This window comes from Grammomys surdaster, unplaced genomic scaffold, assembly GCF_004785775.1.
Source record: "Grammomys surdaster isolate TR1022 unplaced genomic scaffold, NIH_TR_1.0 332636, whole genome shotgun sequence".
In the NCBI taxonomy this organism is placed as follows: domain Eukaryota; kingdom Metazoa; phylum Chordata; class Mammalia; order Rodentia; family Muridae; genus Grammomys; species Grammomys surdaster.
In genome coordinates, this window is record NW_021627861.1 from 1 (window position 1) to 130,442 (window position 130,442).

Here is a 130,442-nt window from a genome sequence, read left to right on the forward strand (position 1 = left end):
GTGTGTGTGTGTGTGTGTGTGTGTGTGTGTGTGTGTGTGTGTGTGTGGTGTCTGTCGCATGCTAATATGTCAAGCATACTGATGCGGGAATGTGGTTTTCTGACTCTCCGGGTAATTAAAAAGTTGTAGCACTTCCACACAGGTGTTCAGATGATTTCCTTTGTTTCTTTTCTAATTAAATTCTGATTGCCAGAAATTCTTTACATTTTGAGTGAAATAATGCATTCGGCACAGTGCATGCAAACAGTGAGCAGCTCATTCCGATGATTCTGTTCATCTTATTTATAGAATACTGGAAAACAAATAAATACCTTATGCTTTTCACCTAAAATAGAACTGGATGCATTTGAAGGAAGGGAAAGTTGGATCTGAATAGCGTTCCTCCTGACACATGCTCTGTTATTTTTACTTTGAAATCAGAAGTAGAACTACTTTGTATTCCCAGTTTCTTCTCAGCCTTTGAAGGGTAAACATTCTCAAGCATGAAGTGAGTAGATCAAGGTACAGGAGTTTGATTGCTGCTTTTTCTAATCAGTAGTGGGATTTAATGTTTAAAAACGTGTTATAAATATATTTAAATTTTATTAAAATTACTGGGTGTCTTATCTTTCACTCAAAGTATTTTAACAATTGAGACACAACTTCAAAGTTAACTTCCCTATATTTTCTGTTACTTAAAAAGAGAACCGCCGGGCTGTGGTGGCGCATGCCTTTAATCCCAGCACTTGGGAGGCAGAGGCAGGAGGATTTCTGAGTTCGAGGCCAGCCTGGTCTACAGAGTGAGTTCCAGGACAGCCAGGGCTACACAGAGAAACTCTAAATAAAAAAAAAAAAAAAAAAAAAAAAGAGAGAGAGAGAGAGAGAACCATAGAAACACTATTTATTAAATATATACCTTGATAGCTGATATGATGTCTTTGCTCATTTCAGGAAAAAGCAATATATATGTCAGTACCATTTTGTGAAATGTTATGATCTAGGCCTTAGGGCTTTGGCAGTTGTTGTTATCTTTTACCTAGTTTTTGTTTTTTTTTGTTTTTGTTTTATTTGTTTGTTTGTTTGTTTGTTTGTTTTGACAAGATCTCATTGTGTAGCTCTACCTGGCCTAGAAGTCACTAGGTAGGTCTTGAACTCAAGAGATCCAACTGCCTCTGCCTCCCTAGTGCTGAGATAAAAGGTGTGATGTTCTTGAATAAGTGATGTGGAAATAGGCATCCTGCTCACATCAGCTGCGCCCCACAGTTCACTCACAAGGTGAGCTACGGCATTAGGAGCAAAAACGTTCACCAATCAAAGCAGTGCCTCCACCTCCCTCTCTCCCATACTAGTGATCACATGTGGGGTCTCGAGAAAACTAAGCAAACACTATTCCAATGAAGTATATAGCTCTAGCCTTCTGTTAAATTTTATTTTGAAATGAGGACTCACTAAATTACTCAAGCTGAGTACAATAGCACATTTGAGTGCAATAGCACATTTCTAGTATTCATTTTGCAATGGTGTGTGTATGTTTGTGTGTTTGTGTGTGCATGTTGCATGATTGTTTTTGCCACATTTTTTATTATAGATTACTGAGAAAGTCTGATAAATCATCTCTCTAATCTTTAGCTCAGACTTTGACCCCTAGATTGTTGCTGACCATCTTCACTTGCAAGAGAGAATTACTGGAGGATTTTTGTGCTTGTGTGTGGAATGAAACCCAAAGGTCACACAGAGTGTGTGTGGTGACATCATGACAGAGGTCATTCTCAATCTCCTGTAAGCTGCTTCTCAGAAAAGCCTTACAAAAAGTAGGGCCTCAGATGGGGAGATGACGTGCACATAGATTACAGGGGTGCCACTGAGAAATGTCTTTAGAAGGATGTCACAGAAACCAGGGCACCAAAGACTAGGCAGTTGCTGAGAAGATACCAAGGCTAGGCTAGACAAAGTGCTGTTAAGGTCATTTAATTGTGAAGACCATTGTTAAGAAATATTAGATGAGTCTAGAACATCAAATTTTACTGACTGTAAAACTCCAATGCTTTTCCACTCAGCCTGTATTCACGCGTACATCCTTGTCTTACCTTCTCCTGGCGCCTTTTACACTCTCTAAATTCCGTTTTGTAATTTCGTCTCCTCATTCTGCATCTTCTCTCTCCCTTTCATTAGTTGTACTTACTTGATTGTAGAGCAAAATTAAGGCTAAGAATGAATTAAAAACATGTTTTTTTCCTTCTGTAGTGGTTGAATACTTAATGTAGCCAGTGAGCAGCTTTTCTTTGTTTTGTTTTTAATGTCATGAAGACCCAGACTGGCCGCAACAAAGGGCAGTAATCAGCAACATGTAACATCTTCCGTCTGTCTGGTTCCAGCTGTAAACTGGGATTGTTTGTGCTGACCTCATGGGGAAAGGCTGGGTGCATAGCAAATCTGGCCAACTCTAACCTAAACCAAGTGAGTTTGTATACAGTGTGGCAGATGTACACCAGCACACCAGATGATAGCCTTGCTCAGAAGGACACAGTCCTGGACAATGGTGACCTCACATCTTCTAAAACAGCAGGGTGCTTTGATCACACACACACACACACACACACACACACACACACACACACACAGAGCCTCTTACTGCTTTCATAGCTTTTCATCTCCTAGCTGTTGGAAAAGCAATACATCTGTTCAGTCAAGTGCAGTTTTCCCAGTCTTGGACATTCAATGTTTTTAAATGGTGTTTTCTCACACTTTAAATTGGTCAGTGTGGAATTTTCAGTGCAAGTCAGTTATCTTTCTGTCTTTACACCTTTTAGCAAAATTTCAGCCAGCACCTCCCAAAAAATCAGTTCTCAGTATTATCCACTCTGTATTGTCATCCAAGGAGATCACATCATTGTGGCAAAATAAAATACTCTCCACAGTGGCCCTTCAAAAGCTTCACCAAGTTTCGAACTATATTCTTATCAAGCTTCCTATAAGAAGTGTCATAGATTTCAACAGCTTCATGTATATGGTCACAGTTTCTATTGGAGTCTCATTTACAGATTCTAAATTCATTTCTTTGGCTAAGTTTTCTACTCTGGATGCTGCGTTTTCTGTATCTTGTGCTGAAGGACAAATAGCAAATATAAGATTCCTGAATTAGGAATCCTCAATAGAAATCAATTTTAAAATAGTTGTATTTAAAAATGGGAAGATAGATCTTTACTACAAAGGTGTTTGGAGGGTTTTGTGTTGTTGTTGTTCACTGGTTTCAGTTTTAGAATTTTCTTCTCTACTTTGAACCTAATTAGAAAGTATTATTATTTTTAACCCTTGTCATTACAAATCAAGAAAAAGAATCATGACTTGTATAGGAAATGATACAATGTGAGAAGACAGCTTTTGGCTCTTTTCAATTTTTCACTGAACAAACACTTATTTTTTTTTATTTTCATGGAGATGGTGCTGGAGTGCTTGAAACTACCTTGTTTTACATATAAAGTTTTGATTATTTAGAGTTGATAAGCCATACCTCTAACCAAATGTTTCATTTGAACCAGAAACTCTTGGAACTTTAGCTAGAATGTTCTGGAATGTTAGGCTTTCAATTACCATCCTAGATAGATAGAGTGCTACCTTCATAGAAAATCTCACTGTACACATAAACAATAAGGCTCTTGCCCAGGTCTTTGCCTGTGCTCTATTTGTTAGTGTGACTGATTCCATGGTATGGCCTTGGTTTTTACAAGATTTTTTTTTTTTTTATTTAGGAATTCATTATCAGCAGGATTTTGGAGGTAAGAGTAGTCAACAGTGCGTGCACACAAGAGTATAAATGGGTCTCTAAATATTATGTTGAAGAAAGAGAGAATCAGAGGCACGGAGTACATTCTTCTTGATCCCGCTCAGTAAAGTAGATAAGGCAAACCCTCCTATATGTGATTCTGGATGTAGTCACCTTCAAGACATGCAGGAGAGGGGAGATAGTGGCTGATAAAGGACAAGAAGGGAATGGCTTCAATTTGTAAAGTTCATTAAGCTATCCAATTATACTTTTTAACAAAATGCTTAACATAATAGTTATAATTGAGAAGGAAGAGAGATGGCTGCTTTGGTAAAGCAGGACGTGTGAGGGGGCCATGAAGGATGCCATGGAGGTACGCCATCATGAGAGCCATACGTCTCTGACAAGCACCACATTTCAGAGCTCAGAAAAGCAGTGCTTCTTGGAGGCTGTGATCAGCAGAATATTTCACAGCTGCTTGTTGACCATGCTTCCTAGGATATGAAACACGGGCACATTCAACATGCCCATGCTCTGGATGTGACACAAGGTATGGAGATACACTGGGAAGCAGACTAATCCAGCCAGACTCCGAATGCAGAGTCTAGACTTCAGGTTTTCAAACTGATCCTTTTACATGACCTGTCTGTTGCATTTCTTAGTTCACATGATTCGTATTTCAGAAAACCACTTCTTATTTCACTTCCGTTAAGGCACAGACTTTTTCAAGTCTTTTTTTTTTTTTTAACTTGTCTCATATTTCAGTGGATTTGGGGAAGGGTGTTCTGGGAATTGAGCATCCTCTGAGATGTTTTATGAGAGACCCTGGCCTTGCAGAAGGCTTGTGTAAGAGCACAAGGAAATTCTTGGCAAGGCTCCCCTGGGCTGGGGGCTACGGTACCATCATTTCTGGGTGGGTAGGCTGTGCTTGGCCTTGGCCGCCAGGCTTGTCATTTGATAGGACTCTCATCTGCATGTCAATGAGGCTTGAAGCCCGTGGAAAGAATTAACTGGCCCAAGATGTTTATGAAACTTTTCAACAAATGCAATTGAAGGGAGAGTTGCCCTGACTGAGCTGATTGTCTTGGAGCAGATTTACAGTGAAGTAATCACACTAATATTAAGTGATTCAAGTTATATGATATTTTCAATGATCAGCCTAGTAGGAGTTTAAACATAAGAAAAAGAAAAAAAAACACTGACTAATCAAAAACAGTAAATGAAACAACCCTTTTAAAATACATCAAGTGGCCTTTTATTTATTTTTATGCTTTATATTTGCATTAAAACACAGTGCAAATTCAGGCTTCCTGCCTATAGGAACCCTGGTTTTGATTGCATTTTTAACCAACAATATTAATCTCCAGTTGTATTTCTTTTCCTTAAGGAGTAATTAAAGAAAACATGTTTGTTTTTCTAGGCATCGTTCCTAAATCTGCAAGTGCCAAGGCATAAATTCTGGCTTTATGTTCCAAAAGAATGTTTAGGCTTTGAGATCATACAGCCTTTAAGTAGAAAGTGGTCCATGTGTGAAAGGGTGTGTGTGTGTTCTTTGTTCAAGAGCTTAGCTTCATTTTACAGGCATGTCTAGAGAGGTAAAGTAAATTCCATGCAAAAACTTCCCTTTCTTGTCCATGGGTTACATAAACAAAGATTTAAGAACCAGAATTTAAATTTAAAACATTGCTTCATGGACCTAAACAAAGAGTTAAGGCCACTCAAAAAAAGAAGTATGTTTCTGTGTGTGTGTGTGTGTGTGTGTGTGTGTGTGTGTGTGTAAATATCTTTCATATATACAGTGATGTGCCCATCCAAGAAAAAACTTAATGATACCTTTATTTATAAGCTCTTCTAGACTAAAATGTAGTCATATATGATCCTTTGCTTTTTTCTTTCTGAGAGATGCTGAAGCAACTTTCTCAATATTGATACACAGTGAGACACCAGCTTATGATGCTATTACATTATAAACTCAGTACATGAGGCAAAGCATTATGTCTAGTCAAAATGACCCTTGAAAGCCTATTAAATTACCCATAAAATCCACCTTAATATAAACTCAAAGCTGCCAAGTTTTCCTGTAGAGTCAGAAAATCACTGTCTTCAGTATCAGATGAGGTACTTCTATCTTGTAGTGAGAAATATGTTTCTCTAAATGCTAGGAAAGTCCCCAGCACGGGAACAACCCCATACCGTGATATAAATAGGAACCAAACAGGGAGCTAAACAGTTGTCTTGCTGTTTGTCTCCCAGGTTCATTACCAGACTCTGAGGGGGATGATAAATAGAGCTGTATTATGTCACTAGCCTTTCTCCTTCCTCTATTTCTAGCTAAATGCATACACATAGTGACACTATTGCATGTGTGAAGCCCTGGGGAGCGGGGGCTTTTCTGCCAATGAACATGTCAGGAAATACCTTATTGAATCCAGGGTTTTAAAACAAGGAAAAAACACAATGAGAAAGGTAAGTCAGCTGCACCCCAGGTCTCCTATTACTGCATGCACGTGGTTATGGTGTAGAATAGCACTTTCAAGGCTAATGCCACTGGTGTATGTTTAGATATGTGTAGAGGGTATTCAACACTCTCCTAAAGTGTACCTAGTCGGCTATAGAATGTTACAAGAATGGCTGGCTTTCCTTTATGGGGTGGTTTGAATGATGTGCCCCACCCTGCTGACAGTCCAGGTATTTGAATACTTGGTGCTCAGTTGGTGGCTTTGGGGGTTGTGTAGGAGGTGTGGCCTTCCGGGAAGAAGTATATCACTCTCTCTGCCTCCTATGTGGTTATGAGAGGTGAGGCCCCAGTTCTCTGCTCGGATACTGACGGACTCTCATCTCTCTGGGACCCACAACCCCAAAAGAAACCCTTCCTTGGGTAGTGGTGTTTTAGCACAGTGATAGCAGAGTAACTACGAGATTTTGTAAAGGGCCATCGACACAGTTGTACGCTTCTTGTTAAAGCAGTTCTTTTTGATCACACTCAGGAAAGAGGGAACACTTAGTAGTTTATTCACACACACACACACACACACACACACACACTTTCTAAAGGCTTTTGCCTGGTTTGAATGATTCCAGGACTTTGGGCACTTTTTCTTTCCTCCACTCCTAGATCAGTATCTCCCTAATCACCTCGTGAGGATGATGATGGTGTTAGTCAGAGGGTAAGCCCTTCAGGTGACGTTGGGGTTTCCCTCAGCTGTGTTCTTTTCGTCCTTGCAAACAAATATATGTGAAAGGTTGTTGCGCGTAGCTTGGACAGATCACTGCAGACCAGACGGTTCCACAAGGGGAGGTTTATTAAGAGAGATAGCGAGAAGAGAGAGAGAGCAGAAGTAGAGGAGTAGAGGCCGGCCATGACCACGTGGAGAGAGGGGGAAGGGAAGCGGGGGAAGAGAGAGGGGACAGCGAACCTGCAGGCTCGGGGTCAAGGGACCAAGAGAGCAAGAGAGAGAGGAGGGGCAAGCAGCCCCTTTTATAGTGGGCAGGCCTACCTGCCCATTGCCAGGTAACTGTGGAGAGGAGCATACCTGGCTATCGCCAGGTTACTGTGGAGGTGGAGTTTAGACAGAATGCTAACAATATGTACACCATGTGTCACCAAAGCTTGTTGGCTTGCTCACTGTGGAGAGCCCAGTGACCACATCCAACACGCTCAGCTGATGCTGTACAATGGGAAATCAGGTGTAGAGGAGCAGAAGCCTCACAGTTTGCAGGAGCTCTTAGCCATAGCTCATCAGTATCTGCCTTCAGTCTTGCCAGGTCGTTAAGTGGGCTATAATTTCAGGATTGGAGAGATTAAAATTTGCTACTCAGTATGGAATGTGTAATCCTTGCACGGAATCTCTTCCAATGCCAGTTTTTACATAGCCTCCTTGAAGTCTCGTTCTGGGCAACAAAATCTTCCAGACAAACTCAGCATCACATGCAGGAGAGAGGTACATTTTTCTCTAAGTCCCTGTTTAACGTGATACATCATTTTTCTTCCTTTATCTTTGTAATATATGTTTGGGTTTTTTTGTTTTGTTTTGTTTTTTTGTTTTGTTTTTTGTTTTTTGCTGGCATCCACTAAGGGAATACAGAATGCTTATTCCTGTGAGTTACTAGCGCCCTTTTTCTGCATTCTCCTTGAGGGAAAAAAACAAACTTTAAAAACGTCTTTATTAATTCTTTAAGAATTTCACACAATGTATTTCGATCATATCCCCTGATTTCTCCCAGATCCACCCCAAGTCCCCAGCTCAGCTCAGCCTTGCAAGCATACATTTTAAAAGTGCCATTAACAGTGCCTGAGCTCTGGCACCCTGTACCACGGTGGACTGCTGGGATCTGCTGCTGTGTAGGGATTGTTGCTACTTGTTGATTGAAAGCAGCATTTGCCCTCTGGCATGCTCCAGAACTAACACCCTTGAACTTTTGAACTCAGAGAAACTTCTGGCTATATGTTAGAAGAAAGGAGTCATCTAAAGCCAAGCATGTGTGTCTTTCAAGAAATAAATCACGTAGATTTTTTTTAAAAAAAAGTTTTATTTTTAGCTTTTTAATGGTTTCTTAGAATTTAATGTTTGAAAATATTTGAAGCAAATATAACCTCATGTGAGGTTTTAAAAGAACAATTTTTCCTATAAAATTGTTTCAATAAAAAATTAATGGAGGTGGATACAAAAGTTATTTTCAAATAATAGTTTCAAGAATAATAATTTGCAATTTGGTTTTTAGGAAGAGAACTTATTTAAGCCCCAAATAATCCATTTAATCTTTCTGTGAAGTCTAGACACTAGAAATTTATTAGATCTGAACTATCAAAATAACGTTAAGACATTTAAATTATTGAGCAGGTTTCTTATCCAATATCATACTTCCACAAGGAACAGATTTTTAGACCTTGAATAAAATAACTGTAATGTGAAGTTTCTTTATTCCTCTCTCTACAAACTTTAATGAATTGGTGAACATTTTCACTTATTCAGAAATTATGAGAGAAATATAATAGTCATCAATAACTTGTATTAATTTTCTTAATTGGAAAAGGTAAAATGTAATTGACCTATAAAAACTCACTGACGGGGCTAAGGAGATAGTTCATTCAGAAAACCGCTTTCTCTGCAAGCATTAGGACCTGAGTTCGATCCTCACTGCCTACATAAAAAGATGGGTGTAGCTGTGGTCTATAATCAAAACCTTGGGGAGATGGAGACAGATGGAACCAGGAAGCTCATTGGCTCGCTAGCCTAGACAAATGGATGCACACTGAGTTCAGTGAGAGGCCCCGTCACAACAAAATAAGGCAGAGAGCACTTGAGAAAGCTATCTGAGGCTCACATATGTGCACACATGCATGAGCACACTCACAAACACAACATACACACACACAAAGCTCAATGATAATCAGCCTAAGGATTTTCAGACTTTGAAGAGAAGATTTTATTCCTGAATGTGTATTGCTAGCCACAAATACTAACACCTTCAGCTTCTCAAGAGAAGGGTCCAGTGCTGGAGGATTCCTTTTGTTCTGGACAAGTGAGAGCCCCAAGAATCTGCTGTTGTTGGTTTTTGTTTTGTTTTGTTTTGTTTTGTTTTGTTTTGTTTTGTTTGTTTGTTTGTTTTAAAGCCTTTCAGGGTTGATATCTGTGCTGGCTACAAGGTTTTTCACACACAAGTAGGAAAACATTGTTCTGCAGAGTACCCAAAACCACTTTCTACCACTCTGGCTTGCATTTTGATGTGAGAACTGCATTTGCCTCATTGAGACCAAAATGTTTTACATTTCTGCTGGAAACATCCCCCAAACAAGCAGATCAGTAAGAATGCTTGCATGTGCTTTGGATGCCCACAGCAATCCCAATTGGGAAGAGTACCAGCTGACACGCTGTAACACCTGGCTCTGGAACAACAAGTGGACAGAGTTGTGTTAGCAACTGAGCTGAAAAACGGCTGGTTCTCACCAACTCCAGCATCCAGGACTACATGGATTATCCTATTAGGCTCTCTCCTCATGGGGATTGTAATTCTTTCTTCGCCGGTTATTGTTCTGAGAATTAATAAATGTTGAACTGTGCCTCCATTTTTCTATGTTTAAAATGGGCATACTTGGACCTAAAAATGCAGAACTGTGAGGTTTAGAAGCCAAACAGGTAATGCACTTGCCATGCGGTAGTTCTCTAATGTTTTTTTAGCTTCTGGATATTTATTAGGTGAAAGCAGTACTTAGAAACGAAGATAGTGTTTATGGGGGGTGTGGTAACTTAGCACTTGAGTTTTATTTTGTAATGTCTGTAAATATACTCAAGGAGATGTACAAATATGTACCATATTTTGTATTATCCATGAATAATCAAGAAAGAAATATAGATCACATAAAAAATAAAGCCGATGTAACATAGAGCTGAACTTTTAGAAATAATCGTAAAAATAAATATATAAATAAACAAATAGGCCAAGTACCTACCTGGGATTGTCTTGAAATTGCAAATATTTTTGCAATTACAAAAATAAGTCTTCATGGTCTGTATTTAATAAAATTTATGTCTAGTCTTTGGAATAGACTTGATGACAGTTCACTATACATCCACATTCTGTAACAACCTGTATCAAGTTTGATATTACAGTAGATAAACGGCAGAGCCACCTTTGCCTAATAGACCAAGTTCTTGATCCACATTACTTGACCAGTGTTTGTTCTTTGATAGTCAGATCATTTGCCCATGAAACCTTAGCCCCCTTATCTTCATTTTCATATTTCTATCAATCTTTAGGTATTTTGGAAACGGCTTGCTGTGAGTTTCAGTTACCCAGAATCACGGTCTCTGACTTTGTGAATCCTGCATCTTTGGCAAGCTTTGCATTTTCACTTCCAACCTACTCAGATTTTATTTGTTTTGTACTAAAGAATGGTTTGAATTCTCCTGCATCAGTAAGATTCCAAAGATGTTGATTTACTGCAGCTGGAAGGGCCTCCTTTCCTCATCACTGATGGCCTGGATGTATTATTATTCGCTTGTCTAACCTTGGTGGAGATTAAAATTAAATGACAATACAAATAAAAATAATGGATACAGAGAGATGCAGTTGCCATGGTTCTCAGACTTCCTAATGCAGTTCATGTTGCAGGGACTCCAAACCAAAAAGTATTTTCGTTGCTACTCCATACCTGTAATTGTGCTGCTATTATGAAATGCAGTGTAAATGTCTGTGTTTTCTGGTGGTCTTAGGTGATCCTTGTGAGGGTCGTAACCCACAAGTTGAGAACCACTGGGCTATTTATTATAAGCAGAGATGGAGAATAAAATACTACTTCATGAATGTTTTCATGTCATAATGCCTTTCATGTCCTATTGTGACCTTGACACAGTAGAAGCTGGATAACTAAGAGTCCCTCTGTAGAATAATTGTCACCCCCTCGTGAAGAACCGTATCATGTCCTAAAGGTCCCCAGTGTGATTCTTTTTCAGCCTGTTTGTCCCTCCTGTTCCCTAGGCTTTCCAGAGTAGCTTTTTCATCGGCATCATCTGATCCTCTCCTTCTACCTCATTAGTTTCTAGTGACAGCAGAGAGAGGTGGGGAGAGAGATCATTTACGCCTGTATTAGCAAAATCAAAGTTAACCATGTAGAAAACTGGCTAAATAAATGTAATTAAAGAAAAAATGAATGCAAAAACCTCAGCTAGCAATAATGGCCATTAACATGATTTTGTTAATGTTGTACGCTTGAGGTGCTGGACTTATTTAAGAATGAAAATGAGAGGGTTGTATGTGAGTATTAAGGAATCCCGCTGAAAGTCATGATTTCTTAATCATCACTGATCTGAGTGGTTGGGTCACTTTGTGTATATAGTTCAGGTGGGCAAGAGAATAGTAATAACAGTAGGCACTTGTTCCAGCCAGTAGTGTGAGTCTCTTAATCTTCATGATACCCTCCAAGTATCTTCACGGGACTCTTGGAGTTCTGTTTTCTAGGAATCTAGTGATACTCTGTCTCATAAATGCTGGGAAAGGATGGGTGACGGAGTAGAAATCGGACAAGAATAGGAGATAAATATAGGTGCTGTTGCCCACTGATGTACAAAGAAGCTAAAACCACAAAAGTTCTCTGTGGCTCAGCTCACAGGGTGCACTGGAGACTTAAGAATCTTGAGCACTTTTTGATGATGGTAACTGAGTAAAAGAAATAAAGACGACAAGCCACGTTTCCACTCTGTGAAACATGGAGTTCTCGTGAGGAATGGCAGCACCAGCTGGACCAGCATTGCAGAGGATTAGAAGGGGAAATTTAAGGCTTATCTGTTGAAATGGAATTCTTCAAGTCAGGAAACTCAAAGGAATGTAAAACAGTTACCAAGTTCAGAATCAGATTAAGCCAGGGGAGAGAGTGAGCTGGAAAATATCTACCTTTCACTAGATAACAAGGATGGAATGAGCCAAGAACTCAGCTGGGGTTTGATGGAATGAACCAGATTGTCCAATGAGCCTGAAGTGCACGTGAGCCACACCCAATGGCTTTGGCAGTGCCCTTTTCATAATGATGTAATGATAATAAATGCACATAAGTGGGTTAAATATGGAAGCAGCATTGCTTCAGCTTGCTTTGCCTTAGGAAACAGAGTTCTGTAAGGTGTCTAGAATTATTCCACTCTAAACATGCCTAATCCTGTCGCTGGAGACTGGCAAGGATTTGAGCCCCAGACAAAAGATGAAGCTAAGAAGGAAAAGCATCTATGTCTAAAACATTAAGCTGTGTCACCAAGTAGTATAGCTGCTCTCATTTCTCTCACCGACTTGGTGGCACCCAATGCCAATCATTCAGGTAATCTCATCTGTGTATTGTCTTGCCATTTCCACCAGCTGCCATTTCTCCATGGAAGAGAACTTGGATTGGAGATAACAGAGATTTTTTTTCCTAAGGCCTGGTATGAGTGTGTACTCACTACCTGTTCTAAACTTGATGAGAGAGTTAAGTCCTGAAGAAAAAATGGGTGTTGAATCTGAATCAAACATACATGTTTAATTTGAGGATCTAATAAGATTTGGGTATCAAGGAAAAAAAATAATATAAATATATATTATATACTAATATATATAATGATATAATATAATACATAATATATTATATAGTATATACAATATATATAATATATTATATAGTATTATATTTTTATATATTATACATTATATAATATATTCTATGTTATATGTTATATTATATTGTGTTATTGCCAGGGTAGTAAAATAGCTTAGTGATTGGAGGCACTTATGCACAGAACTGACTTCCTGAATTCAATCCTTGCATTCCACAAGGTGACAGGGGAGAATGGTTACTGAGAGTAATTCTCTGACCACCCCCTCTACATACACACATACACACACACACACACTAATTAATTAATTAATTAATTAATTTTAAATTAATACAATAATTTATAATTCCTCTTGCCTTCCTCCGACTTTGGGTTAGTTTCATTTGGTTTGTTTACAATTTTGGAGTGTCCACAGTTCGTTTTATGGTTCTATAGGATATAGTCTGCCATGGCAAAGAAGGACTTTGACACAAATGGGGGACAACTGGTCACATTGCTTCAAAGTCCAGGAACAGAGAGACATACATAATTCATGTTCAGCATGGTTCCACTTTCTTATTAAGTGTGTGACCTCAGCCGGTGGAACAGTGCTGTCCACATTAAGCTGGGCGTTTCTATCTCTGTGAACTCAATCTAGAAAATGCACGCTAGACATGCTCAGAGGTTTGTCTCCTAGGTGATTTTAACTTCTGTCAAACTGACATTCAATATTAATCATCACAGTCATCAGAAGCTCTCAGGGCAGATGAAGTCTGTTTTTAAAAAGCTGGGGTGGAGATTTTGCAATTGCTTGTCAAGCGGCTGAAGTTATGCTCAAAGACAATACTTGGAATTCTAGGCTTTAACAAAGAGCCCAAGAAGAACCTTCCCATCATAAACAGAAAGTCCTTCTGTTACTATGAAAGTGATCTTTAAGGGGTAACACCGGAAAAACAAAAAAAAAGGAGTAGCCAAAAACTCTTCGCCATTTATACTAGGTATTGAGTCTGGTTTGACTTCCAGAATCATCTCATACCTTTTGCACTTGTAAACATGCACTATGAGAATATAGTCACACATGAATGTGAGTTGTATATGTGATATATAAACATATGCACACACTTATGTCTGTTCATGTTCCAATGTCTCTGAGAAAGTCCCATTAGACATCTAAGAAACAAAGTAGACTAGACTGAGAAAATCTTTTAGTCCATGCACTTTACTCCAGATCTTCCAGATTTAGATTCTGAGGGCAATCCTTTAACAGACTGCCAGTCTGATACACCAGCTTAGAAAGGTTCAGGTATATACAACTACTCTCCCCACTTTGCTTTCTAGTTCACCAGGCCTTGCAATCTCAGAAGTCTGAAGTCCCCAACTACATTCCCCAATCTCCCACCCAATACAAAGTGTCCACTGAAGAAGATGAGCTCATGAGATCGCTAGTTTCTGTGGGAAACTCCTCCCCTCCCAGCCTCTTGTGTTCTGATGATTCTGACCCAGAGTGTACCTACAAAGCTCTCTTGTCTGGGATGCTTCCTTTCCACTTCTGGGGTCCTCACACTTAGAGATGTCATAGTCTTTCTCGAATTCCCTCATCTTCCCCTGCTTCCATGTTTCTGTCCCCGTTACTGAATCCAGCATATCCAGAAGTCAGCAATTTCTATTTCTACTCAGAGCCCTGCTGGCTCACTGCTCTTTGGAGCCACACAAGTCTGACAGGCTTCTTGACTCAGTCCTGAACCAAGTGGAACTGATCAGGTCACTCGGCCTTCCTTATTGAATCTAATGCCTCAAGGGGTTATTGTAAGGATTTGGGGAGATGATATATGTGAAGAGTCCGTATCCTTGCCAGGCTTAATAAATCTTAGCTGCCTTCTCCACCAGAGTGGCCTGGAGCTCTTACCCACATTTCCCAGCACTTAGCACAGTAATATAATTAGTGACATTAGTGTATCTAAAAGGCAATTACCATTTAATTGCTCTGGCCCCATACAGACTGAAGTTGCTCTCCATTCACTTCTAATTTAGGGTTAGGCAGTTTAGTCCCTACCCTGTCTGGTGACACATTCACAGTCTTCCAGAGAATTAAAAATAATTTGAGGCAGCCACTGGCTGTTACAAGGTAAAGGATTCTGAATCAGTTTTGAGAAGCATCTTTCTTTAGTGAATGATCCTGGAAAAGTAGCCCAGCCCCACTCAGGAGCATCCTCCCCCTCTGTGTGCTCCATTCCTACTTTCATCAAAATAAGCATCTTCATACAGATTCAGATTTAGAATCCGGCTTCAGGTGTGACACCTTAGAAGGTATTTATATCACATGCTCAGGTTAAAGGAGTAAATGCCCTTCCCTAGGCCTGTGAAGTTGATCTTAGCACTACTGTGAGGCCATAATGCCCAAATGAAGGCAGTGTGATGTGTTTTATCTCCTCCCATTCCAGTATCGCATAAGAACAGCAGTCTCTAGTTAAGACTCCAGGGTTTTTTTGAAACTTCCAGGCGAAATCTTTAGAACTTCACATGTGCTTTTGAGGAAACCTAGATTGCCTTAAGCCACACGGAAAGCATTTACATCTGAACCACTTTCCATGTGATTGTGAGTTGAAGTTAAAAAAAAAATCTAAATAACTTTTAGCAGTTTGAGATTTGGAACCTAGCCTGGGCCATATAAATCCCCCTTTGGTTCCCTTTCTGTTAAATCTGATGCCAAAATAAATGGAAGTCATAGAGAACCTTTGAACTCCTCAGTTCTCATGTGACCTCAGTGAAGTTGGATTGGCAGAACCAGCATTTGGGTTTCAAAAGAATATTTTTTTCATTCCTCCTTTATAGTAACCACAGTTACCTTCCTTGGTAAAGGCTATAATATTGCCTCGTGGCCCCTCTGTGCTCCGGGATATGCTACTAAAGAAACCCATTGGTGTGGTCCTTGAAGATCACTGGGTGGCATCCAGGTTTCTCAGCACCTGGCATCAGAACTCAGTCACCTTATGTCATCCTCTTCCTTTTCCCTACCATAAGCAGTCAAAGCAAGTGGCCTGGAGTTTAATGACACCTCCTCTGCCAGATAGAGCAAGTTGCCATAGTTTTGCTAGGCTTTGGATTCCTTGTCTGTAACTGGGGATTAAAACCAGTGTCTCCCACATAGATCTCTTTCTTCTCTAAATTCTTTTAATTTAGTAAATTACATTTATATGTGTGTGTTTGGTGTGTGTGTGTGTGTGTGTGTATGTATGTTCCATATTACCTCTTCTTTCCCCATATCACATAAATAAACAGTAGTTTCTAGTTAAGAAGAGCCCCAAGGTTCTTTAAACCTTCCAATGGAGGTCTTCTGTGGTCAGCACATGGAAGTCAAAAGACAGCTTGCTGGCGTTGAGTTTCTCCTTCCACTGTGTGGATCCTGGGATCAAACTCAGGTCATTGAGGTTAGTAGCAAGTACCTGTACCCCCACTGAACCATCTTACCTGTCCCCACCAAATATTTTGCTCTTGTAAAAGTAGTTGCAGAGGTTGGAAGAATTTGGGGAACCTTGGAATGAGAACATTAGGGTAATTCTTATGAAGGCTTACAAGTCAAGAAGACAAGGAACTCATCAGACACAAATGAGGATTCTATTGGAAATTGAAATACAGGTCGTCCTTGTCACACTATTTAAAGACTTTAGTTACATCCTATCCCTGCCCTAGAGCTTTACTGAAGGCCAAACTTAAGAGTTATTAACTATAATGTTTGATGGAAAACTCTGAATGGTAAAACATTCAGACTGTAACATGGGATCGTTCTCTATGGGCAGGGAAAGGAAGAAAGTATACTTTCGAAAACAAACTCCCTTACCTTCCAGAAAGATTATTATGGAAGGAAAAAAAAGAATCCATGTGCTACTTGGCAAGACCACTGTGAGTTTTCTCAGATATCTCAAACTCATCAAGGCCACTCCTTCTTTTTTAAAAAAATATTTGATATGATCTTTGGTAATTTCATACATACCTTGATTATATTCACTATCCTTCCCGAAGCTGTTCCTAGATCCATCCCCTTCCTTTCCTGTCAAACTCTGTGTCCCATTTTTCCCACTTACGCTAATCTTTGCTACCCTAAATATTCTTAGAGGTGAGGCCTTCCACTGGGCTATGTTTGATTTATCTGTATGCCTATGCCACTGTGGGAGTTCATGAATGTTGGATATAGCCTTTTTATTTTTAATTTTATGTAAGGCATCCTAAACTGGTATATAGATGCATGAGGGTTTTTATGAGGTTCAAAAGCATAAACATTTATGCTTACTAATATTGAAAGAGAAAGGAAAATATTAATTGCCATTCAAAAATCTGCATGACTTGTATAAATCAGACCCTGCCCCAAAGAAGTAAATTTATAGGCATTGTCTGTTGGATAGAACAATTGTAAATCAATAAGGGGACGTAGTTTGTAGTCAACAGAAAACCCATATTTGCCAGTGTGTGTGTGTGTGTGTGGAGGAGCTGTGGGAACCAATCATGCAAGGCTGTGTTACTTGGCTTCTCAATGCTAGATCAAAATAACTCAGAACACAACTTAAATCTGTACTTCTCAGATTTGGAGGTTCCAGACCATGGCCAAAGATTCTGCCCCTAATATGGCCATTCAGCTATGAACTCATCAATGGCTCATCCCTTGACGATGTCTCTGAATGTGGGTGTGTATATAAGTGTGGATGCAGGTGCACACACAAATGTGTGTGTACACATGTAGAAGCCAGAGCCCAACCTCGAGTCATTCTTGAGGAGCCATCTACCTTGTTTTTTTACATAGAGTATCTCACTAGGGCCAGGAACTTGCTGGTTTGGCGAGCCTGGGTGAACAGTGAGCTCCAGGGACCCAGTGCTGGTATTGTGAGCATGCACCACCAAGTCGGGCCTTTTCTGTAAGATCAAACTCTGTGAGGCAAAAACATTGGCAACTGAGCCATCTTCCAAGTCTCTCCCAGTTACCTCCTCTTAGCACCAGCATCTAGGGACAAAGCCTTCAATAAAACGAGCCATTGGGTCAGAGGTGGGGCCATTTCTTATTCAGACCATAGCATTAGATTCTCATCTCATCAGTTGCTAGCTCTGAGCAATTTGCTCTCTGGCCTCCTGTTTCCTCGGTACTGAAATGAGAATTATATTAAGGTTTAAATCATATTAAGTTTGCAAAGCAAGACAATATAACTTGTTTAAGTTGGTCATAAGTAATTTATAGTTCATAATAATGCATAAGCATTATGGCTTTATGGTTGTTGCTACTAATATAGCTACAATCATTAGAGAGAGGGGAAAATGCCTGTGCCTGAAGCTGATTGGTGTTCCGAAGGAAAGAAAATTGACTGCAAACACTAACTTCTCTATTTATCTTAGCAGTCCATTAAGGAAATAAGAAGTTAATCTTTCCCATTCCAATGGATTGTGGGGCCCAGATTTTCTATCCACTTATAGTGTCAAAAATGTTCTCATCATGTGTACATTAGGAGTTTCTTATACCCTTGAGGAAAGCCTGGGAGATGCCAAATACTTTGTCATTATGTAGATAAGCTATCAGCTAATTTCCTCTAATCTGTCATTTCTGGCTTGGCCAAAGTTAAACAAAGAAAGAAAGAGAGAGAGAGACAGACAGACAGACAGACAGACAGACTGACAGAGACACAGAGATAGCATGTTTCCTTGAAAAAGCCCTTGGTTTGTGGTACATTCTATTTTGATATCACTACAATATATCATTTATTTATTATTACATATAATAATTATAATATATATTACATAAAATAACATGAGCGATTATATAGGAACACAGTGTTTTGATGTCTCTACAATTTGTGTACCTTTGTAAATCAGGAACACATCCCTGTTCTGATGACCTAATGGGATACAAGGGAAGATGGGAGAAAACACTGGCAAAGAGAGCAGGGAAGGAAAATGGAAAGAAATCAGGGAGAAGCAACTGGGGGGAGGAAAAAAAGGAGACAAATAAACATGGGATCTATGCTCTCAACAAGGGGTTCAATAATTATAATTGTATAATATATTATTCATTATATACATATAGTCATCCTAGCTAACTGTAAGCTCTTAACAAGAAGCCACAGAGCTTGGAGTTAGGAAGAAATGAACACAAGTGCTCAAGCCTGTACCAGCCAGCTCTAGTGTACCACTTGATCAGGCAGTAGCACGTTTTGACAGTTCAAGGTAGGATGATTGATGACAGACCCCACAAGCAATTTCAGTACAGGTAAAGTACAGCTGTACACTCCAGCACGACAGTTTTGCTCAAGGAGGGATCCCATCACATCTGCCTCGGTTTGTGCAATTACCCTATCGTGCACTCGCAAGGACAAAAACAGCTAACAGCATTTCTCAGAACTCATCCCCTCTGTCAAATGACGCATGACTGTAGTTCATTCCCAGAATGGATCATTATGACATACTTGACAAACAAGTATTCATCCAAAATGTGCAGTGATGGCAGATGGATATCTGTGTGCCATGTTCTTGCCCTTGATCCGTGCTCTCCCATCACCTTTAGGAGACAAGTCATTGTATCCCTTGTGCTCTAGAAGAAAGATTCACTAATCATTGCCCAACCGTTAACAACTTGAGCGACTTGGTTATAGCATAAATCTCACGTTTGTCTTCCCTTCTCCTTCAGTTGCTTCTCCCGATTTCTTTCCATTTTCCTTTCCAATTGTTTTCTTTACCAACATTTTCTCCCATCTTTCCATGTATTCCTGCTTTGCAAATGTGCATAAATGGTAGAGAATTCAAAACTGGTGTGTTCCTGTATGATCTCTTGCGAGTTATTGATCCCGTTGTTAATTTGCCACTTGTTTATTTTGAAATCTGCTTTGTTCGTTCTTTAGATTTTTTTTTTTCATGGATGAAATGTGATAAATTTGATCTTTGGCTACCCTTTCTTTACTGTCATCAATTTATTCTCCCCTTTATGGTCGTTGGACATTGATCATACCTATATAGGAATTATATATTTAGGTATGACAACACTATAAATACATTTCTGAGAATTGTTAATTACATGGTAATAGCTACACCTTTTTGGTCACTGTTAAAAGTCCCCAGAGAGGATGAAACGCAATTCTTTTGGGAAGCAGTTCTGTTTTCAACAGCTGGTTACTGAAGCAAGCAGAATTCTCTTACACAGTATGCTGGAACAGTGACAGCGTACCAGGGCAAGATTTTGGCAACCTAGTGGGGATAGAAAACCCTCAGCTGGTGTCAGTAAAGACTTTTAACAGTTTGAAAGCCCAATGACTGGAGTCACAGAGAAGATTTCTGCAGGCACAGTTCAGCATCTACCATGAAGCCCTCTGCAGACGTGCTTGAGATAATTGCCTGTGCTGTTTTCATATTCGTGAGCTTCGTAGGAAACATATGTTTATTTTACTCCACAAGTAAGTGCATCACCGGGGGCCTGCAGACATCTTTTCTCCTCATTTTCAGCCTGGTGTTTGTCCACCTTATTAAAAACCTGGTGGTGAACATCCTCAAGATTGTTTACTCTTCTGGTATCTTGCTGGATTCCGTTGGCTGCAAAGCTCTGCACTTCACTGCAGCCCTGACAACTTCCCTGACCATCTGGTTCATGTTACACTTTGCATTGTTCTACCACCGTAAGCTTTACCAAATTGTCTACCCCTTGAGCGGAGTTGCAAACCTGAACCAACAGAAGTACTCCTTGAAGGGGATTTCTGCACTCTGGGTGGCTGGTGTGGCGGTGTATATCCCAGTGTTGATATATACTAGAAAACCAGAGCACGTTAATTCTGGAAATGATACGGGCTCCCTGTCTACTAAAAGAATTTACATGGATTGCTTAACTGGCTTTGCAAATGAGCAGGTCGAGTTTTACTATGGGAAAATATTTTTAGTTTTGATTGATATCCTTCCTCTAGCCATCTTAGTGTTTGTCTGTCTCTGGATGGCTCTCCTCCTTTTAGAGAAGAAGAAGATGACATATGGCGACATCTGGATAGGAGATGATGACTCAGAAACCGAGGTCCTCCGAGGGGCCAAGTTCAGTATCTTGTTAATGTTGCTCATCACGCCCCTTTGGGTTGCTCACTTTATCTTAGTCTATTTTTTGAAGGACTTGGCAGCCTGTGTCTTTATTCCAGCTGTTCTCACAGCCCTCTCCTCTGGCTTCTCTGCTCTCAGTCCTTTCCTGCTTATGTTGGTTAATTACAAAATGAAGCTGGTGTCCTTCTGTAGAGCCCAACAGGAAAAATCCACACTACAGCCCGCAGACGTCATTCTGTCTCCATATGTTTAATGACTGAGTGAATGGGCTCAAGCGAAGCTCCGGAAAGCTTGCCCTGTCACTGGAGGGCATAGCTGCAGCTTTCAAAGCCCTCAACAAATTTCCAAAAAGATGGCTAGAAAGCTGATTCCTCAAGGAACTGATCTCTAAGAAAGACGTTACAAGTAGATAAAAAAAAAATGCTATGCTTTTATAAACTGAAGAAGAACAGCCATTAAAACATTAATTATTTAGGACACTGGTTCCCAAATTTACTAATGCTGCAACCCTTTAATATAGTTCCTCATGTTGTGGTGCCCGCCCCAACTATATCATTCCATTGCTACTTTATAACTGTAAGCTATGTTTACTGTTATGAATCATAATATAAATATATGATATGTAGTTTATCTTATAGGTGACCCCTGTTGGGTTTCAACCCACAGGTTGAGACTACTGGTTTAGAATAATACTCTGTGTGTGTGTGTGTCTGTGTGTGTGTGTGTGTGTGTGTGTGTGTGTGTGTGTGTGTGTGTCTAGTTTCTTCTTTAATGTAGAATTTCTAAAGAAGGTCAGTGATCACCAGCCTGTAAATGAGCTCAGCATGGCTACCATGTTAAGTATTTACTCTGTGCAATATGTTGTATTTTTAAAAAGCGATGTTGTTGAAGCCGAGGTCATCAATTCCTAGGTGAATTCCACTCAGTGCTCCTGAGGAAGCTGTGTTTCTATCCTTGTTTTTCCTGAAAGGTCTCCAGACATACTGGAAGTGCATGGGATAGGTGTTCAGTGTCCAGTGTTTACAGGTTTAATTATACTATCTCACGGAAGCTGGGAGCAGATTTGATTCATTATCCCTAACAGAAGTCTTTAGTAAAATACAGCTAGATTAAAAAGTATTGAATTAAAGTGTTGATATCTGCTTAGTCATATCCTCAAGTGTGTAGGATGTACAGATACCCAATCGCCTTTGGCACATAACCCACTCTCCTTGCTTGATCACATAAACATAAAACTACATTTTGGTTTTCCTTCAGAAAAAAAAGGACATTGAGTTTATAGATAATATATGTCTTCTTTTAATCATTAAATAGGTGTATTCACAAAAGACAAGGAAAATACAAGGATCCTCACAATTATTTGCTTTCGAGATTTGGATTCAATTTTAAAAGCACATTATAATTCCAATTAAAATTAGATGAGCAGGTTTTTATTTTACTTTTTATTTTTTACTTTTGTAGTCATTGTAGCTGCTTAAACTCTTAGAGTCCAGTACATAATTATCTTAAATATCTATGCATAAATTTGTGTACAAAGCAGCACGTTTAAATCTAATTCTTAATAATTCTTTTTTTAAACTTTCTTGTAGTAGTAGTATACCTATGGATTTTTCTGCAGTTCTAGTGAAGAGTTCTCTTACAATTGGGATTCTTGCTCTAAAAAGACCGTCACAATTATAAATCTGGATATCATTTACAGAAGAGTCTTAGAATATCATAGTTGCTAGGCAGTGCTGTAGAGAAAGTAATTTTTAAAGAAACCAAAGCCACAATTCTGTAAGGACTGTGCACCATTGTGTGTCCCTTATTTGACACTGAAAATGTTTTTAAAGTCAGACTTAAGAGCTTCTGAGACTTCCTGGTGGTCTTCATGGGAAACGCTTAGTTGAGTCCACCGAGGCAGTTTAATCAGAGGGCACCAGGCACGTATCCTGGATAATGAAGTTAACATCTGGAGAAATGGAGGATGTGGGGAAGAGGTCGCCATCTTTTAATTAAATGCAGATGTAGCCAGAGCTAGGAATAGCCATTGATCTTAAGTAGTGGTTCTTAAATGTGGTTCTGGGACCAGAAGAAACAGTATGACCCAGGAACTTGTTAGAAATGTAGATTCTGGGACTTTGCTCCAGACCTGTTGAATCAGAAAGTTTGGGTTGAATACAGCAATGTTTTAATGAATCTTCTGGGTGATTTTCAAGCATGGAGCAGCTTGAGAACCACTAGGCTATGGCTGCTCCAAAGTTTAATCCTCACAAATGGTCAGAATAAAGCCAAGATAACTGACTCAAGATGTCCTCTTCAATGCTTCTCGTGTGTGTTGCTGCCATGTCTGCCTCCCTCGAAAACAGCAATCAGGTTTGCCATCTGTGTTCCATACATTGTCAACAATAATTGCCAAACAATTAAATCCACTGTAGAAATTAAGTCATTTTTGCAAAATTGAGAATAAATCATGAAACTTCAGGTGTGCAAACAATTTCAAACTTAGATTTGGATGGTTTCTTATAGTTTCTCAGGATCCAGTTTCCAGATCACTCCACAGTTCTGTCCAGAAACCAGTACAAAACATGACTGGCTTAGGCCCAGCTCAACTTCTCAGTGCTAGCAATGCCGCTGCTGCTGCTTCTCTTCCTCTTCCTCCTCCTCCTTCCTCCTCCCCCTCCTCCTCCTCCTTCCTCCTCCCCTCCTTCTGCTTCTCCTCTTGCTCTTCCTGCTCCTCCCCCTCCTCCTCCTCCTTCCTCCTCCCCTCCTCCTTCTGCTTCTCCTCTTGCTCTTCCTGCTCCTCCCACTCCTCCTCCTCTTCATCCTCTTCTCCTTCTCCTTCTTTTCCTTCTCCTCCTTCTTCCCTTTTCCCGGGTATTTTCATCTAGATATGGCCTCATTTGATCATGGTTATGTCCTTGTGGAGTTAAATTTCAACTACAATGGAAAATCATGTGTTTCCTGAATGACCTATATAGTCTACTCTTTAAAATAATTTTCATGTTAAAACTCTTGTTCACTCCTTGTTCTGTCAAAATCTTGCTGGGATCTAGACTACATGGATGAGGACAAGAGAGAATTGGCAGACACTGTCAAGGCAGTATGTTTAGTGGGTCAGGACTGATGTGAGAACTTTGGAGGTATTTCCTGACTTCACCTTTGACCGCACCGCATCTTTCTCTGACTAAATGCAGGTTTCTCATCCTATCTCTCTTATGGCTCCTATCAGACTTCTGGCTGACCAGTTTCTTACCAGGATCACTTTGGTCACAAAAAGCACCCTGTCCTATTCTAGCTCATTCAGTGTGTCATTAGACACCGAGTCTTTTCTCAGCCTTGATTCTCAGAGGCTCCTTCTTGGAAGGTAAGATATACTCAGGAAGTCAAATGTTTCTTATGTACTGGTCATTAGATTTTTGAAAGAGACAAGGATGTTGTGCATGCTTGTTTTCCTTGTCTGAGATATCTCTTAGTTCTGCTGCAGAAGAGAAGAATTGCCCAACCACAAGCCCTCTTCCTCCCTTATTTTGTCTTAGTTCATCCTAACCTATATCTTCACAAAAAGTGACCCCAGGAACTAAAAATGTTTTTTTCTTTTGCTGTAAGTCTGTGGGATTTTTTGTTGTTGGTGGTGGTTTGTATTTGCCTTTGCTTTTGTTTGTTTAAGTTCTCTGGTTCAGATACTGTGAACATGGGATCTTTCCACCTTCAAAAGGTATTTTAAACATAATACTCATCTTACCTACCATGTGCAGACACAATACAGATCCAAAAGAGTTTATCTACCCTAAAGTTAAAACTAGTCTTTCCGAATCACTAATGGTTTAGTGTAAGTTAGCTGATTCTCAGTATTTTGTTTCAGAAACCACAAATTGATGGCCAGATCATAGGCAACAATTTTAAAGTGTTAAGTCAAGAGTTAAAACTGGAAAAAAAGAAAGAAAAGAAGAAAGAAAGAAAGAAAGAAAGAAAGAAAGAAAGAAAGAAAGAAAGGAAGAAAACACCATTATCTACAGAGATTTATCAGAGAAATCCTGATCTCTACCAAGAGTTCTACTACTACAGTACTCTTAATTACCTTTTCGATAAGACATAATATAAAATATTCATACATTGTAAAACCAATAGATCTTAGTTGTGTGATAAAATTGTAATTCATTGGCAATCAGAAATAATTATTTCCAAGTCACCACATTAGCAAGTGCACCAGTGGCTTCAGTGTGACACTTTATAGCACTTAATGTTAGGTCTAACTTGGAATTTTGCTCTATAGGTTAACTATATTCATAAGATTCTCAATGTCATTAGTAAAGCACATATTTTTGTGAGCCATGAATTTTCTAAGTTCACCCATTGTGAAAAAGAATGATTGCCATAAATCTAACATTTTTTTTAAGATCAAGCTGAGCTACTAAACCAACAGAATGATGGTGGGGTATGATGTCTCACATACTAGTGGGTATAAGGTGTTCAACAGACTTCTGTCCTTCTTGATGGCAGTGATGATCACATCTGGCTTTCTACTTAGGATAGAAAAGATGACTAACTCACTGGGTGTTATGGTTCTTGAACACTCAGAGCAATACAATCCAGGGATGGAACTATGTTATGAGATTCTAATCAAGACAGCTCGAAGCATAGCCATGTTTTAGGGCTGCCCAGGACAGTTGAGAACCTGAACCTTCTGGCAGGAAGTGATTTGTGTTGACTGCCCTTCTCTTGACTTCATGATACCTTGGCCATGATGTTCCTGAGTTTTGTCATCTATAAAATTGGAAGTGAATACATAAATGCAGATCATAATTCACGATGTCTCCTTTCCTCACAGAACTATCAAAAATAAAGTCACATTAAACATATTGAAGGTGATTTGGAAGCAGAAAGTGTTTGAAGCAGAGGCAGGGTTACTTTAGTGTCTACATTTTAGCGAGAGTTTGATGAGGGGTGTGGAGGGTACAGCATGGTGCTTGGCTTAAAATTCATACTCTTGACTCTGTACCTATGAGGCATTATCTAACTGTTCCAAACTTCTGGTTCTTTATCTACATGACGAAATTTTTAAAGATGTTTGGAGGATCTTTTATGAGACAAAGTGTTAGAGAATATATGTAAAAATCATCCAACCCTATAGGCTCTGGAGATGGTTTGAAAGTAAGAAAGCTTATTGCACAAGTGTGAGAGAACCTCACTTTGGATCACCAGTGCCCACATTAAAGGATTGGTGTGGTGATGCAAGCCTGTAAACCCAGTGCCATGGAGACTGGAGACAGCAGGATCCCTGGGGCTTGCTGTCTACCAGCCTAGCTATCAGCTCAGTGACAGACTTTGTCTCAGAAGAATAAAGTAGAGAGTAAGAGAGTAGGATTCCTGGTGTCTTCTTCTAGCCTCTGTGTGCATGCACTCGTGCATGCATACACACACACATACCACACACCACACTCACACACATTCACACACATACACATGTACCACACACACCACACTCACACACACACACACACATACACACACACACACACACACACACACACACACTCTAACCCAGTCCTAGACCTCCCTGCACAATTTTCTTCCCATCTTGTTTCCAGCGCAGCCTACAGTACCCTCTCCCCTGCAGCATCCTTAGTCTGTTATACGGATGTCTTTTGTTTGCTATCAAAATACTCAACTGTAGTTTTCCAAATATGCCAGAAAGCTTGATATCCTAAGAACACACTGGGCTTGGAAATCCTCCCATAGTCACTCCTGTCTATCACCCAGGTCTCTTTCTCACCCTTCAAGTCTCTTTCTGGAAAGGAAAACTACAGAGGTTAGTGTGAGATTCACCCTCTCTTGGGAATTTCCCTTCTCAGTTCTCATTTGCAAGCCTTTGTGTCCATTCTCCTGTGACTCCTTCAAGACTCCCTCATCCTTGCCTAACTCTCTTCTGCACCAGACAGCCCTTTCCATCCCCAGGATTCAGACTCCAGTACATGTACATTCATTTATCACAGCAAGCACCGCAGTAGACTGAGATGGCTTGCTTTCTTGCTTGCTTTCCCTTGAACTGTATGTTTCATCTTCATGTGTAGCATGTGGTCCTATCCAGCATGTACATTCAGACTGTTCCGTAAGTGAAGAACTGTGGAGACCCAAGATCTGTGCTCTCCCTCTGTTCCTCAGATGTGCTTCCTGGCACTCCTTGCACTGTCTCTTTCTAGTAGACACGTCTTGCCTCTATCATTTATCTGCTTCAAGAGTAGGCATTTAGCAACTGCCATGCTTCTGGCCCCTGTTGAATCAAAGAATGAAAAAGAAACTGAATCCAACATTTGGAATCAGTTGCTTCCCCGCCAGCCAAGCCACAGAGCCAACTGGGGACATTTCTACCCAAGCCTTCCAGGTCTTCATTTGTAATATTTATTTAGTTCTTATATTGAACAAAGTAAACACAGTGTCTGTACGCAGGCTTGAAACTTGAAAATGTATCTGAGTATAAATTTGGCAGGAGCGAGGGGAGTGGAGGGAGCGGTGATCTTTTTCCCCAAGTGTTAGTGGATTACAGGGTAAAGAAGTGAGCCTCCATGCAAATCAACTGAAGTTACCTCACTGCTCAGCGTATCCCGCTCATATATGTTGACAGGCCCAGCTTATTCTTAATTACCCTACCTCATAATATATGTGCATAAAAGTCGGAATGGGGACTTTGACAGGAGAGAAGAAATGTGTGTAATTCCAGCCCTCAGAATGACTCCGCACGAACTCTTTCTAAATGGAGTGAGGCAATACATTTTCAAAAGAATTTTGGTAGAGCAATTTATGTGATGTGTGAGTGTAGTCACAAATCAATGCGCCTTTTATGAGCCAAGCACACCAGAATGTATTACCACGAGTGCAGTTCCTCAAAGAGATTCTGTTGGCCACTCCGAGGTTTTTCCACTGATGCAGTTATCCGCCAGATTTTTTGCAAGTCTTCATTTGGAATGACTTTTTCAGAGTCTGTCTGCAAGTCACACACACACACACACACACACACACACACTTCCCCAAATCATAAAACAAGGATGAGTACTATTCTAATGACCTGCCTACTTTTTATCGTCACATTTGACTCCTTGCTACTTTGAGATTTCCCCCAGCTTATGGGAGTAGTGGTGTCATCACCGAGGTGACCTCATGGGAAAGTGACAGACCACTGACAGATCCTTTAGCACTGGAGAGGTTTTCTCAGCTAAGGGTACTCTGAGAGGCAGCAGGCTCCCTCAGACCTCCCCACAGTGGGCTTCTCATTTCACTCTACACTTCCAAAGCCAAGCTTCAGTTTGAGGTTTGAGTAAAGTTGTCTTCCAGTCTCTTGGGCTCATCCAAAGAAGAGGACCAGGATGTCCCCAGCAGCTTCTAGCGAGCATGCAAGCCTTGACTACCTGGGGCTATATCTCCCATATCCAAATATTTTTCTTCTTGTTGTAGCAATTTTTGTACCCAAGTGGAAGAGTTAAACTATTCAAATTTATTTTCTTTCTTTTTTACTCTGTCCAACTTGCATCTTCTCTCCTAAACTTCAGAAAGATGATTCTTTTCATGCATGCAGCAGCCATGCCTGCATGGATAACAATACAGTGACGAGAGATTAAAAGCTCAGTGGAGTCTGAACTGGGACTCTTTCAGTCACTTGACAATCCTCCACTGAAGGAGCTAGATATACAGAGATGTGGGCTGTGGACAAGAGGGCTTCAATGCAAACAAATGCCCCCAGGAAACCGGAAGTGATCGAATGACAGTAACTTTCAGGGTTGAGGAGGATGATGTCTGGTACTATAAAATAATTAATAAAGAAGGGATGAAGCCCTGAGATCCTAAGGCAGCAGTCAGTAGTTGTCAACCTTCCTGATGCTGTGACCCTCATGTTGTGCTGAGCCCTCAACCATAAAATTATTTTCGTTGCTACTTCATAACTGCAATTTTGTAACCGTTGTGACTCATAAATAATTTTGGAGATAGAGGTTTGCCAAGGGGATTGCGACCCACAGGTTGAGAATTCCTGGGGCCTAAAGAGTCCAAATGTGATTCACAGTAACTGAAATCATATACAAAGGTTTGAAGCTGACCTGTTCTTTCTGGAGAACCGAAACGTATTTTTCACTTAAGGAGAAGCCTGATCTTGGCAGACTGGGTAGGGGCAGCCCATTTCAAGCTGGGCTGCCACTATAGACCACAGGGAGGAAAGCTTTGGAGTCTTTTACTGTGCTTGCACTTGGCATGGCTTCCTGCTTTCCTTCCCCTTTGCTCACACCATGTAAACCCACACCAGTCATAAGAAAGCAAGACCCTTCCATCCTCCAGTTGTAAAGGGGAGGAAACATAATCCGTACCTTGTAACTTTTTATTATGTTTGCAAAGGTTTTTCTTTCTCTAATACTGGAGACTGTGAAACAAAAATGGTAATTTGCCAGTCGTTTATTTATTAAATTAAAAATTGTGTTGCTGTTGTGGCATGCCTTTCAAAATGATTGGAATACAACACATTCTGTCTTAGAATACCAATGAAGTCAACAGTCTTGGCAGGAGCCACCAACTACAAAATACAGGAAGGTAGTAGTGATATCTACTGTTTAAAACCCCATTCCTTTCTGCAATATGTCTTCTAAGGTCCAAATTTAAATATACTACATGCCAGGCCTGAGTGGAGAAACCTAGGAGGGGACTGCTGAACTGGGGTACACAACTTAGTAGGTCCCCTGAGCATCTGCCATTTCCACCATGGCTACTGAGAATGTGGACCCATGTAACCAAGGCAAGACTTTAAATAGTATTAAAGCAAAGCCAAAAATAAATAATTTCATGGGAAGTCACCCAAGGTCTACAAGTTGGCAACTCATTTGTTACTCAATTTTTTTGCTTTTTTTTTTTTTCTGTAAGTCTCTCACAATATTTTTTAGAAATCAAACATATCCCACCTGTGAAACAGTCTTGCCCTTGGCTCACGGATCTCCAATATGTATCCCATGTAGTTGGACTTTCTGTTAGGGAATATACATCATCAGTTGGGAAAGGGGGCTCTGGGTTCCAAGCTATGTGAATGAAAGGAGGCAGCAGAATAGGAAAGAAGCATCAACCAGACTCCAGCTCACCTTTTCTTGTGTCATCATTTGAAGCATCTGCCTAGACAGTGCATCATCCCCAAGCCCCAACATCTCAAAGTGGGGATGCTGATAGACAGTAAAAAGGCACGTGGGAAAGGAGAGAGAGTCAATAATGACCACAGGGACAACTAAAAAGACCACTGGAAATGTGACCAGGACTGATAAACTGGGGATTTCCACACATTAACAGTGACGATGTAAATATACTTGGAGTGACCTCTTGAGAGAGAGAGTTGTGAAGCCACACAAACGGAACTGGGTTACAGACAAAACAAGCCTTCTTAAGGGAGATGGCTCTGAAAGAAGCAACGGAATGTTCCAGATGCAGAGCTGTACTGTCTTCTGGCCTACGGAGTTTCGAAAATCGCATGTCTACCCTCTACAGACAAATATAAAAGTTGTATTTTTGCTTTGATGTGACAATTCATATCATCCTCTAGTTTCATTCTGCTGGCTTGGTTACATTTACATGAACATTGCTCTTCTGTCAGGACACGAAGATGGACTCAGTAACTACATGCTAATTGGGTTGCCTAAGGCATATTCATCTGCGATTTGTGTTTGGTCTTGTATTTCTGTGCACTTAAAGATCTCTAGTTCCCAGCTCTAGTGTAGTCTCTCTTCATGGTTTCTTTATATTTCTGTGTTCTCTGTGATGCTGGTACCTTACTGTCCCATTCTGGACCATCTTGCTATAAAATGGTATAATTATGATAAGCATAAAAACAATCTTATCTCAAATCTCTCAATTTCGTTCTCCTGGATAATTTTGTGTCATTTTAATTACAGCGGGTATGATCCATCCAAGAAAGGGTTAGGGTGTGACTGGCTGGTGTTACCTGAACATGACACACTGTTATCAATGTATCTTTCACTGAAGCCATGGAAATGGCCTGAGGATCCACAGTTCATCTTAGGGGTACAGACCAAGGGGGAAGAATGTAAGCTAGAAGGGAGGCTGTCGGCTGGTGAGGTGACATCCACAGTCTGGGTTGTCTTAGCACCCGTGAGTGCATGGAAGAGAAAGTCACAAGGATGTGTGTTTTCCTCTGAAATGTTCTGTGAAGGTTACAGGGAAAGGAATGTGCTTTGACATCAAAGCACTTTGTCTCATGACTATTTTTTAGATTTTTATCAATAACAAGATGTCTAGTTCTACATTTTATTTTTATAGATGCCATTTTTTTTCTTTAAAACTGTAATTTCAGAAGAGTTGTATCCCAATATCACAAATAGATCATTTCATTTGAGTTTGGAAACAACACCCTAATCTGTCCCTGGGTGATTCTGTATAGTAATTAAGACTTTGGGTGATACATGCATGTGGAAAGAGAAGAGGAAACATGGAAGGATAAATTAGGTCATAGGTTTGAGGTATAAGTGTTTTCAATAGCATAGCTATGCCATTTTCATGACTTAAAAAGGGGGATGGATCAAAATAATTAAAACAGATGTGCTTAGAATAAGACTTCCCTTTTAAGAAAATAAGCTAGCTAGCCAGGAGTGATGGCATATGCCCATAACCTTAAGAAGCAGAGGCAGGAGAATCATTGTAAGATAGAGACTAACTTGGTCCCTATTGTTCCAGGCCAGCGATTGCTATACAATGTGACACTTTCTCAGTAGTATAAACTTAAAAGCCTGCTTAGACTCTTGATTTTGAATGAAGAAGCTCATTGTCATCTGTCTAGATGCACTTTCAATGTCTGGTCATTTTTGCATTCAGCAAGGCACACCTTCCTGACAGAATCAAAAGAGCCAGGTACAAACCATTTACGATTCTCACATGCGAATGCACATTCAATTTGTGTAATAGGAGAGACATACTACAGAAAACAGAATCTTTTTTCAGTATCTGAGAGCTGACAGAGGATAAAGGCTCTCCAGGGCACCACCAGGAGATCTCCATTTCTGTTCCTGGCGTGCATAGGTACCTCTGTCACTGCCGATGGTGATGATAAGTGATAGGAAAGGAAGTGGCAAGTGATGTATCTTGCCCTGACAGACTTAAAGAATTGCCACAGGCAATCCCGAGGCAAATGCTGACTGAGGACATTCCAGTGACTGCATTAGGTCACTCTGCACTCTCAGACAATGCTGCTTAAGGCAGAGGGCATCGTGATGACTCAATTCAAATCTAGACTTACAGCCCCACCTCCTTCCTTGTCTCCCTCACCGCCCTTGTTGAATTCTAGATTCTAAAATAGCTGGTTTTGTTGATCAGTTGGTATCTGTCCTGAACTGGCATGATTACTATGACAATGTAATATTCGTTGCTGTGTACACCGCAACCAAAGATATACCCACAGAAAATACCTGAAGAGTTTCCCTAACAGTTGCAGGAGATTTTTTCCATAAAGTTCAAATGTTTACCCAGGGTGCAGGGTGCGGTGGGAGCAGGCTATGGGCTTTGTTGAAAAGTAACATTGATCATGGGGGGAACTCTGACCTCAGTTACTGCCCAGGAGAAGATAAGTGCAAATCAAGTATAGCAAAGGATTATGGGTGCTCCCTGGGGAGTGGTGCTGTGGACCAAAGGAGCTGTGCTCAAGGCTGTTTGCAAAGCCTGGCTTTGGCAGGAGGAAATGTGCCTCCAGGCAATGCTATTTCCCAATTACCTATTCTGGTTTTATTTGTTCAAGTAGAGATAATACTTTTAGTTATAAATAGCTAACCTTTAGCCCTCTTTTTTTTCTGCTTCTGCCTTACCCAGGAAATTATAAATATTCGACCTTACTCAAAATGTACAAAGAAGAATAATGGAAGCCCCTGAATACCTTGATTTGGATGAAATCGACTTTAGTGATGACATTTCTGTAAGTATCACTACTTATAAGCGAAATTTTTACAGTGTTCTACCTTCACCCTTGTGAGCTAATTTCTTTGCATCATCTGTATTTCCACACCTCTTTCAGCTACATTTATGAGCTGAAAACAAGCTCTGTAATGGACACAGGGTGGTTTGGGTTGGGGGCTCTCTGAGTTTAAAAGAAAATAGTGCCTAATTGTGTATGAGCTTTGGGGGAAGAGGTGCCAGGTATTCAGCCTTGCTTAGCATTCTATTCCTAATCTATTCCAAGGTTGTTTTAAAATTAGTGATGAGTCTATTTGTAAAGCTTAAGCACCTGTTCACTATTTAACCTATGGACACCCATTCCTGGTTTCCTTACATGACTATATCACAACGAGCATTCTCTCAAGTTCACAAGAACATACCCCGAAGCTAGCTTGACATTTGATGAAAAATAAAGGGAGCATACAGGAGAGATAGCTGAGCATTTAAGGACAAGTACTGCCCTTCCAGATGATCTGGTTCAGTACCCAGCAGCCATATCAGGTGGCTCACAACTGTGTGTAACTCCAGCTCCAGGGCAGCTGGTGTCTTCTGACCTCCATGGACACTGCACTCATTTGCACATATATGCGCACACACGTACACACACATACATACACACACACAACCAAAATAAATATTAAGATAAAGGGAAATTTCCCAATCATTGAAAGCATCAAAACATAAATTGCCCACATGGGAATATTGGCATTTGATGGAGTCCAAAGCAGCTGACCTTGAGGTCCTATCATTCTGTACTGCTCTAGGCTGATGAGTCCCTCAGATCCCTCCAACACTCATGCCCAGCTTCTTCTTCATTCATTAAAGCTTTTGTCCTGAGCAAACTGTCTACATAGACTTGCCTAGTGCTGCATGTGATTCCTTACATGCCCATGCCGTGGAATCAGTTGTCACCCAGCAGCGTGTTGGCACTGTCACCCCAGGAGCTCACAGCTTTGGATCTCATTTTCTTTGCTATCTCAGAGACTGGAGCTTTGGGTCACCACTGGATGATGTTGCTCACAGACAGTGGGCTTACTTTTACAAGCATCTGGCTGAAGGTTTATTCCTGTGCTGTACTCGATTCACACTGTGTAACAGGCACACGGTATACGACAGTGAGATTGCAGGGATAGATATGATAAATCACCTCTTTCATACAACTTTGGTTTTGAACTAGAAAAATATGACTTCATTATTCAGCCTATTTTAGCTTCTAGGTAAATTTTATTGCTCATTATTCAGACTAATGTGAAGTAAAAGTCCTTTTTTCCATGGTGGATGTGTGTGTCCGTGTGTGTGTCTGTCTGTGCCTGTGTGCATGTGTGTTTATGTGTATTTGTGTGTCTGTGTGTCTGTCTGTGCCTGTGTGCATGTGTGTTTATGTGTATTTGTGTGTCTGTGTGTATGTGTGTGCATGTGTATGTTCATGTGTGGTGTATGTGTGGCACATGTGTGTGTGTTTGTGTATGTATGTGTGTGTATCTGTGTGTTTATGTGTGTGTCAGTCACTGTGCTTGACTTAAGAAAGTGTTCAGAATGTGATTCTTCTGTAACTATTCCTCTCAAGATATTTGGATTTGAATGAAAGCCAAAAAATGTAGAGATAGTATAAAATTTGTTTAAAAGTTGGAAAAAAGAAAAAAAAGGTTGCATTATCATTAACAGTTTTTTGGTAGCTCTTGAGGTTTGATGTCAAAGTTGTAGTTTGAGAGTTAATGTTTTTGTGTTTTCATTTTTGGTTTTGTTTCAAGCAGTTTGTTCATTATTTTGTATATTTCCCATGCTATAGACAGAACCAACTGAATCACATATTCTAGGCATCTGTTCTACAGTTTAATTATATCCCCAACCCTTGGTTTTGTTAGACAGCGTCATTTTTTAATTATTTCATTTACTTACATCCCAAGTGTTGGTCCCTCCTGGTCCCCCCTCCCAGAGTTCTTCACCCCTTTCCCTACCCCTTTGCCTCTGTAAGGATGTCCCTCCTCGGGTATCCCACTTTTGTGGGGCATCAAGTCTCTACAGGATTAGGCCCATTCTCTCCCCCAAGGCTCCTCTGCTAGCTGTGTGCTGTGAGCCTTGGACTAGCCCTTGTATGCTTTTTGGTTGGTGGCTTAGTCTCTGGGAGGTTCCCAGTGTCCAGGTTAGTTGACACTGTTGGTTTTCCTATAGGGGGTTTTCCTATAGGGTTGCTGTCCCCTTTAGTTCCTTCAATCTTTCCCCAGCTCTTCTATAGGGGTCCCTGTCATCTGCAAGTATCTTTATTTGGCTCAATCAGCTGCTGGCAGAACCTGTCATAGGACAGCCATGCTAGGTTCCTAGACAGAGTGTCATTATGTAGCTCAGGCTGGCATTAAGTTTATGGTCTCCTGCTTCAAACTCTGAGGCAGGCATTACACAACTGTCCAGGTTGTGTTTTAAGAAAACAGTCTTTGAAGGCAATCAGCCTAGGCTTCTAGCTTCTTCTGCCCTTCATTGGCTGGATGATTTGAAGCACATAAATTTCTTTCCTGAGATGCTCATCTAACTTTTAAAATTGTTTTAATGTTTGGGTGAAATGATAATATATGTGAAACACTTAGCTTGGCACACAGTAAGTTACTCTTTAAAATAGTAGCCTTTGTTATTGTTTCAATGAATAATACAATAATATTTATCTGACCAATAGTGGAGAAAGAACTCAAGGGAAAAGACCAGGCATGGTGTCAAGATTTTCTTTTAAGTACAACAGAGCAGTTGTATTTACAGAAGAATCAGCTGGCAGCAGCCCATAATTTTGATGAATTAGGAAGCTCTACTTGAAAGATAAAATGTATTAAGCAATAACTGAAGCTGTTTAGCAAATTGGGTTACAGGATTATACAAGAGTTGAGCCTTTCTTACTTGTCCACTCTGAACCATAAATTCAGATTTCCATTGGTAAGAATGTACCGTCACCCAAAGTTTCCCTTTTAAGTGGATTCTAATGTTTGGCTCTTCAGCCTGATTAAAACTTAAACCAGGTCTGAATTGTGTAGCATTGATGAAACAATAATAGTAACACTTATTGCTTCCCATGAACCAGGCAACATCTTCTTCATCCTCATACTGTTTCTATGGAGTCTGTACTATAGCCATCTTTTGATAGATGAGGACACTAAAGCATTGAGATCCTATCTCTTGCCAAGTTAGTCAGAAACACAGTTTCCAGAGTGCTCAATTTCACTGTAGTACTTTCCTGCCTCCTCTCAGATGAATATAGTTTATTGCAGTGATTCAAGCCAATCGCAATTTTTCTGCCCCTTTTTCCCACCAGTGAGTATTTGGTGATACTGAGTTTTCATGGTCTTACTAGGAAGATGCTACTGGCTCTGGTGGGTACAGACCAGGAATGTACAATGTACAGGACAGCCTCCTACACAGAGGATCAGCCAGCCCCAAATGTTGATAGTAGGCTAGGCGAGAAATCCAAGTTGTTCTAATCCCCCTTGAAACTGAAGAAGCTCTACTTAGCAAACCCTCCAGCCTAATAGATTATTTTATCATAATTCAGTATGAATCAAGTTTAATATCCTAACCATGACAGAGTGTCACTGTTCATTAATGATTTTATGGAGAAAAAAGTAAAGACAAACTAATAAATCTTGAAGCAAGTGTTCTCACCCTGTTTAGGTAAACGAGGAACATTGGCTGTCAAGGCTACTAAAGTCAGGGTAACTGAATAGGATTCAAATCTGGTACTCAGAAAGGAAAGCATTGCCCAAGTGCTAACTCACTAACACAACGAGAAATGAAGTTTCCCATGAGTGTGCTTTTAGTGTTTGGATGGAACAGACCCCTATCTCTGCCTAGCCTTTTGCTTCTTTCCTGATGAAGAGGCAGGAGGAAGTGGAGAGTCCAGGCAGCACTTGGAGAAGATGTTTATAAAACTCATGCTGGGGTTTAAAACTCCCCTTCTTACCCTCCAACTATAGCCCAGTTACGTAGTTTGGCTTTTTGTTTCATGGTTTTCCCCTCTGGTCATGAAACTGGTTCTTGTTTTAATTAAAACACAAGCTGTATATTTGTATAGAAAAACAACTAGAACTTGCTGTCTCTATCTAATAAGACAAAACACAGAAGGCAACCGACTTATTTTGAAGTTCCCCAGACTTGAAAATAATGGGCTTCCTCTGTAAAAAATGCAAAGCTTAAACTGTGCATCCCTATAATCCTGCCATCTGAGAGGACAACTGTAACCCTGTGAGGGAGGGCTCACACAAAGGCTCAAACCTTTCTCTCACTGCAAATGGGTTTACAGAGCCATTTATTGGTGTGAGAACCAGCCCCCCCCCCCCCCCGCCATCATCAAAACAAAAACAAAACCCTCCAGGGCTTTGAACTATGGTATACTTATCTTATTAAGGAAAGTCAATTTTTAGTTCTCAAAAATAGTATTTACCCAGGCCTGGAAAACTAAAGCAGAAACCAAGTCGCAGATAGGTGAAGCGTCACATACAGCCACCATCTGTCAGATACAGGCTCTGTCACACACAGAATTGACGCCTTTGAAGTCAAGCCTGTTTTGCTCAAGCCTCACATCTCTGTGAGATGCTGGTTTTTCTTTCATCCTGTTTCACCAACGACAGAAGTGAGATTTCTGAGGGGTACTGTGACTTTCACAAGCAAACTTAGCTGAGTGAGAGCATCTCTATAACTGTAGACCAGTCACCTTATGTGCCATCATCTCCATTTGGTACTAAAGGACTCTTAATTACTTCTGGGCAGTGAGGTACTTGGTTCCCAGTATAAAGAAATACAGTCAGCTAAAATGAAGGCAAGCAAGACCCTAACGTTTATTTCACCTAAAGTTTCCCTTGAAGGTGACCAGGACCTTCATATGTGGACTTGTTCCTATAAGCCCTGCCCTTCCTAGAAGTCAACCTGCTTGTTTCCATGTTTAAGCCTTTTCTTGGTCACTATGATGTGGCTTCAGCAGACATCAGAATACTACTATGGGTGTTTGTTTGTTTGCAGTGTTTTATTTGCTGTGTCCTACATTTAAGTCCAAATTGTCTCTTATTCCTCTTCTTTAGCTCCATGATATTAAGAACACATTCCTGGTTTTAGCACCAAATACCTTATATCTCGGTTGTTTTCTAAGGACCTCCCAAGAAACTGAATAGCAATTGTCTGATCCAGAAGCCATGGAATCCAGAAGTTATATGTAGTGGGCCTCAAGACTTGAATCAAGCTCACCTTCTCTATCTTAGACCAAACACCCATAGGAAAGACGAAGATTAAGCAGAGATTAATTCCCAAGAAGAGAGAGCACTCAAATTTTAAATTTAAGTTTAGATTTTAATTTTAATTTAAAGAGCAACTAATTTTTAATTTGCCTCCTCTTATTCTGAACTTGGCCCTAAGAGTCCTCATCTTGCCAGACTGCCATAGTATTTATTAGACTGACTATGCAGCTTATTTATACAAACTACTTGGTCATAGATAACTATTTTGCCAATCTAGTCAGCAAGTGTTTATTAAACATCAACAGTGTTCCAGGCACAGTTCTAGGTTTGGAAAAGTAATATAAACTTGGTACTCTCAGAGAGTTTATAATAGCAAATAAACTGTTATGTTTCATAGACTGTAATATATGTATTATACCTGTGAAATGTCAGGTTAACTTCATGTGAAGTCACATCGAGATAACCATCACTATGCTTGGCTGTCTCTGTATTGGTGATGATTGTCTCGTGACTCACAATTGATGCTAGACAAGCACTGATGTCGCACAAGGTCCACAACTGGCCAGCTACCCGACTGCAAGATAAATGTGTATTTAAACTGTTTCATCATTCATAATTTTTCAATATTTATTATTATGTAGACTTAAGTTTATAGCGTTTTTTGAGACTCTAAATGTAAGTAATCATGGTACTTAGCATTTGTTGGACACTTACTGGACACCAGATAGGATTCTCATGCTTTACAGTATCAGCTCAGGGTCTTCACATTCCCACTCTATTTGGGCATTGAAATTACTCAGTTTTACCAATGGGATTAAAGAACTGAGATTACCAAGAAATAATGAAAACATAATGGACATAATGTGGGTAGTTTGCCTCCAGAAGTCACGTGTGTAGCCATCTCTTTGAAGGTGACTTCTGCTGGGCCTGGTAGTCATCCTTAGACATGCCACTGAGGGCTCTTGACATCCATGTCCTCACAGTAGGAGGGGGTCCTTCGGCATTCTTACCAAACTCCCTTTCCCAATGTGGACCTTCAAATGTTGCCCAACCACATATTGAATTAATTACATAAAATAGTATAATACAGCAATTCCTAGTCTACCCTTAATACTGATCAGAAAGAGCTGTTGAGTTTTTCCATACCAGCCACAGACAATATCTAGCATAAAAGGCTTACAAGAACTGTGTCACTTTTTTCAAATCTTGACAAATATAATAAAAACAAGAAACCATTGGAAAAAGTCAAGTGTATGCATGTGAGAAGAGAATTGATTGCAGTAATTCTTGTTAATGGACCCTAATTGGTAAAATGAAATATAATTAGAGAGAGTGGTGCAGTTACAGGAAGATGTGGACTGTCTGCCATGACTCTAGGGAGGGTTAGTGACAAAAACCGAGATATAGGTTAAGTCTCCTGAGGAAATGTAGTGTTGAAAGAGCAGATTGTCCCACAGAAAGGACTGATCCTAAGTGAGGATTGGAAAAGTAAAGCGTCTACCAAAGAAACTGAACTCTCTCTCCCTCTCTCTCCCTCCTCCCCCCCCCCTTTTCTCTCTGTACATGCATGGTTCCTCTCCCCCGCCACCCATGGTGACTTCCCTGGCTTTCTTCCTTGGGACCAGTGAACTCACCCACCCAAGAGCAGCTTCCTAATAAGCCTGCATTTAGTATAATCTAAAAAAAGAAGAAGGGAGGGAGGGAGGGAGGGAGGGAGGGAGGGAAGGAAAAGGAAGAGAAAGAAAAGGAAAAAAAGAAAAAAGAAAAGAGCTGAAAAGGAGTTTTCAGAAATAAAGGAGGAAAAAGAAGGCCCCAAGAGAGATCAGGAATTTAGGAATTAAAACAAAACCCAAGAAAATGTTCACTGTAAAGTTCAGTATCCACAGAGTTTGCCACCTATCACTATAAGAGCCACTCCATGAAGCTACAACACTAAACGAAGAAATAAAGAAACAGAGGCGAGAACAAAAGCGAGTCTTTCAGAGAAGGAGGCTGATGAGCCCAAAAGTAGGAAAGCTGGTGTCCATTGAGGGAGGCAGAGAATCCTGATATGAGGGGAAGCTTATTCATTTTGTAGGGTCTGAGGAGAGAGCCTGTGTGGGAAGGGGGGAACAGGGGAGTTGGCAGGGCAAGAGCCCTGAGAAATGGGAGCAGAAAGTAGTGATACAGGAATGGACTTCTGTGCCATATCTTCAGAGCTCTGTGGAGTCATGCTTCTCCGTTGGTAGGCAGACCTTTGAAGAGGACATTTTAGAAAGAATAGTGTTAAGCTCAGAAAATCTCTCTTTAGCTATGTGGCTGCTTTGGCAGGCAGCTTTGCTAATGTAGAAGGCTCTGGTTCTGCCACGTGGCTGCCTGAAGTACCTGTCTGAATTCTGGGTTGCTCTGAGAAGCCATGAACCTTGTGAGAGTTTAAATGAATGGCTCATTTCCCATCCCCCTCTCTGGAAACGTAATAGAACCTCGGTTATTTAAAAATCTCTAGCTTGAAAAATGTGCTTGGGATGTTCTTTTGTTTTCTGTGGCTCATTACCACTTGAGTAATGTCTGCTTGCTCGCCTAACTGGCTCTGGTTTGCAGGACTAAAAAGGCCAATGTTTTTTCGTCCTAAACAATATCTAGGCTGGTCAGAGATTCCCATAGAGCAATGTAGAAGTAATATTCTGTCGTTATGAATCCCATGCATGTTCAATGTGTTCTACATGGCAAAGGGATAAAACTGACTGCTGTGACCTGGCACATATAAGGTTGGCATCAAACAACTGCAGTGTGAGAAACAAAGGTTCAGTGTCCACCCTCATCTACGAACTCTGTTGAGTGAGGAAAGAGTTAAGAGGAGCCCCATAAGGTAGAGAGATAGGCTGATGCATAGGTCTTTGCATTTTCAGCCCCAGCTCATTCCTGCTTCTCTCTTGTAGTCCTGAATTTAGAGTCCTGAGAGTAATGAAGAGGAGGAAGGAAAGTCTCACAGAAAACATGCTAGAAAGAAGAGACAAGCATTTTAGGAGTATTTATCAGTTTTCAAAATAAGTCCAGCTTCGTTATCTTATAATAGGTACCTGAGTTCTATAGATAAGAAAACCAAGTTCTGAAGATATGAAATAATTTATTTGTCCAGAACCACAGAGATAATAAATGTGTTGAAGCCATGCAGTAATTCTGATCTTCTGGCTCCAACTCTTTGTCCTGTACACAGAAGAACAACTGCCAGCTGTCATGTTAATAGTGTGAGAATTTTGTTCTTTTGAATGTGCTGTGACTGCATCACTAGATTTATAATTATAAATTTTCCTAAGATTACTTTTATATAAATATTAACTGCTGTTATCATGGCTACTAAGTCATGGGCTACTCAGAGGAATTCATTTAATACAGTTCAATAAACACCAAGTAGCTTAGGTAACTAAAATATCTTCTACCACCAAAAGAAGTAATGAAAGCATTTACATAAATACAGAGACAAGATCCTATGTGTGTAATTAAGATGAACCTTCATGAATTCTGATGTGTGTTGAATCATCTGGATGCCTTGTTAAAGGCCAATGGATCGACCCAACATAAATGGGCCGAATTCAGTAGCTTTAGAGAGGTTCCCAAGAATCTATTGTCCAAGGAATTCCTGGAAGGCATGATGCTACTGTTCCAGAGAGCACGCTTTGAATGCTGACATTCATTCTGTCTGGGAGAGTCCGATAGGATATTATGGAGATGATGCCCAGGGAAGGCTGGAAGAATTAAAGAGAGTTTTTCTGTTGAAATGGGATGGAGGAATGGCATTCTGGGTAGACAGAGTAGCATTCATAAAGACACAGGAAAACCAATAGATGGGAACTATAAAAAATGTAATGTTGCCACAAAGAGAAGTGAATGCAAGTAAAAGGTGAGGCTGATCTTATGCCATACTGAGGCCATGGTCTCTCCTATGTACATCCTCCATAGTCACTGAAGGGTTTGAAACAGAGACATGCTCAAGTAAAATTTGAACTAAAGAAAACTGATCAATTCTAACGCCAGTATGAATGCTCAGAAGAAATTTCTACTAACTACCGAAACTTTAAAGCTTTTAAACTTTTGAACATTACAGGATCCTGCCCAGGATGTGTACATGTTGATATTTCAGGCAGTTAATCCCCCTTATCTGCCATGTGTATATTCAAGTCAAAGGGAGTGTCCTTTCTCTCTTTTGCATATGGGAACTGCTAGTTCAACAGAGAATAGAGCCAAGGTAAAGACACTGCAGATATTTCCTGAGGGCAGGAAAGAGAAACATTAATAAGGGCTGACCTGGGGCTTCCTGGAGAAGGCAGAATATATGCTGAGTTTACGGGACAGTGGCACTCCATAGGAGAAAGCATTGCAGACAAGGACTCCAGGATTAAAGGAACAGAGGAATAGACTTTGTTCTACAGGGGCATTGAAGCAGTTGGGGAAATTGGTCAGCCTTACCAGAAATTCTTGAAACATGGAGGAGTAGTAAAGATTTAATAGAAGGAGCTGTTTCTCCAGCCAATAACCTCTGGAAGGATTCAAGAAAAAGGAGATGTTAGGAGAAATAGTAAAAGGAAAGCAAACGCCTCTCAGATAACTGAAAGCCCTCTCCCCTTTGCATTACTCAAGGATAGATAACAACAGTATCAAGAGAACAGGCTACACATCTGGGTTGGAGGCTAAGCAGATGGAGGACGAATTGGTCTTGGTTTGTTCAGTCCAAAGTGGCAGGAGTTACTACTAGTAACTGCCATATGAATGAGTTAGGTTAGCCATCTGACAGTTCCTTATAGAAGGCCATCTGTCCTGAGAATTGGGACATCATTGGTCTGGGAAGCTTTCCATTCCAGCTTCCAGATGGTAGCACAATGGACTCTTGTAAGAGAGACATACTGGGTCATGGGCTCATTCTCAAATATGCAAGAATGAAAATGCAAGTTGCTTTTGTAAATTACACAAAATCCTGTGCATCTCCTCCAACCACAAGGCAGCCATCCCTAAATCACTCTATTGCTTTAAGTCGCCCCTTGCAGTGTTGTTATGTACAGAAATAAGTCCTCAAATTACTCTCTTACTGTGTCTTTATAAAAAGTGAAAGATTTGTTGAACGCATAGACAATGTCACGGCTGAATAGGACATTCCATGCATTCTGAGAATTCCCCCAAACTACATAATTTTCCAGCTGACACTAATTTTTTTTCTTAGTTTTCTGTGTTTTTTATTTCTATTCCCAGAAGCAGCTCATCACTCTGTCTTCAGGGTCATTATTTCTTAGTGGTTGTGATGTGAAGAATTCAAATGTGTACCTACATACATACACATACAAACACATACACACACACACAAATACAAACACATACACATCCATACACATACACACACATACACACACACACAAATACAAACACATACACATCCATACACATACACACACACACACACACACAAAGACATACACACAAGCACACAAACACACACATACATACATACATACATACATACATACAACCCCCCCCCACACACACACACACACAGTCCTTTTTCACCATGGGCAAAACCACAGCCTGTATGTCACCCTCCCTGACTGTTTTCTCTTTGTTTTCTTGTTTGGGTTTTGATTGGTTTGTTTGGGGTTTTATTGTTGTTGTTGCTGCTGCTATTTTCTTTCAAGGCAGGAGCTCAGTGTGTCATACCCTGGCTGGTTTAGAACTTGCTATAGAGAGAGATTACCCTGGCTGTAAACTTGGATATTGCCTGCCTCTGACACCCAAGTGCTAGGATTACAGGCGTGTGACCTCATGCCTAGCTTCTGTGGGGATACTCTCTCTACACTCCAGCCAAGCAGCCTAAGCAAACTAAAGCTCACTTTCCACTTTGCAGCCAAAGAGGGAGAACTGGAACTGCAGTTGATAAAGCTGAGATGTGAGTGCGCGTGGCTTTTAGGTGACAGTTGGGATACATGTGCCTGGGATGAAGAAAGCAGTTCACCTGTTTTAATGGAGTATATATCTTTTAAGCCCAATGAGAAACCCTTGCTGAGTGTATTGTTGCCATATTTAAATATAATCAATCAATTTTCTCTTTTCTAAAATGTTGACTTGGGGGGGAGGAGCCAAAAAGGGAGGAAGAGGAGTGAGAAATAGGGAGGGAGAGGGAGAAAGAGAGGGGGAGAGAAGGGGTGAAGGAGAGGGAGAGAGAGGAGGAGAGGGAGATGGAGAGAAAGAGAGACTTGGGTTTAAGGGAAGGCTGGAAAACAGGAAAGATGGTGAGACTTTGCCAAAGGGTGTTTCATGGGGTACAGCAACCTAAACAAAGGCCTAATTTTAATTGAATTATAGACTGTGTAATTATATAACCTGCACCAGCTGGCTTCAAAAAGCTACCAGATTCCGTTGAGACCTCATGCTTGGTCAGGAATCTAAGGTACCTTGTTACTACCAAGATGAACAAGATGAAGCTTCTCCATCTAAATTATCCCTGACCCCCCTACACACACACACACATACACTCACACACACACACACATACATGCAGACAAACACACACATGCATGTGCGTTGCAGAAGCATGATGTCGTAGAAGGGAAAACTGTCTTGAGGTTCAGTACTGGCTTAAGAGCCCTCCTCTCCTCCATCTGTGTGTAGCATATTTGCTGAAGCACCTGCAGTCTCTGAGGAATGGCTGCATAAACAGGATGTTATTGCATCAGACAGGTAAGAATAATTTCTCTAATTAGTCTTCTGAGATTTCATTTTTCATTTAGAAATACTGGAAATTTAATTTGTTTGTGATAAGCAGTTGGCAAACTGACAATGGCAGCAAGCGCCTACTCCCTCTGTCTTGCTTTGCTGATGTTCTGTGGGAGCCCTGGAGGTCTATCTATCAACATCACACCAACTAAAGTCCCTTTGCATTGAAAAATGAATTCTAATTATACAGCACTCACTTGTGATGCTAGAATAATCCTAATGGCTTTCCCCTGGCCATTTTTCTTTTAGATTAAAGTATTTTTCTTTTGTCAGTCGCCTCAGATTTTTCAGTGGAAAAGTAATTCATGATATGTGTCCATTGTTCCTAGAGACACAGAGCAAAATATTCTGAGCTAATTGTATTTTATGGATTAAAATGTGAATGTGACTGAAGATAGTCTCTGACTTAAGCTTCGACGAAAGGCTTCATCCTATTCTTTCCTATTCTATTCGGTCTCTTTATTTTGTTTGAAAACATCCCTCTCTCGAGACAGATTGATAGGTACAAAATGGAGACACCATAAATCATGGCTATTGATTTACATTTGTTCTAGTTCTCCTGATTTTTGCTCCTCCAGTGTCATAATTTTTTATCTTAATAGCCAGCCCTGGACTGATGCAGGGACAGAGACTAAAAGGTGGTGTCTTCCCATCCACACTAATCTGTCTCTGGAAAAGAAGAGCTTTCAAACAGACCTATGCTCCTCTTGCTTTTTATGACAATCTCAGTGTGTTTGCCACGGAGACTATAGGCACAGTAAAATCTGCAGCACACCGTAACTGTTGGACCCTAAAACAAAAAGATGTGTTTAGTGTCATGTGTGTGAGGATATGCATTGCAGAGACCAAAAGGGGGCATTGGATTCCCTGGAACTGTGGTCCACCATGAAAGCTGGCAACTGAACCAGCCTCCTCTGCAAGAGCAGTAAGTGCCCTTAACCACTGATCCATCTCTCCAGTCCCAGCTTTGGATTTTTGTGCAGTGTGGTCCACACCAGCACAGGCATGTCCCTGGATGTTGAGGAAGCCAAAAGTTTCTCCTCCAGGTTTTCCTCTCCTGTAGCTAACTCTGGGGGTTGAGGAAACAAATAGTATCTTCTGGAAATGCTCAAGGTTCAGTAATTCTGACATCATTCAGTTAGAAATGACGGGAGACAGAATCTGTTGGGTGTGTCTGACTCTGTCCATTAATAAGAGCTGCCAGGCTTCCTTCTCACTGTGTCTGCTGAGGTGCTTGCAGGCAGATCTTTGGGTGCCGTCAGATTACAATGAGTTCTGCTTCCTGTATGTTCATCTTGTACTCAAGTCTCATTGCTTTGTTCTGTTTTATTTATTTTTTTCTTGATGATTGGAATGAACGCCTTCATTTCAAATGTCTGTTTTACACCCTCTTTCCTCTCTCTTCCCATTCAGTATTCAGTCACATCTCTCAAGACCATCCCAGCACTGTGCAGAAGATGTGACTCACAGAACGAAGACAGATCAGGTAGGTCAGACGGTTCACTCCTCTGGCCCCCCGGGGTTGAGAGGCTCCTGAAAAGCAGCTTCCCTGGCTTTGGTTGCCCTCGAATTCTGCTGCTTTCTCCTGATGGTTTCTCTGCTCCCACTACCTCCTTGCCACCTTCAACAAGCAGATGTTAGGTCATCTACAGGACCAGAAGGTCCTAACAAGGACCTGGCTGTGTACAAATCAACACAGATCCTCCTGATATCTTCAAACCATCGTATCCACAGTGGTTTGCTGAAAACTCAAGAAGCAGTGGTGGCAAAACATAATGATGCAGGCGCCAACGAAAAAATGCTGGATGCATTTACTACCCATATGGCAACGACCAATGTGAGGGATGGTGCTTTGCCAAAGTCTGAAACCCTATCAGGATGCGACATGCTAGAATCTGCAATAAGGCATACTATAACAGTTAAGATGAAAGCAAGGCACTGGAGTTTAATAGTGTAAACTAAACAGAGAATTATGGCAGATAGATGAAAACCAGCTGGCTGCCTTTTTCTCTTTGCCCCATCCCCCGACTGAAAAAAGTACATTTAGTGTTGTTTTTCTCCCTGTAAATCAAATTAAATCTCTGATTTTTTTCTCTCTGTGATGGGCAAAAAATGAAAATAAAAAGTATATTGATGGGGGATGATATTAAACTATGAAATGGTGTTCATTATTTTGTTCTACATAATTACTCAAAGGCGTCACCATTAACCTTGCCAAACTGAACCTCTCTTAATAGGAACACCAGGGCTTGAGAAACATGTTTGGCAGGAGACTTAAGATAATCCTTAAATTGTGGACATGATGTTTAAAAATAAATAGAAGTATCTTTCCAATACAGCTACTAGAATTCTGAATTTCCAACTGAAAGGACTTGGAAAACTAACTTTCTCCACTGGACCATTTGTCTTGCTTTGACATTTTGCTTAGCAGAGGCAGCAAACAATAATGCATTTACGAGTTTGTTTATTTCTATGGGTGTATGTGTGTGTGCGCATTCACATTGGAAATATATGAAAGTGAGTCAGAAACATCACAGGAATTTGCTTTAAATTCAAATGAAAATTTTCCTTTGTTCTAAACTACTGAAAAAGAGAGGACATGAGCTTGGGGAGGCGAGATAGGATAAAGCGCTTTATGAGAATTTGAAGGGAGGTAATGGTGGATGGATATGACCGAAGTATATTCTGTAAATACATAAAATTTTCAAAGAATGCACAGAGATGTTATTTTTAAAAAGACACACGTTTGTGCTGAGTTAGACAGGCGATTTTTGGCTCTAATGCCTCTAAGGATTTATCTCCTTAAAGCAACAATTTTGTTCAAAAATATGAAAAATGATTGTGCTCAGGGGTACCAGCTACACACTGCAAAAATGAAGGGACCAGCCTCAGAGTCCAAAGACTTAGGTTCCAGTTAGAAGTCAGCCATGTATTAGCTACATGACCTTGACCTGTAAGTAGTCATCAGTAACCGAAGGACAAACTGCTACCAATCATGGCAGGATATTTTTAGGGTCAAATCCTGCGCTTTATCAGTAGACACTTTGCAGATGGAAGACTTTTCTTTCATTCTTTAATTGGAGGTGTGGAGTAAGAGACAAGCTAGAGCAAACCCTTCACTGGTGCTGAACTAAGTGCTGCTGATGTGTTACTGTAAGCACTTACGTGGTAGGATGGTCATGCCATCGATGGGCAAGCCTAAGGACAGAAAAATCAAATGCCTTGCTCAGAATCACATGGAACTTAAGCTGTGGAACTAGAAATCCCACCCCAGGAAGTCAGGCTGTAGATTCTATCTTCTTTTGCATGACCTCTTAGGTAGCTGGACCAAGAAGCAACAGTGTAACCTTAATGTTTTAAAAATGCTTCAAGTCAGCATGTTCACCTATTAAATGGTAAATTTCTTTTCTCTATTAAATAGTTGGTCTTACCAAGTTACCGAAACAGAGGATTTTTATCCTAGGCCTGCTTTATCCCATCCTCCTTGAGTCTTTGACTTGTAGCACTTTCCTCCTGTGGTAGAAGAAACACCCAGCATGGGCTTCTGGACTCTACCAACAGCAAAGGCCTGACCAGTGATCCAGGCAGTCAACAATAACTAGAGTTGATAGGCAGCTAAAGAAAAGAAATCTAGACCTTTTGATGGAATCATCACATGCACAGGCACACAAATACACATGCACACACACACACATACACATGCACACACACGGACACACAAACACACAAACACACACATACACACATACACACATACACACATACACACATACACACATACACACATACACACATACGCACATACATACATACATACATACATACACAATGTGAAGGATCACTAGGAGGCTTGGAATCCAAATTCTAATAGACGAAGAATGAGTCTAACAAAAGGACAAAAGGACAAGTTCACAGGTGCACAGCATAACTATAACTCTAGGCTTATCACAGATAACTATAGGCTTATCTGTGGACTCACAGTACATGGTAAAGTTTCCAGACCCAGTTTGTAAAAGAATGGAGACTTTCTCAATCTTTCCTCGACAGCCACATGTGGAACTAACCCTTCAACTCAGTCTTTCTTTTGTCAACCACAAAGAAATTTCTTTGTAAATTATAGCGAATATCTACCTTTTCAAACAGGTAGTAGAAAAATTTACCATGGCCACTGAGAAAAATCTACATCATCTTGAATAGAGATTTCCACTGGGAAAATCCTCCTAAAGCCTCTGCTATTTAAAACACACTCCATATTTCTCTTAACATTAGTTGAGTTTACTAGGCATTTTCTGTTTGGGGAAGATTGTCAGATGCTCACATCTATCTCTGTGCTAAGAAGTCCTTCAGCAAATATTCCCTTTGGTCCTTGCATTTATTCAGTCAACAATGCGTGTTGAGTGTTCTTTGATTCAAGCATGGAGAATATGGCAAACAAACAAACAAACAAACAAACAAAACACAGAAGTTATATCTAGATAGGGTGACAGTCAGAGGATCAGAGGACCCATAAACATACAAGTAGGCAAGAGCATCACAGAACAATAAGACAACATAGGATGATGCAATAGTCTCTCAACCTGTGGGTTAAGACCACTTTGGGGTCTAAATACCCTTTCACAGGGGTCACATAACAGATACCCTGTATATCAGATATTTACACTAAGATTCATAACAGCAGGAAAATTACAGTTATGAGGTAGCAACAAAATAGTTTATGGTTGGTGGTCACCACAACATGAGTCAATTATAAAGGGCCACAGCATTAGGAAGGTTGAGAACTGCTCTGATAGAACAACTTGTGGGGCTTGGGTTTAGGAGTCCAAGGAGTATGTTAGATACTTTCCTTATTGCTAAGACAAAATACTTGACAACAGCAGGGGTAGGGTATTTTGGTTCTAGGTTTGAGTGCACAGTCCACCATGACACGGAAGTTGGGGCAGCTGATCACGTGATGTCCGCCAAGAGGAAGTAGGGAGAGATGACTGTGGGTGTGCAGGTTTGCTGCTCATTGTCATTCATTCCAAGACCTCGGCCGGGGCATGGTGCCACCCACAGTTACGAGGAGCCTTCCGACCTTAATTAACCTAACATGGAAACTCCCTCCCAGATGTGCCAGAGATTGGTTCCCAGATTACCCTAAATCACATCAACTTGGCAATTGAGACAGAATCTTAGAGGGATCCAGCCTTGTGAAAGTCAGCAAAGATGGCTGAAAATGAAGGAATGAGCAAAGCCCACTCATTGATCCAAGCTTAGCAATTAGGATGAAGCAAGAAGGGAAGAAAATCAGTGTGGCTGCTAAGTGGTGATCAAACTAAGAAACATCAGGAGAGGAGGATGGAAGGTGGTGAGGCCAGACTCTAGGGAGCACCGTTTATAGTATAACAGGATTCCAGATTTTGTAAAAATCCTCTCACAGACTGACTGTCATTTACTCAAATGGCCTGGGACCAAAAGTGCTAGAGAGAGTGGAGCTTTCTATATTTTAGCTGTTGTTTTAGTTCTTGTTTTTCAGCCAGCCTGAAGCACTCCCACCTGTTTTTAAGTATTCTGATGTGTATAATGGTAGCCCTGGATACAGCCTTTAAAGCACTCAACAGACACATAGCCCAAGGCTCGTCTCCCTCCATCCCTGAACCTGGGCCAGCATGCACTGTGGGCTGCAAACAAGGTAACTGCCCAGAGTTGTCAGAGGCTTCTGAGCTGTTTTAACACCTTTTCCCAGCTCACCACTACCTGAGAGTCCACCCCAGGAATGTTCTTCTCTCAGTCAAAGGACTCAATTCTTATTGGACTCTTGTTTTTTCCCTAACAGGAATAATATATTAAGTGATTATTCGTTCATTGCACTACACAATGGCTAGGCTTCAATTTTTGTGAGAAAGGAAAGTTTAAAAAGAAGAAAGTGTGAAGGAGATAAGCAGGAGGTAGGAAGGAGACAAATTAATGAGGAGTGGAAAGCTCGAGAACATATTCTACCTGTGGTGGGCTGGAGCCATGCAGGTGCTACTAAGGCTTCTGAGTTACTCCTTAGAGATTCCTAGTTCCAGGCATTGTACCAAATCTTCTGTAGACACTTATCATCTCCACAAAATAATTCTGAGAAAGAACCATTATGATGTCCAGTCTATTGATGAGGAGAGAGGCTTATAATTAATAATTTGCCCAAAATCCTTGAGTCAACAAGTGACTCTGAAACCAGCTCCCCTGTCTCTGGTGCCCCCATGAACCTGAGTCAACTGAAACATAATTTAATCCAAGAAACCTCAGATATCTAGTAGTGTAAGGCAAGGGTTAGCACCAAGGGAAGTTGGGTGTGAAGTGTTCACATCTAATAAGGGAATGTGTGCATGCATTTCCTGCCCGATATCTACGACTCCAAGGCAGCGAGTGTTGCTTTACAGTTGTCTTCAAATGAGCCTAAAAATGCATAATGACAGCATATGGTATTCAAATAAATTATCCAATTTCATTGACTTGGAGGGTTTTTTTTAAAGTTAATTAGATATCCAAATACACATTTCTTTCAAATACATGCTGCTATAAATGTTCTGTGATAAATGTATCTGTACACTTTCCTTGTGCAGGAAGACAAATAAATACTAATTCAGGTTTGCACTCAGGTTAGAAACTGAAATGCACTCAGGTTAGAAACCTCAGTTGTGCGATAGTGATAAAAATGCATCTAATAGCTCTGAAAAAAAGATTCTGAAAGACTTCCAATGCTCAGATACTATGAATTGTCACTTGTGTGACACTGAATAAGAGAAATCTCTCTTTCCAAAGCTTGGTTTCTTGTAAAAATCATTTGTCTGTATTTAAAAGCATTGCAAATTTGCTGTATTTTTAGACCCTGTTTCTGCAAAGTTTTATGACAAATCCCGAAGCTATAAAAACAAACACTTACATGGTGTTTGAAGATTTTCAAGTTTAGCCATCACCTAAAATAATAAATTGGCATCAAATGGATCTTGCAGACATTGCTATGACATAGTTAATGTTGCTAAATATATAAACCTCCTGTTTTCAATTTATATTAAGGTTTAATGCTACAAGCATGAAAGTGAAAGTTAGCTTGGCAGTTTTAATTTTAAAAAGCCTACAGATTAATCCATTTCTCATGATGTCACATAAAGTAGACTCCAAAGAATAAAGGAATGAATTTTCTAAACTCTCAATCAAAAAAAAGATCACGTTGAGGGCTGGAATGATGGCTCAATGGTTAAATCAAGGACTTTTCTTTGCAAAGGGTCTGAGTTCAGTGTGCAGCAGCCACCAGTCAGAGTGGCCCATGACTCCAGCTCCAAAGGATTAATGCCCTCTTTTGGCCTCTGTGGGCAACTATATTCATATGCACATACCCTCCCCACAGACACACAGACCTATACATCATTTTAAAAATCATTAAAATTCTTTTAAAAGTGGGAAATGAACACTTTCACATGATATACCTCAAAATAGTTTTAAAATCTCAGCTTATTTAACCACAGTAAAGCTTTATAAGTAAGTGAGTGCTCTTCACCTCAAATAATGGTCTTAGCCAGGCATGGCTATGATTCCAGGACTCAGGAGGCTGAGGGAGGAGGTAGCATGACTTTGAGTCACCCTGGGCCACAGTGAGACCTTTTAAATAAATAGATAAATAAATAAATAAATAGTTTCTTTAATAATAGTATAGTTATAAACTAAATATTTATAATCATAAATACAAAATTATAACTGTGATACGAACTGTCTTTTTAAAACATATGAAAATTAAATAAAACTATAACTAACCTTGCCATTAAAACAATTGTATTTTTCAAGTTTTTTTTCCTCAGACTCTTTTGCTATTATATTATAAAAACAATTTCACCTGATGCTTTTTTTGTTGCTGCAGTTTGAGTCCATTCCAACATTGTGAGTGGACCACAGAATGTTCCTGTAAAAGTGGAGCTGCCCCCACTCTCCAAATCACTTGGTTTATTTTTATTGGAGTCTAAGGACCTCCTATCCACCAAACTGGTCATTAGAAGAAGTTCTTGGTAGAAATGAATGCAGAAAAATAAGCATCAAGGAAGGACAAGAAAGCAGAAGGACAAAGAAAATCACTGGGCAGTAGGGAGGGACAGGAACTAAAGCACAGACAGGACAAGCTGTGCACGTGCAGAAATCTTCACAAAAGAGTGTGGCCTTGCAGTGACTTTCTTCTCGGGAGGCTCAACCACCAGCGCACCTTCCTAACCCAGTTCAAAACTGTGTATGTTGAGAGATGTTCTCTGTAAGCCTCAGCACATCTCTAGCATCCGCCACTTCTCCTACTCTTTGGTCCAGTGTTAGATGCTGTTTGTCTTCCCATCTCAATCTGTGTCTGCATATTTTCTCTGCTCTGCTTCTCCTGTAAACGGGGGTAGGGATGGGAATGGAAATATAACTCAGTTGGTAGGGTGCATGCCTAGCATGCATGAAGTTCTGGGCTCTATCCTTGCAAAATAAACCAGGAATGGTAGTACAAGCTTGTGATGCTAGCCAGTCCTTAGGAAGTAGAGATTCAAGCAAGGCTGGGATATGTGAAGCTCTGAGTCTTCCCTCCCTGAGACAGAGGGAGGAGGAGAGAGACTCGGGCACCTAAGAAGTATTCAGGTAATAGAATCCTAGAATCACATAGTTGAAGGACCGCTCTTGACATCTGCTCAGCTTGATCCTCTCCTCTCAGTGTGGTACAGGACAAACGTAAGTACTTGCATCAACGATCTAGTGTTGAGTCTGTGCAGACTCTCAAGCCTCACCCCAGACCCAGGTTCTGAATCTACAGTTTACAAACTTGGTCCCAGGCTGTGTATCTATGCATTCAAATTTAAGAAATGTTTGCCTAAGACACTTGGAATCCAACCCATTGTTCTTAATTGGGTACAACAGTCTCCTCAAAAATTCATTATCTGCCATTTATGTCCTTCCCTGGGTCATGAGCTGTGCAATGGGAATTTTTCTGTGGCCATGGGAGACCTAGAATAATTTGCTACTAGACCAGCAAGCTTCCCTGATGGCTCTCCTCCAGCCTTTGGCTTTCTTCCCACATCAATCATTCAAATATACCAGGCTGTTTACAGGGTTTCTCCTTCCACCAACAAAGGAACCTTAGGTCCCTATACCTGACTCCCTGGACCATTAATACCTAGTAGAACTGTAAAGTGAGCCACAAACATAACTTTATTTTTTTTTCTAGTAGCCTCATGGACTACATACCACTAAACAGATGGGTTAATGTCATAATGTTCTGTTTAACTCAATATCTTAAAACCATTATCATGTAGACACGTGCCACCAACTACTTACAAAGTGCTTCATAACCAAGCATTTCCAGGTGAGACAGTGAAGATCTGAATTATACTGGCACCTCCCATGACAAACCAAATTATGTCTTAGCTCCCTATTCCTTTTCTCCTCTTGAAATTTTTGAGGATTCTTTTTCTTCTCCCTTTGTGTGTGCAAATGTGGGGATAGCACATTGCAGTGCTGAGGAGTGGAAGCAGGGCCTTCCACTTGCTAGGCTCTTGCTCTGCCATTGGGTTTTTATCTCCAGCCCTCATTTCCCTTAATATTTTGAGTAAAACTCTAGATTATGCAAGCTGGCCTTGAACTCATGCTGCAGTCGCAACAGTCCTGAAATCAACATGCTTTAAAGAGTTATGGGAAAACCACACCTCTAGTTCTCTACTTCAATTCTCCTTGAGCATCTCTAGTATGAGCTGCCTCACTAGAGAGCATTATTGCTTCCTTCCATGAAATCTATTGACACTTTGATAATCTTATCACTGTTAGCCTCATAGAAGTATTTGAACTTATTGATCACTGCAACTTCCCTCTTGGTTTCCTTCCTAACACATTGACAGCCCCTGATTCTACTTTACAAATTCTTTACTTAACTGCAAATGGTCAAGGGCGACTAAATATTCACTAGGGCCACCCTCTGTTCTTTCTGTCTTCTAGTCTCTCCTATCCTTGATTTCATATCCCTTCTACCTGCTACTCTTAATTTCCAGATTCCTTTTCAACAACTCAGTATCTATATTAGATGTCTCGTAGAATTTCAAAAGGAATTCTTGATGTACAACATGTTTTTCAGAGGAACACACACACACACAGACACCTCTAGGTATGCACCTCATTAGATAGCCCTTGGCTTATCAGACAACTCATTATGTTGCTGAGGGTAGAGTTTTCTTTCTCAGTTATTCCCCACTTCATTCCATCAATAGGTCCTGGGTCCTCTATGTCCAAAGAATATCTTTGTGCTCCAAGGAGTGTTCAACTGGGCTACATTCAATAGGTGATAGCTACAAATTCAGGTCTACACAAAATCATAAACTTAAGACATGAGGGGGGATATGTAACGTTTTTAAAAAATTTACATACAGATGAACTCTCAGGGGAGACCATTAGGTTATGAGGTTGGAGACCTCCTGAATGGGATTAATGACCTTCTGAAAGGGCCCAGTATATTGACCCTAAATGGGCTTCCTTGTTTTCATCTCCAGCCATTTTCCAGGGCTATTTCTGCTTCGGCAATGAAACATACAGAATCTGCCAGATCCTCTGCTGCTTTCCGTCTCTGCCAGTGTGCTTGCTATCTTCTGCCCGGATTGTCACAAATTACCTGTTCTCTCTTACTTCCCCATTCTCAGATATTTGGCTTTTTCTACTCTGCTTTGGTTTTAAATATTACCTCCTAGATGGGATTTCTCAGCTGTTCTATGCCCTCCTGCCCTGGCTTATTTCCATTAAAAGCACTTGCCTTTTGTTACATTTTTATTTGCCTCTACTCTGGCATTATTATTGTCTAGAGAAGGCTGTATCTATTCCATTCTCCCCTGCAGGGAGGATAAAGGAATTCTGTGCACAGAAGACATTTAGCAAATGCTTACTTAATAATGGGTCTGGAAAGGACATCTTAGCACTCTGTCTGTCACCGACTACCTGTCACATGCCTGAACACCCTTTGTCATGTCCTTGCATCCCTTGATCATATTCAAAAAAAGATCAACAGCTTTAGTCAGGAATGGATTAGCAGCTGGATACATAGATTCTCAGTGGTAAGATAAATCTAAATTTATGTTTAACACTCCCAATAATAAACAAGGTAGAGAGTCTGCTCATCTGTCTTTAGAAGAGTTGTTAAGAACAATTTCCCTAACTCTGTTCCCAAACTGTAGTTTGATACTAGAGGGCTTCCCAACTGTAAGGAGAGCTCATGTTGGGATTTTAGTTAAAGGGACTGTGAAGTGACTCCAAGTATGCTTCTCTATTGTTTGCTGGGACTCTGTGACCTACAAGTAACCCAAATAGAGAGAGACAGTGAATTGTCTGTTTAGGGAGTAGCTTAGGTTTTGATGAAATGGTCCTCTGGTGCGACGGAAAGTTAGTCAAGCAACTTTCTTCCTGATTGAGAAATCAGAATACTGCATGATTTTCCACATAATTCTTAAAATTCCCTGAGTTCCCATTTATTTTCAAGTGAGAATGCATAGGAATATCCCATCCATCTTCATGACCTGTTATAAAAAGATCTCTGATGAAATCATACACTTGCCTGTGCTCAGAAGTACACAAAGTCTGACATGGATGTATTGGCAGTTTTAAAGTGTTCAAGGCAGAGGAAGATCCCAATGAAGAAAGCATTTTGTGGAGTCCAGTAAACAACATTTTAACCTTCTTTCCCTTGTTATAATAATGGCTGTGAAGTACATATTAATATAGCTAGTTTTTAAATGAGCTCTCTCTCTCTCTCTCTCTCTCTCTCTCTCTCTCTCTCTCTCTCTCCTCTTACTCACCCCATTGCCTGCTCTGTCTGCCCTTTGCCTCTCTTACCCAGGAGTAGCCATCCAGGAGTAGCCATAACTCTCTGTTTTGTCTTTGCTGTAGAGCAGCACTGTAAAACATCGCCACCTTCAGTTAAAAGAGGTTACGTGTGCATATGTAGAAAGAATGCTTAGCTTACGCCTAAGCTGTCTTTTTAAGTGTCTCAGCTTGATGAGTCTTTTCACTGGCCTTCTGCTGTGTCTCTCTGTACAATTAGACAGAGTGAAAGAAAGAGGGGGTGAAGAGAGATAGAGAGAGAGAGAGAAAGAGAGAGAGAAGAGAGAGAGAAGGAACCTAGCACTAGTAAATGTGCCTGGAAGGGACACAAAACTTAATCCACTCGCAAGGTTTTATACTAATGTCATGATGAAGGACAGCATACTTTTTGCATGACAGACTAACTCTGAAAAGTGTATGTTTTCTCCAGGCCTACCAATTACTGTTTTGTGGAAATTGTACTTTGAAGGCTAAAGATTTGAACTTGTCCAACTATTGAGTCTGTTTTCATGATAGAATATGCCTCTTTGGTAAAGATGTATCTCTTCTATCCTGGCTTACAGGGCATGAGTGATTCAGTGAGTTTTCTCAGAACAAAGAAACATGGAGAGATAGTCTGCTGAGTTATCTGAGTGAGTCTGCATAGCCATGGACAGAGCTGGGTGTAATAAAACATGACCCTGACGTATTCAATAACAGCTGCTTGGTATCAGTAGCCTTTTAAAGACAGGAGGTTGAAAACCCAAATCGATGACATTTTCCTCACAACATGTGAACATCCTAATGGAACAGATCCATGAGTGCAATATTTATAGCAATGACATCATACGTACTTCCCCTTCAACCTCAGGACACCCTCAGTCAAGGGTCTGTGATGTCAGTGAAAAGGATCAGCCAGCAACCCCACTGAACATTCCAGAAAGACGTGTTCCTTTTACACACATCACTCTTTCCAGCATAAACTCCTGACACAACTCTCTGAGGCCAGAGTTCACTCAGCCATCCTGGATCAGGCTCCAGACTAACCCATTAGTGCAGCACAGATCACTCCAGAAAGTACTTCCCACTTGGGTTCATGTCCTTCTTCCTGTGGTCGCAAGGTAAAGGGAGACACCTGTCATCACTTCTTAGAGATCCTGAGGTGCTTGTATGCCATGGGTCCACTACCGATTTCACTTGATCAGTGGTAAGGAAACTCACGACTCTAGCATTAACAATCCCAGTTGTTCATAATTTACCTCCCATTAAGGTGAAAGCAAAAGGACTTTCACACACTATATTTTGTTATGGGTGGAGCTAGAAATGTGCTTGCCTAGGATGTACCAAGCCCACAGTTTGATCCCTAGTGCCAAATAAACTCAACATTTAGGTGCCTTGTCATTTCAGCATTCAAAAAGTGAAAACAGGAGAATCAGAAGCACAGGGTTATCCTTGGCTACATAGCAAGTGCAAGGACATCCCGGGCTACAGAAGACCCTATATTTAAAAAGCAAAGATTAAAATAAAGGAAATGGAATGCTGGAGAATACATAAGGTGTATCCCTAAAGCAGCCTGCATTAAGGCTGTTAAGGATATGTAGTTTGCTATTTATATTTAAAGGAATTAAGATAAATTTGACCAGATTTCTTCTCATGGAGAGTAGAATCCATTTCACTTGACATAATTCTTTCTTTCTCTTCTCACTGTCACATGCTTATTTTCTAATATGGACACAGGTCTCCATATTTAGAAGTAAAATAAATGGGCATTTTTGGAGCCAACATTGATGTTTAGTCTTAAAAGTTGGGTCTACCATGGCAACAGCAAACAGTCCATTATCCTCTTAAAGAAAACAATTTATCAAGCCTAGGAGCCAGAGAATTATGTGTCAGCAATCATCTCAGCCTCATAATTATAAATTTAGGAGGATCTGGTAAAATGCATGAATCCAAAAGAATTATAGTGTTTCATTGTGAGTCAGAAGAAAGAACCCTGTTATTTGTACACATTTCTACATCATCAGAGATATTTAGAGTGGATCAGATCTTAGCAATGATATTGTCTAACCTTGTTATTTTCCAGATGAGGAAATTCAAGTAATGAACTTTTTTTTTTGTGGGTGGGGACAGTTCTAGACAGGGTTTCTCTGTGTAGCCCTAGATATCCTGGAACTCACTCTGTAGGCCAGACTAGCCTCAAACTCACAGATCCACCAGCCTCTGCCTCCTGAGTGTTGGAATTAAAGGTGCCACCACCACCACCCAGGAAGAACTTCTTAAGAGAGTGCATTAAAGTACATCACTATGCAGCATACCTTCTAGTTGTCTGAGTCACTTCAATATCTTTCAAATTCTCAGCTCAGCTTAAAAAAAAATTAACTCATTATAACAAAACTTATTTCTATATTTTGCATTATTTGACTCAATGTATTCCTTCCTTCCCCCTTCTCTTCACTCTCTCATGGAAAGATTAAGTCACCAAACTCCATTGTCTTTGAGGAGCTTTGGTAGACAGTGAGCTGGTTACAAGCAAGAGGAGCTTCTTGGGGAATCTGTCCTTGAAGCACCCTCAGGACAAAGTGAGACTTCAGACTTCCTGCCGCTGTGCTCAAGAGTTATCTGGGAACTGAGAAGCAAAGAGCAGCTATTCCCTGGGAGAATAGGAAGAAGCAGCTCAGTGGGGGCAACACTGAATATCTCCTGTGTGATAAGCATGAGTCTCAGGCAGGGACAACAGCAAAGACTTTATAGGAAAGGCAGAATAGGCCCAAAGGCAAGAGCAATGTTATATAGCCATGTGTCCAGAAAGAGTTGATTTACCAGTAGAGGAGAGGGGGAGAAGGCATGGGTGTGGAAATCATGAGTGTTAAGAAAAGAAGGTAAATTATAAAGTGAATTAAAAAATAAACTATTGCATGTCATGCTGAAGATTTTGCTATGAACAAAGAAGCCAGTGTCCACAAACCTTGTAACTTAAGTGACATTTTACATCATGTGTATATTCAAAAATCCTCCTGTTAATTGATTGCTTATGAAAGCCACTGACCCTGATGTCTGCAGCCAGTTTATTAAGGGGTATTCTATATTTTGGGAAGAAATTAAATTCAAACACCAAAGTAAGATTCCTTCAATGAATGAGGAGGATAGTTCTCTTACACTGTGAGTGAGGGGTGCTTATCATAAGTCCTGGGCTGTGTCTGATAGAGCAGGGTATCCATCCCATACCAAGGCAATATCATTTTAGGAAGTATGGGACACCTAAGGCTTGGCAACTAATTTGACAAATTCGACCTTACCCAAGGAGAAATTAAATGGGCTAAAAAGAGAAACCAATGAGAGAAAAACTAGTTAGTGGTGGTTGTGGGAAAAGATTCCAGTGTAGCCCAGTGAGGGTACATAAAAGAAAGGACCCAGATTTAAGAGGGATTTAGGATAGAGCCACAAGATGGTGTCAGAGGGATGTGGGGTAGAGGTCAAGACAACAAATGGTAGACAATATCCTGGGGGTGAATGACTTGAGAGGCTATATAAATGATCCTGTGGTTGTTTGAGCCAGGATTAAGAGGATTGGGGGGGAAGGGGTTGAGGAAGGAGAGGAGGGGAACCAGACAGAGGTGTAGCAAGTCAGAGCCCTGGATTAGGATGCAAAGCCAACCAGGGAGGCTTGCACATTCTAGATTGATGCTAATTCTTGTTGGGAAAATGTCTGGCTTTTGATGGTTGTGGGATAACTGACAATTTCTTACTAGTGCTCAGAGCATCTCAAATGCCAGCTAGATTATGGGAGATTGTTCTGTCTATAAATCACCATCATAAACATCCACCTCACTGCTGATGGTTTAAGAAAATTTGTGATTCCATCAGGTAGACAAATTGAAGGCATGATAGGCATCTTAACTGTCCTAAGGTGTTAAAAGTGAGCTCATTTAAGAGCAAAGCATCATTAAAAACCTACTTAGGTAAGCAATTTGCTGGGAGTTTTGAAAGACAGAGAGATACATTAAACACAGATATTGTTCTCATAAAACTTGTAAAGACTGAGATAAAAATTTCCAGGGATTTAAATTATGTTTATGTATCAAGTATTTGTGTATAATTTCTAGAGAGGAAATCTAGCCTCAAAAGTGTTCCAAGTGGCTATTGCTACTAAGAAATGTGTTCCCATGGATGACAAGGATGTTATGATGGTACAGGAGCAAAGCAACAATAAAGTGAATTTGTTGGTACTCTTAAAGAACTGGAAAAGAAAATCTTGCCTGCCATTAATAATCCTTTTCATATGCTGTGTATTTATTCAGCGTAGGAGAGGTAAACGGCTGTTTGTCTTTTGTTTGTTGCATTTTTTGCTCATCCAAATATGTGACATAGAAACAAATTTGAGCATTCTCATGAAACCCATTAGTTTCGTTTTCATAAGCAGTTTTCTTTTCTCCTTGGTAGTCAAGCCTAGCAGGTACAGACTTCACCCTCAGCTGCAAAACAGCCATAGGTTTGAATGAGGGAAAAAGACAACATGCCCAAATGTTGACACTCCTCCTTCAGTTTCTAGACCTTTCTGGGGAAAGAAGTGTTTTCATAAAACACAGACAGAATTCATTTACATAGAGTGTTCTTAATGGCTCCTGTCAGAATAAAACAGCTGAGAAACATATGGTACCCATTTCCCTGTATCACTTGGGAAAAAAGTTCACATGTAAATAAAGCCAACATAAAAGAATGGCCCTTTGAACTCATGACCTTATATAGTACATAAATATATCAGTAAAGCACACTTGGTGTATTGACCCACTAAGTCATATGGCTTTAAATATTTTTAATGCATTATGAAATTCATAGTTTTTAGAAGCTCCAAAGAAATCCAGGTTATTGACAAAATATCATCAGATATCATTCCAAATAATAAGCATGTGTCTCATAACGTCTTTGAATAAGTTTCCTCACAATATTTATAGATTTGGGGGAAAATAGTGAGTAAAATCAAATGCCTATTTATACCTTACAAGCCCTATGTTTTCTGTGTCCCTATTGCTTTATGTGAATCAAGCACTCTGTGTTCCTAAGGCAGAGAAAATGGCTTGGCAGAAATTTCTGGAAAATTATTACTTCTCATAGTTTAACACCTTAAAAAATAAAGGAACATATTAAAGATAGAAAATTTTTACTTTTACAAGGAAATGATTGGAATTATTAGTCATTGTCTTTACGTATCCACATTTCATAAACAAGAATCTAGCTTTTTCTGACGATTATCACTTCTGTGGGTTTATTAGCAGAACTTATTTCCCTTCTGCGAAATGAAGCTGCAAATCCCTCAGAAGAATTCCTTTCATGCATGTTAAAAGATTGATGAATTGTGCAAAGAGAGATTGAAGTTCACATATTTGTGTCAGTTAATTGTGTGCTCCAGGCCAAGTATTGAGTATGGCTCAGAATTCTAGCCACAAAACGGTGAAGGTAAGGGAGTCAAGAGTCTGAGGCCATCTAGATTCCTTCCTTCCCTTCTGGGTAGCCCTTGCTATATATGTTGCTCATTGGAAAGAAACCATTCCTCCTCCCATAGCTTTTAGTGTTCTCTTCGAGAACCAGAAGAGCCTTGAGGGCGTGCTGTGTAGTACAGACCTTTTGAACTCAGACTAACTTGTCCATTTGGAGAACAGAACTCATGATTTTATGATAGACAGGTTCAAGGCACTCACTTATCTCTTTGCTTTATTCGATAACTTCTCTGGGTGCTTTTAGGACACATCTCAGCATAAGCAATGGCTAGTAGCACCAATTTAGGTAACTCTATTAAGGAGCCTTTTAGCTGTAAGAATTAGTCATTACCAAAGCCTACTGTAAAAGTTACAGACCTGAGCACACCTACTGCCTCAGGGTCTCTCAGTCTTTGCCTGAGCCAACAGCAAAGACATGTAGGTTTACTTACCCTGGATTAAACCCTTCCCAACTGCGCCTGTTTGGGGGATAAAGAGTATCTGGAAGGAAGCCTTACCTGTCTGACGTAAGATGATATAAACCACAGGCAGAAGAATAGAAGCCTGTAAAGTAGCCTCCGGGAGTGCTGGGTCATCTGTCTTCTCGGAGATAAGTGTCCGGAGAGGATGCAGCTCTGCTATGAACAAGAGCCCTGCAGCTTCATCAGCCCACCCTGGTGTGTGCTACCAAGCAGCTTGCTTGCATTGAGGCTTACTAAAAGAGGTGGGGATTGTTATCTCCAAATGTCTCAGCTGCCTCATTCTCCATCTCAACCAGACACTTAGTTGAATGTAGGTCAGTGTGTCGTCTTTATTTTATCCGTACAAAAAAAACCTATTTTGAGTACTAGTCTGGCTTCCCTATCTACCCTTCATTATTTCTCCTTGCTCCGTCTTTTCCTACCGTTCCCAAAATGGAGGGCAGTGTTACTCTAAAGAGTGCCCTAGAGACCCAACACCGCATGCTACAAGGGCAGGCTCTGGACACCTAGAGGCCTGCTTGCTGCCCCTCCATACAGCGCAGACAGAGGCCTGCCAGTCTAGTGGCCCACCTGTAGCAGGAGCCACTACAATACGCAAGTATATGGTGGACAGATGGGAGAGAAAGACAAATGGAAGAGTTTGAGCATTACGACAAGAGATGGAACTGGAGACTCTAGGGTAGAAAGAAGTACACTGTTGTGAGTAGCCAGCCCCACCACCCAAGACCATGGTGAAGTCTCAGCCAGTGCTGCCACTGAGGGCCATGTCTAGGTCCCATAGCCATGCAGAGGCAGAGGGCAGTGTTGCTAACTGTGCCTCATATTACCACTAGAGACCATGGGGAAGTCCCTGGTTGAGGCAGCCACCAGGGACCACACAGATGTCCAGGAACTGTGCAAAACTAGCCCCACCCATCACTAGCTGCGGTGCTCTGGAGAGCTGGCCCTACCCCTCACCATTAGCAGCAGGCCCTGCATCTCTCCAGCTTCAGTACCCAGGAGAGTGGGCCGTGTACCTCACCAGGGGAACACAAAAACAGAGCTGGCCTTGATGGCCAAAATCTACATCATCTGTGAACTCTTGGAGCCTGTGAAAGGGTCAGTGCTTCTGATCCAAAACTTCAGGATCTCCATGACACAGGGCAACAACAGGATAACCAGGAGGAGTCTCGGTGAAGATCCAATATTGATGGTGTCACCAGAGACATCAAACCAAACCAATGACTCACTGCAGTGAACATTAGCAAGTGAAGATGTGTGAACAGAAGGGTATACTGTAGAACACTGAACTACTACAGCTTCTACTGGAGATGTTTTCATGTTTTGTTTTGTCAATTTTTTGTTTGTGTTTTTTTATTTTCTCTGGGGGGTTGTTGCAAGGGTATAGGTCAGAGGGGATGGGGAGATGAGTGGGACTGAAGTGCATGATGGGAAATTCACACAAAAAAATCAATACAAAGTTTTTTTTTAAAAAAAAAGACTATGCTCTTTTGTCAAATGGAAATGAATTTTGTGGTTGTATCATGATCTGGGAGGCATCATAAGATGACCCTGCATGATTGACTAGGATATTTATTACAGGATGCATGGATTCAACCATGGTCTGTCTCCCATGGACAGATCAGTACCTGACCACCTTATGTTTTCCTTCTCCTACCCTTACCATCTAATAGAAACTCACATAGCAGGACGCAATTTGAGTTTGAAGATAAGCTATGTTCTTCCCATGGATGTCTCAAACATTAGAGATGTGTGTACAAGCAAGTACATGCTTATACATGTATGTGTGTGTACATGTATCATTTGTCCACTGGCCTAGTTTGGAAGCCTGTTCCTATTTTGTTTTTGTTTTTCTTTCTTTATTTTGTTTTGTTTGTTTTTTGTTTGTTTTTTAGGGTAGTGGCAAACATATAAACAGTACCAGAAATGCCCAGTAATAAAATATCTGTCAGGGTTTGTTTATTTTAATTTTCTGCCTTTATCACTATTGCTACTTTAATTAATTTGGAGTCAGTATGTCATAGCTTTTTTTTATCATTCTCTGCCTTGCAGTGGTAAGTATATTTTCATCCTCTTGGGATTATCCTCTTGCATGGGAACCTACTGTGAGCATAACCTAAGTGAGCATGTCTACCTACTGGCCACACTGCGTTCAGATTCCAATTAAATAGTATCCTCTGTTATTTTTTTTAAACAGTTTCTAGCTCTAGCTGGAACTGTGGTGTTTCAACTCTCATTACAAACCCACAAAAGCCCACTGGAATCGCTGATGTGTACAGTAAGTTCCGCCCTGTGAAGCGAGTTTCTCCATTGAAACACCAGCCAGAGACTCTGGAGAACAATGAAAATGACGACCAAAAGAACAATACAGTGGAATGCCAGAAAGGAGGGGAGACTGACCAAGGACCCCAGCCTGAGGAGCTCAGCCCTGAAGATGGAGTCGGGGGGTTGCCAGGCAAAGGCTCAGAGCCCAGCCAGGCACTGGGCGAGTTGGAGCATTATGACCTTGACATGGATGAGATTCTGGATGTGCCTTACATTAAATCCAGTCAACAGTTGGCCCCCATCAGCAAGGTGACTTCAGAGAAAAGGATTCTAGGTTTATGCACAACCGTCAATGGCTTCTCTGCCAAAACCTGCCCTATCGCAAACACTGAGAACTCCACACCCAATATGACGCCATTTTGTGTTCTTTCTCCTGTGAAAAGCCCTCACTTACGGAAAGCACCAACTGTCCTCCGGGACCAGCACAAGCTCTCTACAGAAGAATCTGAGAGCTTGCCTGCTCTGGGTAAATGTGGCCCTGCATATGAATCAGAAAACCATAGTAAAGACTTCTTAAACAAGGTCTTTAGTGATCCCCATAGTCGGAAAATTGAGAAGTCTGGGCCAGACTGCAAACTCAGGTCCTTCCACCTGCAGTCCTCAGCAGCAGGAGCCAAACCAGAGGATCAGATCAACGGCATGAACTGGACCAATGCCCAAGGCACAGAAGAGAGGACTGAGTACCTGAAGAAAGTAAGAAGCATACTGAACATTGTGAACGAAGGACAGATATCACTCTTGGTGAGTATTATATGTCTGTCTGTCTGTCTGTCTGTCTGATCTATAGCCTCAATCTTATAACAGGATGAAGTGGGGCTTTTTTCACATCTTCTTGTAAAGGTTTTTTTAATTAGTTCTTTGAGAATTTCCCATAATATGTTCTGACCATATTTGCCTCCTTTGGTTTGTATCTTGCTAAATCTTTACCTGTGGCTTTCTTTGAGAGATGTGTGTTTTAAACTCTATGGTTAGGAGGTTAAAACAGAGAACACAAATGGCCACAGCAGACTGTTAGTGCAGTTTAACATCATTGTCTGAACTCAGCTGGGAAAAAGACGACATTGAATCTAAAAGGAAAGCAAAACAAAGGACCCAGCACTGACTTCCAGTTGAATCAGAATGCCTTTTTTTTCCCTCTGTTTTTCAAATGGTTCCCGTGCTCTCCCTCCGGTTCTGTGAGGATGTCAGAGTTTAGCTGATGGCAGACCTGCCAGATCTGTGAACAGAGAGTTCTCTGTTTCCCCCTGATCATTATTCAGAAGAGTTGGAGTAGGGGATTTGGAAAGCATTTGCAGATACAGCTTCCCCTAGAGGTTGATTGTTCTCTGACCCACGAGGGGGGGTTTTACTTTGTTCCAGGGCTGTGTGTCTAGGGAACATGAAGAATTGTCTCCAAAGATTCCAGACACAGAGTTACTCAGTATAAGAAATGTCTATTGAAAAGCTCAGCTGAAAAAGCATTCCATCTGGTGCACTTTCTAGCTTGCAGACACTGATCAAATAGTAGCAAGCTTGGGCTCTTAAAGTCTCATTCAGGAAAATCACTGCTTCATGGCATTGTGATTCTCCACAATGCTCAGTGTGCCCAGATAAACTAGAATATGCTTCTTCTGTTATTGCAAACAGGACACTATGGCTGAAAAATTTTGCCAAATGAAGCCATAACTATTTTTCTTTTGAAAATGTCTTCTCTGTTTTTTTTTTCTGGCTGTTTCCTCTAATTCTCTTTGGTTCAATCCTTTCCTTTGTCCCATATATTAAGAAGACCCAAATGCTAATACTGCTTAGCTGACCACTCAGCTAAGTTTACACAAAATATTCTACCAAACTTCATACTCAAAGGACTGAATTCCAGGAGAGACAGAGAAAAAAATATATCAACAAAGAACCAAGTTTCCTCCAGATACCCCAGATACCCTGGGAGTCACTGGTGTGGAGAGGGTCATTTGTAAGCACTAGTGACCACAACCATGAGGTATCACGCAAAGGGAGCCAGCCTGGCAAGTCAAACACGCAAAACAAGTACTGCATTCATTCAACAAACCTATAACAGTCAATAAAACATAGCTCCATCCCTCGAGCACTTAGCAGGGTGGTGACAGAGATAGAGAAGCTGTTCTTTATCATCAGTTTCACTTCTCGGGTACCTAAAAAAAAAAACAAACTGGAAACCTTTGCAGTTCATTTGTCCTAGCTCGGTGATCGTCTCTCATGCTGTCCCTTGAGAATGAATGTTCTAAAGCAAGAGTTCTCAACCTTCCTAATGTTGTGACCCTTTAGTATAGTTCCTCCTTATTTTTGCTGCTACCTCATAACTGGAATTTTGCTACTCTTATGAAACATAATGTAAATATTTTTAGAGATAAAGGTTGGCCAGATGGGTGGCAACCCACAGGTTAAGAACCACCCTTCTAACACATATTGTGAGCAGGGCAAATAGCAAGGGACTCTTAACTAGATCATGAACTGTCCCTTCCCTGTGCCCAGAGGAGACCCTCCGTAGTGTCTTGAGTGTCTTGTTCTGACTTATTGATGGAAGCTTCTCTCCATCTCTGTACAGCCACACCTAGCTGCAGACAACCTGGACAAAATTCACGACGAGAACGGAAACAATCTGTTACACGTTGCGGCATCCAAGGGCCATGCAGAGTGTCTGCAGCACCTCACGTCGCTGATGGGCGAAGACTCTCTGAACGAGCGGAACACAGAACAGCTGACTCCGGCAGGCCTGGCCATCAAGGTGACCACTGGGGGCTGAGCTGCCTTAGCCTTTGTCTTTTAATTTGTTCTCCTTCATTTCTTCTTTTTTTTTTTTAAAGATATCTTGTGAGCTAAGCTATTGGAAGGAGGAGAGGAGAAAGTGATGTATTAAGTAAACAGCAAATAAACGTGCTATATATAAAAAGTTAATCATCTCAGTCACTACCACTCTGAGATTCTGATGACATTCCAGCTTGTTACCCGACAACAATAATCTCCAAACCAGTCCACAAAAGAGAGAAGACAGTGACTGCCTGCAGAATTTTCCCATTATTCATAGTGATTGCATTTTGGATTCTTACCCCACCTGGCTCTCTCAGAGACTGTGTCAGTTTTTCCTAACACGGGAATAAGGAGCAAGGAGAATCAGATCAAGGTGTGCTATTAAGGGAGGCTAGCACTTGGAAGTTTCTCTAACATGAGGTGTTGGCTTATCCCTAAACTTCAACCGACACAGCACAGCTGTCCCCAAGGAGTCATGACACGAGCTTACATGGCACTTTGAGTTTTAATTTGATAAAAATAAGAAAATACATCTAAAACCCACAAGGCTGAAAAACTCTTTTAGATTTGGCTTCCGAATGCTGGAAGATGTATTTTTCTGCTCCATCATTCCATCTGTACTGACATAAACAGTAAATACAAGTATTTCATGGAAGCACCTCTCCCTTCACAATGTGACCTGATACCTGCAGTTCATCCAGTGTCCTTTCGTTAACACAGAGATGAAACTGAGGTCCTAAGACGCCACCAGTCTTCTGTTTTAGGACCTTGTTTTGAACACACGAAGCATCTGATTAAGCAGTTCTAAGAGGGAGCTGCAGAGGTGACTCAGTAGTTATGGGCACCTGCAGAGGACCTGGGTTCAGTTCCCATCACCCACTTAGTGGCTGATAACTCACTGTAACTTGGGCTCCAGGGGATCTATCTCTAGCTTCAGGATGCCTGTGCACATATAAGCACACATACTTTAAAGTCCCAACAGTGCTTACAAACACCACTTTCTCATTCTCAGACTCCTTAAACAGATTACATTACACTACAGACCTTACTGTGTGTTTTCCAGAGGACTCAGGAGTAACTGCTCTAAGTATTTGTGCCCTTTGGAAATAGCTAAACAAAGTCATTAGGAAGAAAGAGTTCTAAAGGGTCTGGTTTCTAGCACAGTCTGTTTTCTAAAATAGAATTAGCAGAAGGAATTATTTTAGGACCTGAACAAACATGGAATCAAATCGTTTGTTTGTTTGTTGTTTGCTTGTTTTAACTTCTCATTTGGTAATTCTGATTAAGCCTAAAGGCAAAGTGGTCAGGTGATAACATGATGTCACACACACCCTTACATATATATAATTAACATTCAAATAACTCCAAGCCCAGACTTGAGCAGACAAAAGAATCAGAATCCTGTTGGAATTTAATAATGATTTTTTGGTTTTTTTTTTTTTAATATTCTTGTTACTTGCATTTAAGGCAAGTCATTTTGGTTTCAAACACAGAAAAGAGAAATAATATTTCTTTCTATTCTTTGGATTGTATTTTATTTGTTTAAATGCTATCCACTTAAATTCAATAAATTGTAGAGGATTGAAATACAAGCTTACACACTTTATCCATTAAAAAACACAATTAGAAACTAACAACAGAACGAAAAACTGGGATATTTACAAGTTCGTGAAATTAACCCATCCTAAACCAGTCAGCAGACAAAATTGAGAATGATTGGGGTGAATGGGAATGAAACCAGAGCTTACGGCTGCCTCCACAGGAAGCGTCTATATCGCTCTGCTTACAGGTAGGCAGGGAAGAAGGAGGGTCAAGGAGGTGGGGGGGGGGAGGGGGGGAACAGGGCAGGACAGGACAAGTGGGCAGGGCAAGGAGGAACGTTTCAGTCAGACACTGTAGGAACTAGAAAGAAGTAAGACAAACTTAGTCCAGAACAAGCAAAAGAAAGGAAATAACAGGACAAAAAGGAGGGAAACAGAGACTAAAACAACAGAAAAGAAAACTAGCAAAGCTAGATGTGGCTTTATGCAAAGGTAGGAAAAAAGCTTAAATTTAGTTAGACTAACCAGAAAGAGATAAAGAGGAGGGGATGCATCTATGTTTACTAGAACTAGAGGCATGGCCTCACGTTTCTGTGTGCTGCATATATAGTATTTATGCAAACTGTCTTGCTTCTTGTATGATCAAGATGGCTCCCATTTCTTTCTTCATTCAGAAAGAATGAAGTGAATGGTTTAATGGGACGACAGCCTGGGCACAGTTACTGAAACCTGGAGAAAGAGTAGTCACAAGAACCTGTCACAAAGTGGCGAGCTGAAAGGCAAGGCTCACTCTGACTCATGACTAGAGAACAGAGCGGGCTAGCTACAGCTCAAGAGTCAAGAACAGAAGAGACCTCAAACTAGCTCTTTTTTTCTGGTCTCTGGCTGCTAATGTGCATTACCCAAATCCAGACAGAAGCCAGGATGTCAGACAGACACCGCAAACAGGCCAGCCCCCAGGGCAGCAAGGAGCACATTACCTGGTCATACCAATAAAGGCACGTGCATGTAATGATGAAGACACATGCTGAGATGTGGTTTTCCATGATTTTATCCTTGTGCAAACACCACAAAGAATGTTTACGTAAACATGATATAGGTCTGCAGTGTGGTGTTAACACAGTTAGTAGATGGTGAACATGAAACGAATGTGGGTACGGCTGGCATAACACAGCCTCCTGCTTTACGGTAAACTCTTTGTCATAAGCAGGATTGCAGGCTAAAAGAATGAAAAGCAGCCTAGTACAGTAAACACATAAACCAGTACCACAGATGTTTGCTGTCGAGTGTAATTATGATTTTTATGAGACCTTCGTACTATGCAGTCATATAGCATATCTCTGTAGCTTCAAGGACAAAGTAACATGTTTGTCAGTGTGTGAAAGTGTGTGTGTGAGTGTGTGTGAGAGAGTTGGTGTATGTGTGTGAGATAGATCAGTGTGTTTGTAAGTGTATATGAAGTATGTATGTGAAAGTGAGCATGTGTGAGAGAGTGTGTGTGAGAGTATATGTGTGAGTGTGTGTATGAGAGAGCGTGCCAGTGTGTGTGTAAATCTGTGAGAGAGTCAGCGTGTGTGTGTATGTTATATGAGTGTGGGTGTATAAGTCAATGTGTGTGAGGGTGTGTGCATGTATGTGTAAATTGTGAGTTTGTGTGTGCATATGTGTGTCAGAGTCAGTGTGTGTGTGCATGTTATTTGAGTGTGTGTGTGTGTGTGTGTGTGTGTGCGTGTAGTTGGGAATTCTTGACTTGGAATCCTGTTATGCAAATAGACGATGAAGGAAGGAATTGCCTCTCCTGCCTTCCTCTTACTTTTTCATCCTAACAGGTTAAGATTCTGAACTAAAGAGAAAATAATTGTTAGATGCTGCTCATTTGTAATCTCTCCCTGGCTCCATAAACCCTAACCTTTCTATGCTCACACCCCAGAGTATGCAAACTAGACAGGCAATTAGTGGCCTCACAGAGTCTCTAGGAAAATCTGAGAGGGTAGAGTGTAGTGAACATTGGGTTCATCAAGCCTGTGCTGCATCTCGTTTCACCTTGGCTATGATGCTAGGAAGGTGCTGTTGCTGCTGTCTGCATATGAGACAGTTGCAAACCCTGAAGCTAAAGTAACTCTGGCTAAGCGGCGAGACTCGAATTCATCTAGTCTGTGTGGATGCTGATCAGATTATGACACTCAGTATTCTGTGATGGATACAGACAGACAGATAGACAGACAGAAAGAAAGAAAGAAAGAAAGAAAGAAAGAAAGAAAGAAAGAAAGAAAGAAAGAAAGAAAGGGAAGAAAGAAAGAAAGAAAGAAAAGAAAGAGAATAAATGAAAGTTTAATTCTAGGTATCCATCCAAGAGAAATAAAAACATTTCCAAAAAGACATAATTATATTTTAATTTTAAAAATTAGAAAATATATTTGTAGCACTTTAGATAACTCTGAGTATTATGCTAAGTGAAAACAAACAGTAAAATGCTCAGAGTATCTGAGCTTACTATGTTCAGGGCCAAAAGGAGGATGAAAGGCATGGGGTGCTAGAAACTTTTGGAAATGTTGCAGTGTTGTTGATTGGGGCTAGAGTTGTGTGTGTGTGTGTGTGTGTGTGTGTGTCTGTGTGTCTATGTGTGTGTGTGTGTGTGTGTGTGTCTGTGTGTCTGTGTGTGTCTGTGTGTGTTTGTATGTGCATGCATATATATGCAAAAATAATCAACTTTGTACTGACAAGTACATTAATATATTTTACAGTATGTTAGTTATGCCTCGACAGAGTGATTTTATTCACTCATTGTTTACAGCGCTAGGGATCAAACTCAGGACCTTGCATACACTAGGTAGGTACTCGACCACAAAGCTCAACAGAATGATTTTTCAATAAAACTGATTAGAATCATTTAGATGAATGCAAGTAAAAATTTCCCCACTGATTCAGAGCTAAACCACAAAGCATGACTGTAACAGGCCTTATCTTTATATTTCAGGTAAATAGATACAAGCCAGACACCAAAACCAAGATTCACATATCTTCCCAGGGTAAAAATTACAACCCTTGTGATATTTGCTAAACTTTGTTAATCTTGAATTTCTTTCTTCTTGTCTTCTTAAAATCTAGAATGGTCAGCTGGAGTGTGTACGCTGGATGGTAAGTGAGACAGAAGCTATCGCAGAACTGAGCTGTTCCAAGGACTTCCCAAGCCTCATTCATTATGCAGGGTGCTATGGGCAGGTATGGAATTTCTATGTATCTTCTCTTTCATGTCTACTTAGTTTTTATTATTAGGCCATCAAAATCAAAACATAACATCATAAATAAATTCAAAGACTTTATGAACATTGATATTTATTGTAATATTTTATAATGAAGATGTGTTTAAAACACCCAGAGATCTCAAGGCATAAATAGTGAAGGTAATTATATTCATAGAGTAGAATTTTATGGAGAAGTGTTAATTACACAATGCTAATAAAAATATATGATGTAAAACTTTCAATGTAATTTGGTACCAACTTTAAATTTTGTAGGAAAAGAAACGGAAAGTAGGACCAGAAAAAAAAAAATATAGCTCAACGTAGTTCCAGTCATCTTTGTGAATAATGAAACTATAATTGGCTTTTAAAGATTTTTTTTGCATTTTTCTATTTTTTTATAATGAATATTTTTAACATTGATCACAAAGAAAAATGGTGATGATTTGTTGAGCACAAAACCAAACCCCAAGTCTTTATAAGGCATCAATCAAGGACGCCTCATCAGGACAAGGAGGAGCAGGGAGATTAAATGCAAGACTCTCAGGACTAATCTCTGCATGGGTGCCTGTGAGATGCTCCACGGGTAAAAGCACTGACTTCGGTAAAAGCCTACTTCAGTCCCCAGAGCCCACGTGCATGTGGAAGAAAAGGGCTGACTCCAGAAAGTTGTCTTCCAGCCCACAAGTGCATACACGCACACGCACGTACTGATAATAAACTAAAATTGAATTTCTCCATTAGAAAACTCTTGCCATTATGTGTTAATGTACACAGAGCTCAGTCCCAGATTGTCTCCACCTCCCATTGAAGTTGATAGTTAAAATTATCTTTTAAAAATGCTGAGACTGCAAAATGTCAATCTCAAACTTTTAAATAAACAACAAGGAAATCAGTGTAGTATTAAAATAGATCTAATCAAATTGTGGCAAAGCAAATTGCTTCTCGTGTATCTAACCAGACCCTCTTTGGCTTTTCCCAGTGGCAGTAAATGCGGTGTTGCCAATAAGAAATCATGCTCTTTGTTTGAGCATGCCAACCCCGTTTCTTAAAAAGCTAGAAAATGTTACCATAGGCTTTCTTCCCCTTTTGTGCTGTTACTTGCTTTTTGAGATGAGGTCTCTGTGTGGAGTCTCAACTATCCAGGAACTCATTACAGGCAGGCCTCACTGATCTTCCCACCTCTGCTTTCTGAGATTAGAAGTATGTACCATCATGCCTAAGTTGGTCTTTCTTTAGTAGTAACCATACTAGCTGAAAGTTTGTTCTGCACCAGAGCATCATCAATTAATATAACACATCAATGAACTAAAGTAGATAGAGCATATGTATATAGACACACACACATACACACATATGCACATATATGCCCTTTGTGTGTCAAACACACATATAGATGTTTCCTTTGCGTGACATACTCCAGGCCACTGGATTTTATGTAAATTATTTAATACTCAAAGCAATCCTATAAGAGCTTGCTTATTCCGGTGGATGAAGAAACTGAAGGTGGAAAGTTAAATAAATGGTTTATACATTGTCTCATATCTATTAAGAATAAAAACTAATTTCCAGTCCTGTCTTTTTTTTCCAGTCTTCAGAACCAGAGTTGCTTTGTCTGTATCTGCACTGATGGGTTGTACAGATTATTGAATGCCATCAGTAGAGCAGAAGACGACTTTCTATAATTTTACTTAACATGTGACAGCTGGAGTACCTCACACAGGCCATTGAAATAAGAAGCTGTCTAAATGCATGAAATTTTTTAAAAAGAGCAGGAAGAACACTGAAATTTTCAATAATTCACTGTCTTTAAAATATCAGGATCAGATGGCTTGCACTGTCTCACCCACTGTTACAAAAACAGCCAAAAACAATTATTACACAAATAGCAAGAATGTGTTACTGTTGTACTTTTACTAGAAAGGAGAATCAAAGTTTTCCAAAATTTCTCTGGTATCTGACGACTGCTAACCTTCGTAAGTCATTTTTGGTATTGAGAAAATGTATTAAACAGTGTGATCAATGGCTTTACATCTCTGATTTCATTTGCTCATTCAAAGCCTAATTGGCTCTTTCCAGTGTTCGCAGAAAGACTGCATACCTGGGTCCAGGAAGGGAGAGAATAAAAGCTCACAGGCATGTTCTGAGGCTCTGGGCAAATGACTAGGCATTCAACGTTCCTCAGGAAATTGTCAGTTAGATGCCAGTTTCTTTATTCAAGTCTCACAGCATGTTTCTCAGAATTCTTAGCTGTTGGAATAGAACAAAGGACATACCCCTTGTGAAAGGACTGCAAGAGCTGCTGCTTACTGAGCTAAAATCAGGGGAAAGGTGGAATCTAATCTGGTGACCTATCCGAAGAGACTTCTCAGCCATTAGCTTCACGCTGGGATTCATCCTGAGGTGGTTCTGGGATAAGATGCATTTGTATGACATAAAATGCAGATTTGAGGGAAGCCATCCAGTGGTACCCTTCAAAGAACAGACTACCCCCTACCCCGTGGAAAATATAGAGGCACATTTGATCTGCCAATTCTGTCCAGTGACATCCTCCATCCGCCACCGCCACTTATGTAACAGCTAGCCTGCAGAGTAGCTGAACTTGGAACCGTTACAAGGCTAATATTTCCACAAGGAAGATTGCTATTGAACAGTTTTTTAATGGATTCAGCACATGCAAGTCTTTCTCTGCTGGGCAGGCACTAGAGTGTGTTCTGATTTTGTTTCTTCAGTAAATACCTTTGGAAAGGATAGGACTAACCAAAGAAAATTGCTCTCTGCTTCCTCTGCTTGCTCTCTGCCCTCCTATAGATCTGTAAAGAACAGGCTCTGGTTGACTCCCAATTTGTGTCCTTTTTCTTGTAAAAGTTACCTTTAAAGATTCCAATACCACGGGGTGGCCAGCAGTTTTAGTGGACTCCTGGAGTGATAGATTGTTAGGTGATAGGAATTGATTTTCCTCATCTTGACACTTGAAGTCTCGGAGGGTGCAATTATTTCACTGTCTGGCTATCCCTAGCAGAAATAGCTATAGGGGAGCATGAAGGTGAAAGCCTGGGGGGACTGGAGGAGCAAGTCAGGGGTGTCCTTTCAGAGGCCTGCTCTCCCTCCCCAGTAGGGAAGCTGCTGGCAGAACAATTGAGACAGAACTGTGTTCATTCAAAGCCATCCTCTGTGCATAGCTTGGACATTTAATTCAAACATGAAGATTCAGGTCGCTGTGCCCAGACTCTTGAAGCAGATATCCTGCCTGCAGCTGCTATGGGGCATGTCAGCCTGTCCTGCCTTGGTACATGGTCTAAGGGGCTGTGTGATATGCAACATCAAATCTGTGACTCCATTTGGTTTTTGAGTCTTTCATGGGCCATGTAGTCAAAATGTTCTACAGAAGCAGCTTACCTGTGTAATGCTGCACACCTGTGCACTGTGCCTAGCCTTCATTTTACACATTGGTCCGGAGAAAATTTGGTGTTTTTTAGAGTCTCCTTTTGAATTGAGAAAAGGCTCACAGAATCTTGTAAATGATCCGAGGCAGCAAAAGGCCTGCTGAGGAGGAGGATGTATCCACATGCTCTGGCGCTGTTCTGAGATTCACTTTAATTAGAGAAATATTCCCTCCTGGACTTTATTATTTCATTGGCCATTGTTTCACAGTCAACGGGGCACACATAAGTAAACAATCTGAAAGATCTGTTGTTGGAGATGAAGGAAAAGTAGAAAAATCTATTCATGTTTCATTTTTGTTTCTGTTTTGCTTTTTTTTTTTTTTGTAAGTCTTGCTATGTAGCATAGGCTAATGGAGAACTTGAGATCCTCGCATTTTAGTTCCCCCAAAACTTGGGATTACAGTTGGCAGAAAATCCTTTGATTAGCATGAGCATAAATCTCCAAGCACTAATCATGAAAAGGTATTACTAACTCAGAGCTCCAAAGCCTGCGGGCTGACAGTTAACCAGAGTTCACTCTGAGCCTAAAGTCACTATAGAATCATGCCAGCTAGAATCAGGGCTGTCAGGGAAATGAGCAATTGTGGGAATCTGTGCTCAGAAGATGGAAAACAGAGTCACAGAGATTATTGAACCTAGTGCCAGGCGTCTGGGGTTTAATCCTACCAAGTCCTAGCTTTGCATGCAAGTATGTAGAAAGAATAAAAAGGAAGAATTCAAATCAAGACAAGAGAAGAAAAAAAAGAGGGTCTCCTGAGCCTTTGTGTCTTTATCTATAAGACAGGAAAAGGGTACTTTCCTCATAGGTGATCTGAGGACTTAATGAGGAAAAGCACACTACCCAGCCCAGTTTACTCATTCAATAAATGTTGGCTGCTATGGCAACTGGACATATTCCAATTTGTTGATTTTATTACTATCAGTGTAGTTTATTTACTTATTTTACTTTAAGTAAGGCATAAGACAAACTTACCAAGGAATTATTTTAGCCTTGATATGTTTAATCAATTCCTACATGTATGTTTCATTACATACATCTTGGTCCCTGTATCCTACTTTACAATAAGTGATTAATAATTATTATTATCGTAAAAATATTAATGACTTTTTTTTACGTCTTCATATCTGGATAGATTGTGGTTGAATCTCTAAAGTGATACTGTATTTTGTTTGATGATCTACTGTTTCAAACAAAGCTGACCCCTTCTGGTTGTACCACAAACTGTAGAGATTTTATTGATACCAGTAATAAAACTGTGACATACATTTCAATTAAACTTTTATTAGACTTTGTTCAGCACATCTTATAAATTGCATGTATTAATTGCCTCTTTAAAGGGCTTGCATTGCCTTTGGGAACACTTAAAATGCAATGTTAAAACAGGTTATCCAAAGACCAGAAAATTCTCACAAGAGGAAATCAGTATATGAGAGAAGTTCTTGGTCCATAGATGTAAGTTGAATGCATACTTAGATATGTTGATGGCTGGATGTGTGGGCGGGTTGATGGATCAATGGACAGACTTTATATTGGAGAGTTATTCTTCAAAACAGAAACAATACAGACAAGTTTCTTTATCTATGTGACTGCTTTTAATGTTCTCTGAAAGCAATACTTACCAAAAATGAAGATCTGATACTACATTCTTCTACCATGTTTTCCTACAAGGAAGGAGGAAAAACAATACAAACAGATAGACATACAGACACACAGGGGTAGGGGGACAGAAGGAAGGGAAGGGGGAATGGGGAGAGGAAGAGATAAAAGGTGGCTAGGAGGGTGGTAGACATCAATAAATGTGTATCTAGTCCATATATCCATCAATGAAGGCCTTCATAGTTGGATAAATGGCCATTATCTCTCCTGCTTATGTTTTGATGCATTTGTCAAATAAGTCACCATTTTATCCTAGGACTCTGCATCTCTATGTGCCCCAGAATCAGAGCCCAATAATGGGTGTGAAAGATTTTATGTGAAAACCAGGATAACTGCTATCTTCACATATATTTTGAAATCCATTCACATAATCAGAAGATCACTTCTATTGTCCCTTTGGGTAGTGCCCATCGAAATGGTGTGACAGGCAAGTTTTTATTGCTTTACAAGATAGAGTATAAAGGTCAATTGCCTTATCTTAATATTGTATATATTTTTAGTTTTTATAAGCTTTTAACAATTAGATTTTATATGGTACCTTTTTCAAATACATATTTTGTTGTTGTTTGTTTTCTCATCCATTTCCCATCCCCCATCTTTTCCTTAAGCCAACTTACCCCAGTATCTTCCTTTCTACTCTCATATCACATGTGACTCTTTGACCTTTTGTCCCCCTCTCCTTTCCTTTGTACTTCTTGTTCTATTCTCATGGTCTTTTATCTAATTTCCTATGAAAGAACTGTACTATAGAAAAGAGACTATGACCATGGCAACTCTTATACAGGACATTTAATTGTGGCTGGCTTATAGGTTCAGAGGGTCAGTCCATTATCATCAAGGCAGGAAGCATGGCAGTATCCAGGCAGATATGGTGCTGGAGTAGGAACTGAGAGTTCTACATCTTCTAAAGGCCAGTAAGAGAAGACTTGCATCCAGGCAGCTAGGAGGAGGGTCTTAAAGCCCACATCCACAATGATACACTTCCGCCAACAAGACCACACCTACTCCAACAAGGCCACATGTCCTAATAGTGCCACTCCCTGGGCCAAGCATATTCACACCACCACATGCCTTGTGTGAGTCTTAGGTAAGGTCTCCAATAGCCACTACAAGAAAAGATAAGTAGCTATTTAACTGTTTAGCTGGTACTGGTCAGAATACTCAGGAGCCAGGGAAACTTTATTTTCTCACACAGCCCTTGCCTGTCTTATTCTACCTGACCCTTTCCCAAGGGCCCTACATTTTTCTCTACATTACCACATCTGGGATAATTCCTAGACTCAAAAAAAAAAAAGTCATACTCTATGGCAGACAATCCCATTACTAAAAGTCAAAACAGTATGATTTTAGTGTTTGTACAGGAAGAATGAGCTACACTAGAACATTCAATTGAATCTGAAAAATAGAAAAGATTCCATGACAAGACATTTTATAAATAAGACATTTCAAAATATCTTGAACTCTTTTGAGCTTTACTTGTTAAAGGAAGCCAGTAGAAATTAGACAATATTTCTTACTCTCCTGGATAGTTTTATGTCAACTTGACACAAGCTTAAAGTCATCTGGGAAGAAGAAATCTTAACTCAGAAAATACCTCAGTAGTATCTGGCTGTATAGGGCATTTTCTTAATTAGAGATTGATGGGGGAGGACCCAGCCCATTGTGGATGGTGCCATCCCTGGGCTGATGGTCCTGGATTCTACAAGAAAGCATGCTGAGCAAATCATGGGGAGCAAAACAGTAACCAGCCACCTCTCCATGGCCTCAGCATCAGCTTCTGCTCTGATTTCCTCGGTGATGGACTATGATGTGGAAGCATCCCCAACTTGCTTTTGGTCATAGTGTTTTATCTCAGCAATAGTAACTCTGATTAAGACACTTCTGGTTTTTTAATTTATAAAACAAGGTTCATTTGGATGATTTCTTAAAATCTCTTCCAATATTCAGTTTTAAGAATCCATGGTTTATTATCCTGGAACAAATCAAGTCACCCCCAGCTTGAAAATGACCTATTGAAGAGGTCTTGTTCTGTGTTTGGAGAGACTGCCTTTTTCATCTGTCAGTACTATCTTTAATCCTGATGTACTTCTACTTGTTGAGACTTTGTTTTTGTTGTTGCTTTTGAGCCTTCATTTTTGTTTTGTTTATGGAGAAAGGGTCTCTCAATGTACCCTGGCTGTCATGGAACTTGCTATGTAGACCAGTCTGGTCATGAAGCCATAGAGATCCACGTGCCTCTGCCTCCCAAGCTTCAACCCACTGACAGTTTTTAAATGATACCCATGGAAGCAAAGACGAGGGGGTCAGATCTCCTGGAGGTAGAGTTATAGGCAAATGCGGGTGCTAGCAACTGAGCTTGGGTCTTAAAAAGCAGTGGTCACCCTGAGCTTACGTCCCTAGTCCCATTGTTGACATTTTTAAAGTGCTAAGATTGCATAACACAATAACCTGTTTCTAAGTAAAAGAAATCCAGTATTTTATCCCTAGTTAGCTAGAAAAAAGTAAGACAGCCATTCTTTTGAACCATTTTGAGCCATTCATTGTCTCAAGCACATGAAAACATTATCCATTCTGGTTCCAACATCAGTTCCAATTTTCTGTGAGCTGGCCTTTGCAGAAGAGAGTTAAGCCTATCAGGATTTTCTTCTCCAATTTCTAAATCTCAACTTGAGTCTCTAGGCTCAGCCTCACTTCATTTTTGGGGAGACCCTTGACTCTCTACAAAGTTCATTTACATATGCAGCTAGTATTTCATCCTGATTTCCTGGGTGCATTCTTGCTCAGATGTAGGAATCACTTCCACTTTCCTCATCTTGTCTTTGAAGGGTCTAACTCCAGCTTGTTTGCTTGGACAGAGTGTAGCACAAATATTTCGTCTGTCCTCTGTGTCTCACATACCTTAGTAAACAGTGCCCTAAACCAGCAGAGAGGAAAACATGAAAAGAGTTGGCTGTTTGGATCCAACATTCCTTTAGCAGATTAACTGGCATGTTCAAAAGATGAAGGCAAATGTAATCCAAAAAAACAAAAGTACAAAAAGTTCATGACCAATCTGAACAAATAACCAGAGGGGGTCAAAAATCCTTTAAAAGGTTAAGGAGAAAAAAGTTCAAGGCTATTTCAAACACATGATCATCTTTTTAAATGTTATGTTCCACCCACTCAGCTTCACGCTGTTGTTTTTACCATTCCCACTCCTTTAAACTTTATATTTAATTCTTCTATTTTAAAACAGTGAAACCCCATCTCCTCGCTTTCTCCAAAAGCCATGGCATGAAAATACCACATGTCATTCGGTGGGTGACCCACAAACAGATTATGATGAAACATCCTGGCTACTTGCTCTAGGCCTCTGCTTTTGAAAGATTTGGTCTCTGAGCCTTTGGTCCCTTCCATTTAGGGTGACGAAAAAGAAATCATAATACTTTTAAAATACTACCTGCCTTTGGTCAGAAACAAAGACAAGAAGTTCCTGCTTTGTCTCAGCAAGGCTATCTTGTACTCGACAGCTTAGTGTGTTGATTCGTGTTCAGTGATTCAGGATGTTCAGGATTAGGACTCATGGATTTGTAATGTAAATGTAAGAGTAAATGGAGTTTAGTAGTCTAAAACCTTGTGATAATCAGCTTGAAGCATATGAGCAGCTTAACAGCATTGAAAGTATTGCCTTAAGAGACTTGACTCAAAAGACCTGGATTTGGGTTCCAACTTCAGATCTGTCTAGGTATGTGAGTGTGAGGACAGAGACTTTCTGCGAATATTTTCTCCTTCGGTGTTGTAAGTAACAAGACCGTTTCCAAAGTGACTTCCCACTTTCAAAATCCTCTATGTGATCCTCTTTCTCTTTTAAGTTAGACCCCTAACTTTCCAATGCACACTAAATGGGAATCTTCTTTTAATATGATAAGCAATATTTGATGTTATATACTGCTCATGAGTTAAAAATACTCTTTCCTTCTGTCTTTATATTCAACTTCTCTGCACAACAGTCCACTCATTCCAAGTACTCTTATGTTTATAGGAAAAGATTCTTCTGTGGCTTCTTCAGTTCATGCAAGAACAAGGCATCTCATTGGATGAAGTGGACCAGGAAGGCAATAGCGCAGTTCATGTGGCCTCACAACATGGCTACCTTGGATGCATACAGGTACATAGCCTGCTGTTTCAAAGTCAGGAAGGGGTATCTTGAGAAACAAAACAGGGAGATGGGAAGGGGATAGGAGGGAAGGAAGGAAGGAACCATAGTGGGAAGAGGAGAATTTTGTTCTTTAGGAAAATACTAAATCAGCTTTTGTGTTATCGACTAGGAGTGGTAAGCTAGACAATAATTTCCTTTCTCTGTGGTGGAACTGGGCTTCACAAATGCACTCAAAAGGCCCAAAGTTAGAAAACCTAGGCAGTTGACCCCCTGGACCTTCATCAGGCCAGGCAGAGCCTCAAATAGCCTCAGACTTCTAGCCCAACACACCTTCCAAACAGTCTCATGTACACAGTAATAGCTAGAGATTATTAAGCAGAGCCACAGGGGAAGGGAGAGAATTGTGGCCACTGACCTAAGTCACGAGGTGAGCCCTGAGTGGCCATAGGGTCTCTACAGGATGAGAAGACTACATCTGAGACAAAACAATGGACAGCGAGAGCCAGCTGCTCAGAAAATCTTGAGAATGTATGCCAAAACCATGATATGACAGTGAGGAGATTAATAAAAGCAAAAAAGCCAAGAATCCCAGGAAGAGGACCTGCATTCACACACCAAGAGGGAGAGCTAACCTAAGAGGGAATATTCCGAATACCTGTATGTCCTCACATCTGGGTTGGCAATTACTCATCTCCTAATTTAAGATACCAACTTGGAAAGGAGTGATAAGAAGTAGGAAAGTGTAGAATGGAGAGAAAGTCAAAATTCTTACCAATACATGCAAAATTATTCAAAAGAATGGTGGTGCTTTTCTGTGGAAGAAAGACATATGAATGAAGATTTTTGTTTAAAAAAAAAAAGTTGCATCCTTTTCATTTGATGAAACGGTGCTTAAGAATCCTGAAATCAACATTTCATAAGCTACTAAGTGGCTGAAGCCCGAAGAAACCCAGGTCGTATTACTATTTCTATTTAAATTTTAGATATTTCCTTTTTAATATATGAAAAGAAGTGGTCGGTCCTTCCTGGGCATCCATCATCCCACTTCACACAGATGATGTTTTTGGCACTAGATGCCATGGAAACTTGAATAACTCAGATGGGATCTATACACCGTGTGTGAGATTAAAAAATAATAATGATGAGAGACTAGAGCAAGTAAGAAGTCTTCTGGGTGGAAAGGGGACCACGACTGCAGGGATCAGTCAAGGGCAGGAATAACAATGCATATTTATCCTGAGTCTCTTGGAGCTGCTTGCTGACAGGGTCACTGTGACACCCTGAGAAGGGGCCAGAGGGGAAGGAAGTGGCTTTATGGAAAGCTGGCCTTTCATGGCGAGCAATCATTAAAAGGAGAATGATCTCCTTTGATGATCTCTTTGATGATCTCTGAGTCTAGCAGCTTATGATAGTAAACACAACTCTTTTGGGGGGTTGGAAATCATCACTACCAAAATAAGCTGAGTTTTCAGTATCATTGTGTCATCAAAGAATACGTCAGGATCAGCAAGGTGCTAATAGTCATGTGACAGCCTCCTTGCAGACTCTAACAACATCACAGTCTTACTACGAAAACATTGTCATGTTTTAAAGCCACTGTTTTCAGCTATGCCCTGTGAAATATCCCTCTCCTCTGTTCACAATACATTGGCCAAATGCCATAACTTCTCTACTTGCTTTTGGCTGTTAAATTTTACTTCAGAACAGTTGTAAACCTCAATATTAGGTCTGATTCAAACACTGTTGTTCTTCTCCACACTCAGAGCGTAGATGAGAGAGACACATGAGGCTTGACTAGCTTTTAACATATCTTGTGGGACCCTACCCTCCCCCATTCCAACTGCATTGTCAAAAACAAAGAGAAGGCATTGAGAAAGAAATCCAAATGTCCTCTTATTCAGCTGGGAAAGGCTATGGCTTCCTTGGAAGTCATTGCTTCACGACCTCTTCATCTGGTTCTGCTCAGTGTCGTGTTCTATGGCAACCTCAAGGTATTTCAGGGATCCTCCTGTGTATCTCCATTAGTATTTGACATGAGAGATCTAGCTCCTGCTTTGCCTCCTTTATCCCATACAGTTTCTTCCATCTATGATGCATCCACTGTCCACTATCCTAGAGAACCCTCTCCCTTGGGAAAGAGTCAAGTTCACACTAAGCTCTCTACTATGACATCTACTCAAGCTGTATCTTTCCCATGGCCCCAGTAACCTGCTTCTTCTCAGTCCCTCCATTCCACTATAGCAGTGGTTCTCAACCTTCCAAAAGCTCTTTAATATGGTTCCTCATGTTGCGATGACCCTCAACCATAAAATTATTTTCATTGCTACTTCATAACTAATTTTCTACTGAATTGTAATGTAAAATCTGTTTTCTAAGGGTCTTAGGCAACTCTATGAAAGGGTTGTTTGACCCTCATAGGGTCTCTACAGGGTCATCCACAGGTAGAGAATCCCTGCCCTGTACCATTCCTTTCTTTTCAGTTGTTTTATTCTTCATCATGTAGGCCTAGCAAGACCTAAGCAAATGTCATTCCCAAACCAGTTACCCAAAAGAATAAGAACAGACGGAATTCCATTCTCCATACCCTACAGGTACCTCTGGCTTTAAGAATGTTTTCTTTTGGACCGCCAACCATCAAAATGACAAAATACCACAAACATTGCACTGTTTATCTCATAGAAGAAAGGGTTTGGTGAATCTGCCCTCTAGGCTACAGGTAGGGAAGAAAGGAATAATATCAGTTTGGTCCTATCTTTGTTGGCTCTGAAGGGAGAAGCCTCTAACATCAGCTAGGAAGATCACTAGCAACGCTTTGCTCTGAATTGGTGTTTCCCACCGAATACCATGGTTTCTGATAATTGGCTTTGGAATAATAAGAAATTTCTATCCAGCATTCTGTTAAATTTTAAAAAATTAAAAAAAGAAAAGTTTGGAGGGAAGTCCTGGGTCTAGAGAAATGGTTCAACCTTTAAGAATACTTGCTGTTCTTTCAAAGGTTCCAAGTACAGTTTCCAGCACCTACACTAGGCAATTCACAACCATCAACAAACAACTCCAGCTCTAGGGATCTGATGCCTTCTTCTGGACTCTTTATGCAGGACGCACGCGCGCGTGCGCGCACGCACACACGCATGCACGCACTCACACACACACACAAATCTGTTTAATAAAAAGAAAGTCCCGATACAATCACATGTTTTTGTATTTTCTGGCAGACCCTGGTGGAGTATGGAGCAAATGTCACGATGCAGAACCACGCTGGGGAAAAGCCGTCCCAGAGTGCTGAGCGGCACGGGCACACCCTATGCTCCCGGTACCTCGTGGTGGTAGAGACATGCATGTCACTGGCCTCACAAGTGGTAAAGTTGACCAAGCAGCTGAAGGAGTAAGTGGTCACTTGATTCCTGCATTCTGACTTGGATTTCTTGTGCTTAGATCTCAGCCAAGGGCTCTAAAGAGCTTCCTTCATCCTTGCTATAAAGGGAGTCTGGGCGTTCTCATCTTTTCTTCCTCCATCCGAAGTGCTCACAGCTTGTGTTCACACTGAACATAACAGCTCTAAGGAGGCAAAATGGTATTAAACCACGAGGTGCAAAGCAAGTTTGCCAGTAGAGAATTAGTCTTTGTAGAGAGAAAGCATCTGTCTGCATTCATGTACTTCAGGAACATGCAGGGTGACTTGGGCAGCTCCCAGGCATCATCTCTGGCCTTTCAGTCTTAATGTAGGGAATCAGAAAGAGTGTAAGAAAGGAGAGGACTAGAGAGAACTCCCATTTCCATTTTCTCAACAAGGGAAATAACAGGTAAGTGTCTTAATACCCAGCAGCAGCAAATGTATTGGAAAAAATGAAGCAGAGAGTTAATTAGCTTTCAGAATGGAAGTGTGACTTTTTAAAGTCATGTCTTTCCTTGACTGATTACCAAACTGGTATACATTATCCACCAGGTGTCAGGGGAGCATTCAGGAAGATGACCACAAAATAAAAACTTGAAGGAAATAGGAAAGGATATAAGTGTACTGGGTAGGATTCTAGAAACTAAGGAATTAGCCTGAAGAACCAACTTCAGCCCTTAGAGATCTTACAGAACAAATAGCAACTCCCATATTGAAGTTTTCTTGATAGTTGGAATCATGATTCCAACAAGTTGACAGATTAGTAGGAGAAAAACCTTTAAGCATTAAACTAAATTTTAGAAGAAAAATATAAAATGTAATTTTTAAGATTCACATACATTTAATAGTGATATTTATTGTGTACTATAGAACAATATAGTATAATACAATATTAGTATAATGGGTGATAAATATACTCTAGTTTTTAAAAACTTGTTTTTATTTTATGTGCATGAGTATTTTACCTGAGTATTTGTCTGTGTACTATGTGTGTGTGCCTGTTGTCCACATGGGCCAAAAGATGATGTCACCAGAACTCGGGGAACTAGTGTTACAGACAATTGTAAGCCACTTTGTGGGTGCCGGGAATCACTGCTCTGGAAGAGCAGCCAAAGCCTCTAGCCACTAACCCATCTCTACAGGCCTCTACCAGACATTAGTAAGGGGAAAGATATGTATCCTATATACATACATCTTACTTGGGGTTAAGACAGGATAGATAACCTACCTTAATGGTTGCAGGCATGTTACATGAGTCATGTAACACTGTGATGTGGCCTTGGACTCTGTGTCTTCCTTAAGCTCAGATATCCCCTTCTCTCTCTACATGCTGTCTCTTGTTTCAGAGATACATGCCTCTCCATCCTCGTGTTCCTGGCCTCTAAAGTAGTCTAAAGTAAATTTTTTATTTTCTAAAAAAAATTTAAACCTAAAACATAAAGGATTACCTATAAGAATCCACTACACAGTTAAACAAAACTCTATGACAGGTGAGCTGGGCAGACATCAAGATCTCATTGTAGCTGACTGTAGTTGAAGAAAGACTGTATATTAGTTAATAACCTAATGACTCACTAAGTTATTTTCCACAGTGAACAGACTCTTACATAAGTCTTTATGTTCTTACATAGCTTCCTGAAAATAAATCCTGGATAGCAAATAGTTAGAATAGAAGGCATGCATTTTGAAAGTATAAATAGAGGGGCTGGGACTATAACTCAGTGGTAGAGCAGTTCCTGGACATGCAGAGTCCCTGGGTTCAATCCTAAAATGATGGAGATATAAGTAGATGTTACCCAAGGCCTTTCCAAAGAGGTCACAGCATCATCCACTCCCTCCAGTGATGAATGGATATATCCAAAGAGGAACTTTAAAATCATCCAATAGAATGTTTTTCCTGAAGTTTCACACTCAGAAAAATAGACTTCTTTAAATCTCAGCTTTTATACCCAACTCTGATTCTTTTTCATAGGTTGCTGTTTTATTAATGAACTTTGCAAAATCAAGTTCCTGACCACTCTCTGTTAATTATTCTGAGATAAACAATCCCTAAGCCCTGACAGACAATAGTCATCAATTGTCTTGAAATCCAAGTATTATGGACAAACATTGTTAGCCCAGTGACAAGATAAAATACGTAAAGGGCTCTTGTGGGCACTGATTGTTCATGTATTATGTACTTCAGTAAAGTAGGAAAACCCAGAAGTGTATATGGAGAAATTCCAGATACAGCCTCAGAGTTATGTGTCTTTTAGGCTGTGGGATATCAATAACAAACAGGGGCAGTTGGGAAATAATTTACAAGGGAGGAAAACACCTGACCTTTGCCCATTGTGAGCTCTGGGACCAGATAGCCCTGAATGTTGCCACTGCTGCTTCTGTTCCTCCTCCTCCTCCTCCTCCTCCTCTTCCTCCTCCTCTTCCTCCTCCTCCTCCTCTTCCTCCTCCTCCTCCTCCTCTTCCTCCTCCTCCTTCTCTTCCTTCCTCCTCTTCCTACTTCTCCTTCTCTTCCTTCCTCCTCTTCCTTCTCTCCTTCCCCCTCTTCCTCCTCCTCCCTCCTTCTTTTCAAGTGTTGTCACCAATTGGTTGTAGCCACTGCTATTGTCTAAAAATGGCAAACCTCAGCTCTTCTGAAGTCCCTCTTAGCAAGCCGAGGTATTTGAAACTGAATTCTGCCTCCACCAGGAAGATACTAAGCCCTAATATTTCAGTGTAGCCTTATTTGGAAATCAGATATTTACAGGAGATATTGAGTCCAAGTAGGGTCATGAGGGTGAAGTTCTAACCCAATGTCAAGTATCCCTATAAAAAATGGAGACAGCCATATACACCGAGAGTACATCATGTAAACATGAAGGCAGTGTTCATCGGGGGATATCAACAAACCATGAAGCCAGCATTTGCCAGTAAAAAGTAGATCCTAGGGGACAGGGACAGGATAGACATCAACATATGCTCAGAAGGAAGCAACATGGCTAACTTTAATCTCACATTACTTAGGCCTCCCAAACTGTGGGGTGATACATTGCTTTGGTCGGGGGATGAAGAGGTGGTTTGCCAGTTAATAGCACATGCTGCTTTGGCAAAAGATCATTCCCAACACCTACATCATGTGGTTCACAACCACCTAGAACGCTAGTGTCAAGGGATCTGACACCTTCTTCTGACCTCTGAGGTTGCAAGGCACATATGCAAGCACTCACATGTACACATAGGATAAAAATAAAAAATATTTTAAAAATTTCTTGTTGTTTAAAGCATCAGGTTTGTGATACTCTTATAGCCATCCTGGCACAGTGACATGGTATGAAAATAAAGTTTTCTCTCTGTGTTTAAGGCTGATAGAGTCTTTCTGGAAGCTTCCTTCAAATCTAAAGAATAAGAGTGTTCTCCATTGTTCTGGTAATTCCAGTCAACAGTCAACACAACTGATATCAAATGGGATTTTTTTAATTGTGTCATAATGACTGAAAGACACCTAGTTTTATATATATAATTTTCCTGTACCTACCTTAGCACCCACCCTCCCACCCCAAACCCCTGCTGTAGTTTTCTCCAGAACTTGGGCATGACTTTAGAGTGTGCACCTTTAATCAGCCCACTAGCTTGCTCATGTTCCCAGCGTAGTCTCTTTTTCTGAATAATGTCTGTGTTTCTGTTTTTTTTTATAATTTTTCATTTTATTTTGTTTTCTGTGTATGAGTGTTTTGTTTGTACATGTCTGTGCACCATGGATGTGCCTGGTGTCTGAAGAAAAGGACATTGGATCCCCTGGAACTGTAGTTATACATGGTTATGAGCCACTATGTAGGTGTTATGATTCAAACCTGGGTCCTCTGGGAGAGCAGTTAATGCTCTTAACTACAGAGCCATCCCTCCAGCTCTCTTAAAATAAAACACACACACACACACACACACACACACACACACACACACATTTGACATGCATCCCAACTAGCACAGTGGAATGTATTCAGGGGTTGTAATCTTAAGTCAGTGTCAGCAAATAGCAAAGAGGGCAAAGCTCTCTAATCAACTATCTTTGTAAGAAGTTTGGTTGGGACACAGCCACACACATTCACACACATTCATCTGTGTGATGTGCAAGGTTAAAGCCATGCTACAAGGACAATTCTGAAAGCTTGGTGACTCCTGAGCCTAAAATATGGGCTATCTGGTTCGTTAAGAATTTGCTAGGTCCTGCTTTCAAAAACTGTGGATTTTGTTTTTATGCTGTTGCTTAAGATTTATCTTGATTTGTAATTTATGTATATGTGTGTGGGCCTGAGAATATATCTGTACCATGTGTGTACAGGTCACCATGGAGACCAGAAGAGGCACTGGGTCGCCTGGAGCTGGTATTACAAGTTGTTCTGAGTATCCCAGGGTGGGTACTAGGAATCAGCAAATGCACTTAGTGTCAGAGTCATCTGTCAAGCCTCATGACTAAGTTTGAATAAGTGAGTTTGGCAGTATAGGTGAGATGAAATAAGGTTACAGACTTGGCTTGGTTTGGAGGATGAATTGTTAGAAAGAATGCTGACCACTTCTAAGAAATACAAAGATACTGCGAGTTGCAAAAGACTATCAGGACCTGACTACATAGAAATACACAGACATAGTTGTTGGATATATGCAGCAATACCATACAAGAATGGGAGGCTTCCTCTAGTCTATACCTAAGATAAGGTAGCAATTGTAATACTTACAACCCCTCCATTTAGTTTGAAGCCCCAGCCCATGAGAGATCTTACAATTTTTATGCTAACCATATTAGTTTCCTGTTGCTTATAACAAACTATCACAAAATTACTGACTTAACAGAAAACATGTCTGCTTTACAGTTTTGTAGGTTAGGGGGTCAGTGGGCATGTTGCAATGCTAAGATCTAGGTGTTTACAAGGTACTTTCCTAGAAAATGGGCTGTAGGTGAGTGTACTTTCTGCTCCTTCAGATTGCTGCAGAAGTAGCTTCTTGCATTTGGATGACTAGGTTCCTGCTATCCTTCCGGCTGCTAGATGGGTTACCTCAGCTGCATCCTGTAGCCCATAATCTCCTTTCTCTAGGTATGACGTCAGCAGCAGGATCAAGTCCTTCCCATTCTTCTAACCTCTTTCTCACTGCGAAAGGCTTATATGAGTAGGGTAAAGTAGCCTCCACGTGAAACCTTCATATTACATCAGCTGTATTCAATGTTACTTCCTTTCTGCTATTAACATGGCATATTTATGCCTCCTTGGAATTTGGACATAGATAGACATTCTTGGTGAACTATATCAATACTACATATTGCATTCGATAAATACTTCTCATTCCTGTGGAATAAGAGTTAGTTTGCTTTAATCTCAGAATTTGGAAGGCTGAGGCAGAAGGTGCTCTATGGGTTCAAGGCCAGGCCAGTCTAAATAGTAAGCCCTAGGCCATACAAGGCTATAGAGTGAGACCTTGTCTCAAAAACTAAATATATGACTAAAACAGTGTCAGGTTGATTAACTAATAACAATTTCTATACTAATTAATATACATTTTCTAAATGATTTTTCTTCCTGTAGCTGTGACTTTCAACCTATTTTTCTTTTATCTTTAAAACACATTCTGTTACACATACTCTTACGTCCCGAGGAAACAGACTGTAACTGTGCATTATTTGTTTTTCATAAGAGAGTATAAAACTCTTTGTTACCCAAAGTACAAGTAGTTATCTTGTATTGTGTTTATATTTTTATGATTAGTAAACTGTTTGTAACTGTTGTAAACACTTTTTAAAATTTCTAAGAAAAGTGCCCCATGCCTTTAATCCCAGCACTAAGGAGGCAGACATAAGCAGAAGTCAGTGGGCTAGCCTGGTCTACACAGTGAGTTCCAAGCCATCTAGGGCTACACAGAGAGAGACCCAGTCTCAAAAACAAAGAAATACAATAGTTTAGAAACCATTAGTTATATTTTGAAATACATCCTTCTAGATCTTTGTTCTGGTGATGGAAGGGAGAGAGAAAATTTCCTAGAATAGTAGCTGGTTTAGCGACTTGCACCCATAATCCTGGTATTATTAGGCAGAGACAAGGAAGTCCCCTAAAGATTGCTGGCCAGCCACTCTAGCTGAACCATGAGCCCCAAGTTCAATGAGAAATCTTTCTCAAAAATCTAAGATGCAGAGCAATGAGGAAGAGATGTAACAGCAATTCCTGGTCTTCATGTGCACATTCATACATATATACACAAATACACACACAAATTAGAATGTATTACATATAGTATTTATAGTATTCTTTTTTCACTTAAGACTAGTAAAGTATAATATATACACACAAATACTAGCCAATTTTTGTATGTCCATAGGTATTAAAGTAATATTGCTTTAATAGTTGTCATTGTAGAAATGATTGAAATTCTTTCATTCTTATTAATGGGCTATTAACTTCACAGTTTGTCACAAATGTAAACAATAACTGTCCTTTTCAATACTTTTGATTGCTTCCTTGGGAAAATCTCTGAACCATGAGGATGAAGACTAAACCCTTTTTAAGGCTTCTGAATGGATTGCCATTTGCTGAGTTTTCATAAAGACTCTTCTCCCTCTAGTTTTCCAGTGGCCATGCATCAGATATTGTGTTTCTTGGTTGTTTCCTACAGGCAGACAGTGGAGCGTGTCACACTCCAGAGTCAACTCCAACAACTTCTAGAAGCCCAGAAGTCAGAGGGAAAATCCCTCCCTTCTTCACCCAGGTAATCCCAGTCATTCTGGTATTTGAATTGTTGGTTATTTGATGAAATCTTTAAATAGTCCTCTAGTATTCTGTTTATTCTGTTTAATGTTTTTCAAGAAAATTACAACAGAAAATACTTTACTCCTACAAACATAAATTAAAAGATATCGTAATGAAACGCCTGTGTCTGGAATCACAGGACCTGAGGTAGTTTCCAGCTTTTCTATATCTTTGTGCCACATGTACTGACCCATGAAATGAGATAAGGATATATAGGGTGATTAAATTGTTAGAAACAGAAGTAAGGAAATTCATACAAAAATGGTGCTTACACAATAAAACAGACCAATTCTGTAGCCATGAAGTTTAGGACATGTTATGCTCTGGCTACAGCTGATAGAATGGAGTCTTTGTTAATTGTTCTGAAGAAACATTAAGTAATTCTAATCTTGTTTTCTATGAATCACTAAGCATATCAAAGGGCATTTGAGGTCTTATGGATGCATTTAGTGCAGTAGGAAACCATCTTACATTTCCTTCATCTTCTTTCCAGTTCACCCTCCTCACCAGCATCTAGAAAGTCCCAGTGGAAAATTCTAGATACAGATGATGAGTCTACAGGCAAAAGCAAACTGGGAGCCCAGGAGGGAATTCAAGTCCTTGGGAGCTTGTCAGTCTCCAGCAGGACTAGGACCAAAGGAAAAGATGAAGACTCTGATAAAATCTTACGTCAGTTATTGGGGAAAGAAATATCAGAGAATGTCTGCACCCAGGAAAAGTTGTCATTGGAATTCCAGGATGCTCAGGTATCCTCTAGGAATTCGAAAAAAATCCCTCTAGAGAAGAGGGAACTGAAGCTAGCCAGACTGAGGCAGCTGATGCAGAGATCGTTGAGTGAATCTGACACGGACTCAAACAACTCTGAAGACCCAAAAAATACTCCTGTGAAAAGACCAGACAGGCCGAGGCCACAGCCCATTGTGGAAAGTGTGGAGAATGTGGACAGCGCAGAAAGCTTACACCTGATGATAAAGAAACACTCTCTGGCATCAGGACGCAGGTTTCCTTTTGGTATGAAGGCCTCCAAATCCATGGATGGCCACAGCCCATCACCCACCTCAGAGAGCAGTGAACCAGACTTGGACTCCCACTGCCCAGGCCTGGGGATGACTCCTCCAACCCAGCCTTCCACAGAAGCTACTCAGTCGAGTCCTGACAGTGCCACTGCCCAGAAAGTTGCCACAAGCCCCAAGAGTGCCCTCAAGTCTCCATCATCCAAGCGCCGTACATCCCAAAACTCAAAACTCAGAGTGACCTTTGAGGAGCCTGTTGTGCAAATGGAGCAAACTAGCCTTGAACTAAATGGAGAAAAAGACAAAGATAAGGGCAGGGCCCCACAGAGGACTAGTGAATCAGGGGAACAAATAAAAAGGCCTTTTGGAACCTTCCGATCCATCATGGAGAGTTTAAGTGGGAATCAGAACAACAATAATAACTACCAGCCAGCTAGCCAGCTGAAGACCTGCACACTACCCTTGACATCACTTGGAAGGAAGACAGCAGATGCCAAGGGGAATCCTGTGAACCCTGCCAGCAAAGGAAAGAACAAGGCAGTGAGTGCTATCTGGAGACTATGCTTGTATTACTTTTAATTGATTGTGTTATTGTTAAAACTTGGGTTACTGACTTGTGCCACCTTAAGGGGAGGTCACCCCAAGATTCATAAATTCATATATTTTTAATGAAAACACGCCAGCTTAAAATAAATGCCCTTGCACTTCCTTTGGAGAATGCAGAGAGAGGTGGGTAAAGAAATCACAGATTAGGTCTGATCCCAGTTTCTTGCGCTTTGGGCATTTGGAGTTGTAAGCTAAGAGGCATTTATACAAGATGAAACCACTCGTCAGCATTCAATTGGTCCTTTGTTGGCACTGATTCTGCCTCAGGAAGAGTTTGTTCTCCTTGTGGACTGGGTACTCAAGCCCATTTTAAAATCACATAAACAGAAACTCTATTTCTTCTAAGCTACTCAACTCAAATAACCTTTGAAATGAATATCCCCCAGGGACTGCCACATAGCCTGTTAGCACATACATCTCTAAGTGTTGATTAGATACTGGAGAGACTGAAGGGCTTGCCAGTGGACAGGAGAAGGCAGAATGCATTGAAGTCATTTATAACAAGCATTTCTTGGAAACCCGTCTCTAAGAATAAGAGATAGGACCTTCGTTTCAGGCAGTGATTCCTGCATGTTCTGCACTTATCATGCCATCCAAAACAGTGTAGCAGCCAAAGTACAGAGCTCTCTGTGGAAGGAACGCCTTGGGTCATTCACTATTCTGTTTACTAAACCACCCAGTAGAGTGTCAGAAGCTTAGCGTTTATTCTTTGTTGGGTTTCTATTACAACAGAGTCTTAAGAACTATCTGTATTTCTTGCGGTGATACCAAATCAAGTTTTACATAATATCTCTTCAACAGCCTCATCACCAATTTTTAAATTATCTACCATCTCCCTTATTATAAACGACTTTACCGTGTATTTGTTTTATCTAGAAACAGCATACTCTGGCTAAGACACCAGACTTTTTTACTTTAAAAATTGAAATCTGTTTTTTCCCAAATGACTTAATAGAGTCTCTTGATGAGCAATAACACTAAAATCATCTCCCCTGTTTCCCATACACCTTTTCTCTAATATCTCCTGCATGCCTTGGATTAACCGGGACCTTTGCATGTGATAAGCTTGTTGCATGTTGTCAGATAATTCTTAATTGCACTTCTCTAGGCGATGTACAGCAGCTGTATCCAACTTCCTTCTAACGCGCTGGTTGAGGAGCATCTACATGACTCCGCACGGTATGTGGCATAGAACGCACTGTGCAACACTGCCATGCCTTTGCTTAGCGTTGCATGACCTTTGAAATGATGCGGCTGCAATGTTTTTAAGCAGGGGACATAGGATATAGCACCAAGGGAGAAGAATCTTACAACCCTTCTCCCAAAGAGACATGGCTTCAGGTGGCAGCTAGGTCCTAGGAAGGTAGCTGGTACCCCATTGGAGGCACTTTATCCTAGAATCAGTTGGGAGAGTCTACTCTGTTCACAAACTCACTATGTTCCTCGGTCGACTTTGGCCTTCAGCTTGCATTTTAAGGGAGCTTAGTGCCCAAGTATAGAAATTAGGTTCAGTCATGGGGAGAAAGGGTTAGCTGCCCTTCAGAAATCAGAACTTCAAATGTGAGCTGAGGTTTTGCTTCAGCACTACTGACAAACTAAAGGTGCCTTTTGGCATCATTCTGCTGATCACAAGAGGAACATGCCTCTCAGAAGCATGCCATTGCAGTGGGAAGCTTTTCCACTTAGCACCGTGAACCACTTCCGGCCCAGAAGCCGTTCTTGATGAAAGCCAGCGATTAAATTAAGAGTCTTTCTCAAACAAAATGTTCACAAGTCCAAATGCATGATCTGTGTACGTGATCAAGAAAGAGGACCCCGTCACTAGTGAGAGACTAGGACTTCTCCTTGGGCAAAACCCTTCTGGGATGCAGTGTGTATTTCCTGACCTGGCAGGAAGTGGGTGGAGCTACAGGAAATGTTAATGTGATCAGTTTCTCTTGACTGGTTTGTTTGAGAAGCGTTAAACCTCGAAGCCCATTTTAAAAGCAAACTGTTGGTTTTAAAACATTTCAGAAATTTAAAAACCATGACATGGTATTCAGCATTCCTCCAGAATCTTCCAAAGAATTTGTGTACTATACATACAGATTTTAGTTCAAAATACAAAACCTCCAGAAAATCTTTCTCTTTTTGTCCTTCCCTAGATCGGATTTAGTCTGCTTGTGTCTATGTCCAGTCTGGGTGGAAAACAAAGTCTTTGTCATGTTAGCGGGATATCATCAGGGATCTCATTAATTCGGTGCATTGAAGGAAGAACGCCTCAGATTCTTAATAGTCACTAGTGAGCAGCTGATAGCAGGTGGTCTAAATGTAGTCAGGACTGCTTCCAGCCATCCTGTGGCAGAGGCTCCTGTTCAGTGCCAGTGTTAGAGGTGGGAAAGTGACATGGGAAAACCTTGTCCTTCCCAACATTGATACTATCCAGCTTCTGCTCATCTCAACCTAGTTCCCTATCCTTTCACCCTTTCCTGTGCCTGTCTTAGGTTGGATGTGTCTTCTTGGTGTCTGGAAACTTATGCTTTTGTGCCTGAGACAAGGAAGCACAAAGACTTGGCAAACTCCCTGGAAGCAGAAAAAAAAAATGCCTTCCAGACTCCTAGAGCAACTGGGAACAAGATAATTAATGTCACAGCAGATCCTTCCTGCCAGAAATGTTTCACCTGCCTTTTTACAAGGAAAGGAACAAAGCTGAGCATTTCAGTTGAGTAGGATTACAAAGAGTCAGCACAAAATGAGGTCAGAGGGCCACTCACCTGTCTGAGACAGCTGTAACACTTTCCTACTCCATTTAGGAAACAGTCCTTCTGAAGACTCAGTTATTGAGATAACAGATTCACTGGCCTTGTGGAGTGACAAGGTTTGAATTCAATGCTAAATTAGAATCCAGTGCTTAGAAAATCCAAACAATACATATAGTCACAGTATTGAGTGAACATCCATATCTCATCTCACTACCCCATATCCTAATATAGACTTTATTACAGTTTTAGTTTGGCATGGGCTTCCATTTAAAACATGGAGTCTTGTTTGTTTGTTTGTTTGTTTGTTTTTCACATTGGAAAGAATAAATTTTTATCCTCTCTGCATCACTTGCACACAGATAGCACAAGCCTGGTCCACTCCACAGACAAATCAAGGATGCCTCTCTGCCTGAAATAAAGGTTCCTCAGAAGAACTAAGGCTAGAATGAGATGCTTAAATGAACAAGACAGAACTAACTCTGGTGCCTGCAGCCTTTACCTATATGAGCTGAGTACAGAGGTTCACCTATCAGTGGTGACTTCAGATCTTGACCAGAGAACTTGCTAGTACATCAAGTGGCTTCCTGAAATAGTGGAGGGATGCCTAGGCTTTGAGTGGAGATGTTGACAGCTCCCTGCTACTGACTCCCCTTGTCAACAGATGTAAGTGTGGTATCAGCTCCAGGACTCTGGAATCACAACCTAGTTTATAAGAATTTTTTTTAAATGTTTTTCTTGAATAAAGGACCAATGAATGCAGCATTTTAAAGAACATCATTCAGTTTTTTTACCAGGCTTCTGGCAGCTATTCAGTTTTCTGAATTGATCACGGGGTGATAGCAAAGAGTCTTGGATTTTTTTTACAGTGGCCTTTAAAGTTAGATCCAACCTTATTGCTTTAAACAGCTTTCTCAGCCTCACAACTCCAGAAGATGACTTGATTTATAGGAAACAGATTCATCTTTTCTTTTTTCTTCCAAGAGGATAAGTTGACTGAGTTTTTATAACACCAAAGGAATGTCTACTATCACTGGTCTTAAAAATACCAATGAAGCATCCATTTGCCAGTTTGGGACTGCCTAGGGTAGCTTGTTCCAAAATATGGCTACCTCCAACAGCACCCTCTCTAAGCTTGTGACATTCTTTCTTGAAAGCTTAGACCCCCAATCCTAGCACCAGCATAACAGGACTCCTTAAAAAGACATAAAGCGAATAAAACTTAGAATGCTTTTTATTATCTATGAATTAGCCACATCAAGAATTATATATACAAAGCCAAGAGCTAATGTCAAATATTTTACATAGATTTCAAGGTATCCAATGCTACCTCAAAGAGAATGATATTTTTGGCATAGGGCTGGGAATGATATAACTATCTATCCCAATGGTTTGCTGTTGCTCATAGAGGGGAGAAAGGAGAACTCTTCCTTAGAAACTAAAACTACCCCAGCAGGACATATTCTTTAGCGTGCTCAGCCCAATTTAATGATAGTCAGAAATCCTAAGACAAGCAGCTCCTTTTCCCCTCTCTACTCTGTTTTCCTCACTCTGAAGGTACAGTTGTGAAGCAACCCCAAGAAAGATAATGCCTTATGGTGTCATAGCCATACCATAAGTCTACCATTACTAAGAGCATCTTTTGATATTATGAGAATAGAGCCTACCCAAAGCTCTCTAAAGGCTGGATTTTAGAGATATATAGGTTGATTGAAATCAGCACAGATAGAACCTTGTCTGAGCCATACCCCTGGGTAGCCACACCTTTCTTTTTCACATCTTCATCAAGAAGCATATAATTGGGGGAGCTGGGGAAATCACTCAACCAGTAAAGTACTTGCTGTGCAGACATGAAGACTTGAACCCAGAACACACATTAAAAATGTTAGTCATAGTGGTTGGGCTTGTACTTCCAGTGCTGAGTCAGCAGAAATGAGTTTACCCATGGTGTTCTATAGCCAATTAGACAACCAAACATCAGTGAACTCCAAACCCACAGGAGATCAAGCTCAGAAAAGAAGTTAGATAATACTTGAGGGACAGCATTTGATCATATCCTTTGTCCTTCACATACATGCGTGTATCTGTGCATGTATACCTATACACACGCATAATTGTACTTACATAAACATGTGTACTCCCCCTACACACAAACAACACATTTTCCCCAATGGAAGGCAGAGTTTCCAAACTTGGGCAGGTCACAGTGGACAGATTCAAAGGAGGATAGGAATAAAAACTATTGCCAGAGCTTCATGAGATCAATCAGCCTTGAGAGCACCTGTGTACATTCAGTGTCTAGCACTGTGCCTTGCATATGGAAGAGGCTTTATAAATACTTGGAAGAAAAAGAGCCTAACAGAGGAAAAAGAGGAAGAGACAGGGAAAGAAAGCGAAAGAAAACCTTGTCTGTATTATCTGAGGGTCTGGGGGAAGAGGTTGTGTTCTATCAGTACATTTGAGTCTCACATCTCCCTTCTTCAGTGTCAATTTGAGTAATACTCATTTAATTTTGAAACAGAATTCCATCTTTTAGTAGATAAACCATATAACTAAGCTACAAGTCAAACTCTAAGAGAGCAGACTTAGTGGCCTCTTCCTTTGGTTAGCAGGGTAATCGTGTGGCAGCCGAGGAGCCATGGCATACTGATCCTGTCTGTTGCTGTGGGATTGCCACGTGCTGTGGAAATACAGAGTGTGTGCCTAGATGATTCAGCACACTGGATTACTTGAAAACCAGTTATTTAAACATAATGCTTTCCCCCTTTTTAATTTTGGTCACTCAGAATGCGGTTTCATATCCAAGAGTGAAGTCGAGGCACAACAATTATCTGAATAATTTGAGCCAGAATTACCCACTTTTGTTCTCTTGAATTCTGGCAGTTGAAGGTTGGGTAATTGAAGGATTCAGGGAAGGCTGATTTATTATCATATTAAATGTCTCAAATTAACAGTTTACTTGGTTTGGACTTGACTTTCTGTAATCAAACTAGGTTTTTCCTGCAGAAATGGGGCTCTTCTGAGGATGATAAAAACAACATTCCATTCTACCAAAGTAAAAATGCCCTTTCAGAGTGTGAATTATGGTATCTTTAACCTAGAATGAAACCCTTTAGCTTATTTATTTTAATCGAATTTCCATCAAAACTATATGAACACATGTGAGTAATAATAGCAAAACAAAAGCTGGCTGTTCACAGTCAGGAATATATGGGAGAAGGGCTGAGGGGACCCCACTCTTTACTACGAGCTATTTGCTGCTGATAGATTGAAGAATCTCTGCCTTCAGATGGGTACCCATTAGTGGTTACAACAGGCTTCAGTGGATCGCTCCAAGCCAACAGTCCTGGCCAATGCTCACATCAGTGGTCCTAGCTAAACTAAATGGATCAGAACACAAAACCAAAAGTCATGAATTTCAGAAGGGAGAGAGAGAGAAAGGTCAGAATATATTACACACATATATGAAATTGCCAAAGAACAAAATTAATCAATAAAAAAATCTGCCATCTCCTGCACCGCCCCATCCATTCACTATTCATATTCTTCTGAGTCTACCATGCCCTTTTCTGTCATATTTTCTTCAGTATTCTGTATTTCTAAATACCATGTTTATAGAAATTGTCAGCTTCAGATATTATCCCTATCAGCTACTGGCAGCCACTACAGATGGTAAAAATATGAGCGCACTTAAAATAGCCCAGCAAATATTCCAGACGCTTCATACATCTTTGCTCTCTTAATCTTCGCGATGATATATATGCCAGATCCTATTATTATCCATATTTTGCACATTGGAAAAAGACATAGATGATTATGCATCTTGCCCAAGATTATATAGTAATGACGGTTATAAACTGTGGAGCCAGCATTTGAATTTGATCAGTCTGGCTCAAGAGTTCATATTAACAGCAAGTTCATTTTTAGCCTCTCCCTTCCTCTCTCTCTCTCTCTCTCTCTCTCTCTGAGTGTTGGCTATTGAACACAGGACTTTATGCATTCTAGCCAAACACTCTACCTCTGAACTCCATCCCCAGACAATTTCTTCTTATAAAGCCACAAGGACTCAGTTGGGGATTCTAAGATCTCCAAGTTCCATAGTTTCTTGCAATGTACACACATATGCCCTTGGGGGACACACTCCAACTATGTCCAAGCCATAGCACTAACCAAGCATGGTTTTTGAGGTCAGAAAGCCACATTGGGGCTTTTCCTGCATCCAAATGTAAGAACCGTTACCAGAATATCTTAGGTACCAACAGTTAGAACTTAGTAGTATACAGGCTTGTCCACTAACAAAGGCTAGCTCCTCTCCACAAGCTTTAAAATGGTATGCATCTAACAGCCCATGAAAAAGAATATGCATCTTATCCAGAGGAAAATCCACTTATAAAAGAACATCTGTTCCTTTGTCGTATTCTTCTGCAGACCTAGTAAACAGTGAGTATTGGGGGAAACAGCTCTCATGTTTCTCAGTTTTCTGGTTTCTGTACCTTCACCTATTTGTAGTCTTTCAACAAGTCACTCAGCAATCATGCCTAAAAGCATTCTTTGCAAACTCTCCGGGTTCCAAGTTACTGCAGTATTCAAAGTGTCACCAATAATTCCTTGTAAAGAAATTATTTAAAACAAAAAAAAAACAGAACAAAAACCTCTTGCTTTCATTTAATCAACAATGCTATACATCCTATCGTGTTTGTCCCTGGTAAAATCCCCTTGACTACAGAGTGCCTGGATTCCAATCAATGTGGTTAAGAAATTGCTCCTGGAGTCAAATTCAAATGTGTTAAGTAAGTGTGCGTTTTTACATGATGACTGCTTTTGTTACGTTTAAACAGTGGTTTATAGGAAAAGCAAATAATTTGCCTCCTGGAATGAAAGGCTCCTCAGTATGGTTTGGGGATGATTCCCATTTTTGGTGAACTCTTTAGCAGCAGCATCTTGTAACTTGACCATAGTTTTCTCTCATTTTGGTCTGTGGTTTCTCTTCTGCTTAGGCATAATGACATCAAAAGAAACACGAAGAAACCCTACATGAAGCACATTGCTGAGCCAGAGCCGAAGGAACTCTTCTTATAAATTACTCTTAGCATGAGTCTCACATATGTCCTCCGGCCATCATTGGAAGTTAATGGACTGTCCGCTGTGGCAAGCAGACCATGAGAACAACACCTCACCAGCTGAGCAGATTATCTGGATGCCTTAAGTTTATAATATGAGACTGGTTATAAGATACATTTTGGACCATATCTGTATATAGAACTTGTTTGTTTTTTCAATATGCTTTTGAAAACATGATCGAGCAATGTATGCATTGAAACATTGGACTCTTGGTTGATTCAACCTTCTCAAAGCACATCCACCAGCACCTGGCACTGCTAGTGTTTTGTGAATTGCATGAGGATTTGCTATTGTTGATAGATATTCACTTTCTCCATAACAAGGGCACCTGAGGCTCAGCTCAGTGAGGCTAGGTCACTGGTTTTATTTTCTGTCCAGAATGTTTTTTCTGTCATTTCTACTTTTTTAATAAAGAAAATTAAACATTTATAGCAGCCAACTCTGGGCATGGGGCATCTACTTTCTAATAAACCTGTGATGTGCTGATTTCTAAAAGGCTTTGAAAATATTTTGATTGCTGATACTTGATATTAAGAGCAAACTGGGCTGTTTAGGTGGTTTCCCACGGGGAGGGGACAAATAAAACATTCTAGACTTCATTAAGCCCAGGAAGATTAGACAAGTGTGCAAAGCAAATGGTCCTTCTGCCTCCTCAAAACTCAGCATTGACGTGGGAAAACACAAGTGATAACTAAAGGTTTAGTCCTTTCTTGGGTCACTTTTTTCTGCCTTCAACACATCACAAGGCTTGTCTGATCTCTGTGGGAGACGGTATGGAGCTTACGTCTTATTGTTCACATAGCTCTCCCAATCTATGTAAGCAATAACTTACAAGAAGGTTCATCTTTTTGTAGAAAAAATACATTTCTGATGAAACTACAAGCATTTTATTTTCAAAGTGTTGACATGGCCTATGAGAGGTTGTCAAGTTGTTAAGAACAGAATGTATTCTTACCACAGGAGTGAGTACAGATAATACTATAGTGACTCTCCTCAAATGTTCCTGCCATCTAATGTGGGCCACTGTGTGTCCTGGTGCACATAGCATGCCAAATGTCTGAATCGGAAAGTTAGCTTGCAAATGGGAGTCAGCTTGGTTTAATGAGACGCAATAAGTTGTAGACGAGATTAATATTTGAGGTCTTTTATGAGCTAACCACTACATGCTGAGATCACTATTTTCATTTTATAGGTGAGAAATTAACTTTGGGGGCATTTAAGTTCTATGCACAAAATGTATGTAACTAGTTGATACCAGAGGGAGGGCATTGGTAAAAGCTGTTCATGACCCTCACCACTATCCTCATGTCCTGGGACAAAGCTATAGACAGCTCTTTGATCTTAGACAAGCAACACTGACTTCTTGAGAAACCAGGAAAATGATATGCTAATCTATACACACAGCTCTAAAGAAGGTTCCTTCCTGCTTACGATGCAACGCATCTGTAAGTTTTGGCATGTTCAGTGTGTCATCACTGCGAATGGCTGATACTGTACAGCCTGATGCCATTTTTCATGCTGCCATGAACTGTACTGAGATACCCTGTGTCTGGTTTGGGGACTTCACCACTTCTGACTTACTTGTTTGCTTCCATACTGTTCTGTACTCTTGTTCGAGATTCTAGCAGAGAACACAAGAAAGTGCATGTGAAATGTGCCCTTCCAGTTTCCTGCCTGCTCCAGAGGAGGCTGCAGAGGCCACAGAAGGAAGTAACACGTGGTTCTTGGCCCAAAACGAGGCCTGCAAAGACAGAGGTCCAGAAAATGTTCCCTCTGTCTATGGAAGTCTCACTTTTCTTGTGAAACTGGTTTTAAATGTGAAAAGTGAGGAGTTGAAGCACTTTGCAGATTTTTAAAACATGAAAATAATTAAACATAGCAAAGGAGGGCTGGAGAGACGTCTCAGCAGTTATGAATACTAAGCTGCTCGAGACTGAGGGAATGGCCAACCAACAACCAACCAACAACTGGCCTAATTTGAGACCTATCCCATGGGCAAGCACCAATCCTTGACACTATTAATGATGCTCTGTTATGCTTGTAGACAGGAGCATGGCTGTCCCTCTGACAGGCTCCACCCAGCAGCTGACTCAGGTAGATGCAGACACCCATAGCCAAACAGTGGATGGAGTTTGGGGACTCTTACAGAAGAAGAGGAAGGATTGCAGGCCCTGGAGGACATAGGAACTCCACAGGAAGACCAACAGAATTAACTAAAGTCAACAGAGCCCCCTTGGGGCTCTCAGAGTCTGAACCACCAACAAAAGATATACACAGGCTGGACCTTGGCCTCTGCACACATGTAGCAGATGTGCAGCTTGTTCTTCATGTGTGTCTCGAACAACTGGAACAAGGGATATCCCAGAAGCTGTTGCCTATATGATGGACATGTTCTTCTAGCTGCGCTGCCTTGTCTGGTCTCAATGGGAGAGGAAGTACCTAACCTTACAGAGACTTGAAGTTCCAGAGTAGGGGACCTTAGGGGCCCCCACCTGCTCAGAGGAGAAGGGAGTGGAGAGGAGGGAAAGATTGTGGGAGAGGGTGACCAGGAGGGGGCAGAGAGCAGGATGTAAAGTGAATAAAAAATTAAATTTAATTTAAAAAAAAGAATACTGGCTGCTCTTAGAGAGGACAAGAGTTCAGTTCCCAGTGGCTCATAACCACCTATAACTGCAGCCCAAGGGATCTAATGCCCTCTGCTGACCTGTGCAGGCACCAGGCATGCACGTGGTACACAGACAGACATACAGGCAAAACATAGCAAAGAAAGTCAGGAGTTTGAGTGAATGAATTTTGACCCAGAATACTCTGCAATCCAACTGTGCAGAGGTCACATTTAGATCCCACAGCAGTGACTATGGAAGATCAAGGGGAGTACAGGAAGGTTGGGCAGATTCCTAGAAGCTAGCCTGAAACCCATATATTCCCTAATTACTGGTGGCATTGCTGGTCACTAAAAACGCTGGTTCTAAAATCATACAGGGGCATGTCTTTATTGCCCAAGTTCCTCAGGAAATGATAAACTGAAGATGCTTGAAACTAGTACTTTTTCTTAGCATGAACAATTTTGTGCAACATATAAAAAAATGAAAACCAACATACAAAAATTGAAAACAAAAAACATTTTTTCTCTAGGAATTGAGACACATTTGCATGTTAAAGGAAGGAGTGTGCTGCCTTTTGGTAAGCAAACCTTTGGGGCACCTTCCCATTGGGCTAGTAAAATGAGCAAAGCTCTATCAGCATGTCTAATGGTATGCAGCAGAGTAGGAAACTTGGCTCCACAGTAAAAAAACAATCACAACATCTGTCAGCATCTTGTAAAGACTGGCTGCTTTTACGTCTCCAAAGGGACCTGTATTGCCAAAGTTCAAGACATCAAATTAAGAATGTTTCTCAGAAACAATAATGGGACACTAAGCTCTCACCACACTCAACAGATTGAGTTCCTGTTGCTTATTCGTATTAAACAGTTGTCAAGACCTCACTCCTAAGGAGAATGTTCTAGGTATTTATCAGGGGCTTAGAAGTGGGAATGAAGTTATCTAGGCTATCAAGTAAGTGTGTGTGTGTGTGTGTGTGTGTGTGTGTGTGTGTGTGTGTGTGTGTTAATGAGATGGAATGAAACTCAGAGACATACATAGGTAAGAGCTCTACCATTGAGATACACCCCCACCCCAATGTTTTAAGAATTCTTTTCCCTCAGTGTAAAAACTCAAGCCGGGCAAAGTGATACATGGCTATAATCCCTCAGAACCTTTGATACAATGGGTTAAATGCTTATTTTTTCCACATCTTCCTGTGGGTTTCTGTTATGCTGAAAAGGCCAAATGAGAATAAGGAATTCATAGCAACAGACTGTGCTGTTTCCTCATGAAATGGACTGTATCCTGTCACTGCCCAGGACTCTTCTCTGCAGATGAGTTTGCTTTTATGACATCCCTATACCCCTACCCTCATTAACTAGTGCATAGTTTTGTGTGACTTTACAAGGAATTGATTCCTGTCTTCCATAAATATATATTAATCTTAACAGAAATGTCTGCATCGACTTATAGATCTTGGCTAATGGATACTGATGATTACTTTCAATATCATAAATCCATCTTTCTTTTCTTCTCATTTTGTTCTTCTGGCTCTTTCTCACCCTCCTTTTCTTTCCCTTTCTCTCATTCTTTTTGTTTTCTTTTTGTCCTCCCTCCCAACTCTCTTTATGATCATCTCTCTCTATTTTTAATTTATTTGTTTGTTTCATTCTTCTCTGTCCGCTGTTTATAATACCTTGAAACTTTACATTTTATTCTTTTCTTGTTGCTGAGGTAAAAAACACCCTGATGAAACCAACTTAAGGAAGAAAGCATTTCTTTTGCTCACAGCCTGAAGTGTGGTTCATCAAAGCAAGGAAATCAAGACAGTGGGAGCATGAAGAAGTTTGTTATATTGTATCCACAGACAGGAAGCAAACATCGGTGAGTATTAGTGTTCAGCCAACTTCATTTACACAGCCCAGGATTGTAGCCCAGGGAATTATGCCACCAACAATAGACATATCTTCCCATACTAACTAACCAAAATAAGATAATCCCTAATAAACATGACCAGAAATTTGTATCCCAGGTGATTCTATATTCCATCAAGGCAACAAATACAATCACAATAACCTAACCCTTGACAATCTGACATTCAAGCACATCACTTTAAATCATGACCTTTGTTCCCAAAGTCTTATGGCAATCTCCGACCAAACTTCAAGAGCTCCCATAGGAGTTAGCAGTTCTCACAGTGTCAAGGTCCAAAGTGCTTGTCTCATCTGAGAATAAAAGCAATTTCTAAAACAAGAGCTAAAAAAAATTAAAAACAAGTTGTTCGATTTCAACATATAATGACAGAGTAACCGTTCCCACTTTAAAATGGAAGAATCATGGCATAGAAAAGAGTGATTAGACTAAATCAAGAACAAAATCCACTGGAGAAAACACTAAACCCTATGGCTTTGTATCTGGCATCTAGGGCTCCTGATGTAGTTTTGAGATTACAACAGGACTTAGTAGCTCAGGTTCTCCACTTCTGCTGCCTAGAGTGAATATCACCCTTCTCTTCTGCTAGTTCCATTCTGTGCATGTGGCTTTCCTCAGTGGATGTTCCATGGTCCTAGCATCAAAACTATTCTGAGGTCCTCACTGTAGCTTAGACTTTACCTTCAGAGCTTAAAAACAATGACGACTCAGGACCTCTTTACAAGGGACCTGACCAAGCCACACTGAGCCTGGCCTGAACTGCTTTCTGAAACTATGGAGCAGTACTACTTGACCCCCTCAATCCTGTCCCTTTTTATATCTGTAAAAACAACACCATGAGAATAACACTGTCAAGTTCTACTACCAATCAAGATGGAGCCTGACTCCCGTGGACAACAGTTCTATCAGCTTCTATGTGCTGACCTTAGACAAACACTTCCATAGGCCAGATGACAACCAGGATCATCAACCATTACACTATATTTGAAGGTGTCAGCAAAGGAATTCTGGGGAGCAGATATGTGCAGATTTGTGGTAAAAAAAAATAAGATGTTCTCTTCTTGTCAAAAGTGTCAGATGAGCAATTCTACATGATTATGAATTCAGTGCAGTGAGTATGTCCTCAAATAAAACAGAACCAGAAGTTAGCATTAGTCTGAGATCATGGAAGTAAGATCAGACTTCTAGCTTCTCTTAAAACATGTGGTTCAAACTGGCCAATGAGAGAGGGACATGAAGTTCATAGCGAGGGGTTTGGGGAAATTTTGTTGAAGAAGCAGCTTACCTGGCGCTCATATTTTTTCCTTTGTATGTAATTCTTCTTCCTCTCCAGGCACAGTACCACCTCTTTAGCTACGAGGACAAATGTTTCCATGAAGAAGGAAGAGGAGGAGGAGGAGGAGGAGGAGGAGGAGGAGGAGGAGGAGGAGGAGAAGGAGGGGGAGGAGGGGAAGGAGGAGACAGAGATAGAGAATAGGAAGGCATCCAAATAATTGAATTCAGAGCACAATCTCTGAATATTACCCCATATGATTTCATTGAAGAGACTTGCTTAATTAAGTAAATATTGGTTGTCTTAGGGTTTTACTGCTGTGAAGAGACATCAAGACCAAGACAAGTCTTGTAAGGACATTTAATTGATGCTGACTTACATGTTCAGAGGCTCAGTCCATTATCATCAAGGTGAGGGTATGGCAGCATCCAGGCTAGCATGTAGGAGGAGCTGAGAGTTCTGCATCTCCGTTTGAAGGCTGCTAGGAGAAGACTGGCTCCCACACGGTTAGGAGTGTCTCATTGCCCACCCCCACAGTGATACATTTTCTTCAACAAGGCCACACCTATACCAACAAAACTACACCTCCTAATATTGCCACTCCCTGGGCCAAGCATATTCAAACCACCACACTGGTGTTTGGTCCCTGGTAGGACAAACTAAATACACATCCTAACTGATGTATTCAGTTAACAGAACAGAGTACACAGCACATCACTAGACTAAAGCAACATTTTATTTTTCTATCTACCAGGTCATTGAATCACCACTTGTGTTCCAGAATCAGTCAGTTTTGCTAGCTCATTTGGAAAATAGTACAAGTTGAATACCATACTGTGATACTGTGCTATAAAGAGATATTTCCCAGCTGCCTGCAGACAGTACTGCTGACCCAGGGCCCTAGGTATTGTGCTTCAGGGGTCATTCTTGGCTGAGGAGGCTTCCCTTGCTGAAAAGCATGTACCTCCTTAGAAACCTCACAAATGCTCAGTGGATAAGTACACAGGCCCAGCTCTTCACCCAGCTCCAGAAAACTCCCAGAGGCCATCTCAACTCCAGAGGAAACCATAGATTTGGCCACTTTCCCCAACCAATTCCTACCCCTCTGTAGATAATGATCTCAAGAACTATCTCAAACAAATATTCCACAACTAATCTTGAGGTTGTCTAGTTACTAGGATATTCAATTTGTGATAGCATGTCAGCATATCCTAGACTTGTACAAAAAGAACCTTGTCTAACTACATTTGATGCTTAATCCAAATGGTATACTAAATGGTTTTAAGAACACATTTCATATCCTCCAGAGTAGTTTTCCCTTAAGACATGTTATAATCAGTTCCAATATATGGAGTTTAGATTGTTCTACCATCATGAATGTTCAGAGCCAATATATGCATGCTAAAACATGACTGTTACAAGTTTTTAAAAATTCAATCAAAATTATATTCTATTTGACTATAATTTCATTTGTTTACTAATGATGCCAAATTGATACTTAATATGGCAGCCTGTGGTCATGATTATTGAAATACACCATTCCTAGCATCCCTCCACAGGCTATGATCCCAGATGCAATCCATCAACCTCATTTCATTGCTGATGGTTGAATTATATCTTGGGTCTCTAAACAAATATCACTCCTACACTGTAGCATTTATCAAAAATCAGTATAAGAAATAGCCATGTAGAAAAAAGTTTCCATATATTTTTATAAAACTTCTTGAAACCATCATATGTTTTTAAAAGCCAATAGCTCCATAAGGGGCCATAAAAATAAATTCCTCTTAGAGTTAGTACTAGAGGGGAAATCTGCCTCCATAGAAAACCTGGCCTGGTGCTTTTTATTAGCTAATAAGAACCTTATATGACTTGTGTTTTCCTTTTCCTCTTGCCTGCCAGAAAAAGGTTAAAAGTGAAGTTTGCACTCAATCTAAGCAGCAATCCTTAGCCTAGGTTTTTCTAGAATGCCTGTCTTGCCAATCACATCGCCTTCCTTTGTTCTTAGTCTCTCAACCTTTCTTGATGGTTGAGATGTATCTGTGAATTCTACTATAAGCATCCTCAAACCTTCTGAATTGAGTGTGGAAATAAAAATCTCCCTGTCATTTTTCCTACCTGACCTACCCAACCCTGCTCCTTTTATTTCTGATGATGAAACCTAAATTTTGTTCAAGTCAATGCTGGTTCAAGATATAAGACAGCTGTTAGTGTGACTGGAGGAATAATACAAGGGGTAGGGATGTGGGTGGGGAGGCGGGTAGTGATGGAGGAGGTCACTATTGTTGAAAAGAGGGGAGAAATCACCTTGGATTTGTTTGAGACAGGCACATGACTGTTTTGATGGAGTTGTTGTTGTTGTTGTTGTTGTTGTTGCTGTTGTTCTGAGACAGAATTTCTCTTTATAGCTTTGGTTGTCCTGGAACTTGCTGAACTTACTGTATAGCCCAGGCTGACCTCAAACTCAGAGATTCATCTGACTCTGCCCCTCAAGTGCTTGGGTTAAAAGCAGGAGCCACCATGCCTGGCTCCAGGCACATGTCTTTTGAGGTAAACATTTAATAGAGGCAGAAAGTATATAGAGATGCACAGGACTCCCGTAGCCTCATGTATGTGTTATGATCAAGGAGGAACGCAGATACACACACAGTATTACCTGTGCACAGCACACCATTACCAGTATATTATCAAAACTCATATAAGCTTCAAAACTTTCAATCGGCCCTTTTTTTGATCATGTTTTTCCCACCCACAGACAGGTAGCAGATACACAGGAAAGACTTTCTTGTGTAATTCACTTATCTCCTTGCTGTGACTCAAAGATAGGGCCAGTGTCCTAAATTCTGAGCATTTTCATTGTAACATAGGCAGAGGGCACTGCTCTTCCAATGGCTTTGATTTTCCCCCTACGGTGTGCTTTAGGAAAGACCCTGCATTGAGCAAAATCTTCACTTGTATCTGTACTCCAAAGACTCAGTGGCTGAGCGCAATTGAGCTACTAGAGCTAGGCCAAGTCTTCCCACCAAGTGTCTCCTTTAAAGGACAGTGGGAGAGGTAGGATTCTGTGCATTCTATGCTGGTAGCTGTGCTGCACGCTGAGGCTCTCTCTCTCTAGTGGTCCTTCCTCCTCTCTTGCATTGCTGAGAGTTTCTGCCCACCTCCTATCTTCCTTTGACTCCCTCACATCTCCCAGGAAATCTCTTATGTATCTCCGATGCCTGGCTGCTTCTCAGATGAGCCAAGCTGATACCCTGGCTCCTATACCCTTCTTGCTCTCCCACATCCTATCCTCAGGACCAGCCTACCCTGGAGTTACACATTTGGCTTCGGTTCCGCTCTTCTCTCTGTTTTCTTTCCTACTCTGTTAGATGGACAGAGGCTATCAAAGCTGGTGATTATATTTCTGCAAATGGAGGGAGGTCAGGGTGCAGGCTTCACAGCAAAAGTTAACTCGGAGCAACTACATATGAACCTTGTAACTTATATGGAAAGATTTTATTTTCTTTCCCAACTCGAGTTATATTCTATTCCTTAATGCCCCATAAATTCCGAGATTAAGCACCAGATCTTAATTTAGTAGAAGAGTAGGAGACTTAGCCAAGGTAGAAGACATGGTACATGGTATCTTACAAGATGGGTAAGATATGTTACCTGAATTCAAAGAGTAAACTCTCAACGAGAAGCAGAAGAGAATTAAATGCATTCACATTTCTTCCATTCTCTCTCCTCGAATTTCTCCTTCACATAACTAATCTCTGCATTTATGCTAATTTAGTCCAAAGAACACATAAGCAAATTATTAACTTTTCATCTCCTGTTGCTGGTTAACATTTACTATTAATATTTATCTTTGTTGGAAGAAATGCATTTTTTAAAAAAAATAATCATACTTAAATTGATCATAAAACTATTTATTATAAGTAGGGCTGGAAAGATGGCCCAGCAGTTAAGGGGAATCATTGCTCTTGCAGAGGACCCAAGTTGAGTTTTCAGCGCCCATGTCAGACAGCTTACAGTTGCTAGTAAGTTCAGCTCCAGATCCAATGTTCTCTCCCAGCCTCCAGGGACAATTGAATTCATATGCATATACCCATGCATGCACACACATAATTAAAAACAAATTTAAATCTTTTTTTTAAATATGATAGGCAATGAATAGCAGGTACAGAAAGTGAATGTTAAACTTAGTCTCATTAGGTTCCAGCCATTATGTTATTGATAGCAGCTGTTTTTACCAGCCCATGTACAGAATATCTTTCGGTCTGTAGCGATGTCTAAAACCTATAGAGGGAATCATTGTATGCATCTCATATGACTAGAGTCCCAGAGTCATGGACACAAAATACTGTGTTTGTCTGAGTCTGTACACACATCTAGAAGCAAGAATGACATGGATTTGCATTTCCAACAATGGCCAGATTGTGGGACATCTCCCACCTGAAAGCCATCATCTTGAGATTAGGAGGGACCAGAAGACAGGAAGTCCATCTTTCCGCCTTGTGTGTAACAATAGCCGTCCAGGTGAATGCCCAACCACTGTTCTTTCCCAGGCTTAAAACCTGCCACCAGTAGGAAAGATCATGCCTCTAACTTTTAGATTATTTGCTGGCATTTATTTTGGCCCAATGGACATTTTAAAAATAGTTACCTTATTTAACAGTGTTGAGCCTCCTTCCAGAGCCATTTAAAAGTCTGGGCTTCCTCTCCTAAACTTCTTTTGTTTTCCAGACATACCACAGCTCTAAGGAGCACATGGCCTACCCCATACAAAAATGTTCAGTAACAAGGTTCCTTGATTATCTACCCAATTAAGTAAATCTCCTTGCCTGGGGGAAACTAAGTTAAAATAACACTGAGGTCTGTCCACATGCCCACAAAAGAAAAGAAACTTAAACCAGGACTGAGAATGCTGGTGTGCAACGAGACTTGTACAACAGCTGTCAGATGAAGGTTCACAAACATATTAGCAATTTCCCAAATGACCATGCACACCCCCACAATCCCTAATGTGTTGCATTTGGGGCTAATGATGGCTTTGAAGTCAACCCTATTAAACAATAAAGGTAACAGTGAATCTGCTCCATCTCTGCTTGTGCTCTGTCCTTATTAAAAGGCCAAGGAAGGCCTTTCTTCTGCTTTTCAGTAATAAACACATAGGCAGCTGTGGTGTACTGGGCAGAGGCTTGGAGATCAGCGGCCTCCCAATACCCTTCTGCAGCCAGCGCTTGCACATGGTTCCAGGCAGAACTCACCATCTTTGTCTAAAGAAACTACCAGACAATGAAGTTTCTCTCTCCTTTCTCCTTCCTGTTCCCTGTTCCCTCTCCTTTCTGTCTCTGTCTTCCCTCTCTTCCTCCCCTCCTCATCCCCCTCCTCCTCTCTCTCTCTCTCTCTATCTATCTATCTATCTATCTATCTATCTCTATCTCTCTAACTCTTTTGGGTTGTTGCAACCATGAATTTCAGGCAGCTCTTTCCTCAGGCCTCACCATTTCCATGAGCCTGCATTCCCAGAAATGTTCCTGTGTAGACTGACTCACTTGGCCATGGCAAGTCTTCAATCAAAATGTAGAAGGGTTCAGGGGAAGTCAAGTCTAGAAGCTGAAAATAATAAAAAGAAGTATTGAATAGCTCTATAAGTGTAAAAATTGGCACTCTGTCTTTTAACCATAAAAAGAACTCAAATATATTTCCCTCATAAAGCCATGTTTTCTTGATATATATGTGGTTCAGTGATGTGAAAACCACTTTAAAGCTAATAAATGGCTAATATTCCCTTTGACCCATGAAGTAGGTAATCATGAAGGTCAAACTTTTGGGGGTTATGCATCCTTCTTTGGGTATATTTATAATAATTCAATGTTTTAAGGCATCTCTTTGAGGCAGTCAACTGTTATTGAGGAATTCATATCTAGCATTAGTGCTGTCCACCACTATAGATAGATATTGTTGAGTGACTTTTGTACTGCACATCTAAAATCTAGTTTAGGCTTCCATCTCCTCCCTCTATCCCCCACAGAGACCTAGCCTGTGGGATCTACCTGGTTTATTGCCATGTTAGTGCTTGATATATAATATGGCTTATTAACAGAGCTCACCATACTTTCTAGGCAAAAGTGTTTATGGGGAAAAAAAACTTTAGATTTATACAAGGGTTGAGACATGTGACTCATATAAACTATAATAAGAGTATTGTTGCTTAAACCTGGGTTTGCTTTGAAGCCTCATCGTTCTGTTCTTGGGAAACCATTAAGCAAAATGCCCTGAAGGATAGGAGAAATCGCATCGAGCAATAAAACGTCAACAAACTAAGGGATTTGGAGATCACACACTTTCATCTAAACATGCCCTTCTCACCTTTCACTTGGCAGGAGTTTGGTTTTTGAAAAGTAATAAACTCTAGCACTCTGGTTGACCTGGGATATGTTTAAGAAATCAAATCCTTGAGCCAGAAGCAGTATGACCTTTTACACGGACACCCCACCTTAGAAAAACCATAGGATGCGAAAAGTAAACAAAAGGAAGACAGAAACATGTGTCCCAATTGTCCAGACATTGGATTTTTGTGATGAGGGTGCACACCAAACACCAAAACCCCAGGACATGAAGAACAACTTTAAGTCTGTTTAAACAGGTGTCTAGTACTGGCTATCTCAGAAAGAACAAATACATATAATCTTGGTGCACAACCAAGATGGTCATGCTCAAGTTTCTCCGTCTAGAGTCCTCTGGGACCTTTATAAACCGAGGACAGACAGTGTTTAGTCTCATATAATGTTTCTAGTCAAGAAGAGCTTCCCATAGCCAAGGAAATTTTCAAGCCACTCACACCCTTTACATCTGTTACTTAGGACTAATAAAAGACATCCAAATTAAAAACCCATAGCAAGTACGTATCTAAACCACTTCATCTTCCACACCTGATTCTCATTCCCCGCCAATGAGAGCAAGCATTTCAAGTCAGACTTCCCATAACTTCTCTCAGCCCATGGTTCTCTGTTCTTTTCTCAGCCTGGTTCTCTTTATGATGTAGACAGACCCCATGCCTTTCCTAGCAAGAAAGGATCTCTGTTTACAGTACAGAATTACAGAATTAGGAATTTAATCCAGTAATTAGAGAATTCTTCTTTAGCTGGGGAGAGAGGAAAATAGATGGTAAACATTCTGTATTAATGGCTTGATCTCAACATGTATGTTTAATAGTCAAGGCAGATTACTATCAAAAGAGGGGTTGGAGAGATGGTGCAGAGGTTAAGAGTGTTTGTTTCTCTTGCAGAAGATGGGGGCTCAGTTCTCAGGACCCGAATGTTGGCTCACAAACACCTGTAACTCTAATTCCGAGAATACATTGTTCTATTCTGACCTCAGTGGGCACTAGGCATAGTGCACACACATGTATGCAAAATGTTCATTCACATAAAAGAAATAAATCTAAAACAATTTTTAACTAAGTGAAGATTAGGTTGGGATATAAAACAATGTTAGAGTGCTTGTCTAACATACACCAAATTTACCTCAAAACTAAGACATGAAAAATATCAGGAATATGTGGATGATGCTATTATTATAGTCTTAGAATAATAAAAGTTTAACTGGAGGAACATATTTATAAAAACACACCACGATATCTTAAGCAGTTAAGTTCCCTTTTGGAACAATGAATGTTGCCTAGTGGAATCTATAATTTTCAAGTAAAGGAAAGTAAAGGAGCCATAACAGAAGGTCATTCCACAACCCTGGGTTGTTATCAAGCCTATATGTAGAAACCATTGTCCCAAGGTTTGGGATGATGAGATGGGGCTAATATGTATTCACAGGTATTAGTCATCTAATGAATTCTCACTTCCTGTGACAGTGTTGAGAATTCAGTGTCTGGAAGAGTCCAACTGTATTTTCACCCAGAGGCACGGGATGAGTAGAAATCTTGCAGAATGGCAAGAGTATGACTTGTCTGAACACAAGGAATCATCCCTCTGTCACTGTTACCACATAGGAATGCCAGCCCAAGGTTGCCAGACTTTGTTTGCCATAACAGCATAAGAAAAAAAAAGCCATATGTAATAACCTCTAAATTCTTTCTGCCCATGGTTTAACATTTGAACTACATATGAAGGCCAGATACTCATGCCTATGAATTTATGCAGTTCACAGGCCAAGAAGCTTAGTGTGTGTGAGGGCGAGGGAATCTTATCAAGAAATTGAGGACAAATGTTTGGACTCTTATCAGATACAGTGTTAATATTTAGCAGAATATACTGCAAAAACCATCCACCAACAATCAAAAATGACCTCAAGGAAATAAAATGGAAATTTTGCCAAGTCAATGAATTTAGTCAACCATGAAAAGTATATAGGCTCAGGCCAATAATTCAGAGTTAGGTTAAAACCCCCCTTGAGTGAAGACACCTTTACCCAATCATTCTTCTTTATAACATTACATTTTTAAAAATCATGATTATAGCATATTAATATATAAGAATGTATTACAGCAGTTTGTTCCCAAAACACTAGAAATAACTAAGTTATGCAGTAATCAGAGCTAGGTTTGAGTCCATTGTGTACAGTCTGCACAAGAGGCGTGCAAAGACTCTTTGCTATCAACGATACTACCAAACGTCATTTCATAGCTAACAAGTCAGAATGAAAGAAGTGGGCTACAAGTATGTATCTCTCTGTTTTCTTACGTGTTTATATTTTTATGATTATATCTTAGAATAAAAGGTTAAAAAAATAAAGGAAACCAGAAAACAATTTGAAGCGAATGATAAATACACCCAAGCTGGCGCAATAACAGGGCTGTGGGCTGCTATTTACTGCTTCTACTAGGAAAGAAGAAAAGCTAACACACTATGAGCTTTCCTGTGAGGATGCTGTCCTTCAGAGAAGAACCAACCCCAAATAGGTAGAAGAATCAAGGACACTATTGAGGCAGGCAGTGCAACTAGCTTAGCAACCTGAAATTGCCTTGGGCTATGCACACACACACACACACACACACACACACACACACACACACACACACCTCTTTTAGTAATGCACTTGTCAGCCTGAGACCTTAGCTACACACACTGTGAACATTCACTTGACTCTGGACAATGCATGCGGTAACCTCGAGCCCCAATCTGCACTGAGCTGCTTAAAACACCCTCCTCCAACAATGGCTAAGTTTCTCTGCCCCTGATGACAATCAACCTTGAACAATTGCCACTCAACCACATCCCAAATATAACAGGAAGGAGGATAAATCCTGTCTAGACTGGTTTTAGGTCCCTGCCCAATAAACAAACTGTGTCCTCCAAATGAAGATTTAGTGAGAAACCCCTATTTACCATCTTAGTTTGCTTTATATCGCTGTGATAAACAACCATGGCCAAAGTCAACTTGAGGAACAAAGAGTTCAGTTTTAGCTCACAGTTTATAGTTCTTCATGAAAGGATGTCATGGCAGGAACCTGGAGGCAGAAACGGAAGCAGAGATTGTGGAGGAACACAGCTTGCTGCTTTGATCCCCCTGCCTTGTTAGCCTGCTTTCATATACAACCCAGGACCACCTGCCTAGCAGTGGTATCTCCGGCACCAATCATTAATTAGTTAAATGCCCTACACACTTGCCTTTACAGGTAATATGGTGGAGACATTTTCTCAATTAAGGTTCTCCTTTCCAGATAGCTCTGGCTTATCTCAAGTGGAAAAAAAAATTACCCAAGACATTGTCTCCTGCTTATGTATTGGAAGTGGACAAGATTAAAATCAAAATGCATTGTAGGAAGGCAAGTAGTGAGAAAGTTACATAACTTAAAAGCCTGTCAGTCAAAACAGAGAACCACCCATACTGTGTCCCTTAACAACAAAACTTCTTTTTCTCTTAAACCCCATAAAAAAACATGTGATTATAATCTGCCATCCTTGACCCAGAAGCTATCCCCATTAGCAACCTCTCACAAAGGAAAAATTAGTGTTATCCAATGTAGTTTCACTGGAAATACAAACCACACTCAAGGGCAGGCCTTCTCCTGTAGTAAATGGCCAACACAAAACAAACTCAGTGTATTTGGAAAGGTTTTTGTTTGGGTTGGGTTGGGTTGGGTTTTGTTTGGTTGGTTGATTTGAGGTTTTCTTTTTGTTTTCCTTTTTCTTTTTCTTTTTTTTTTTTGATTTGGGGTTTTCTTGTTTGTTTTGGTTTTGGTTTGATTCATAATGCTTTATCTGGGCATTTTTTAAACCTTACAGCCTGCTTATATATTATGGTTTCCGATGTTGTGTTGTTATGGGTTTTCTATATGTGCGTGTCTTTGCTGTGTATGTGTTCCTGCTTTTTGTTGTTGTTGGGGAGGGAGGTTGGCTTGTTTTTGCTTTTTCTGAGTGTTTGTTTTATTCTATTCTTGTTTGTTTTCTAAAGAGACAGACAAAGAAAGATTGGAGTTGGCTGGGTAGGGACGTGGGGACAATCTGGGGAGAGATAAGGAAGGGGAAACCACAAACAGAATATATTGTATGAAAAATCTATTTTCAATTTTTAAAAATAGAAAAGAGAGGAGGAGGGGGGGCTAGGGATGTGATTCTGTTGATAGAGTGCCTGCCCTGCATATGTAAGACTCTGAGTTGAATCCTCAGCATTAAAAAACAAACACAAGATCAGGAAAAGACCTAAAATATCAATGTCAAAGACGAAAATCATCATTCCATTAAAAAGACAACAAAAATATAGTAACCAATTCTAAGAGGACAACATCTGAAAGAAAGGGAGAAATCCTTTGAAAATCGTAAATGATAAATAATATCAAGAACTGACCAATGGGGTTGCACAAAAACAACACATTTCTGCATGGCAAAGGACACGAGAGTAAAATGACAGCTTGTGGGTGAGCGGAAACATTTGCCAGCCCTACATCTTGCAGGGATTATAGCTAGAATATAAACAAAGAACTAAAACATTAAACATCAGTTACATGGCCCCTTTCTGGTCTCCTGGCCTTGGCCCATATTTCTCCCACCTAGATATGTACATTTAACAGTTAGAAGCTAGGATCTGCATTTGAGCAAGAATATACAGTATTCATCTTTCTAAGCCTGGGTTATCTCACTTAAAATAACATTTTCCCAGTTCCATCAATTTCCCTACAAATAATTTCATTTTCCTTTTCATCTGAAAAAAATTGCATTGTGGGTATGTACCATGTATCATTATCCATTTCTGTTGATGGATGTCTATGCTGACTTCATTCTCTTGTTGCTGAGAAAAGAACAGCAGTGCTTTACCCTAGCCAGCATGGCTATGATTAAAGGGATGTTGGCAAGAGCCAGGCACGTTAACCAAGAAACACTGATATGCTGCTGGCAGAATTGTTGTTATTAGATGATCCCTAAGGAATTTAAGTCAGTATACAACAGTGGTACCTCCACATCCATGTTTATTGAAATACAACTCACAGTAGCCAAGATACAGAGCCAGCTCTTGTCCATCAGCAGAAGGACGGATGAGGAAGATGTGGTGCACAACACACTCATGTACATGCACACACGGTGGAGTTAAGTCAGCCATAAAGAACAAATGTGTGACATTTGATTGTGTCATCTGCAGAAACGTGGATGAAACTGGAGATTATTGTGCTAAGCAAAATAATCCTGACTCAGAAAGATAAAGGCCACGTTTCCTCTCATTACAGGATCTAGATTTAAATATATGTGTTGGAGGGAAGGGGACTTTTAGGTGGGTGAGATGAAATCAAGGAGTGGGAGAGCAAGCGCGGATAATGGAGAGGGTGAGCATGAGCAAAGTATTTACATGCCCTAGGTCATGTTAGCTGTCGACTTAACACAACCTACATTCAGCTGGGAAGAGTTGAGAAACCTCAAAGAATTATTTAAGTCAGATTGGCCTGTAGGTATCTCTATAGGGGCATTGTCTTGATTGCTAGTTGATGTAAGAAACCCCAGCCCACTAGGGGCTTTTTATATTCTTTCTTTGGGTTAACCCTCTGACTTAGTTAGGATTTCCATTCCTATGAAGAGACACCATGACCAAGGTAACTCTTATAAAGGACAACATTTTATTGTGACTGGCTTACAGGCCCTTGATCCACTTGCCCTAAAATGGTATCTATCTTTGTTGGTTGAGGTATGTTTCTTGGAAGCAATGCAAATAAATAGAACCCATTCTCTAATCCAGTTTGCCAGACTGTATCTTTATGTGGAATTGAAACCACTGATGTTTAGATTGCTTTTGAAGGATGTGTGTTGGCTCCTGTCATCTTGCCGATTTTCTAATGTTTTCTTCGTCCTCGTAGGATTAATTGTCCTCATATTGTTTATTTATTCTAGTGACATATTGTTTATCCTTCTCTTCAGATCTAAGTATCCTTCCAGGATCCTCTTTAAATCTTGTCTAGTGGTCATAACTTTCTTTAGTCTATTTATATCATGGAAAGATTTTTATTTCTTCTTCAAAGTTTTGGTAGATAGTTTTGCTTCATATAGTGGTCTTGGATAGCAGTTGTGGATAAATTCTAAGCAGAACTCAAAATAAATCTTTGGCTCTAAATTTCTGTTGAATAAGCAGACAATATTCTGATGCATCTTCCTCTACTAGTGACCTGACCCATCTCTTTTGTAGCTTCTGATACACCTTCTTTTCTCTGTGTTTTTAGTGTTGTTTTAGCATAATGTGTCATAGACTTTGAATTTGATGTTCTCTGGGCTTCTTGTACCAAACTGGGAATATTTTTCTATAGATTTTGGGATCTTTCTTCTATAATTTTATTGAATATATTTTCTATGCCTTTGGTGAAATGTTCTCCTTCTTATAAATGCCAATAATTCAAAGATTTAGTATTTTCATGGTGCCCCAGAGCTCTCTCATGGCCCATTCATTTATTTTTAAAAGATATGTTGTGACCTTTAGTAAATGAGAAAGGAATGTTAACATGTAAAGGACGTCTAGAAAAGGCATGAAGTTAATACCCTGTGTGATGACAAAAGGCTCACGGCCTTTCCTGAGATTAACATTTGTAGCAAAAATATTCATAATTCTTTAGGTTGTGCTGAAAGTTCCAGTCAACACAGTATAGCAGGACAAAGCAATCAAAGAGATGCAAGATGCTAGTTTGGGGGACGATAGTAAAATTGTCTTCACTCACAGATTGCTATAGCAAATCCTATAAAATTCACAAATAAACTAGAATTAATAGTCACCTTTTTAAGTCCTCAGGAAGATTAATTTTAAAAAGGAATTGACTCTCTATAAACTAGCAATGAATAGCTAGAAATGATATTCTAAAATATTTTAGTTATATCTCAAAACAAACAATTTAGAAGCAAATTTAACAAAAATATGTATAATATTTATTCATAGAAAACAACAAGACATTGTTGGGAAAAGCTGAGGAAGGCATAAGCAACAAAAAATGATGTGGTAGAGACATGACCAATGGAACAGACTCCAGAAATAGACCCAATTGTATATGGCTAATTGCTATTTTTAACAACATTCCCAAGTAAATCATGGGGGAAAGTGTTTTTTGATGGTGGTTTTTTTTTTCTAGTGGGGAGCCCTAGAACAATCTGATGTCTACATGAGTATCATTATTTCTTTTGTGTCAATTTAGCTGAGCCTCCATTTCCAGATGTTTAATCAAACATTCTAGGTGGTGCTTTGTGATATGAGATTAAAATGATATCAGTGAACTTTAAGTAAAGCAGATTGCCTTCCACGATGGAAGTGGCTCTTGCCCAATCCATTGAGGTCCCGAGTATAACACCAAACAAAGAGAAATTCTGTGCTTCCGTTAGTAGATTGCCCCCGACCTTGAATTGCTACTCTTCCTAGAATTTCTGGCCTACTAGCTTACCTCAGCAAATTTTAGGCTCACTATACCACCAACTGTCTCATTCTATAAGCCATTATCTTTAAAAGACTCACTATCACACTCTCTCTTCCTCTTCTCTGTACTACACACACACACACACACACACACACTGTTGGCACTAGTTCTCTGGACGACCCAAACACATAGGATAAAAGAACATGAAGAAAAATAATTGTGACTGGATATAAGCAAAACTTTGTTTTAGACAGGAACCATAACGTCTTTACAATAAAAGACAAAATTTATAATTTTAAGCAACACTGTTATTTAAAAAATTGGTTTTAAGAGTCATCACTAAAAAAACTGAAAGTCAAATCCTAAATTTATAAAATGCCTTACAAAATACCCACAATGTATATTTCTAGCAAAGAATTTACATTGGCAATCTGAGAAGTCAAAATTACAAACCAAACTCTTCCTCCAAAATATAGGCAAAATACTTGAGCCAGTACTTTGCAAATGAAAATATGCATATGGTGAACATATTTTTGAAAAAAAATATTCACAATCATCATTTATTAGGAGAAATGACAGATGAAAAGACAATGAGACATTTGTATCTAGTCACCAGAACAAACTTCAAAAGGAATCAAGTACTTCACTTATACGCAGCATGGTTGTGGGGATATAAAACAATATGGCCTCTTTAGAAAATTTATAATTTTTATGTTGAACATATACCTACCATATGCACCAAAACTTCTACTAAGGACTAATTAATTCAAGAGACATGAAAACACATATCCACAGAACATACAAAAATGTTTATAGCTGCTGTATTCATAGTGTCACTAAACTGGAACCAGTCTACATAGCCATTATTAACTACATGGTTAATCAAAAGTTTTCATGCTCACACAGTGAAACAAGACAAAAGATAAACCCAAACTACTGATATATGCAATATAGAATAATTTGAAAACTATTACTCTGAGCAAACAGGGCCTGACACAAAACCATATATCCTTTGTGTATATTTCAAGAACCGATAAGACTATACTGTTTGTAAAATGGGAAGGGAGAGGTTACTGAGTATGTGGAAAGGATCAGTAGCACATCCACCACAAAGTAAGATGCGGGAATTTGTAAGTTAACTGGAAATATTCTGTACTGTGGAGTAGGTTCTTTATTACACAGATGTAAATTGTAGATGATCAATGATGAAGGTGATAGTAGATAGATAGATAGACAGACAGATAGATGATAGATAAATAGTAGACAGATAGATAGATAGATGATAGATAGATAAGTAGTAGATAGATAAATAGTAGATAGATAGATAGATAGATAGATGATAGAAGATAGATAGATAGATGATAGACAGACAGATAGATGATAGATAAATAGTAGATAGATAGATAGATAGATAGATAGATAGATAGATCCATCAAACCACACCAAAATGCATTTTCTTGCATGTGCATAGATCTCTTGCCTGGTGAAATAATCAGCAGCTGAAAGCTCTTAGCCTTTCTTGCTTCTTGCACACTAAGGACCAGCCCACTATCCCTCAGCTCTTGTCTGCTGTCCTAAAAGAGTACTTATGGGTATACTGAAAATACAGATTCCTGAGTGCTATTCCTGGGAATTCTGACCTGAATTATGCAATCCCAGGCAGCACAGGGACCTGTGTTCCTTGCTCACTCACACCTCCTCTGTGTCAGATCTGAAGTTACTGCTGCAAGGAAGGCTGTGTGCTGAAGCTCCACGCCCCCTAGTGTCTGAGACTGCTGTTGGTCCCTAACCCCCACTTCTTGAAGAACAACTGTTTTCCTCAGTTAAGCAGCTCAAAAGACAAATGACATCACTCCTATCATTTATTCACAAAATTGTGATGGCTCTGAGACAAACCAACAGAAAACCCATGCTTTGTCTTGGGCCCTGTCCTTTTAGTAATCCTGGGCCTCTAGCGGGAGAGATGACGTTTGCAAAGGCAACCCTCCAGCTCTCTGTCAGTGCTTGGCAGAAGAGTGGGCTCTCTGAGTTACCCCCAGAGACCTGGGATTGAGGATGAAATCCCCTAATGGAAAATTAAGGAGAGACTCTGCTCTGGTCACGATGACTAAGGAATTCTTATTATTTAACTATTTTGTTAAATCACAGCATGCGTTTTCTGTAGTCTGCACTGCAAGACCACAAAAAAAAAAAAAAAAAAGTCACAGTGGTTAGGAAATCCCTTTGTCTGAAAGCCATCGTTTGCTACTTGATCTGGTTAGAAAATCATCAACAATTGTCCCTCCAAAACCATGACTTCGGAATGTACACGAGATTCTCGTCACGTAGAGAGCTATGATTGTGACTTCCACAAAAGCAAGGCTTTAGGTAGCAGCCCCTAGCTTACAAAGGGGACTTCATATACACGGGAGACTTCCTGTCTACATTTTGCAGGTCCTAGAAGACCAGGTACGACATTAGACCTCTTCGAAACTGCAAATCCTGCTCCGGTCTTATTCACCCTTTAACGTGTGTTTTAATCAATCGCAGTAGTCGAAAGCTCATGGGACCCAACATTAACTCAGCAAAGAGATGAGGCAAGTCTCTGTGTGCATGGGTAGAGCAAGGAGGGAAAGGAGAGAGTTTAGAAGGCAGATGACAGCTGGAGAAAACTCAATAGCTCGAGAACAATAAATGGGGTGAGACGCGAACTCAGAACTGGGCGATTTGGAACGCAGAGCGCAGGACCGACCTTCTCTGTGGCTTTACTGGGACCCTGGCAACGGCTGCTAGTACTCACACACACCACGATTACTCCGGAAGACAGAGTATACATATGCCAGAATTCGGTGCAGTTCTTGCTAGTGAAACATTCTGTTTCTGTATGTCTTCCCAACTCTCTTTAGCAAAAGGAACAACCAATGTCAGACTTGTTACTTCCCTAAACATTCCCTCTTGTCAAAATGATAGTAACAGAATTCTCCTAGCCAAAGAGCTCAGAAGAATCCCAAGGGCTGTTTTTCCTGTTTTACCATGTTAATGACATTTCTAGGACTCGTCACATTTCAAAGTTTTAGAACTAGAAATGACATCGGAAAAAGTCTAGTCCAGACTCTTAATTTCACATATTAAGCTATGTATGCAAAATATATATGATTAAGCCTAGACTACATACCAGGAATCAGAAGGAACTAGAGACAGACAGGCCCTTGAGAACCAAGCTTCCTTTTTCTCCAACTCGGGGCTGGTGGCTGTGAATTTATATTAATATTGGCTTGCTTGAATTGTCTCTGTAGCTTCTTGCTATATAAGTTATAGTTCTTCATAGTGTCTCTAAACATGCTTTTTTTGAACTCAAGACATAGAATAGTAAAACTAAAACATAAAGCGTAAAAACATAAACACACTCCCCTGTGAATTTATGCTCTAACTAGAGTAATGGACACAAATACATAAATAAGTACCGAAACATCTAAGAGTGATTTAAATAAAAAAGTAAACAAAAAGTCCCAGTAGCATCAGCAACTGACTCAGATGGAGACACTAGAAAAGACTTCAAAAGGTAGGCAATGAGACAAGATAATGAAAGGAGAGAAAGAAGGAAGTGGAATTCTTGAGGCGTTATTCCAGCCAAAGCCCGAAGCATGGGAATCTTTAAGAAAGAGCATGGATGCCTCTGGAGTTCATTTTGAGTGAGAGAGAGTGAGGCAGAATCATAGCAGGGGCAATCCAGTAACGAGCCAGCAAGGCATAGCCTGTAGTGACACAAAGGCCATGAAGGCAATGGAGGGACAAGCCAACCCCCAAATCAGAGAGAGGACTCATCCCAGCCTACCACACAGGACACCTCTGATGGTACTGAATAGGTCTCTGTTTCTGAAGTTATAGTGTACCCACATCCACAGAGACCCAGTTGTTGTACATTATAAATCAGGCCACAGAACAACAGCAAGATGCATGAAAGAGAAACAACCCCCAAAGAGGCATGGTTGGCTAAAGAAGCCCTGAAAGGAAAGTGGCACAAGAGGAGATTTACCTGGGATGTGTAAACCATGGAAGACACCATAGGATCTGAGTGCAATTATCTCTCTCCAACGCTTAACTACTGCTTTCTACTAATTGTGCACTCAAGGCTATATTTCACATCTGCACAGAGAAGCTTCTGGACCTTCAGTTGATGGTTGGTGCTCATTGTCAACTGGAAAGAGTCTGGAGTCACCTAGGAGATACCTCTCAATACACCTGTAAGGGATTATTTGGATTAGGTTAGCCTCTGGGTGTGCTTGGAGGGAATTATGTTAATTAGATCAGTTGAGATGAGAAGATTCACAGTAAAAGGCAGCACCATCCCCTAGGCTTAAGTCTAGGACTTCACCAAAAGAGGAAGAAGCTAGCTGAGCACAAGCATTGTCCCTGGCTTCCTGTTGGTGGATATAACTTGATGAACCTCTTCAAGCTTCTGCTGGCTTGACTTCCCTGATATGACAATCGTACCCTTAAACTATGAGCTGACACAAACCTTAAGCTGCTTTCAGCAGGATGCTTTGTTACCTCAGCAGGAAAAGTTACTAAGACGTTCAGTCACTCGAGGTCAAGCTCCATACAGTGAGTAATTAGAGACAAGAGGCAGATGGATGCCACTGAGCCCTACAGAGCCAGTGGCCTGATTTGCCATCCAGGTATATGGCATAATAATGCCTCCAGCTATAGAGGATACATTTGAAACATGGGGCCTGATTTGTTTGTTGCTATCCAGAACACAATGCACAGACCACACTGCTAAAGTATAAATAGATCCCTCTTTTGACAGAATAGATAATTCAAGGAAAATTTTAGAAATAATTGCACCCCAAACACTGACCATCCAATACAGATGTTCAAACCAGTGGGCAGCCAGTGACAACTATAGTTTTCTGAGACCAGAGGGAACAGCATATTTACCAAGAACAATTGGTCAGTCAATTATTTTATCATCTGCAGATACTCTACTATGCATCTCAGTAAATAGACCAGAAAAGGAAAATTTATAGACAACTATAAAGATGTCAAAAAATAAATTAAAAAGGCTTTATATTTAACATGTACTTTAGTCTTAATTTTGAGCACTAAGAAAGAAGTATGCAACTTTCATTAATATAAAAAAAATCAGAGGCTGGAAAGATGGCTCAGAGGTTAAAAGTTCTGGCTGGTGTTCCAAAGGTCTTAAGTTCAATTCCCAGCAACTACATGGTGGTTCATAACCTTCTCTATCGAAATCTGGTGCCCTCTTGTGGTGTACAGGCATACATGCAGGCAGAACACTGTACACCTAGTAAGTAAATAGAATCTTTTAGAATTTTTTCAATACCTACTCATTTTTTTAAAACACTGACTAAACAAATAGACCAAGGAGGAAAAGACAAGTTATGCACCTTTTCCAAGCCTCACAGCCTGGGTCCAGAGCTTCTAGGTGTCATTTCCACAGATGAGCCGAATCTAGACTGTCCTGCCTTAAACAGTAATAAAGAACTGATCAGGTGACTGTAAGACCATATTTGGGCACACATCAACAGTGCTGGCCAACAGGTCAAAGAAAAACACAGAGTTGGATTTGTTCATTCTCTTATGGGAAACTGTGTACTTAGGGATTAGAAATTGAATATTCAAGAACTCAGATACAACCCATAAGTCCAAACCAGGTATCATTAGGAACGATACAGGGACTTACAACCTGCCTGTCTGGAGCAACTAAAGAACATCTAACACCACACTGAGGGCCCTGGCCAGGCTGAGTAGGGAGACAGGGAGTGCCTCCTTCCAGTCTCCCTGTAGAAGGCAGCTGGGTTTCTTCCTCTGCTTGCCTTCGAGAACACACATCTCACAAGCACGCCTTGTGCTCCCACATTCTAAAAATACACTAGTTAAGACAAGAAGCACTGACTCTTGTTTCCTGCACTATCCTGAGAGTTTAAGGAGCTGAGAAAAAAATTCTAGCAATTCGAGACGTTGTGTTTAATGGGACGTTGTCTCATGAGTGTCTGTCTCTTAGGAGTTCTTAAATATTGGCTGGCTTGAGGTCTCTGTTTCTACTCAACTAGACATTGCACATGCTTCTCCATGTTTACCTCAGAGAGTTTCCTCTGACTCACCCAAGCCTGGAAGAGCCTCTGAATTCTTGAGGAGTCATCTTTCCTTCTCGTGTTTTTAGTGAACATTTACTCCCTTGTAGAATCCTTCGTTCCACTTTCCTTTCTCCTGAAATTCGTTGACCACTTTGTCTACCTGAGCACTGTTCTAATTAGTTTCTAATTGAATTTAATATCCATTCATTTCCTAATTAAATCATCACAGCTCTTTTGCATATCCTCTCCTATCTGCTTTACTCTTGGATCCTGGGCACTTAACATTTATTCCTCTCAGAAAGTAAAGCATTCACCTCGTTTTTTATAAAACTGACGTACACATGGCTCGTTCCAGTGAAATGGAAAAGTTCTCCCTTCCATGCTTTCTCTGCTATTTTGTCTTCCCTCTGAGATGTCCTGAGTGGCAGATCGTAACCAAAAGGAGACCTAGAAGAAGGATGGAGACAGGTGAGGAGGGAGGGACAGGCCGGGGAGGAACATAGAAGGGAAAGGTGGTGTGCCACTTTATACTCCTTTTTAAAAGATTTATTCAGTGTGCATGAGTGCTTTGCCTGCACGTATACATGTGTACAGTGTTAGTACATGCTGCTTGAAAGTCAGAAGAAGGGCTCAGATCCCCTGGAACTAGAGTCACAGATGGTTATAAGCCACTATGTGAATTTGAGGACACTTCCCCCTGATCCTATGCAAGAACAGAGGAAACTCTTGACCATTCAGTCATATCTGGAGCACCACTTCATACTTCTGATGAACTTCAAAACGTACCCCATCTTTATGTGCTCCTTCCTGTTTTCCATTTTTATAAACCGAAAAGAGAACACTAATTGCTTGATGAACACACTTCAGTGTGATATTTTTCAGGATGAGAACCAGGTAGATGTGGTAGATGGGCACTAAGAATGGAAGTTCCTTAAAGCCTGATCAACAGCTCTGAAAGGCCTTAAACTTTGGTCTTTCCAAAGTTATATCTCCTTAAGAAATGATCCTTCCTCTCAACCCATTGAGAACTTTCCTGCTGTGTCAGTTTGAAGTCACTCTAAATCCTGACTCAAGAAGTTTGTAGAATTAAAATCTGGGCCTTGGAAACCGTGAGTGATCCAACTACTCATAAGAAAGAAGGCCAAAATTCAAACCTCAGAGCCACAGTGCAAGGGCAGAGCCTCTCCCTGCTCCTGTGGCATCTGACTCCATTCTTCAGGAAAGGGAAGAGCAGTAGCTTTCGCAGACAGAGGCCCCAGGCTATGCCTTAGGTGATCACTAAACTCTCAGGCTACAGAGCCAAGGAGCTTTCTGCCGGTTCTGTCACCTTTCTCCAGCCATTCTGTCACCAGAACCCTGAAATGACAAAAGTAAAGAGCGATGTTGGAGGAATGCCACAGCAGGAGGTAATCAACTTTTCTGCAGTTTTTATAGCAACTGAAGAAAACATTGACATCTGTGTGTGTGTGTGTGTGTACATGCTCATGAGAGCATGTGCCCATACGTATGCCTATATGTGGAGGACAGAAACCAATGTCAGGTATCTTCCCACCTTATGCATTGAGGTAGACTCTCTCACTGAACCTGGAGATAGATTATGTATTTGCCCGGCAGGCTGACCAGTGAGTCCAGGAATCCATATGTCTCCACTTCTACAGTGACTAGGTTAACAGATGAACACCACAGGGCCTGGCTTTCAGATGCGAGCCAGGGCTCGAACTCAAGTTTTTATGCTTATATATCAGGCACTTTCCAGCCCCATAGAAAATATTTCATGTGGCAATAAAATAGGACAGAAACAGAGTAGTTGGAAGGAAAACCTAAGTCTGAGGGCTTGACATGTATGTAGTTCAGTGGGAGAGTGGTTGTCTAGCATTCACTTGAAGCTTTGGGTTTAAGCCCAGCACCACTGAATGAATGAATGAATGAATGAATGAATGAATGAATGACAGGTGCTTTGCTGTCAAGGGGACATTTAGTTAGTTCACAAGGTTCCTGATGGTCACAGCTAGAGGGAACACTGCTGGAACCTAGTGGATAGATTAGGGATGTCCTTAAAGACCTTGCAATACTCTAAATAGCAAACACCCTTAGTACCAGGGCCCAAACCAGGCTTCCCAATGCTAAGGCTGACTCTGTGCACTCAGTCTTCATTTATGATGTATGGAGAAACAGAAGAGACTTCAGAGGGGCAGCTGGGGGCAAAAGAACTGAAAACAACTGCTTGGCTAGAGGTGGAGAGTTCCACACTTTGTAATGGGAACTGGTGAGCCAAAACATATCTGTTGTTTCTATTAACATCCTCTTTGCTGACCATGTAGAAAGCCAGCACAGCCAAGGATGCAGAGAGTCCAGCCAATGAATGTAGACAAAAGCAGGCTTTCTGGACCAGGAGTCTCTTGCTCTGGCTGCCATCGTCTGCCTTCCTGGAGACAGAGAGGGGACCCAGGCAGCCACCCAGCCTGCTTATCTCAACAGCATTGCTGCTGGCTGGGAACGCCTGCCAGTGTCTACTCCCTCACTGCCCAGCCTCTGGCTGTCAGCACCTGGAGCTGGGCCAGCAGGACTGGGTGGGGAGGCTGGTACCAGACACCCAGGCCTGTTCTCTGTCCTCCCTTTACTAATAAATGGCTTTCCTGGCGCAGCTGCCACATGGATCGGTGTCGGCATCGGCTCCTTGTCGGCTAGACAGACATTTTTCTATGCCTGATTGGAGCATGTAAGACAAAAACTTTGGGGGGTTGTTGTTTTGTGAGATGCACCCTCACACATTTTCTCCATCATTAAGCAGTCATAAATCAATCTGCCAAGCAGTTAGTTAACCCCTCTGTGAAATTCTTTCCAACCCTTCCAGAGCTGGGCTAAGCTGGGAGAATCAGACAGAGGATTTTTAGACCCCTGGTGCCTTCCTCATCTTGCTTTCCCTGCTCTGTGGTTTAAGATACAATCTGTGAACACACACACACATACACATATACACATGCATACACACATATACACATGCATACACACATATACAAATATACATTATAAACACACATGTACATACATATACACATACATATATACACACATGTGTACACAATGCACATATACACACATATGCACACATACATACACACATTGTAAACACACACATACATACATATATACATACCACAGACTCACACACACATATACTCATATACACACGTACATACACACACATATACACATACACACATATACACATACATACACATACACACACATATACACATATACATACACACATATATACACATACCACACACACATACACATATACACACATGCACACACCTATACACACATACATATGTAAACACATGTGTACACACATATACACATGCACACACATGCATTACATACATATAAACATACACACACACATACAAACACACATATACACATACATTTGCACTCACACACACTCATATACACATGCAGACACACATATACACACATACACATGTAAACAC

General features: G+C 40.5%; 2 protein-coding genes across 2 annotated transcripts; both read left to right on the forward strand.

The window, feature by feature from the left end:
- Positions 1-20,128: 20,128 nt before the first annotated feature.
- On the forward strand, positions 20,129-21,100 carry LOC114616595. Its single transcript, XM_028762023.1, has one exon. It carries the CDS (start codon positions 20,129-20,131, stop codon positions 21,098-21,100), a length of 972 nt encoding a protein of 323 aa, XP_028617856.1.
- Positions 21,101-32,677: 11,577 nt separating this feature from the next.
- On the forward strand, positions 32,678-101,306 carry LOC114616596 (synphilin-1). The gene is made up of 11 exons (XM_028762024.1): positions 32,678-32,767; positions 46,146-46,218; positions 64,700-65,568; positions 67,388-67,567; positions 72,240-72,353; positions 81,498-81,623; positions 84,830-84,999; positions 91,642-91,734; positions 92,269-93,328; positions 94,503-94,573; positions 101,130-101,306. The coding sequence occupies exons 1-11, from the start codon at positions 32,711-32,713 to the stop codon at positions 101,209-101,211; spliced, it is 2,895 nt and encodes a 964-aa protein (XP_028617857.1). The 5' UTR covers positions 32,678-32,710; the 3' UTR covers positions 101,212-101,306.
- Positions 101,307-130,442: the final 29,136 nt, after the last annotated feature.

Excerpts from the sequence above, each read along its gene's own strand:
- LOC114616595 (XM_028762023.1), top strand. The coding sequence starts at position 20,129 with ATGAAGCCCTCTGCAGACGTGCTTGAGATAATTGCCTGTGCTGTTTTC.
- LOC114616596 (XM_028762024.1), top strand. The coding sequence starts at position 32,711 with ATGGAAGCCCCTGAATACCTTGATTTGGATGAAATCGACTTTAGTGAT. Across the intron at positions 81,624-84,829 it reads GCTACCTTGGATGCATACAG|ACCCTGGTGGAGTATGGAGC; the intron begins GTACATAGCCTG and ends ATTTTCTGGCAG. Across the intron at positions 85,000-91,641 it reads TTGACCAAGCAGCTGAAGGA|GCAGACAGTGGAGCGTGTCA; the intron begins GTAAGTGGTCAC and ends TGTTTCCTACAG.